We start from the raw sequence: 125,770 nt of genomic DNA on the forward strand, positions 1-125,770 counted from the left end.
TTGTGCATGGGGGAAGGGCCCTCCCAAACTACAGCTGCTGGGGCCGCTAGCGCAGGGTCCCAGGAGCATGTTAATAACCAGCCGGAGGCCGAGCAAACCCAGTTCATTGCTACCAGAGCCTGCGGGTGCTTGGAAATGGTGCTGCCCATTGACACCCACCCGCAGTGGGGTGGGCACATCTGCCTTTGCCCCTGTCCCTGCAGGGGTGAATCACCTCCCTCCCCACACACCCTTAGTTAAGCACCTTGACAAATGCCTGCCCCCCCGCCCCGGGCTCAAGGGCACCCCCCGCCCCAGCTCAGGAGTGCCCCTCTTGAGCCAGCACAAATGAAACGCCAGCCATAAATCGCTGCTCATGGCCACAGCACAATGGGAGGGGTGCATGCCCCCCCCCAGGGCCAACCCAGCCACACTTCCTGGGGCGGGGGGGGGGCTTCCCTCCCCCCCAGGGAGATGGAGGGGCCTGGCCCCGTGCATGGGATTAACCAGGGTTTGTGGGGGTGGGCTTGGGCCCTTTGCAACCTCCCATGCTGGCAGCAGGGCTCTTCACCCTGGGGTGCGGATGCTGAATGGCCCCAAGCCACGGCCGAGGCCTAGCTAGCCGGGGGTGGGGCGGGCTGAATATTAGACCTCTCTGTGCCCCCCTCTGCGAAGGCCAGGTCACACACAGCCCCATCCCCCTCCAGGGGCTTTGCTCTCTGCGTTGGGGGCAGGGGGAGCAGGCCGGCACAGCGCACCTGTCTCACGCACCCCCCCAAGCAGCCCCTCCATCCCTGCAATGCTTGGATAGAGTCGAGGGCCCTGGCTACCCGTTCACCAGCACACCCACCCGCTGCTGCTTGTTCTCCGTGTCAAGGGCCTGCCCGCTCCCACTCTGGCATCTCTCCTTCTCGGCTCAGCCCAGCCACCGGCACCCACCCTTGCCCCCTGCTGCCCCTCGGCTTGGGTGGCGCGGCCCATCGACAGCCCCCACGCTGCCTCATTCCCCACCTTCAAATTCCCCCGGCCGCTGAGAGCGACAGGCAACGTGACAAGGGTCAGGCTGCTGGTGCCCCGCGCCCGCCTGGCCTGCTGCCCATGGCTGGCTCACACGCCCCGGTCTCTGCGCCCCTCCTGGCTTACCCTGCGCCAGCCAGCGCGTTGGGGCTGGGTTCTGGTAGCTCACGCAGCAGCGGTTAGGGGTTGACACCCTATACCGGGAGCTCTGCTACCTTAGCTGCAGGGGCTGGGAGGTGCTGTGCCTTAACAAAGAAGTCCTTTCTCCACAAGGTGGGGTAGGCATTGGAGTTCATAGAGGCTAGGACGGAAATAACAGTAATTCAACGAGGCTGACAAAGAATCCTTTCTCAGCCACCCGGGCTTTATAAGCCTGGCTCCCGCTAGTTCTCCGCCACTCCTAGCGCTCCGCGTGGACCCCAGCGTTCCCACGAGCAGAGCAGAAGCAGGGAGCAGCACCCCCTAGGGGTGGTGGATGCTCCTGCCCCTCTTTGGCCGCCCTAGAGAAGGGCCTAATTTGCTTCCTAGGGCAGGCCCCACCCCACCCCATTCCCGCCCCCCAGCCTGGGGAATGCAGGGGTGGGTGTGTGGCACAGAGCGGACCCCGGCGGGGCTGGTTGCAATTGCTTTTATTTCCTTCGTGGTTTCTCCCTGGGTCGGTATCTGTGCTCTCGGAATAAACTGGCCGGGCCGTGCTAGTCCGGGCTGTGTCGATCCTGGCCCCTGAGCGCAACCCGGGATCGCTCGTGGACGGGGGAGGGGTAACACCATGCACTATCTTCGTCCTGCGGGCCCCTCGGGGCCGAGCCATCGTTTTCGGGAGGGAGTGGGGAGCAGCAGTGGTGCCCATGGGCTAAGGGAAACAGGGGGCCGGTGAGGTAGGACAGCCAATCAGCATGGAGCAGGAAGGCCTGGGTGACTGGAACCGATCGGGAGCAGACGGAGGTCAGCAGGGAAACCGGGAGGGGGAAGCCGTGCCAGCTGCAGCCCATGGGCGGGTGCCAACCACTAGCCAGCTGTAGGGCCGGGGTCCAGCAGTGCCAGGAGCCCCGTGCATGGCGGAGTGGATGGGCAGAGTTGGGGAGGGGTTTGCTTGTCTACTGGGGCCAGCAGGGATCCAGGAGGCAGCTGGAAAGTCCGAGCTCCATGGCAGCACCACCCCAAGCCAAAGACTGACCCCTGGGCTGATCCCCTGTGGGGGCCGGTGTCTCTCCCGGTCGGTGTGCCCCTGATTCCCCCTCGCCTGGGCAGGGGAGGTCTCCTTCTGTCCCTCCCCGCGCCGGGAGCCGTGTGCCAACTCGCCCTCCCTAACTCCTCCGCTGCTGCTCCTGCTCTTTCTTCTTCTGCTTTTCCTTCTGCTTCTCCACCTTCTCCTGGGCTTTCCGCTCCTTCTCCACCGCCACGCTCAGGTCCTTCAGCTTCCGCTTCAGCAGGGCCCGGTCGGTGGAGCTGCTGACGCCGAGGGCCTGGAGGAGGCAACGGGGCGGGTGTGCGTCGGGGGATGCCTCAGGATCACAACCACGGCCCTTCCCACCCCCACCCGCCTGGAGGGAGCCGGGCTCCAGGGGAGGGCGCTGGGGGGCTCCTGAATGGGACGCTAACGAAGGGGGAATGGATTAACTCCGCCCCCAGCCCCGGCATCGAGTAACCCGGTGGGATGCCCAGCATCCTCCCTCCCGCCCCAATGCATCAGGCCAGGTGCCTCTGGATCAGTCCATCCCTCAGTACAGCAAAGGGATTGGTCCATCTTGCTGGGGGAAGGCAATGCCTCCCCAACCCCCCCTGGGGGAGGGATGTCTGCAAGGGCCGACCCCGGACCCCCACCCCTACCTTCAGCTTGGCTCCATCCAGGTGCAGCAGCTGCTGGCCGTCCACCTCGCGGGCCACGAACTCGTCCACGTACTGCTCCAGGTTCAGGCTCTCCAGCCACTGGCCCACTTGCTGGCTGCTCCAGCTGGTGGCGGCGCTGAGGGGCTCGTCCAGGAACTGCAGGGGGCAGAAAGGGCGGGGGAGGGGTGAGCACCTGTGGGGTCCCCCGCCCCCGGGTCAGGGCGCCCCAGCAGGGAGCCTTCAGAAGTTCCTCCCAGCCCGGCTCTGCAGGCCACAGGTGAATCCTGGCCAACTTTCTAATCCCTGAAAACGGAACACCTCTGCCCCCCTTTCCCTGTGAAGCCCCGCCCCTTCCCATGTGAAGCCCCGCCCATTCCTCTGAGGCCCCGCCTCCTGCCCCACCTATTACCCCCCCCATCACTCGCTGTCCGCCCCCTCCCCCGTCGCTCACTCCCACATCTCCCGGGACTCGCCTGCAGAGCTGGGCTGGGAGGAACTGCCCAATCAGAGCACAGCCGGGCATGGCGGGGGGGGGGGGGATCCCCAGAGTGAGGGGCTGGGGAAATCAAGGCACAGCTGGGGGGTTCTTCGGAGCAAGGGGCTGGGGAAATCGAGGCACAGCAGGGGGGGTTCCCCAGAGTGAGGGGCTGGGCTGGGGAAATCGAGGCACACTTGGGGTAGGGGGCAGACTGGTTACACCCCCCCCCAGATGGCACCAGTCCCTCCGTCAGGCTGGGGGCCGGGGAGAGCAGCAGCTGCTCGCCGAGCCCCCGCTGCAGGCTCCAGCTGCTCTTCTCGCCCTGCAGGTAACTGCACTTTTAATGTCGCTGCCAGTTTCCCTTTCAACACCCGGCAGCCCTGAGACACCCCCCCCCCCCGCCCCACCTGGCAAAGGATCTGCAACTCCATGGGGCCCATGGACAGAGTCACCCCCAGCCCTGGGGCCCAGGAGTGGAGCGGCGAAAGCCCCCTTGCCCCCTCGCTGTCGGATTTGGCCAACCGGCTCCCCCAGGCTGCCCCCCTGGGCCGCCCCCGCGGGCTCACCTCGTCGGAGGACTGGGACAGGGTGTGGTAGGGGTAGGAGCATTTCGTCTCGCTGGCGCCACTGCTCAGCGTCTTGGGGCTGCTGCTGGGCGGGGTGGAGTCGTCGCTCAGGGTGGAGTCCTGCCCGCGGGATCAGTAGGGTGCAAAAAACTGCAAAAAACCTGGCACCCGCCCCCACGAAGGCAACTCCCCCCCCACCCCCAAGAGCCACTGACAGTCTCTAGGGAGAACACGGGGAGGGAAGATTGTCTGACACGGCAGCCGGGGGAACCCAGCCGGCCCCAGAACCTTTGAACCTCAGCGAGCCCAGTGCCTGGTGAGAATAACGCAGATCTTTACACCCGTGTACAAAAACCCAGCAGAGTCCATCATTATTCCGGCCACTGGCAAAGCCATATGATCAAATACCAGCCAGGTGGTTACCCAAGGCGTGAACGAGGGGCCTGCTCTGCAAAGGGACATGGCAGGACTTTGCCCCCAGGGCAGCGCCCCCAGTCCTCCCCCCTGGCCCTACAGGGGGAGGTGGGGATGGGTACTCACCTGGGAAGCAGATTTCTTGGGGCTTAAGCCCTCCCTCTTGGGCGAGCGGGTCGGGGAGACGGTGCTGCCGGACGAGGCCGAGCCCTTCCCGCTGTCCGTGAACCAGGAGAAGGGCATGAACGGGGACACGGACGAGCGGCTGGCGCCCTCCACCAGCTCCCTGGGGAAAGGGCCGGCAGGCGGGTTAGTACCCTCGCTCCCCTGGCTCCCGGGGGCCCACCACGGGGGCCGGGCTCCCCAGAGCGTCCGAGCTGCCAGACGTGACCAGACTCCGCCCCACTGAGCCCAGCCCGGGTCTGGATCTATCCAGGGCACCCAGACCATCCCCCAAGTCCTCTGCTCCCTGATGCCTTCATCTCCCCTCTCTGCCAGGTTCTCATCCCTTGAGCGTATCGAGCTCCCGCTTCATCTCCTTGCGGCTCCGTGCTCCCCAGCTCCATCACTGCAAGTGACCACATTCTCCCATCCGCACCTCCCTGTCCCTCCCTCTCTGGGTCTCAGCTGCCCCGGGGCCCTTGACAAGTCACCCGGGGCTTTGGAGACCAGGCGGAGCTCCTTGATTGCCAGGGCAGAGGGGTGGGCGCGTTCCTCGGGAGCTGGGGAGGGTCGAGTGCCCCCTGGCGCTCGAAAAGCCAAGAGGGTGAAGGGGACACACTGAGAAAGGCGGGGCAGGAGGGGGTGGATGCCATTGTGGGGTTCAGGGAGATGTTTTTGGCTGTGGCTTGTGAGAAGCTCAGGATTCGGGGGAGGCTGGCGGCTCCCCACCTGCTGCCCATGGACAGCCGGTTGCTCCCCTTCTCTTTCCTGCTTTTGCTGGAAGAGGCTCGTCTCAGGGTCACCCTGCGGCAGAGAGAGAGGAGGCTCGTTAGTGGCATGCCGGGGGGTGTGGGCACCTGTGGGCTGGGAAGAGATGGGCACCGGGCGTCTCTTGGATGTCTTAAGTTTTCTGCGGGTTTGGCTACACTTGCGAGTTACAGCACATTAAAGCAGCCCCGGGCACCCTAGCTCACACCCCGTCCACACTGTCAAGGCCCTGATGCTGCGGCTACAGCGCTGCTGGTTCTCCACCTCCGCGAGAGGAATAACGTTTGCCGCGCCCCTGCTGGAGCGCCGCGGCGCCAGTTACTGCGCTCTGATCGGCCTCCGGAAACGTCCCATAATCCCCTTAAGTCAAGTGGCCCCTCTTGTCACTGTTTTTGAATCGCTGCTATGCCCTTTCAAAGCTCCGTTTCTGACAGACGGCTGCTTATCTGCTCCGAGACAAAGCAACCATGACTGTGGAATGGTGGGTGAGAGAGAGAGGTGGGGCGGGGGGACGGAGGGGGAGGTCTGCTGCTGTCTGAACTTACGAGACAGCATGCTGACATGCTCTCAGCCCCCCCCAACCCACTCTCTCTCCCCCCACATACACACAACACGCTCCCTGTCACACTCCACCCACACATTTGAAAAGCACGGTGCAGTCACTTGCATGCTGGGATAGCTGCCCATAATGCACCGCTCCCAGTGCCGCTGCAAGTGCCGCAAATGTGGCCACGCCAGTGCACTTGGAGCTGTCACTGTGGACAGACGGCAGGGGCTTCCCATCCAGAGTTCGTGGGACTCACCCCAAATCCAGGAACTTCCTCCGGGTCTTCTTGTCAAGCCCGATGGTGGGGCTGGCGGGCTCTGACGGGCTTGTGTCATCTGGGGCAGAGAAACATGCCGGGAGAGATCAAAGGCGCTGGGAGAACGTCCCCTGGGCTGGTGGGGATAGGCCCCGGGGATCCCTTGGAGGTTGGCAATGGCCCTCCAGCAGGGTCCTGCCAAGGGAGCTCCCAGGCCGGTTTAAGGGAAAGCCTGGGAGACCTGGGCCGTGGGGAGTTCTCCAGCTCAGCGAGAAGGTGTTTTCCCTTCCCAAGCACAGGCAAATCCCGGCTCTGTCTTTATCCAGGGAAAAATGGGCTACCCAACCCCCAGCCCTGCCAGGGGCACTGGACGGGCCCAAACCTCCATCAAAACCACCGGGTACCAACTGGGACTCGGGCACTGCAGCCCATGACCCAACCCAGAGGGGCCTCGCTGTTAGCTAAAGGGGCAGGAGCGCTGGCTGTGGGGGGGATCTCCCAGCTACTGCAGCCCCAGCCTCTCCCAGCAGGAGGCGCTGTAGGGAGCAGGGCAGGAGCGCTGACTGTGCGGGGAGCTCCCAGCTACTCCAGCCCCAGCCTCTCCAGTAGGGGGCACTGTAGGGAGCGGGGCAGGAGCGCTGGCTGTGAAGGGGATCTCCCAGCTACTGCAGCCCCAGCCTCTCCCAGCAGGAGATGCTGTAGGGAGCGGGGCAGGAGCATTGGCTGTGGGGGGAGCTCCCAGCAGGGGGCGCTGTAGGCATCAGGGCAGGAGGATTGGCTGTGGGGGGAGCTCCCAGCAGGAGGCGCTGTAGGGAGCGGGGCAGGAGCACTGGCTGTGGAGGGAGCTCCCAGCAGGAGGCGCTGTAGGCATCAGGGCAGGAGCACTGGCTGTGGGGGGAGCTCCCAGCAGGGGACACTGTAGGGAGCGGGGCAGGAGCGCTGGCTGTGGGGGGAGCTCCCAGCTACTCCAGCCCCAGCCTCTCCCAGCAGGAGATGCTGTAGGGAGCGGGGCAGGAGCATTGGCTGTGGGGGGAGCTCCCAGCAGGGGGCGCTGTAGGCATCAGGGCAGGAGGATTGGCTGTGGGGGGAGCTCCCAGCAGGAGGCGCTGTAGGGAGCGGGGCAGGAGCACTGGCTGTGGAGGGAGCTCCCAGCAGGAGGCGCTGTAGGCATCAGGGCAGGAGCACTGGCTGTGGGGGGAGCTCCCAGCAGGGGACACTGTAGGGAGCGGGGCAGGAGCGCTGGCTGTGGGGGGAGCTCCCAGCTACTGCAGCCCCAGCCTCTCCCAGCAGGAGGTGCTGTAGGGAGCAGGGCAGGAGCACTGGCTGTGGGGGGAGCTCCCAGCAGGAGGCGCTGTAGGGAGCGGGGCAGGAGCATTGGCTCTGGGGGGAGCTCCCAGCAGGGGGCGCTGTAGGCATCAGGGCAGGAGGATTGGCTGTGGGGGGAGCTCCCAGCAGGAGGCGCTGTAGGGAGCGGGGCAGGAGCACTGGCTGTGGGGGGAGCTCCCAGCAGGAGGCGCTGTAGGGAGCAGGGCAGGAGCGCTGGCTGTGGGGGGAGCTCCCAGCAGGAGGCGCTGTAGGGAGCGGGGCAGGAGCGCTGGCTGTGGGGGGAGCTCCCAGCAGGAGGCGCTGTAGGGAGCGGGGCAGGAGCGCTGGCTGTGGGGGGAGCTCCCAGCTACTCCAGCCCCAGCCTCTCCCAGCAGGAGGCGCTGTAGGGAGCGGGGCAGGAGCGCTGGCTGTGGGGGGAGCTCCCAGCAGGAGGCGCTGTAGGGAGCGGGGCAGGAGCGCTGGCTGTGGAGGGAGCTCCCAGCAGGAGGCGCTGTAGGGAGCGGGGCAGATAATGCTACGGAAGGTTTCCTGCGTAGAGGCGGCTCCCCATCCAGCCCTTACCTTCGCTGTGCCGCTCCGCCCGGCGGTCCCTCCGGGTGTAGAGGGGCGAGCTGTCCGAGCTGTGGCAGGACTTGGGGGGCGAGCTGGTGGGGGTGCATCCCAAGGCCTCGTGGGAGGAAGCGTTGGTCAGGGGCTGGTAGCGGATCAGCGGGGACGAAGGCTGCTCGTCCTCCTCCAGCGTCCTCCTGACCACGGCGGCGTCGAAGGAGAACTCGGTGGCGCGGAGGAAGGGGGAGGAGCCGGAGAGGGGCGAGGAGACCTGCAGGGTGGCGTGCAGCGGGGATCTCATGCGGTGCCGCGGGCTGCCATGTTTATCGGCCACCTGTGGGTGGGACGCGGGGGGGGGGTCAGCCACAGGGAAGCCCCTGGGAACCCCCGCCCCCGGGAACTGCTGCATTGACGTGGGGGGCCACCGCGAAGCCCCCTATTTATCCGCAGTGCTGGTGCAGGGACAGGGCGAGCTGCTCGCAGGTTGCTCCCCCCCCACTGGTGAGCTCCAACCCGGACCCGCAGGGACCCCTCGCTAGGGGCTGATCACGGAGCCGCGCACCCATGGCAGTTGCCAGGTGTCCGGTCGAAAAAGGGAACCTGGCAGCGAGCTGACCGGAGGCTCAAAGTCCAGTTGGTTGCAGTAACCGGACTCCGCCACTGGGGGGCGGGAAGAGAAGCAGCTGGAGCCACGTGGAGGGGCGGCTCTGCTCAGCTGGTGATGCTGGACGGGGAGCAGTGGGGAGGATCCTGGCCTGCAGCCACCTGGGGGGGGGGAGAGGATCCTGGCCACCCCCCTTCTGCTCCACCGTGCCCCGATTGCCTGGCCCCTTGCTACGGGGACTGAGCCCCGCTCTGCCCCGATTGGGCAGGATCCGCGTCAGTTCCCCCCAGCCTGGCTCTGCACCCAGCAGGTGAGTCCCCGGAGAGGGGTGGGTGTGGGGGGTGGAGAGCGAGTGATGGAGGGAGAGAGGGGGTGGGGCCTCAGGAAAGAGGTGGGGCCGGGGGCGGGACAAGGGTATTCGGTTTTCAGCCATTAGAAAGTTGGCAACCCTAGGTAGCACCCAGGTGCACAGGGCTTGCCACCATAGAACAGGCCACTGGGCAGCTAGTCTGGTATCTCCCCTCCTGCCCCACTGCATCAGACCATTGCTGGTATCTCCCCTCCTGCCCCACTGCATCAGACCATTAGCCCCGCTCCTCTAGTATCCCCTCTCACCCCCCACAGGATCAGTCACTGGTTGATCAAACCCAGTCCCCTGCCTGCACCCGCAGCCAGGCGCAGAAACCCTGCAGCAGGCAGTTCTGGAACAACCCGTCCTTAAGGACTGTTCCCTCCTGACCCCCATCTGCTAGAGCACAGCTCCTGCCCTGAAGCAGGAAGATTTATAGCCTCTCCCAGTCACTCTGCTGAGCCTTGTTCTCCGTATCAATGTCCCGTCCGGGGCCCTGCCAGGCTCACGGGCCGCCCGGCTGAAGCATTAGTCACTGGCCAGAGTCTGACCCGCTGGGAGCAGGTGGGAGCAGGTCCCACTGCTTGATCTGTTACAGGACCCGGCGGGATAGAGGATTTGATGGACCCAGGGTCTGATCCAGCGTGGCAGATCCTGAGCTCCTGTGGCCCAAGAGAGAGGAGAGGGAGCAGCCATTCTGGGTGGCAGGGCTTGGGGCTGGTCTCCTCTGACCCGGAGCTACAGTCACCCCACAACGCAGCCGCCCCCCCGCCCGGGCCCGTGCTCACCTTCCTCTCCAGGCTCTCGTCCCCTTCCGCCGAGCTGACGCTGTCTCTCAAGCGGGACCGGGACGGGCGGTGCCGCCTGCCCTTGGCCGACAGCTGGGCTCGGGCCTTCTGCAAACTGCTGTCCAGCCTCTGGGTCTCTGGAATCACATCATTAAAATCTGGGAGTGAAAGAGAGAAGGGGGGCGGAGGAGTGGGAGAGCGAGAGAGCGAGAGCAGGCGGACGGACGGGGCGATGGGGGACGCACAGAGGGACAGGGAGCACGGGGGGGGGGAGAGCGAATGGGACAGAGCAGCGGGAGAGGAGAGGAAAAGAGAAGGAATGAATGGAAGAGAAAGGAAAGGTGGGGCGGTGTCCCAGCCAGGGACAGAGGAGGGAGAGGGTGGAACAGGGGGAGAAAGAGAGAGAGTTCAGAGAAGAGACGCACAGCAACGTCCATTTCAGCCCCCCCGCCCCAGCTCCCCTCCCAAAATCCACAGGCTCCTCTCTCCCTCTCCCCCCTGCTGCAGCTGGGCCAAGCTGCCCTAGACCCGTGGGCTCAGGGGCATTGGGGCCTGGAGAATCCAGCTGCGGGGGTGGAGGGCCGCCGAGCTCTTCGGAGACAATTGCGCCCCCGCACAGGGCTGCCCTGCCAGGGTTTGCAGAGTGGCTGATCCCCGGGGCGGGGAAACCGCTGCCCACCCGCCTCCCATCTCGCTGCTGCTGCCGCCCGGGCTGCTCTTTGCCTGGGGCCGGCTGAGCTCACGGCCGACGGACGCCCCCGATGACTAATCTTTCGTCGCCACCAAATGCCTTCCTCCGTCGCCTCCATTAAAGCCCACAGCCCCCGCGCCTCCCAGGCCGCAGGGCTGCTCTGATTTCCTTGCAAAAGGGTGACACGGCAGCGTGGTGCCTCTGGGGACCATGTGGGGGCACCGGGCACTGCGGGCTGCACCCAGGCAGGCAGCGAAGAGCAGAGCTGGGGTAAGGCTGCGACGGGCCCCTCTCGTATTTGCATCCTACAAGGGCAACTGCTGGTGCCACGCCAGGCCGGGCTCCTCATGGCCCCGCCCGCCCGCCGCTTGCGCTGGTGCCCTCCCAGCGAGCCAGACCGTCTCCCGCGTGCGCGGCCCTGGCTCACCGGAGGAAGGCGGATCGTGTGAGCGACCCGCAGAGCTGGGCTGGTTCGAGCGAGGAATCTGCGAATCGTTTGGGGTAACCGACGCGCTTGCGGGCTTTGCGGTCTGCTCACAGACGCTGCCGGCACAGAGAGATGGAAGTGACTGGCCCAAAATCACAAAGGGGGGCGTGGGCAGAATGGGGGGGTCCTGCCTCCCAGTGGCCCCTGTTCTAACCACTAGACCGCACTCCCCTGCCAGAGCTGCATATGGAACCCCGGAGTCCTGCCTCCCAGTAGCCCCATGTTCTAACCACTAGACGGCACTCCCCTGCCAGAGCTGCATATGGAACCCCGGAGTCCTGCCTCCCAGTCCCCCACTATAACCACTAGACAGCACTCCCCTGCCAGAGCTGCATATGGAACCCAGGCGTCCCAAGCAGAAGCACCAGCATTTCAGCATTCAGATCAGCTTCAGATGCACCACGACCGGGCTGTGTCTCTTCAAAGCCCCTGCAGAGGGCACCCAGGCCTGACTCAGGTGAGGTCCCCAAGCCTCCTTGTGTTAGAGCCCATCCAGGAAACGCCTCCCCACGGCAGCACGCGGGGGGCAGAATCCTGCTGAAATCAGGGCGAGAGCTGGTGGAGTCAGGACTGCTGGGTTGTATTCCCAGCTCTGCCAATCACCCTCCACACAATTCCGGGCCAGTTGCTTACATTTATCTGTGCCTCGGTTTCTCCAGCTGTGAAATGGGGCTAATACTGTCTCCCACAGGAGTTAGCTAATGCTTGTAAAGCGCTGGGTGTGTCTGGGGCCAGGCGCAGCACAAGCAGGTGTACACACCCACCCTCCCACTAGGCCTGGTTCTCCCTTCCCCTGCACCATGCCCAGGCATTTATACCAGTGTCCAGTGGGTGTGACTGCTGTCTCTCTGGTTTGGGAGGATCTATACGCCCATTGCACTGTGTAAACAGTCACACATGGACAGTGAATCAGGACCCAGAGACACACCTAGAAATCGACTCCCACAAAGAAGCACCCCCATGAACACCCCCAAATACCTTCTCACACTTAACCCTCCCGACCCATGCAGATAGTTGCACATCAGTGTGACGCCTGAGAAGTGTGCAGCCAGAGGGGTGGCACTGCCAGTGCTGGGGGTCACTACAGGTGGCACTGCCAGAATTAGGGGACATCGGGGTCAGCACTGCACTGGGGGGTCACTCTGGAGCCCACAGGCCCTGGGGGACACTGCAGACAGTGCTGCACGGCTGGTGGCTTTGACCCACCCCTGTCGCACGCGCAGGTCACCTGCACTGAGGTATGTTTGCACACTCACACCTACACACACTGGCACACTCATTCACCTGCATGCCAACAGGAGGTGGCTGTGCAGACATTGGGGGGGATTACCCCTGTCCAACTGGCGTACCCCACTTCCTCTGAGAGCCACAGCAGTCAGGGGCCTCATCTGGGGGACCTGCCAGAGACTAGTCCCCCCCTCCCAATCCTGTACCATGTGAGCTCACCCCATAAGCCCAGAGCCCTTGGGTGCTTGGCCTGTCACTCTGAGGCCGGAGGTGTCAGTGACTAGCCAGCTCCAGTTCCCCCGCCCTGGGAGAAGCGGAGTCAATGGCCGATTCCTAAATTGAGGATCGGGAGGCAAATGGAGCAGAGATGCGGGGGAGGGTCACCACACCACAGAACCAGGATCTCCTGAAACGCCACCCCAGTTCGGATACGGGCTCCTCTCTGTAACCATGGTCAAGTCGCCCTGTGCCTCAGTTTCCCCTATCCTAGTGCACCAGCTGGTTAATACTCCAAAAGGGCTGGGACCCTGGGGTGTTAATTACTACGGGTGTGTTTTGTCCTCAAAGGGTTAACACAAACACCCACCCACCCACACCACCAAAAAACATACACTGCTCCACACACATCCTACAGCTACAAACACCCGTACACACGTGCACACAGGTGCAGACATACACACATTCGCTCACAAAGTGCCCCCCCCATCTCATCCCAGCCCCCTCTGCCTTCCCTGCGGACAGAGCAGGGAGCTGCCTTCGGGAGGTCATGAATACTTAACCAGGCGTGTGTGTGTGTGTATGTGTATACACACACACACACGTACATGTACACACAGGCCCGCTCGAGCCTGCCAGGAGCGCAGAATCAGCTGCCGCTCAGCTGACTCCAGGAGGAGCGGGGGGGGGGGGACACAGAGACGCAGCTCATGAGAACGGGGAGCGAGCGGGAGGGGGACGGACGGCAGAAAAGACGACGCAGACGGGCACAGCGGAGCCCAAACTGGGCGCCAGGTGTGTGGTATGGGCCGGCCGGGCTGGGGCAGGGACCAGCCAGGCCGATCTCCCTGGCACAGACCAGGCCGAAGAGACGCTGGGAACGTTTGTGCCAGTGGCGGCGCCGTGTCGCGCCCGGGAGACGAAGGTGAGGTCACATCTGTTACTGGCCCTGCTGGAGGCCCAGCCCTTCGGCCCCGAGCAGTTGGTCCAGCGAGAGCGATTACCTCACCCGCCCGTGTCTGCCCACGGCAGAGCCCCGGAGAGGGGGAAGATGCCAGGAGCGGGGCGTACAAGAGAGGCAAACAGACTTGAGCCAAGGGTTTCCCCAGATGCTGAGGCCTCGGGACATTGATTTGGGCCGTGACTGGCAAAGTTCGCGAGGGAGACGGAGGCGGATTTCTTTGTAAGTTGCTTTGCTGTGAGCGCCAGGTGTGACGATGCGGTTCTGGCGGGACCCAACTGAGAGTGCCAATTCAGGACAAATCGCTTCAAACAGGGCAGCCACAGCCCTAGGCTGGGGTTTTTCCACCTCTAAGGCAAACCAAACCAGCCAGACAAAGAGGACTTCGGTTTCACCCCACTGGCTAACCACAAGTCACACGAGCCATTCCCTAAGGCACTCCAGTCTCCCAGTATCACCACCAGTCCCACTCGTCCTGGGGAGGAATGGTTATGAAAACCAACACCCCAATAAAAGAAAACAGTTCTCTCGATCCCAAAGAATCAAGCCCCAGACCTAGGTCAATATACATGTCAGATCTTACCCACAAATCACACTGTTGCCAATCCTTTAGAATCTAAAATCTAAAGGTTTATTCATAAAGGGAAAAGGTAGAGATGAGAGCTAGAATTGGTTAAATGGAATCAATTACATACAGTGATGGCAAAGTTCTTAGTTCAGGCTTGCAGCAGTGATGGAGCAAACTGCAGGTTCAAATCAAGTCTCTGGAACATCCCCCACTGGGATGGGTCAGTCAGTCCTTTGTTCAGAGCTTCAGTTTGTAGCAAAGTCCCTCCAGAGGTCAGAAGCAGGATTGAAGACAAGATGGAGATGAGGCATCAGCCTTATATAGGTTTTTTCTAGGTGTAAGAACCTCTTTGTCCTTACTGTGGAAAACTACAGCAAAATGGAGTCTGGAGTCACATGGGCACGTCCCTGCACTTTGCTGAGTCACAAGGTGTATCTGCCTTCTCTCCATGGGTCAATTGTGTAGCTGATGGTCCTTAATGGGCCATCACGCAGGCTAGGCAGAGCTGACACCAACTTGTTTGGGGTGTCACCCAGAAGCACAGCACAAATTTGAAATACAGACAGTCCAGAGCCAATACTCATAACTTCAACTACAAAATGACACCTACAGACAGACACCATAATCATAACTAGCAACCCATAACCTGCTCTTAGACACCTTATATGACCCCTTTTACATAAGATTTGGTGCCACTACAGGACCTTGGTTGCAACCATGTTCTATATGGTCCCAGACTATATCAATAACGTCACACCAGGCATCCCCTCGGAGGGCCTGGGAGCGAGGCAGAAATTAACACCTCTTTGCACACCAGACAGAAAGGGGCAGGGGGATCCCCATTCCCACAGCGGTGCCGGGCCCCGGCCTCCCCCTCGTCCCCTTTGCTGGAGCGGATCAGACCATCACAGCCAGCATCCCGCCTCCCGCAGCTGCCAACAGTGGCTGCTACAAAGGACGCCTGCCCCCGAAGCTGACTGCAGTCAGGGCCCCATGGCCTGGCTCCTAGAAGGGGCGAGTTGAAGATCAGTGGTCAGTGGCGCGACAGCCTTGTGCTTGGTGGTGACCCCTGGCCTCGCTGGAGAGAATCCCGGGGCGCACGCAGCCAAGCGCCGCCTCTTTCCCATCACGAGGGACGGCGGCCCAAGAGCGTCTGGATGCACTTTCCACGCGTCACGTTAGCAGCAAAGAACATTTCCCCGAATCCAGGGAGGCTGCCGGCCATGCCCAGCCCCCACCGCGCTGATGCTAGCGAGCTTTAAAGGCTGGAGATGGAAAATACCTAGCAGGCAGCGGGCTGAGTGCCAGGGCCGGCTGAGCCAGCCGCCGGCTCGAGGCGACCGTCGTGCGCGCCCCTCGCCGCCGTACGGACATGTCCCCTTGCACGCAGGGCTCCGCCTCGGTTCCCAGCCACCTGCTCCCGAGGCAGAAGGCTGGGGCGTGTTTCCCCGCCGTCCTGGATTCCCCAGGAAATGTGAAATGGATCACGAGTGTTGTGAAAACCAGAAAATCTCATTGTGGGGGGAAATCAGCCATTCTGCCCATTTCAAACTCCCCAGGCCAGAAGGGCCTATTAGGATCCTCCAGTCTGATGTCCTGTATCGCACAGGCCAGAGAACTGCCCCCAAATACCTCCTCACCCAAGGGAGAGCGACTGAGTGACCAGCCCCATGGGTGAGGGGAGCGCGCCCCTTCTTTGGCAGGGGAGGCTGGATTCTAGATTATTAGACGGCACAAAAGACGTTTTCAAAAGAGCCTACAGCCGGATTTTCAAGAGCTCAGCATGTGCATGTGGGGCAAGGAGCTCCACTCCCATTTGGGCTCCTAAAGAAGGGGCTTTGGCTAAAAAAAAACCCATGAAGGGCAGTATGACCTAGTGGGTAGGGCATGGCGCACCTGATTTGACTCCTGGCTCTGCCACTGAACTGCTGTGTGGCCTTGGGCAAGTCACTCCGACTCTGTGCCTGTCCCAGCCTTTGGCTGTCGTATCTGGTTAGACTGCCAGCTCTCTGGGGGCGGAGAGGGCTCTTAGGAGGTGTTCGTACTGCCCTGGGCCCAGTGGGGCTGGGGCTTGGCTGACACCTTGAAAATCTTCCCCTGTCCAATTTCAACTCCCTGCACCAAAGCCTGGGGGCGCTAGAGAGGCGCAAAGAAATGGACCCGAGAACGCTTGTTAACCTGGGCAAAACAAGGTGTTTCGGTCTCAGAAATGGCGGAATGGGGTTTGCTGAAACCCCCTCCCCCCCCCCCCCCCCGCACACACACACCTTCTCCAAATTCAATTTGAGGCAGGGGGAAATTTTCAGCCCAACCAGTTCAAGTCTGGCAAAGTTCTGAGCCAGTGAAAACAGGGACGTCTAATGAGGCATTTCGGACAACCTGAATTATAGGCAGAGCCGGTAGCGATGCCGCCAGTAGCCACCCAACTCGCAGGGACAGTGCTCGCCACACATCACAATACACAACACCCCCCCCTATGCTGCAAAGATGGTCCTACAGCAACCACCAACTCCTGTGCTCTATGGGTCTCCTCTGTCATGCACCATTTCCCCATCACGTCAGTGACTGCAGCCCCGTATTTACTTCCAGGAACTAAGGCAAACTTTTGCACGCCCCCAGCTCATTCACCGGCCGAGCCCCGTCCCCAGAGCTAGACGCTTCCAGCGGAAGCCTCTGGGTAAAGAGGAAAAGTGGAATGAGAAACAGGCAACGCCTGACGCCTTTGTGTACCTAGTGTGTGTACCCGAGCATGCGGGCACGTGCGTGTGGCCATTTGGGACAGGTGCAGGGGGGCGGGTCTGTGCCACCACGTCTGCGCACCAATATCGGCACAAGTACATGCGCATTGCATGGACCCACGTATCCTTGTGGGTTCTCGTGCCTACGCGTACGCACAGAATCTCCGTCGTCGGAGGGGTGTGAGAACGGGTTCGAGCCGGCGGTTCTCAAACGGGGGGCTGGGACCCCAAAGTGGGTCGCAAGCCCATTTGAATGGGGCCGCTAGGGTTGGCTTAGACTTGCTGGGGCTCGGGGCCGAAGCCGGAGGGATTGAGCCCTGGGTGGCGGCGCTCAGGTTACAGGCCCCCGGGCTGCGGCCGAGGCCCTTGGGCTTTGGCACCGTCCCCCCTCCTGGAGCCGTGTAGTAATTTTTGTTGTCAGAAGGGGCTCGCGGTGCCATGACGTTTGAGACCCCCTGGGTTAGACAACGGTCTGGCGGGGACTGGACTTAGATAACCATCTTCTTTAAGCAGTGGCCGCATCCCTGCCCACGCGGTACACGGTCACCCCGCCCCCGGCGGTAACGAGGGTGTAACTCACCGCGCTGTCAGTCGTTGTCTTTGCTACGCACCGCTCATCCCAGCTCGTTCATTATAAACAGGGCACGCCAGGCGGGTGCCAGGCCGAACGGGAAAACCAGAGCTGGGCCTTGGGGGCACTCGCCCCTTTGGTTGCCAGCCACTTCCTCCGCCGGCTCCGTGGTTAGTATTATTTTTTTTTAGGGTGACATTTTTTCTCCAGCCGCAGACGGGAACCACTCCCAGCATCGGCAGATGGCACATGGTCTTTCAACTCCAGCCCCCTGGGAGTCGAGGCAGTGGCCTTTGCAGTATGGCACGGCTCAGGCTCCTGCGAACCATACGCACACGTGTGTGAGGGTAGACACGCACGTGCACGTGAACCTGCCCGGATGCTTCTGGCCGTCAGCCAATGAAAGAGGCAGACGCACACGCGGAGGGAGAGATTCAGACAAAGCCCTGCCCATACTGGCTTTGGGTGGCACCGGGTCAGCTACCACAGCACAAACCCATGGAAGACGGGGTCGCGCTAGCATGCCCAACTGGGACCAGCTGCCCCAGAGCCAGCCGTGCTTTGCACAACCGTCGTGCTTTGCACAACTGCTTACGCCAGGAGGTCCACACGTGCAAACCCCAAGAGACACAAACATGTGATGGGCCTGATCCTTCCTTCCTTCTGTGCACCAAACCCGCTTGAGAGGCTTCAGCTGCCGAAGGATGCAGGGGCAGGCCCCGAAGGGCAGATCTGTGACCCCCACAGAAGGCGGATGGGAAATCGAGGCAAAGCAGGAGCCTGCACAAAGTTCTGCCGCCTGCTGGAGTGGGCGCGGCAGCAGCTGGCCACCGAGGGACCAGAGGGATGAGAGAGAAAGGAAAGCGGAGGGCAGACAAGAGGGAGTAGCAGGAGTGTGTGCGTTGGGGGGGGTTTATCCCTAGGAGGCGGAACGAGCAAGGCCCCGTGCAGGGGGCTCGAGCAGGATGCAGGGTCCCTGCAGGGTCCCAGCAGCCGCAGGGGGCACGGGGTGGAGGGAAGTGGGGAGAGGTGCCTCTGGGGAGGCGGAGCCCCACGTGTACTTGCCGGGGGCCTCGCACTAGGGCCACTTGCTCCCGACTCCCAGGAAGGCACCGTCTGACCTAGGCGTGTGCGGGAGAGGCAGCGTCCATGCTGGGCCCTGATTCCCCCGCGTCGGGCGCCCGGGAGCCAGAGGGATGGGCGGCCGGGCGGCAGGTGCTGATTCAGCAGGTACTGCCCTCCCCCCCGAGGGCAGCGGCAGGAGCCCCCACCAGGGATGTATCCAGCCTAGGGCTGGAGGCTGGAGTCGAGGGGCCAGAAGCCTAGGCCAGCTGTCCCAGTCCATCTCCCAGGGCCCCTCTGGGCCAGGGAGCCCCATAGATGAGAGGGGCGGGCGAACAGATCACGGCTTTCAGGGGCGGGAGGGGATTCATTCCCAGACCCTCCCCGGGCTTCTGCTCTTGCTGTGCTCCCCATCTTCCCTCCCCCCAGCCAGGTCCTAGCTCCCAAATCCCCCTCCCCCACCCCTATGTCCTGGCTCCCCAAAACTAGCTTCCCCCATCCCCGGCCCCTAGCTCCAATCTCCCACCTCCCTGTCCCCATCCACACCCGAGCTCACCGGCCCCCAGCTGCCAGGCCCTAACACCCCTGCCAACCTCCCTCCCTCCCACCAGCCCTCCCCTCCCCAAGCCCCACATTCCCCCCAGCCTGAGTCCGTGCTGTCCCTGCTCCGCTCTGCAGGCCGTCAGCGCCGGGGAAAGTCTCCCTTGGCTGGCGACGCCGGGGGCGAGCTTGCGGGGGCTGAGAGAGACCGGGGGTGGGGGCGGGAAGAGGGTGGAGATCGTGCAGCGGACTTACCGAAAACCTCGTCGGCGTCTCGGCGTTTGGAGGACGACATGGCAGGGCAGGTCTGTGGAGAGAAGAGGGGAGGTAGGGTCAGAGCGCTGGACATCCAAAGCCAAGCGGCTGGCACGGGTATCTCTGGGCCCCGGGGTCTCCAAGCACCCACCGGAGAGCACCCCCCATCCGTCTGGAGTGCGAGAGAGCTCTGGGGAGGGCCAGTGGGGGCCGTCTGAGCCTGGCCCTGGCTGGAGTCTCCCCAGCGATGGTGTCTCAGCTGCCTGACCCTGTGTTACAGAGGGGAACGGGGCAGCCGGTCAGGGTCACGTCGTCCAGCCCGGCCTGAGCTCTTACACGGGGTGGAGCCGGACGTGCCCGGCGCACGGAGCTGCAGCCGTGGGACCCGTAGGATCCCCACGGAAGCACCCTGGAGATAGCCAGGCTCCGGAGCTGGACCAAGCCGCTGGATCCTGGGGGCAGTGTGTGGGGGAGGGTGGCAGAGGGACCAAGTGGTATAGCAAGATCCCCCATATCATCACACCCCACTTCTCTCCCTCCCTTTCCCCCAGCCCTGCTGCCCCCTTCTCCCTCACCCCACAACCCCATCGCGCCACAAAGGGAACCAGGACGGATGATGCAATAGAAGACATGGACGGTGATTGATCGCCTGCTATTGTCCATCCATTTAAAGAGACAGGAGGCCTGATTCTCCTCTCCCTTCCCCACCATACAACTCCCTCAGGTTAGCGAGAGGAGACACCGGCCCATGGCTGGTATTTTCCTGACGGGTGGGGTGAAGGACGTATTTAAGGGACGTGGTGGAAAGGTCAGTCACTCAGGGGGTTTAGAGCTGGATCAGGCTGATAAGAGGAAATACGTTTTCCATACAGCCCCCAATTGGCCTGTGGAACTCAGGGCCACAATGTTTCACTGAGGCCCAAGAGCTGAGCAGGACTCAAAAGAGGCTTGGCATTTCTGTGGAGAACAAGAGTATCCTGGGTTCTAACAGAAATAATGTAAAAAGCTAAGATTCTGGGGAGGGGTAGAAACCCTCAGGCTTCAGGGCCTGCCAACTATTAGGGGGTCAGGAGGTAACTTTTCACAGGGGCAGATTATCCCATAACTGCTTTCAGCTTCCTCTGGAGCAGCTGGGGCCAGCCACTCTTGGAGCAATGATACCAGATGGGATGGTCTGATCTAGCGTTCCAGTTCCCCTCTCCCTGTGACAATGGCAATGTTCTCCCCAAATCCTTTGATCTTACCCAGCCCTTTCCCTCCAAAGATCTCAAAGCACTTTGAAAACAATGAATTCAGCCCCACAGCACCCAGGGGCGGGAAGGGTCCGTGTGACCCCCAGTTTTGCAGACAGGGAAGCCGCTGGCCTGAAATGACTGGCTCACAGCTGGGCAGAGAACCCAGGAGTCCTGACTCCCAGTCCTCTTTGCAGAGAACCGTCCTGCCTGGGCAGCGAAAGCTGCCCTAAATATAAACCACAGCGCTAATACCGCTGGGCCTGATCCTGCCAGCTTTACTCTGCCAACACTCCCCGTGACTGCAGAATCAGGCCCCGGGGCTCAGCGATTCGGTGTGAATTTCCGCTGGGGCAGAGCGAGGAGTGGGCCCCGATGGGGAGGCGTTGGGTGACTGTCTCCCCCGCCGCCCTCCCATCAGCGCCGGGCAGAGGGCAGCGCGTGGCTCTCACGCGGGAGAGGCTGGCAGCATCTCTGCCTGGCGCAGTCCCCGTCGGCGCCATCTCACTTTTGGCCATGGATTTGTTTGCTTTCTCTCCGCCGGGTTTTGCCCACGCTTTCCAAACAGCCGCGGTTCCCTCTCCCGCCGTAAAAGCTGCCACTTGCCAAGCGTGAGGGGCACGGGGCAGGGACTGGAGATGGGAGACCTTTTCTGCCTCCCCCACATGCAGGCAGACTGGCGAGGGGGCACACGGGGTACCGACGTGGGGAGCCACCAAGGCCTTGGGGCCAGCATGCAGGAGGGAGCAAGGAGTGTCCCCAAAAGGGGTGTAGGAGAGGGTATATTCCCCCACCTCCCTGGGGGCTCCCCAGGTACCCCCACTGCTCCCCTTGGAGCGGTGGGCTCCCCCTGCCCCAGGCAGACCTCCCATTGAACCAGACTGGGGAGGTTTGCTTTTGCTCAGAGCGGCCGTGATGTTAGGGTTAGGGTTAGTGCTGGCTCGACGACCCTGAACCGGGAAAGCAGAGGGACAGCGTCACTGGGGAAAAGGCCATTTAGCCAGTGGGCAGGTTTATCTTCCCCAGCCTAGGAATAGGACACTATGGGACCGGCCCCCAGCCGATCCCAGTCAGGAATACACCAGCCCCGGGCTGGAGTCGCCTCTCGCTCGCATGAGGGTGAATGAGGAGCAAGGCAGCACCTCACACCCTGTGGTCGCCAAGGCCTTTACAAAGCTCTTGGGTGCCTCTGCCAGGGGATCAGCAGCAACATCCCCGTTTTTCTGCGTGGGAAACTGAGGCATGGGCCAGCTCTCTTTAGACTGTAAGATCTTTAGGGCCGGGAGTGTTTAGTGGGCGCATGCACCAGGCCTCGCCTGACAAAGTGCGTCACGCGCCCGTGTCCGCTAGAGGATAGCAGCCTGCTACTGCTGACTGCTACGGTGCTGCTCCCTTAGCTCAAGGGGCAGGGGGGTTGGGCGGACAGTCAAGGGTTCAAATCCGGGCCGGGGCGAGGGTTACTGCCACTGCTGTCTCCGCTCCCGCGATAGAGCCTTTAGCTGGGTTAGCCCCTGCGTCCCTTTCCCTGCGGTTCGTGCTGGAGCGTTCCCTGGAGGCCCCAAAGCAGCCTTATGGGTGGTGGAACCAAGCAGTAGGCGAGAGAGCTGCTTTCATGCCTGCAAATATCTCCCAAAGGCCACCCCCCCAGCAGCTTGGTAACCTGCCTCCCTCTCCTCCTCCAGCACTCGGCTCCTGCTGGCCCCTGGCCCACACCACGATTCTGTTCCTGCCTCTGAACTGCAGCGTGGTCTCGGGCAAGCTGCTTTGCCTCTCTGTGCCTCAGTTTCCCCTCCCCACTCTTTGGCTAATGAAGTGTAACAACACGGGCCCGGACTGTCTCTCACTGTGCCCAGCATGAGGTTTCAGTCTCCGCTGGACCCTCTGGAGGGGAATGCCAATAATAACGCCAAGCATCAGCTAGAGCCAGGGACTGTCAAGTGGCCAAATTTTGCCTGGGAGCAGCTCTGTTGATTTCAGCGGGGTTGCATGGAGTTCAGGGCCGCCCAGAGGATTCAGGGAGCCTGGGGCAAAGCAATTTCGGGGGCCCCCTTCCATAAGAAAAAGTTGCAATACTATAGAATACTATATTCTCGTGGGGGCCCCTGCAGGGCCCGGGGCAAATTGCCCCACTTGTCCCCCCACAAGGTGGCCCTGATGGAGTTACACCAGGCCGGAAGTTAGCCCTGGTACTGCTACAAGTTCCCAAGGCAGCTGCCCCGTGCCTGGAAGGACATGACAAAGGAGACGCCTCTGTGCTGTTAATCCTAGAGTGGAGGACAAGGGGATAATCAGCATCGAGGGAGACAATGGTCTTTATGGGAGAGACACCTGCCTGCTAGGAAACTGACAGGCACCCACCAAATCCTCCCCTACAGGCCTCCAGCTGCTCCCCCTGCCGTCGGCCGGGCTATATGTGAACCCCTGGTGACCCCGAGGTGAAAGGTCGCTTAGGGCATGTCTGCACTGCAATTAAATACCCACAGCTGGGCCTGGCCCATGTCAGCTGACTCGGGCTGTGGGACATTCCGGTTCGGGCTGGAGCCCGGGCCCTGGGACCATGCGACGGGGGAAGAGTCCCAGAGCGCAAGCTGACCCGGGCCAGGCACGGGGCTCGAATCAGGGACTGATCCTCCGAGCCAGCCAGTCCCACTGCCCCGCTGGCGGGAAATGCATGGACCAGACCGTCCTTGGGTTGGGACTTCAACTGCCATGGAGCGAACGTTCACAGACGAGTTACCCGCCTTGCACAGGCTCAGGCTGTCACAGGGCAGGAAGCACCCGGCCGCAGGGAGGTTTGTCTGCCCCAGGAGGATGCTACTCTTAAGGGTCTCTCTGGATCAGCAAACCTGCAGTCCCAAATGGGCGCGGCAGGGATGTTACACTGAACCTTCAACGTGTCTCTAGTGGTGGGAGCCGGGGACTGGGAGCCCGGACTCCGGGGCGATCCCAGCTCATGCGGGCTGCTGGTTAGGGCAGGGGGCTGGGAGTCGGGACTCCTGAATTTCATTCCTGCCTCTGCCCCCAGTTCACTGTGTGATGCTGCACACTGGGTCTCGCTCATTTCCCCATCTGTTTGATGCAGCGGCTTTCAGCCTTTTTTCATTTGCAGACCCCTAACAAAGCCTGAGCGGAGGTACAGATCCCGTTGTAAATCTGTGTGGACCACAGGTTGCAAACCACTATTCTATAGGAACAACCACCTTTTGCAGACCCATTAGAAATAATCTGCAGATCCCCAGGGGTCCGCAGACCACAGGTTGAAAACCACGGGTTTAATGGATATAATTAGTCTTGGAAGGATTCGATTTTTATCGGTAAATGTCAATTTCACCGCGGACACGCCCAATATTTCTGTTGCTAATAATCAGCGTGTACAGCTAGGGAAAGCAGGGGAAACGCGGCTTGAGAACGGATTCGCGTTTCATTTACCCATATTTACTTCGGACATTTCGATGTGGGATGCCAACCGTGTGTGGAGGGATGGTTAGAGAGCTTTAACTTTTTGAATCTCAACATTAAATCATCATCGTCTGAACCACCCCCCCTCAATTTCCCATAACTGAATATTTAAATTAATAAAAATTAAAAATGCATTAAAAAAATCGATATCCATCAAATGATTTAAAAAAAAAAGATTGAATTGTGCAAAGCCCAGGTATAAGATCTCCCCTCCCAGGGGCAGGGGTTAGGAGATATAATGCTGTCATATTTATAAAGGATGTCAAATTCCTCTAAGCCGGAACAAGTGGCCAATTCTTTTATCTGATGAAAGGGCCTCTGGGTAATATCTGGGACCTCCAGGGGCAAGACTGATCAGGCTCACAGATCTGGCTGCACCACAAGGAACCCAAACAAGATGGGGGGAGAATTAAACACCCCCAACTCCCTAGACATGTGAGGTTCAATTCATTGTTGCCCATTGCCCCAGCGAGGGTGGTACCAAGGGGCTCTGAGGGAGAAGGGAGAGACCCAGACCCCATGAGTGTAGGGGTGAGCCAGGGGGTGAGCGGGCAGAAGTGGGATTCCGGGGCCGTTCCAGGTGGGTGGAAGCGTGGCCAGGGTTGACCTGTGCTCCCGTGATTCGACAGCCCTGAAAAGCCCCTAGGAGCTCTCTGGAGCAGGGACAGAAGTTAGGCCCAGGTCTGTGCAGGCCTGAGTGTAGGGCAGGGCCAAATTCCTTCCCCTCTGTCCCTGCCCCGCTGCAGGCTCCTTGGCGTTATCAGAAGGGAAGCGTCTAATGCCCCGTGGGGTCTGCGTTGCTCCCATCACCATTACCAGGAGGCCCGCCAATGGGAGAAGCGACCTTTCGATGCCTATGGATTTTCAGTCCCCAGGAAGAGCAGTCGGGAGGCAGAAAGAGACAGAAAATTACAGCCCAGTGGCTCGTACGTCTGCTTTGGCAGCGATTCATATCGATCTCGGGCAGCTCCCTTAGTGTCAAAGTGGTTCGCAAATGGAGCCGCTTCATCCGCCACTGAAATGCAGCCACCTCTGGGGTGGGGGCGTGGCCGTTGTTTTAAACAGCAGCACGGCTAGGCCTGCCCAGCCGTTTAAGATGAGAAGTGAAGAATACCAGATCCATCGGAAAGCTGCAGTGCACATGTAAGGGAGCGGGATGCTGCTTGCCCAAGGATTTCACCAGGACCCTGGGGCTAGCCTCCTTGAGTGCCATGGAAATCCCAGGGGATCTCTAATGCCACAGAGAGCCTCAGGACCCTGGTTTTGTGTCAATACCTCCAGCAGCAGTGACCAGAACCCCCAGCGGGGCGTTGGGGTCAGTACAGACTTGGGGGTGGGGGAGAGCGTCCCCTGCTGAATCGCCACTACCTGCAGCACCTGGGGTCTCTTTCATCCGGCTAACTGCTTCCCAGAACCCATCTCTGAGAGGCCATTGTCCCTCCCTTCCAGAGACGCTTCCATGATGGTTCTGCAAACTAATCACCCAACACACACTCACATCTAGGAGAGCCTCCTTCCAGCCATACGAACACCAGGGTGTTGGAGACGCACCCATCCCTCCCCCCCCCCGCCCCCCCGGTCGGTTCTGAGACAGAGGCCAGAGCATTAGCCAGGGCCCCCTCCAGGGGCAATGGGGCAATTTCAGTTCAAGCGGAGAGGGGGAGGGTGCACATGTGGGGTGGGGGAGGAGAGGTCTGGCCATTTTAACCCTGGATCCAACGCCTCAGAAGGGCAGAAACATCGAAACCAACGTGGGCCTAGTGCTCCGGCCTAATGAGGAAAGAAAAGGCCCGTGGAAAGGAAGTGTGTGCGTGTCGGGGGGAGGGGGAAGACGGAGAGAGATGGAGGTGGGAGTCTGGAGGAAGAAAGAGGGGCGAGGAGAAGAGAGGGAAGAAATCGGGGTCTACGGAGGAGAGCAGGGTGGCAGGAAAGAACGACGGTAAAGGAGGAGATGGCGAGCGAGCGAGAAGGGACGCGCGGAGCAGCCAGGGAATGGAGGCCGGAATGGAGGCAGGGTGGAGGTAGCGAGTCCCAGGGATGAAACCGACCAAGGTGAGAGGGTGGGACCCTGCCCCGGGCGGGCGCAGCAGGAACCAGGCCAAAGGCCCAACTCTCCCAACCCAGCCCAGGAGGCAGCCGATCCCACTGAAGCCAGCCAGGCCTGTGGGGCTGCAGACCCCCTGGCACAGCCCCATCCAGGGAAGGCCACTGCTTCAGCCAGCTCGCTATGGGGCAGGCTCCCCCCACCATGGAGAAACGCAGCCCCACCGGACTCCAGAGCCGAGAGGCTCAAAGCTGAACCGCAGCCTGGATTTTCAACCCGCGTTACCTTTCCAGAAGCCCGGGCCAGGAAGGGTTAAAGTGAAATCCCAGGCGACTGCTGAGCGCTGGCTCAGAAGAGAGGAGCCGGGGTGGGTTTTTTGTTATTATGGTTATTAATTTATTGATTGAAAACAGGAGGGAGGGGGAGGGCGGCTTATTAATGTTTAAAGTGTTGCTAGCCTCATGCTGGGAGGGGGATTTTAATAACCCGGGGGGGTTCAAACCCGGGGGGTGGGTTGGACTCTACCAAGCACAGCTAACTGCATGTGCATTTCTCGCTCTAACCAACCCCCCCTCCGTCTTTCAGATACGTTTATAAACACCCCACGTTGAAGCCACTTTCCACCATCATCAAACCCCCCCTCCCCGCCCCCCATCGTTCCGTTTCCACCCCGAGCGGACCGACAGGAAAACACCAAATACGCCGCTCTCCTCCCCTGGTTGCATCAAAACAGGCGTGGGGGGGGGGGAGCAGGGGGCACTGTTTGGATCGGGACTGCAGCCTTACAAGCCGCTGCGATCCACGCAGCCTCGACGCAGGCAGGGCTGGAAATAAATAAACAAACAAGGAGCCCCCCCTCCTCCTCTCCAACCCCCCCCCCCCAAAACCCACCCAGCCGGCAGCCAAACGAGCAGCAGAGCCGAAGGAAGCGCAGCCCTGAAACTGACACGAGATGCTGATGGCCAGGCTGAAATTGACCCACACTCACCGAGGGGTCCCTGGCATCCTTAGCAGCGTCCGATTGCGTCCATGCTGGGATCCAGAGGCGGCTCTTGTGGCTCTCCCCTCTCCTCCCCCCCTTCCCCTTTCTCCCCCCCCCCCCTTATTTGGCTCCAACAAGCTTTCAAAAATTCAAGGAGGGAGCGGAGAGGATGAAGGAGGCAGCGGGAGCATCCTGAGAGGTCTGCAAGGGGGGAGCTGCTGCAGAGAGAAATTTCATACTGACCTCTGGATTCTCCAGGCTGGGATGGTCCCAGGGACTGGAGGGAGGGGAGGGGGAGGGGAAGGGGGGAGGGAAGGCAAAGGGGGGGGGGGATTCACAGGAACCCGGAAGCAGCTCGGGCAGCCTGCCTTGGAGTCAGGGAAGGAGGATGCAGCCTTGGCCGTGTCTCCCAGCTGCTGGCTGGGCTGGGCGGGCTGCTGATGTGGTGATGCAGTGCTGAAGTGGCACCATGTAGCCATTCCCTGGGGCTGGGAGCTCCAGGAAGATGGGGAGGGGGGGGAAGCAGAGGCGAAGAGAGAGGCAGAGAATGAGCAATCACAGGCTCACAGAGGTTTAAAGAGCAGAGCTTCCCAGAGAGCCTTGCAGCCTGCAGCCCCCAGCTCGACCCCTTTATTGTCAGCACGGAAACAAAGCCCGATTCTCAGAGGTGCTGCCCACCCACGGCTGCCACCAGGGGCAAGGGGAGACCTGAGGCTCAGCACCTGTGAAGAAATCAGGCTGATTCAGTGTGGGCTTGAGTGACTGGCTTTCTGCACCTGAGTTTGAGCATTCTGGCCTCGAGACAGTTGCAGCACCCAGCTCTGAAATGCAGCCACCTCTGGGCTGGAGCACAGAAGCCAGTGTTCTGCAGCACTGGATGGCGGCGACTCTTTTGTTTGCTTGTTCTTAAATCCATTGGGGGGACATCCTTGAGCCCACAAAAAGGAAACTCGGTGGGATCTTTACTGCCCAGGCGGAGCAGAGAAGGGCAGAGAAGGGCCTTAGGGTCTCATCTGGAACAGAGCCCAAATAATCTGCCCACTACTCCAGTATACTCGTGTGGTTCCACCTGAGGCCTTATTCTCCGGGGCTGCCAACCCAGTGTGTTCCCTGGATCACAAACCATTCGCATGGTTTTGAAAGGCAGGTCGGGGGGGGGGTCCCTAGATGGAGCAACACGGGTTGGGGGAGCGGATGGGTGGTGTCATTCTGGGCATGGGCACTGGCAGCAGAAAAAGGCACTGGTTGGCGTGGCAAAAGGGTGCGGCGGGTGAGGTGATGATCTGGGACCTGTGAGACCTGGGTGCTAATCCTGACTCTGCTTTGTCAATTGGCTGCTCCGTGCCTCAGTTTCCCCTCTGGCTGCCTCGTCTGGAAGCTCCTCGGGGCAGGGAGCGTCTCTCTCGTTAAGCGTTTGCCAAGCACTTAGCACTGGGCACAGGATAGAAATAACCTCCGAGACCTGGACCCTGCCGGGACACCCCCAGATCTCCATTGACGTAACCGGCCCTCGGAGGGGGATGACCCCCCGCCGCCCCCTCTGCGTGGGGAGGAAGGGGAGAGGCGGATGACGCTCTCCTGGGAGCTGGACTGGAGGGTGGTGCTGAACGGACAGCTCCCAGGAGCCTGGCTTGGGACGGGGAAGGAGGCTCCTGCCTGGGAGAGCTTGGGATGGGGGCGAGAACCTGGGGGGAGAAAACCGGCTCCGTCCCAGGACAGACGGACTCAGCTGGAAGCCGTCGGGTCTGGGGCGATTTTATTAACCACAGGAGGCTACTGGGGCCACGAACAAAGCCAAGGCTGAGGCTGGGACAGCTCCGCTCCTTGTCCCCTTCTTCACTTGGATGCAGAAGAGTCTGTTTAGGGTTAGGGGCAAGAGAGGCCCAGAGCCGGCCCCATCCCGGGCGGAGAGAGGCCCAGAGCCGGCCCCATCCTGGGGGGGAGAGAGACCCAGAGCCAGCCCCATCCTGGGGGGGAGACAGGCCCAGAGCCGGCCCCATCCCGGGGGGGAGAGAAGCCCAGAGCCGGCCCCATCCCGGGGGGAGAGAGGCCCAGAGCCGGCCCCATCCCGGGAGGAGAGAGGCCCAGAGCCGGCCCCATCCCGGGGGGGAGAGAGACCCAGAGCCGGCCCCATCCCGGGGGGGAGAGAGGCCCAGAGCCGGCCCCATCCCGGGGGGGAGAGAGGCCCAGAGCTGGCCCCATCCTTGGGGGGAGAGAGGCCCAGAGCCGGCCCCATCCTGGGGGGAGAGAGACCCAGAGCCGGCCCCATCCTGGGGGGAGAGAGGCCCAGAGCCGGCCCCATCCCGGGGCGGGAGACAGGCCCAGAGCCGGCCCCATCCCGGGGGGGAGACAGGCCCAGAGCCGGCCCCATCCAGTGGCGGGGAGAGAGGCCCAGAGCCGGCCCCATCCCGGGGGGGAGAGAGACCCAGAGCCGGCCCCATCCCGGGGGGGAGAGAAGCCCAGAGCCGGCCCCATCCAGTGGCGGGGAGAGAGGCCCAGAGCCGGCCCCATCCCGGGGGGGAGACAGGCCCAGAGCCGGCCCCATCCCGTGGGGAGAGAGGCCCAGAGCCAGCCCCATCCCGGGGGGAGAGAGACCCAGAGCCAGCCCCATCCCGGGGGGAGAGAGACCCAGAGCCGGCCCCATCCCGGGGGGGAGAGAGGCCCAGAGCCGGCCCCATCCAGTGGCGGGGAGAAAGACCCAGAGCCGGCCCCATCCCGGGGGGGAGAGAGGCCCAGAGCCGGCCCCATCCCGGGGGGGAGAGAGGCCCAGAGCCGGCCCCATCCCGGGGGGAGAGAGACCCAGAGCCGGCCCCATCCCGGGGGGGAGAGAAGCCCAGAGCCGGCCCCAACCAGTGGCAGGGAGAGAAGCCCAGAGCCGGCCCCATCCCGGGGGGGAGAGAGGCCCAGAGCCGGCCCCATCCCGGGGGGGGAGAGAGGCCCAGAGCCGGCCCCATCCCGGGGGGAGAGAGACCCAGAGCCGGCCCCATCCCGGGGGGGAGAGAGGCCCAGAGCCGGCCCCATCCCGGGGGGAGAGAGACCCAGAGCCGGCCCCATCCCGGGGGGGAGAGAGGCCCAGAGCCGGCCCCATCCAGTGGCGGGGAGAGAGGCCCAGAGCCGGCCCCATCCTGGAGGGAGAGGGACCCAGAGCCGGCCCCATCCCAGGGGGGAGACAGGCCCAGAGCCAGCCCCAACCAGTGGCGGGGGAGAGAGGCCCAGAGCCAGCCCCATCCCGGGGGGAGAGAGGCCCAGAGTCAGACCCATCCTGGGGCAGAGAGACCCAGAGCCGGCCCCATCCCGGGGGGGAGAGAGGCCCAGAGCCGGCCCCATCCCGGGGGGGAGAGAGGCCCAGAGCCGGCCCCATCCAGTGGCGGGGAGAGAGGCCCAGAGCCGGCCCCATCCTGGAGGGAGAGGGACCCAGAGCCGGCCCCATCCCAGGGGGGAGAGAGACCCAGAGCCAGCCCCAACCAGTGGCGGGGGAGAGAGGCCCAGAGCCAGCCCCATCCCGGGGGGAGAGAGGCCCAGAGTCAGACCCATCCTGGGGCAGAGAGACCCAGAGCCAGTCACATCCTGGGGGGAGAGAGGCCTAGAAAACAGGGATTTTCAATTCACGTTTCATTGAGTCAAGAGGGGGTTTTAGGAGGGGCTGGTGGTTGCATTCAGGAAGGTGGGTCCCTGCCTGGGGCACCAGGGGCCATCAGCACAGAGACACCAGTGGCTGGAAGGTGTGGCTGGGGTGAGACAGGTGAGGCTGGGGTCATATAGCTGAGGCTGGGGTGAGACAGGTGAGGCTGGAGCGAGACAGGTGAGGCTGGAGCGAGACAGGTGAGCCTGGAGCGATACAGGCGAGGCTGGGGTGATACAGGTGCAGCTGGAGTGAGACAGGGGAGGCTGAGGTGATACAGGGGAGGCTGGGGTGAGACAGGGGAGGCTGAGGTGATACAGGGGAGGCTGGGGTGAGACAGGGGAGGCTGGGGCGAGACAGGTGAGGCTGGAGTGATACAGGGGAGGCTGGGGTGATACAGGGGAGGCTGGGGTGAGACAGGGGAGGCTGGGGCGAGACAGGTGAGGCTGGAGCGATACAGGCGAGGCTGGGGTGAGACAGGGGAGGCTGGGGCGAGACAGGTGCGGCTGGGGACACTGGCTGAGCAGCGGGGAAGCGTTGGGGGGGTCAGTGCTGATGAGGGTGGGGCAGATGGTGGCAAGAATCGGACGCCCCAAGGGATGGGGAGTCGGGGAGGGGTCCTGGGACTCGGGCAGAGATGGGCCCCTCCTGGAGCGAGCGATGACGAGGCCGCCCCATCCTAGCGGGGGCAGAACGGATTCGAGCCAAGGCCCCGGGACCCGAGCTGAGCTCTTGCCAGCTTCCCCCAGGGCCTGCAAGTGGCCCCTTTGCACTGTGCTGCTGGGCTAGAAAATGAGACAGAAGCTTCTTCCCCCGGCGCCACCCTGACCCCCGTCTCTGCCCCTCCCTGGGGCACCAGATTCCCGGGCTGCCATCCCGATAGCAGCAGCACCAGCAGCAGCACTGCCTGGATTAGCAACATGTTGGTGCACGTCCCAGGCGCCGTGTGTGTTTTAATCCAAATACACAGTCACACACAATCTCTCTCTCTCGCACACACACACACACACACACACACACACACACACACACACACACACACACACACACACACACACAGAGCTTCCTGGCTCCAGCAGGCACAGCAAGGAGGCTGCCAGCCTGGGGGAGGACTGGAGACAGCCCGGGCACGGTCTGGTGCCTTCGCAAACCCGACTGCGGAAAGTAGGGCAGTGGGAGGCAGCAGTCCCCGTGCCAGCCACTCTCACTCCCGGTGCCCATGTCAGACAGCCGGGCATAGCAGTCAGGAGAGTTCGCTTCCAGCTCATCTTACTGGGGGGTTGCGATGTGGCAGAGATGGTTAGAAACAAAGCTCAGGTTGGCACCCATGTCGCTTCTGAGATGGAGATCGCCGCAGCAGCCAGGACATCCCACTACCCCCACCCTCACCCCAGGCATGTTCAATTGAAAGGGACAGGACCTGCCCAGATACTACGGTGAGGGGCACTTTGAAAAGACATTATAACTATAGCCAGGTGGAAAACTAGTTTCTGCATGAGAATTGTTGACATATTTTCCCATTCCAGACGGGGATGAAAAATCAAAATCTCGGAAGTTTTTCAAGAACAGAAAATAAAATAAAATAAAATTAAAAAATGGGATCAGATCAACTGAAGGATATTTTTTTTACCTTAAATCAATGTATCTTTCTAAATGAAAAATGGGTTTGAACTGAAAACCAAACTCTTTTTGCCCCCAAAACTTTTTAAAATGTCTTTTTTTCGAAATGAGTCCAAACCGAGCCTTTCCCACGAATAGTTTCAGCTCTGACGAACGGACATTTTCTGATGAAAAAAATATTTTGTTGAAGAAGTCCTGACCTGCTTTAATGATAATTGAATCTTCATTTTATTCTGCACGGGCCTTCCTCAACAGCAGCTTGGCTCCTAGGACAGGCTGCAGGCTCCCGAGATAAGGAACAAAAATGCGACAGGAAATAAATAGGTGATGCAATAAAAATGCAATGGAAAAATAACTCATCAAGAGCTCAGGTAATCTTAGAAGCCAGCAGAGGAGACCCAGCAGACCAGCTCTTCCTTCTCCCGCTACTTATTATTATGATCTGTTTCACTATAGAGCTTAGGAACCCAGTTCTGGAACGGGCCCTCTTTGTGTCAGGTGCTGTACGAACACAGAACAAAAAGCCAGTCCCTGCCCCATCTATAATAATAAATAATGGACATGTCTCCTCCCTGCTGCTTAGCCACCATGCAGCCTGGGTGGGGCGACAGCAGGGCTACGGTGCTGGTTTCCCACCCATGGAAGTGTCCCAAAGATCGTAACTGACCACGTTTCCATCAGCCCTACAGGGATGGGAGCTTCCTAACTACCCCGATCTCTGGTGGTGCTCAGCCTAGCATGAGCAGTCTCCTTCTCAACAGCCCCCCATCCTCATACCAATCGTCCGGCTTGAACATCAGAAGACCCACTTGTGGCAGGTGGCTGGCTTGAGATTCTGGCGAGTGTGTGTGTGTGCGTGTGTGTGTGTGTTCCGGTCGCACACATGCTCAGGCTCACTTGCACACACAGAGGCCCGTAGCTCACTCCCACACAGGCGCTCACCCACTCGCTCGCACACCAAGCACACTCACGGAGTCATGCCCGCAGAAACACGCTGGTCCGTCGCACGGCCAGAATTCGTCGCACCGGTGCGTTTTCTCTCCCTTTTTGTGATCCATTTAGTTACAGCAGCTTCGGAAGAGGGGGGCTGGGACAATGTGTACAGTGAGGGGGGGGGGAGCTGAGAGCCATTGAACCCAACTGTGAACCTTGTATATGATGGAACCCACTGCCAGCCAGGGGGTGTTGCCGCATCCCCAGCACCCCTAGTTCCAGCATCTATGCTTCAGAACGAGCCTCCGGTGAAGATCTAGCGATGTCACCTGGCCCTCCCTGCGGTGCCACAAAGAACAACGGCTCCAGAAGACGCCCTGTGGTGCCAGGCACTGCTCTGCCAACCGCCATGTTGAGAAAGACGCAGAAGAGCCGCACGTGGCATTGCTGGGGCAGCGACGCCCAGGCAGGCAGGAGGCAGCGTGACATAGCGGGCGGAGCAGGGGGCTCTCAACCTTCCCAGACTGCTGGGCCCCTGGCAGGGGTCTGATTGGTCCTGCGCACCCCTGAGTTTCACCTCACTTAAAAACGACTTGCAAAATCAGACCTAAAAATACACCAGTGTCAAAGCCCCAGGCGGATACTGAACAATTGCTGACTTTCTCACTTGCACCATGTGATTATCCGATAAATCCACCGGCACATAACGATCGTCCTTCCATTTCAGTGCAGAGTCTAGAGAGCCGTATAAACAAGTCATTGTCTGTACACAATTGTAGTTGGGACTGACTTCGCTAGTGCTTTCCATGTAGCCTGTTGTAAAACTGAGCTGATGTACCCCCTGGAACACCCCTGAGTACCCCCAGGGGTACACGTACCCCTGGTTGAGAACCACTTGGGTGGAGCACTGAACTGTGACTCAGGTGAGCTGGGTTCTCTTCCACAGAGCTATAGGATAACCCTGGGCCAGTCACTTTCTCCTCTTCATGCCTTAGTTTCCCCTCCCACCTATTGTCTGTTTTGATTGCAAGCGCCCCAGGGCAGGGATTCGTCCCTAGCTCTCGGGGCTGCTGTAATACAAAGAACCTGGTGGATGAGGTTAAACACCCGAGGGTCTGAACTGAGACCCCTCACATTCAACTCAGCTAGGGCCTCATGCAGGACATGAACACAGGTCCCTGCGGGCAAGAGGCAAACCCAGAGCTTATGCTTCTTTCTGTGCAACTCAGAGAGTTATTCTGCTTCGCTAATGCCGGTGCTGCGTGCTTCCTTCTAACAGTGCCCGGTTAACCTCTTCACCCCAAATTCTTTCACTGCTGCATGCAAAAAGCACCCCACCTCGGAAGAGTTTTCAGCCCAGCCCAGCCGGCTCCCAGCAGCGCCCTGTTAACTTCCCCCGACACCGTCCCCCCCGGCAGATCTAACACCTCACAGCACCACGTATGGATAGTCTAGAGAATCCTTAGTCCTGCCCTGAGCGCAGGGGACTGGACTAGCTGAACTCTCGAGGTCCCATCCAGTCTTACCTGCAGCCCGGCTCCTGGACTCAGCTCTCAGCCCGCCTGGGCTCCCTGCGGCCTGGCTCCTGGACTCAGCTCTCAGCCCGCCTGGGCTCCCTGCGGCCTGGCTCCTGGACTCGGTTCTCAGCCCGCCTGGGCTCCCTGCGGCCTGGCTCCTGGACTCGGTTCTCAGCCCGTCTGGGCTCCCTGCAGCCTGGCTCCTGGACTCGGTTCTCAGCCCGTCTGGGCTCCCTGCAGCCCGGCTCCTGGACTCGGTTCTCAGCCCGTCTGGGCTCCCTGCAGCCTGGCTCCTGGACTCGGTTCTCAGCCCGTCTGGGCTCCCTGCGGCCCGGCTCCTGGACTCGGTTCTCAGCCCGTCGGGGCTCCCTGCGGCCTGGCTCCTGGACTCGGTTCTCAGCCCACCTGGGCTCCCTGCGGCCCGGCTCCTGGACTCGGTTCTCAGCCCGTCTGGGCTCCCTGCGGCCCGGCTCCTGGACTCGGTTCTCAGCCCGTCTGGGCTCCCTGCGGCCCGGCTCCTGGACTCGGTTCTCTGCCCGTCTGGGCTCCCTGCGGCCCGGCTCCTGGACTCGGTTCTCTGCCCGTCTGGGCTCCCTGCGGCCTGGCTCCTGGACTCGGTTCTCAGCCCGCCTGGGCTCCCCGCAGCCCGGCTCCTGGACTCGGTTCTCAGCCCGTCTGGGCTCCCTGCGGCCCGGCTCCTGGACTCGGTTCTCAGCCCGTCTGGGCTCCCTGCGGCCCGGCTCCTGGACTCAGTTCTCAGCCCGTCTGGGCTCCCTGCGGCCTGGCTCCTGGACTCAGTTCTCAGCCCGTCTGGGCTCCCTGCGGCCCGGCTCCTGGACTCGGTTCTCAGCCCGTCTGGGCTCCCTGCGGCCTGGCTCCTGGACTCAGTTCTCAGCCCGTCTGGGCTCCCTGCGGCCTGGCTCCTGGACTCGGTTCTCAGCCCGTCTGGGCTCCCTGCGGCCTGGCTCCTGGACTCGGTTCTCAGCCTGTCGGGGCTCCCTGCGGCCTGGCTCCTGGACTCAGTTCTCAGCCCGTCTGGGCTCCCTGCGGCCTGGCTCCTGGACTCGGTTCTCAGCCCGTCTGGGCTCCCTGCGGCCTGGCTCCTGGACTCGGTTCTCAGCCTGTCGGGGCTCCCTGCGGCCTGGCTCCTGGACTCGGTTCTCAGCCCGTCTGGGCTCCCTGCGGCCTGGCTCCTGGACTCGGTTCTCAGCCCGTCGGGGCTCCCTGCGGCCTGGCTCCTGGACTCAGTTCTCAGCCCGACTGGGCTCCCCGCAGCCTGGCTCCTGGACTCAGTTCTCAGCCCGTCTGGGCTCCCTGCGGCCTGGCTCCTGGACTCAGTTCTCAGCCCATCCAGGAGTGCCTCCCCTGGCCCCATCAGTCCTGGTCCCTCAGCTGGGAGGCAGCTAATTCTGGCACCCGCCTGGCTGATTCACTAGGGCTGGTTGGCCCAAGCCCCCTGGGCCCGTCAAGGGGCAGGCTGCCGTTCCACACACGTATGTACACACCTGTGCACATGCCCACATGCAGGTATGCACACACGCCCGCCCAAACACAGACCCGGGTGCATCCCTCCCTGCCCCAACACACACACACGGCCCCCACCCCGGAAGATCTCCCGTACACCTGTGTTACCAGGCTCCACAAACACAGTGTTAGGTCAGTAACAAACAAGACTAACTAATGACCAGCAAAGAAGGCATTAAAAAGAAAAGCGAAAGATCAGAGCAAACCAGCATCAATTTACCCCGCCCCCCCCCCACGCACACACACTCGTGGGGTCCCCAGGGAGCTGGAGGAATGAGCAGCACAAACGCTTTGAGATCCAGCTCCCAAAGGCAGAGGCAAGGAACCACGGGGGGGCCAGCAGCGGTTTGGACGCAGCAGGGCACTAGAAGGGAAGCGTGAACCTGGCAGGCAGGGAGCTCGGGATAAACCAGTCAAGGCCCCTCTCTCTCCTGCCCCATATCCTTGTAGACCCTGCAGGCCTGTCCCCCCTCCCCACCCCCGCAGCATTCTCCCTAGGAACACAGGCATGGCTGGACTGGATCACGCCACCGGCCCATGCCTGCTACGAGTCGGTCTGACATTACCCAGCACCGGCTGCTCCCGAGGAAGGAGCAAGAACCCAGCAGTTGGTAGTTATAGGCTCCGTCCAAGGGGAAATATCCATCTGGCCCTCACCAGGGAGAGGTTGGTTCATGCCCGTAGGAATCCATCCTCCCGTTCCCAGCCACGTTCCACCCTCTCTGGGGCGCATCTGCAGGGCAGCCGATGTTAACGGGTGGATTCTGGCTAGAATCATCTAAGGCAGCGTTTCTCAAGGACCGGTCCGTGAACCGGCGCCACTCCCTGAGATCTCCCTGGCACAGTTTAGGAAGGCAGCAAGCCAGTCCCTGCTGTCAAAAAGGTTGAGAGACATTGAGCTAAGAGGTTTTCGAGAAGGGCTATTTTGGGGAGGTGTCTCTGGGATTTCTGATCTGCTGCACTGCTGGAGAATGAACCACGCACCTGGTTTTCGAGAGCTTAAAGCCAATCACAAATCCTGCTGAGGAGTGCCCGGGCCTTCTCTCCCTTCTCACCGTCCCCTGGGATGATTTGTTATACAACCCTTTGAATCTCCGTTCAGTTTCATTGGGGGGCGGAGGAGAAATAGGAGGTTATTTGTCATGCTGTCCTTAATCCGATACTGTCCAGCCCAGAACATGCACCGCCATGAACCTGGGCTGATCATGACACGGATCCGGGGACTTGTGTGGCTGGAGGAGCATCAACTATAGAATTTAAACATCCAGGAGCAGCTCAGAGTGACAAACACCAGAGTTACGAACTGACTGGTCAACCACACACCTCATTTGGAACCAGAAGTATGAAACCAGGGAGCGGCAGAGAGAAAAAAAACAACCCCCAAACCCCCCGTAAACGTAAACTACTAAAAAAAACCCAAAGCAGCATCTTCTGAACAGTCAAGTTTCAGAGCTGTATTAAGTCAATGTTCAGTTGCAAACTTTTGAAAGAAGAAACCGAAGAGTTATGAACATTTCAGAGTTACGAAGAACCTCCATTCCCGAGGTGTTAGTAAATCTGAGGTTCTGCAGACACGGCAGGAATATAGACCTCTGACTGTACACTCCCCCGGACACTGTGAACATAAGAACTGAGGCCCAGGGGTGTCCATCCAGCCCAGTGTCCTGTCTTCCGACAGTGGCCAGTGCCAGGTGCCGCAGAGGGAATGAACGGAACAGGCCATCACCAAGTGATCCATCCCCTGTCGCTCATTCCCAGCTTCTGGCAAACCGAGGGGCACCATCCCTCCCATCCCGGCTAATAGCTACCCCTGACCAATCTGATCCCCATCCACACTCATCCTGCTCAAGCCGCCATGCAGAACGCTGCCCTGGTAGATTCTCCCTCATCCGGCCCCCAAAATAAACCCACTATGTTCGCACCTCCGACCACACAACGTGGGGCCTTTCCAGCCCCAGGCGGCTGAACGCCGCTCCTCACGCCAGCCCCAGGGGGTGCTGGGGAGCAGACACAAGTCCCCCCCCTTGATCCCACCCACACCCCGTGCCCGATGAGATCAGCCACTTGAATAACGGAGCCGCAGGGACAACGAGGGCCTGTATTTGATACGATCCGATGCGAGGACATTGCAATACAAAACCAGAAACAATCCATCCATCCATATATATATATATATTATATACATACACATTGATACGTGTGTAAGGAGATTAAATAAAAATTTAAGACAATTTCCCATCGGTCTGTCATCCCGCCCGATGTCCCTGCGTCCTTGGCCCACGCCGCCTTCCCGGTTTTTAATCCGTCCGTTTCACAGGCAGCCCGTTGCGCTGCGCAAATCCCGCGAGGGGTTCGCCGGCGGGTCTATTCTGCATTGAGCTGCCCATCCAGTGTGCTCCCAACTCCACGGCCCGGTCAGGGATCTGGCTCCCGACGCCCCCACATCCAGTCACTGTCGGAGACTCGGCCTTGTGGGGCGTCGGCAAGCACGAGGGCCGGTTTACGCCCGGAAGGGCCCCCAGGGCGAGGGGTTGGATGGACCCTGTTGATCCTTCTTAGCGTGGGGGTGAGGCGTTAATAACCCTCCCCCCACTCCTGGCAATCTCCAGCTTGCAAAGGAAAACAATTGTCCCGGCCAGGTATAAATACTGCGATTGGTTGGGGTTTTTTATTTACAATTTTTAAAAGCGATCGTTTGGTTTTGAAAACGTATTTATTTTCCTTTGTTCTTGTTATCGCTTTAAAACCCCCCCCTCATCCGGCCTTTACGTGAGGGGAGGGATGGGCCGTGTCGGCCCGAAGACACGTCTCCCGGCGGTGCCCGTGCAATCCTGTCGGGGTGTGTGTGTGTGTGTGTTTGGCGAGGCAGGACGCCTCTCGCTTGGCCTGGCTACGCCCCGCCGGGGGCGAGATCGGCAGCATCGTCCCTCCAAACTCCGCAGGGACAGGGCGCACGAGGCCGCCCACCGGCTCAGAGGGGGACACGGAGGGGTCACTTTTCACAAGGCTCTGGGGACGTTCCTACCTCTTTTCTCCTCGCCCTAGAAATAAAGGGGAGCTGGCGGCTTCCTCCCCGACTCCCCCGTGTGCCCGAAAGAACAGCGCCCGTTTGGCCAGAGGCGGAAAGGGAGGCGCTGCAGGAGCGGGCAGGGAAAGAAAGAAAAATGAAAAGAAAGGAAAGAGGCTTGAGCCTGAGGCTTTGGCGACATGAGACAATTGCACAGATGGAACTAAACTAGGTCAGACGGTGGGGTTGTTAAATGGGTGCCATGTCCGTGGGCAGGGGTGTGAGCACCAGTGCCCCCATCCCGCACATGGGTGTGAGCGTGCCAGTGTCCCCATCCCGCACACGGGTGTGAGCGCCAGTGCCCCCATCCCGCACATGGGTGTGAGCGCACCAGTGCCCCCAACCTGTGCATGGGTGTGAGCGTGCCAGTGTCCCCATCCCGCATATGGGTGTGAGCGCACCAGTGCCCCCAACCTGTGCATGGGTGTGAGCGTGCCAGTGTCCCCATCCCGTGCACAGGTGTGAGCGCCAGTGCCCCCATCCCGTGCACGGGTGTGAGCGCCAGTGCCCCCATCCCGCATATGGGTGTGAGCGCACCAGTGCCCCCAACCTGTGCATGGGTGTGAGCGTGCCAGTGTCCCCATGCCACACACGGGTGTGAGAGCCAGTGCCCCCATCCCACACATGGGTGTGAGCGCCAGTGCCCCCATCCCATCCATGGGTGTGAGCGCATTAGTGCCCCCATCCTGTGCATGTGTGAGCACAACAGTGCCCCCAACCCATGCACGGGTGTGAGCATGCCAGTGCCCCCACCTTGTGCATGGGTGCAAGCGCACCAGTGCCCCTTCCCGTGCATGGGTGTGAGCAGGCCCCCATCCCATGCCAGTGCCCCCATCCCACGCACGGGTGTGAGTGCCAGTGCCCCCATCCCACGCACGGGTGTGAGAGCCAATGTCCCCATCCCACGCACGGGTGTGAGCGCCAGTGCCCCCATCCCACGCACGGGTGTGAGAGCCAGTGCCCCTTCCCGTGCATGGGTGTGAGCGCCAGTGTCCCCATCCCGCGCACGGGTGTGAGTGCCAGTGCCCCCATCCCGTGCACGGGTGTGAGTGCCAGTGCCCCCATCCCACGCACGGGTGTGAGTGCCAGTGCCCCCATCCCACGCACGGGTGTGAGTGCCAATGTCCCCATCCCACGCCTGAATGTGAGCGCACCAGTGCCCCCATCCTGTGCACGGGTGTGAGCGCCAGTGCCCCCATCCCATCCATGGGTGTGAGCGTGCCAGTGCCAGGCCCGTGCGTGCTGTGAGCGTGCCAATTCCCACGTGCACAGCTTGATGCCAGTCCGAGTCCGACCCCAATTAGTCACCTCGGGGCAGCACTCTGCTGCCCACGGCCTGCGTCTGGATCGTCTGCTCCCCCTCCCCTCCAGAGCAAAGAAACTCAGCGTGACTCCCCGGGCCCCCTCCCACCGGCTCCTCCTGCAGCTCGACGCCAGCCGCAGCCCGCAATCTCTGCTGCCTCTGCGGAGCCAAGCGCGGAGATGTCTCTGCCGGGGCCACTTCCCGTCGTGGTTTTCCTCCCATCGAGCGCCGGCGTTGGGCCCGGGAAGGAGCAAGCCCCACCCCACAGCCCGTGGGTCACTGTATCCATCCAGCTGTGGGGCAAAAGGCAGATGCCCAAAGTCTTTCCCCTGCAGGCTGCTCCCCGGGGGTGGGGGTGTCTCTGCTCCAGGATCTCCCCCCTGCCCCACGCTGGCTGGGGAGGCATTAGCTCAGCTGGAAGCTCACTGTCATTTCCTGAAATCCTCCGGGGCAGACTCAGAGGAGAGGCCAAGGCGCTGGGCCCTGAAGTTATCCGGGGTGTCGCCCACAGGCATCACCCGTCCCTGCCAGCGGTGCCCCGGGCCTCCTGTCCCAGCGCCAGCCGCTTGTCTGCCTTACGGGGTCCCGGATACTGCCCGGCACTGGGCCGAGATCTCAAAGGCAGCCACGCTTCCCACCAGCGCACGAAACACAGAGCACAACGGATTGCCCCGAGGACGGGCCAACGAAGAGATCCGGCCTCCCCAGGAGAGTCCTTCCGCCAAGGTGTGAGCTTCGGGCCGGCTCGCCCGCCCCCCCTCAGCACGGGGGGCGCTGCCCGCAAAGCCCTTCCCCGGAGGCCTCGGGAGGACGCGGCGCGGTTGGCGGGTGAGCTGTCGCCGATCCCGAGCCGGGAGGTTGGCTGGAAAGGCTCCTCGGTGGGGAGAGGTGGGTGGGTGTTGGGGGCGGGGGGATACACAGGCAGAACAAATCCCCCCCCCCGCCAAAAATTGCATCCATCAAGTTAACACGAGACTCACAGGAGGAACAGAAATTGACGAGGGGTCCCCTGTCCCAGAGACATTCCCCATACTGCCCCCTCCAGGCCAGCTGGGACCCAGCCGGCCAATCCCAGAGCCCCCCCTCTCCCAGCCCCAGCCCTCCTGCCCCCTCTCTCTCTCCCCCCAAAGGAAGGCCGGGGGGAAGGCGGGATCATTATTATTCCTTTCATAGTGGTTTCGATTTCGTGTCTCTTCCTCACCCCTCTATGAAGGCGGCAAGGGGTGGGAGGGTGGGGGAGGAGCAGGGGCAAAACGGGGGTGTGTGTGGGGGGGTTAAGGAGAAAGTGTCCCTCCTCCCCAACGATTGCTTCGTGTTTGGGTTTGTTTTAAGTCGGGTTTGAAATTTTCAAGGTCTGCAGCTTCCCCTCCAGTTCAGAGATCTGAAAAACACACAAAGGGATAAACGTCTCAGGCAGAGAAACAGCGGGGCCGTCCCGAGGCCGGGGCTTTCGGGGCGCGGGAGGGGGGAGGTGGGGGGAATGCTGAGAGGTGACGGCTGATGGGGGGGTTGCTGCGGGGGTGGATGCAGGGGGTCGCTGCTGAGGGGGTGGGTGCGGAGGAGGGAGGGGGTTCGTGGGATGCCATCAGCTGCTCTACGCCAGGCAGCGTCTTCCAAGGTGGGGGCTGGGGGGGTAGCGAGGAAGGGGTGAAGCCCGATTTCCGCGCCCACCCAGCTCTGCCTCCTGGGTCCTGTGCCGCGACCCCTCTCCCCCGCTTGGGACTGAAAATGCACCCGGCCTGCAGCCTGCGTCCCACCTCGGCCCCCTCCAGCAGCAGCTCCCCCTCCGTGTGCCCTGCGGAACCGGGCACGAGCACGGCAGGGGCAGGGCAGACAAACGTCACTATGTCTCCTGCTGAGCTACAACCGGGGCGTCTGCCTGCCTCCACCCACGCTGCCCAGCGGGGGGCGCTGGGCCTGCACCGCAGCGGAGGGCTGCAGCCACTCCCCGGGGAGAGAGAGAGAAGTCAGGGTACCAAGCCGGGGCCAATCAGAGCAACCACTGTGAGCACAGGGAGCCCTAGGAGAGGGGGTGCAAACCGCTGATGCCCCCCCACGGGCCCATGCTGCCTGACCATCCCATGCTCTGCAGCAGGGAACCCCTCCTCACAGACATGCACACACACACACACACAGATGTTCAGCTGCAAAACTGTGCCCTGGAGTCTTGACTTGGGCACCAATGCAGGACCCAGCACGGGATCCGGTGTGATCCAGCACCCGGCGCAGGATCCAGCATGGCCCACTGTGGGATCCGGTGTGATCCAGCACCTGGCATGAGATCTGGTGTGACCCACTGTGGGATCTGGTGTGATCCAGCACCCGGTGCGGGATCTGGCGCAACCCACTATAGGATCCAGTGTGATCCAGCACCCAGCACAGGATCTGGCGTGACCCACTGTGGGATCCAGTGTGATCCAGCACCCGGCACGGGATTCAGAGCGACCCACCGCAGGATCCAGTGTGACCAGCACTGACGCAGGATCTGGCATGACCCACTGTTGGATCCGGTGTGATCCAGCACCCGGCATGGGATCCGGTGTGACCCACTGCGGGATTCAGTGTGACCAGCACCGACGCAGGATCCGGCGTGCCCTGACATCCAACACAGGATCTGGCGTGCCCCGGTGCCCATCGCACAGGAATCAAGCCCACGCTGTCATGGAGAAGGCAGACGAGGCAGATGGAGCCCCCTCCTCGCCCCACCCCTGGCTCCTGCCAAAGCCAGCTCTGGTCCGCTGGAAGTCCCCGTCCGAGCCATCCAGTCACAGCCAGGGCCCCTCTCCTCTGCAATCTCCTGCTCTGCTGCCTCAGGGGAACCCCGTATCCTGGTCCTTGGTGCCCACCTTCTCCTGGAGCTTGTCGATTTCCTCCTTGTGGGCCAGCTCCGACTCCTCCAGGACGCGCCTCTGGGTCGTCTCCTTCTTGAGGAACTCGATCTCCCTGTGAGGGATGGGGTGAGCCGTCAGGCCAGAGCCCGGCCGCTGCTCCAGCACCTAACCCGAGGGACTCTCTGAACTGGGCAGGATACAGACCCCCATCCCTGGGAGATCCATAGGAGATGGGGATCTGGGATCAGTAGTTCTGGGAGATCCATAGAGGATGGGGATCTGGGATTGCTAGAGCTGGGAGATTCATAAGAGATGGGGATCTGGTACCACTAGTCCTGGGAGATCCATAGGGGATGGAGATCTGGGATCATTAGTCCTGGGAGATCCATAGAGGATGGGGATCTGGGATCCTAGTCCCAGAAAATCCAAAAGGGATGGAGATCTGAGATCAGTAGTCCTGGGAAATCTGAAGTGGATGGGGATCTGGGATCAGTAGTCCTGGGAGATCCATAGGGATGGGGATCTGGGATCACTAATCCTGAGAGATCCATGGGGGATGGAGATCTGGGATCACTAATCCTGAGAGATCCATGGGGGATGGAGATCTGGGATCATTAATCCTGGGAGATCCATAGGGGATGGGGATCTGGGATCATTAGTCCTGGGAGATCCAAAGTGGATGGGGATCTGGAATCACTAGTCCTGGGAGATCCATAGGGGATGGGGATCTGGGATCATTAGTCCTGGGAGATCCATAGGGGATGGGGATCTGGGATCATTAGTCCTGGGAGATCCAAAGTGGATGGGGATCTGGGACCACTAGTCCTGGGAGATCCATAGGGGATGGGGATCTGGGATCACTAGTCCTGGGAGATCCATAGGGGATGGGGATCTGGGATCACTAGTCCTGGGAGATCCATAGGGGATGGGGATCTGGGATCAGTAGTCCTGGGAGATCCATAGGGGATGGAGATCTGAGATCAGTAGTCCTGGGAGATCCATAGGGGATGGGGATCTGGGATCACTAGTCCTGGGAGATCCATGGGGGATGGGGATCTGGAAGATCCACAGGGGACAGAGAACACGGCCTTACTTCTGCTGATACTCCTTGATGAGCCGCTTGGCCTTGCTGTATTTCCGCTCCAGGGTCTGGTACTGGGCTTGAGTCTCTTTCAGGTGCTCATCCACTGCCTGGCACAGGTTCTGGGCCTCCATCCAATAACCCTCCAGCTTCTCCATCCTCTCCTTGTTTTCCTCCACGCTCTGCTCCAGCTGGGCCTTCTCGGCTCGCCAGCGAGCCTTCTCCTGCTCAATGGACTGCAGCTGGGAGCAGAGACCACAGCGCACAGGGTGAGGGGAAGAGGGGTAAGGGAGACTGTGCTGGGGGGTGACAGGTGGGGGAGGGGAGATGAGGGGCATTTGGGGAGAGAGGGGCTGCATGGGGCAGGAGATGGGGGAGCACATGCACCCCAGCAGCAGGGAGTGTTGGGAGAAGTATGGGTGTGTGTTGTGTCTCTTTGGCGCTGTGGACCTGTGTCTTTGGTTGAGTGCGTGGTTGTGTGCTGTTGTATCTCAGCGCATGGTTGTGTGTCTGTGTGTTTGTGCTTGTGTCTCTAGGTGTGCGCTTGTCTCTCTGTGTGTCTGGTTGTGTGCTGTTGTATCTCTGCACATGGTTGTTTATCTGTGGGTGTGCTTGTGTCTCTGTGTGTGCTTGTCTCTGTGTGTGTCTGGTTGTGTGCTGTTGTATCTCTGCACATGGTTGTTTATCTGTGGGTGTGCTTGTGTCTCTGTGTGTGCTTGTCTCTGTGTGTGTCTGGTTGTGTGCTGTTGTATCTCTGCACATGGTTGTATATCTCTGTGTGTGCTTGTGTCTCTGCGTGTGCTTGTCTCTCTGTGTGTCTGGTTGAGCGGTGTTGTATCTAGGCACATGGTTATATATCTGTGTGTGTGCTTGTGTCTTTGTGTGTGCTTGTCTCGGTGTGTGGTTGTGCATCCTTGTGTATGTCTTTGTGTGCTGCATATGTAGTTGCGTGGGGGTATTTGCGAGTGAGATTATGCTTGATTGGTTCTGTCTGTGTGTGCGGCTGTGCGCTATTGTGAGTGTGGTGACGTCAGCGTGTGCGGTGGGGTGTCTGTGCGTGCTCGTGTGTGTGTGTGCGGTTGTGTCTCTCCACGCCTGTGCGTCACTGGGCAGTGCAAACAACGGGGCACACTGAGAGCGAGGAGGAAACCAGAAGACCCCACGACAGAGCAGACAGAGCCCATGCCGGGTAGGGGAAAGGAGGGAACAGAAGAGTAGGGAGGTGCCAGCAGCCCAGTCTGGCCGGGATCCGGCGGGTGAAGCCTAATGGGACCAGGGAGCCCAAGGAGGGGACCCTCCCACCACACACACGGCCCCTTCTCCGCAGCTCACCTTCCTCTTCAGCTGCTGGATCTCGGCCTCGGTGACGGCATGTTTGATCTGGAGCTGACAGAGAGCAACGGCACGGTTACGCCCTGCAGTCAGGGAGATGCCAGCCCTAGCCACTGCCCTGGCGCCCTCAGCCCCGGCCACTTGCAAGCAGTAAATTTCCCTTAGAGTCAAGATATGAACCCCAGAGTCCTGGCAACACCCCCACCAGGGGTACATGACACGGTGCTGCAGTGAATCCCCCCCCCATGCACACAACACCATGCAGTGTCAGCTGGAGACCAGATCCCTGCCCTCAGCTGTCGGGGGCCGTTGCTGTGTGGTGATGCAACAGCGTGCTCCACCTCAGAGGTGGCTGCACTTCAGCACAAGGTGCCGAGGCTCCAGTTCTCCTCTAGCCTCAGCTGGCTTTGCATTACCGTGACTCTCCCGACCCCAGCGGAGCGGCACCAGTGGGAGAGGAGAATCAGGCTGGCAGGGCCGGAGTGCCAGAAGAGGAGTCGGCTGTGCAGAACTAGGGTCGGTGCTTAGACCCTGCAGCCCGGGGGGTGCGGCTGGGCTGCCTTCGACAGAGCGTACAGACAGAGCTTCTAGCCACTAGAGGGCACCATAACCACACGCATAAAAATAATCACACGCGTGCACCCCCCCACTGAAACACACACACCCATGCACTTGTGCAACACACCCATGCATGAACAGATACCCGTTATCCCATGACACACATGGACACGTGCAAGTATGCACAGACAGCCTTGCACTTGTGAATACACACACAGGTGCAAACTCACATGCACTCTGACCCCAGGCACACACATGGACACGCGCATGCACCGATGCCACCCGTGCACTCATACACACACAAATATGCATCCGCATACAGACATGTACACGCTCCCACAAGAATAAACACACCCCAGTGCACACACACACTCACACTGCTGCCTCCCCCCACTCCGATTGCGGGTGTCTTCGGGGAGCTCCCCTTCCCCCGCCTTTACCTCCTTAAACTTGTGCACCAGCTTCTCGGGGTCCATCTCGACGGGGGACAGCATGTCCTCGTTCTCAGCCAGTTCGAAGACCTCGATGGCCATCTCGCTGCTGGGGAACATGGGGCTCATCTCCTCGTCCTCATCCGTAGCATATTCGCCCGTCTGCAGGCACAGAACCGGGAGCTTTGGCCAGGTTCCTCCCTGCGAGCCACCCCCAATCTAGCACCTCCCAGACCAAAGCCATTCATAGCGCCGGCAGCTACCCCCTCACCACCACCGTCGCTCCCCAGAGCCCTAAAACCCAGCCCCCCTCCCTGTGCAAACTTAACCTGCAGAGGCAAAGGACGGCCTGGTGGTTTCTGCACTTGGCTGGCACTCAGGGTCAGGTCCCAGCTCTGCTGCTCACACCCTAGACTGCATACCTGGGGCCGCTGCTGCACCATCCCGGTTCCCATCTGTAACATGGGGCGGGGGCCTCTCCAGAATGTGATGCCTTGGGGACAGGTACAATCGCCTGCCCTGCCCAGTGCTAGCACGACGGGGTCCCAATCTCGGCTGAAGTATCCAGGCGCAACCAGAATACAAATCGTTATTACCTCTATTCTCACAGTGACGAGTGGCCAGGACCCACTGTGCTAGCTCTTATAATGGCTGGAGACCTCAACAAAAATCTCCCAAAGGCATGAGACAGCGCCCCTGTTCCTCACAACACCCCCCGAGAAGCAGGGAACTATGAACCCCATTTCACAGCTGGGAAAACTGAGGCATCCAGCAAGCTGCCTAAGGTGACTCAGCAGCAGAGCCGGGAAGAGAACTGAGGACATCCTGACGGTTAGCCCCACGCGCTAGCCACCAGCTCAGCTGTGCGCCTGCAGTGGTATTGATGCGGGTCGAGATTTTGAAAGGCGCCTAAGTGATTTAGGCACACAACTCCTGTTGAAATCAAATTCAATGGGCATCAAGTGCCTAATTCCACTAGGCCGCTTTGAGAATCCCCATGGGTGTGCGGGGCGGGGGGGCTGGCAGGAGAGAGGCGGGAGTCGTGTCTGTTGAGGTATTTCACAGAGGGGCAGGGAGTAGCTATAATTCGACACGTCATTATTACAACTTATGACGATAATGTTTGTCGGAGGCCCCTGAGACGTGTGCTGCTGAAATCAACCAGTGTCACAGACCGGTTAACGACAGGAAGGGACTGGAGCAGAGAGAGTAGGATCTGTCAGATCTGTCCCGCACCCAGCACAAAGAGGCCCTGAAGAGCGCCCCCCATCCCGGCAGTGCAATTATTTAATAATAACGAGTGGGCCAGATCCCAGCTGCTGTCCAGCTTGCTCCACTGACGTCAATGCTGCAGGTTTAGCCCAGGTGATGACCTGGACCAATAACAGCCGCTTTCCTGAAGGAGCTGGTGCTACTGGACAGAGCATTTGACTGGGACTCGGGGAGGCCTGGGTCTGTTTGGCTCTGTCACTGGCCCACTGGGTGACCGTGGGCAAGTCACAGCCCCGTGCCATGCCTCAGTTTCCCCCTGCGTCACATGGCGATCACAATGCTGCGCTCCATCGTAAAGTGCTCTGAGAGCTCCTGCTGCACAGCGCTTGCTAAGAGCGAGAGTTATAATTAGACGTCGTGACATTCGAACGGAGCAATTCCTTCATTTTCCACTCCTCTCCCACACAACACAAGCCCACCAGGGACCCTGCCAGGAGAGCCCATTAATCCTGGAGGCTGCCACATTCCGCCGCCCGGGAGAGACAGGCACAGCCCTGGGAACAGGAGAGAGGGGCCTGCACCCTGCATTTCTCTCGGCTGCGGCAGTACGCCCAGCGATTAAGACACAGGGGCCTGATACTCCAATGCCCTGCACCTCATGCGTCACTCACACCAGTGCAAAGTGCTTCCAGGCGGAGTCCGGGGCGTTTCACCCCCACTTTTCACTGGAGGAAAATGACAACCTGAGAGGCGGGGCAATGAATCAGGTCGATGGTGTCTCATTGGGCTCCTGGTACACAGGCAGGTGAGTCAGTTCTCCTGGCCCCGCCGCAGCCTGGAGACAGGCTGATGCGGAGCAGTGTGGTGTGTGGGGGAAGCACAAGGGTGAATGCCCGTGGGCAGGGCAATCTCTCCAGGATACGGCCAGTGGCTCGGGTGGAGCAGGGAATGGGGACATCTGGATTGGCATGGGCCTGGAGCCTGAATTCCCCTCTCATCTCACGAGAAGGTGCCCCAGCCAAGCTAGGACACGGGTTCTTTGGAGGATCAGTGGGTTTGTTGGTGCACCTGCACAGGTGGCAGTATGGACTAGTGGGTAGAGCCACGGGACTGGGACTCAGGAGACCCGGGATGTATCTAGTGGGTGATCTTGGGGGGAGTCCCGCCACCCTTTGTCTGCTTTGCCTATTCAGACCGGAAGCTCTCTGGGGCAGGGACTGGCTCTCCCTCTGGGTACGTACAGCCCCTAGCACATGAAGGCTCTGATCTTGGTTGAGGCCATTAGGTGCCACTGCAGAATAACTAAGTATGGGGTTAATTAGCCCTGGAGCCTGGATTCCTCTCTGACCCCAGGGAGCAGAGGAGTCTCCCTGGGGGCCTGTACTGGAGCGGGGGAGGACGGGATTGCAAGGACCCCCAGCGCGTGCTCCGTTCTCCAGCCCTTGCCCAAAGGCGACCGGGAAATGCCCCTCTTACTTCTTCATCCTCTTCCGTGTACTGGGTGTATCTCTGCTCCATCATCTCCCGCTGCCACCGCTCCTGCTCCAGCGTCTGCTGGATCAGCTGGGCCACCTCGCTTTGCTCGCCCGGCTTCTCCCGCCCAATCAGGAACCTGCGCCAGGAACGGACACGAGGCCAGCGGGTCAGCCTAGGAGGACCCCTGTGCCCCGGAGGCAGAGCTGCTGCTGGTTAATCCCAGCAGGCCCCGTCCTCCTCCCTGTGCCTCTCCTCTGCGTCTGCAGCGAGGCTGCCGCGGGGGGCGGGTGACGTTTCGCACCCGCTCCGCACGGCTCTCAACGCCGGGACACGGGGCGGAGCAGCAGAGAGCCAGGCCTCGTGCCGTGCCCAGCCATTGCCCACCACCGTCAGCTGCCGACCCCTTTCCCCACCCTGTTGGATGCTCACCCCTCAGGGCTTTTAGAGGGTGGGGGGGGTGAAGCCGGGATTCAGGGGGGCAGGACCACCGCCCCTCCCCATTGCCCATGAAAGCTGGGATGGGAACAGGCCTCAGGGTAAGACCCGCTGGAATCTCCTTGCCCACCTGACTGCAGTGTCCAGCCCGCTTACAAGGAGGTGCAAACGTTCCCCCCATCCACGACCCCCCCCCAACCAATCAGGCCTCGCCCACGCCTTGGTGGGCTCGGCCCCACTCGTGGGTGCGGAGGGACGGGCATGCGCTAGGTTTGCGCTCCGGGCTCGGCTGCGCTGGCTTGACGTCGCTGCGTTGGTGGGCGGGTTTATTTTAGGCTGGTTATTTTAAAAATAGATATTTGAGCGAAAACATCCGGAGCCGGGTGTCGGGCGCAGAGCGAGGGCGGCCCCCGGCCCCTCGCGCTGATCCCGGCCAGGAAGGGCGGAGCCTGAGATGCTCGGGGCGAGATAAAGGGGTCAGCAGGGCCCTCCTGCAAACAGCCCTGCAGCGAGGCGGAAACGCCGCGGGCCCGTGCTTCCCCTCAGCTGCTCCAAGCATCGCTCACTTCCTCTTTCGCTCCCACGGCCTGCCCGCCTCGGCCCGCTCCTGGTGCGGGGGGACGCTGGGTTTTCACCCAGCAGGCCCCTTGCTGGTCGTGGGAGGGGATCTGAGGGGCAGGGACAGGGTGCGATGGGAGGGAGAGAGGGGTGTGGGGGTGGTCTGGGATGTTACCCATGTTCCGGGATGCACTGGGGATGTTCCCTGGGGTCTCCAGGGGCTACCCAGTGGGGGACTATGGGGCGGCACAGTGGAGTTTATGGGGCTACAGGAGCTAAACAGTGGATTACTATGGGGTGTGCAGTGCAGGTTATCAGGGTCATGGGAGATACACAGTGCAGTGCCATGGGGTGCACTAGAGGTTATAGGAGATACACAGTGGGGTGCCATGGGGTGCACAGTAGATGTTATGGGGCTGTAGGAATTACACAGTGGGGTGCCATGGGGTGCACAGTAGATGTTATGGGGCTGTAGGAGATACACAGTGGGGTGCCATGGGGTGCACAGTAGATGTTATGGGGCTGTAGGAGATACACAGTGGGGTGTCATGGGGTGCACAGTAGGTGTTATGGGGCTGTAGGAGATACACAGTGGGGTGCCATGGGGTGCACAGTAGATGTTATGGGGCTGTAGGAGATACACAGTGGGGTGCCATGGGGTGCACAGTAGATGTTATGGGGCTGTAGGAGATACACAGTGGGGTGCGATGGGATGCACAGTAGATGTTATGGGGCTGTAGGAGATACACAGTGGGGTGCCATGGGGTGCACAGTAGATGTTATGGGGCTGTAGGAGATACACAGTGGGGTGCCATGGGGTGCACAGTAGATGTTATGGGGCTGTAGGAGATACGCAGTGGGGTGCCATGGGATGCACAGTAGATGTTACGGGGCTGTAGGAGATACACAGTCGGGGGGGACAGAGCTGGAGCTGTTACGACAGGCAGACCCAGAGTGGGGCTTGTGGCAAACACGGACACAGAGAGGGGATCCCTGACTGTCACACTCAGCTCCTGGGGCACTGAGTCTGGGTCTCGGCAGTCCACGGAGGGTGTTTGAATGGGGCGTGAAATCCCAACCCCCCGCCCATGCGGAGGGATAGCACTAGGGCCTAGGCAGCCCTGCTCCAGGAGGCCCAGCACAGAATCTCGGCTGTCGCCTGCGCTGGGCCCCGGCCTCCCGGACCTGGACCCAAAGCTGGAGCAACGTCCATTTCAAAGCAATCCCGTATTCCCAGGCCCGCTGGATTCCCCTCTCGCCCGCAGGCACAACCCCGCTGTTGCCAGCATGGCTACCAGGGTGCTGGCAGGGTGGAGTCCACCTTCCTGGTTGTGGCATCCCGACCCCTTGGGATGGCACAAGCAGAGGATCCTAGTAGCGGGTGACAATCAAACCCAACCACGTTCCTGCCTCCAGTAAAATGAAACAGGCGGAGGAACGGAACCACCCGGCGCTGGCCGCTATAAGCCCTTCCCAGCAGCCCAGTCAGCTTCGCCTGTGGTAGTGTCGTTTACACGCTAAAGAGGGTGGGGAGAAGGGCAGGGCAGTTTAGATTCACCTTTCAGCTTGGCCTCGGAGAGGTGTGAACAGCCCCCGTGAATTGCAGTGGGGTGCGTTGACTCTGAAGTGTAATGATGCCATTTACAAGGTGAACCGTGTCATTGCTGATGGTTGAAAAAGCAAAACCCAGCTGGTCTGGAATTGTGGGGCGGGGCTTTGGAGAGTGGGCGGGGCCTCGCTAGAGCATCACCCCCTTTTATACCCTTCCCACCCCACTGGGGAGCAAACACAACACAGAAGTGGGTGGAGCCACCATGTTTACAGCCAGGGGGCCAGACTAGGGAAGATCAAAGACTCCACCTCGCTGGCCGGCGGCAGGAAGTGGCAAATCCCAGCGCAGCCTCCCCTGGGGCACCCACCAGCCGGGCTCGGAGCGGGGTGGTCTGCTCCCCCGGGGCCCCCCGACTGTCGCGGTTCCCGGCTCATGGCAAGCAGGCGGCGCCCCGTTCCCCTACCGGACTCTGCCCCTCGTGTTCCTCAGCACCGAGGCCGCGAAGCTCTGGGTCACGCCCACCAGGCTGGTACCGTCCACCTCCACGATGAGGTCGTTCACCTGGATCCTAGGGGAGGGAGAAGGCGAGTGAGAGATGGAAAGGGAGGGAGGGGCCTTTGGCAGAGGGTGCGGTGGGCTTGGGGGCAGTGTTCAGATCAGTACAGGCCCACGAGCTGTCTGAGCTGATGGTGCCCTCCCAACCCCCCCGGATCTCTTGCCAACCTAGGTCAGCCCATTGGCCCATCCAGTCCCGTATCCTGGTTCCTGTTCCAGGATCAGCCCATTGGCCCATCCAGTCACCTATCCTGGTTCCTGTTCCAGGATCAGCCCACTGGCCCATCCAGCCCCGTATCCTGGTTCCTGTTCCAGGATCAGCCCACTGGCCCATCCAGTCCCATATCCTGGTTCCTGTTCCAGGATCAGCCCACTGGCCCATCCAGCCCCGTATCCTGGTTCCTGTTACAGGATCAGCCCATTGGCCCATCCTGTCTCCTATCCTGGTTCCTGTTACAGGATCAGCCCACTGGCCCATCCAGCCCTGTATCCTGGTTCCTGTTACAGGATCAGCCCATTGGCCCATCCTGTCTCCTATCCTGGTTCCTGTTCCAGGATCAGCCCACTGGCCCATCCAGTCCCATATCCTGGTTCCTGTTCCAGGATCAGCCCATTGGCCCATCCAGTCCTGGATCCTGGTCCCTGTTACAGGATCAGCCCACTGGCCCATCCAGCCCTGTATCCTGGTTCCTGTTCCAGGATCAGCCCACTGGCCCATCCAGTCCCCTATCCTGGCACGTGCAATAGGGGATCAAATCACTGACCCGTCTAATTCACCGTCGTGTCTCCTGCCACACCAAAGCTGGCAATTCTCCGTGTAGTCTGGCACCCTGCCTCCCACAGTGCCCAATTATGGATGTTGCACCGGAAGGCATAAAATCAACCCCCCATACTGCCCTGTAGGCAGATTTCCTTCCTGAGCCCTGCCCGGCTGGCGGTCAGATGATGCCCAGAAGCATGAGGGCCAATTGCCCTTCCCCGATAGCGTAACTGCAGCTAAATCACCCCAGTGCTGTGCCATCCGCTTCCAACAGGGCCCCTGTCTCTGGGCTTGGCCCCTCCTCCCCACACTGGCAAGGGTTAATGGGAGATTTCTCTGCGCAGTAGAAAGAGGAAGGAACATTGCTCCCCGGGCTCAGGAAGCCGGGGATGGCCAGCGCGGTCAGGGGAGGAAACTCCCGGTTGCTAGATTAAGCGGCGCACACAGAGCAAGGCCGCGGAGAGGCTCTCAGATGGTGCCAGGAGCGTACTGGGCCCCAAGCTTGCCTGGCAGCAGAGGGGGTGAACCTGCCATCAAGCTGCGCCCCCCACGCTCCAGCCATGCCAGCACCCCGGCCCTTTCCCACCGCCTCTGCCTCACGAGGGTACAGCATCCTTGTGTCCCCTCCAGGGAGAAGCGGTATCTGGGAGCCCCAGAGCCCGTGGCCCAAGGGGGAGCTGAGGGGCGGATCGGCCCTGGACGGCAGGGCTGGATCAGGCTGGTCTGGGAAGGATGTGTGGGGCAGGAGAGCTGGCTAGGATGGGGGGGAGCCTCCCAGAACAGCCTCCTTGGGGGAGTCCCAAATTGTAAAGCCAGCCCCATCCCCCACCTCCCCCCGGAGGCACCCCCCCCCTTTCGCTCACGAGACCAAGAGAGTTGGGGAGAGGGGGGCACATGGCGACCCCACAGATCTGCCAGCCCTAGCCCGGCCTGGAGTGGGGCGCGGGGGCTCGGGCCATGGCTCCAGAACGGGGGAGTAGCTGAGCCGGGAACCCTCGTATAGGTCAGTGATGTTCCCTGGTACTGGAGGGGGGTGTCCCAGTGGCGGCCCCCAGCAAGGGCAGTGACCCAGGCATCAGGCAGTGCTGGGGAGCTCCCGTGTACCCCAGGCCCGGCCTGAGATCCCCAAACCCCAGCCTGGGATGTTCTCTCACCCCAGAGCCCCAGCGGATGGAAAACACACACACAGAGCTGTCTCGGCTCCCCGCAGAGTCCCTGCCTGGGGCCAGGAGCTCACACTCCCTGCCAGCCACTTTCTCCTGGCGGCTTAATTACCGGGGCTCAGATTTCTACAGCCGTCCACTGTCTGCACCCTGCTCTGGGCATGCACCCGCCAGTGCGCAAACACACCCAGAAACACAGCGGACACACCCACACACAAACACCCGCACACCCATTCGCAAATGCACACCCACCCGTGCACATCATACACCCCCTAAGCACCCGCCAGTGCGCAAACACACCCAGAAACACAACGGACACGCCCACACACAAACACCCGCACACCCATTCGCAAATGCACACCCACCCGTGCACATCATACACCCCCTATGCACCCCCCAGTAACAAACACACCCAGAAACACAACGGGCACGCCCACACACAAACACCCGCACACCCATTCGCAAATGCACACCCACCCGTGCACATCATACACCCCCTATGCACCCCCCAGTGCGCAAACACACCCAGAAACACAACGGACACGCCCACACACAAACACCCGCACACCCATTCGCAAATGCACACCCACCCGTGCACATCATACACCCCCTATGCACCCCCCAGTAACAAACACACCCAGAAACACAACGGACACGCCCACACACAAACACCCGCACACCCATTCGCAAATGCACACCCACCCATGCACATCTATACACCCCCTATGCACCCCCCAGTGCACAAACACACCCAGAAACACAACGGACACACCCACACACAAACACCCGCACACCCATTCGCAAATGCACACCCACCCATGCACATCTATGCACCCCCTATGCACCCCCCAGTGCACAAACACACCCAGAAACACAACGGACACGCCCACACACAAACACCCGCACACCCATTCGCAAATGCACACCCACCCATGCACATCTATACACCCTCTATGCGCCCCCAGTACACAATCACATCCAGAAACACAACGGGCACGCCCACGTACATAAAACACACACCCATACACAAATACACACCCACCCATGCCTATGTAGACAGCCCCCCCATGCAAACACGCCCACTCCTACAGAAACACACACCCCTGTGCAAACACCTCCGCTTACAGTCGCACAAATACAGACTCAGCAACATAAACACACACACATATACCACGCTGCGGAGCTGAGGGGAAGGGAGGCACGTCAGCCGCTTTTAAGCACCAGGTCACAGAGGACTCGGGTTTGGCTCGGCCCAGTCGTAGCATCGTAGAATCGCAGGACTGGAAGGGACCTCGAGAGGTCAGCTAGTCCCATCCCCTGCACCCCTGGCCAGACTAAGTATTATCGAGACCATGACAGAGCCAAGCTGAAGTTGAGTGAGTGGCGTGGTGACCTGGCACTTGAAATGGCAGTCCACAGCTCCTGCCTAAACAGGGACAAATGTATATTAATACAACTCCCCTAACACACTTGCACACAAACACACCACATAACACGTACAGACAGCCCCCCACTGGGCTAATCTGATCCGGCCACTGAGACTGACGTGTGTGTCTCCATTTTAAACAACGTTTCCCCTTCGCTCTGCAGAACCTTTCATCGTGAAACTCGCTGTGATTTCCCAATGCCTGTGGGTGTGTGACACAAAGGGCCTGATTCTGTCTCTGGGCTGGATCCTTTGTTGTCCCCGTCCTTCGTTTCACCATGGACCCCCGTGCGAAGCGAGAGCTGGTCTACCAGCGGCCACACTGGTTGTGCACCAGTTTGGTCAAAACTGGTACAGCTTTATGTGGTTGTGATTGTGTTTCTGAGGATGTGCGTGTGTGTGAACATAAGGGGACGTGTTGGAGCATGAGCATGTCTTTTCTCTGTGTGTGTGTGTGTGGCTGTGTTTGCACTGGGGGGGTTGCATGGGTTTCTCGGTGTATTGGTACATGGCTCGAGGTGTTTACCTGCAAATGGGGTGAGTGCATATTGTGTGTTTATGTGCATGTGTGCGTTGTCTACTAGTGTGTGATTGAGTTGCCATCCCTTTATAGCTGGCCTATGTAGGTTTAGCTTTACCAGTGCAAACTGACCCATTATAAACTCAGTTTAAATCCATGTCGGTGTCCCCACACACAGAAGCACTGGTAATTTTGCGAGGCAGCCAGAGATCAGAACATACCCACTTTGCACGGGTGTCAGTGGCAACCCACCCGAGACCCTCCTGCATTTGATTGTTTGGGCCTGCGCTGAAGTAGGCTGGGAAAAGATTGTCTGATTGAGCTCTCCCCAGAGACCCTTATGTGTATGGTGAAGCCCTCCAAGTCAGCACCATTGAAATGAATACAGAAATACGTTACAGATGCAAACTGCAAACACACAGACACGTGCCCCGCAACTCACCAGGAGCACATGGAGAACACGGTGTGCAGCAGCTGCAGCACACACTAACACCGAGGCCTACAGACTACGGTGCCGAGTCTTGCAGGAGTTAGTTCTCTTTTTGAAAGCCCCAGCGCCTGGAGTCAGGTGATTGTGTTTGAATGTCATTTTTAACAACAAAGTGAATTTCTAGCTCCTCCAGTTGCAGAGAAGAGCTTGAAAATGCTACTCCCACCCCCTCAGCCTCAAAACAAGGAGGCCAATAAGAAGCCCAACATAAGAAGTTTTTTTTTATTTTTTAAAAATCTCATGACTTTAAAGCCAATTTCATGATTTTTGGAGGCCTGATGGTGATTTTGGAATGCTTGGGGGTTGGCAATTCTGCATCTACAACCACACAACCAGCATAGATATACACAGAATAATATGCAGAGCAGGGATACACACAGGCTTGTCTACCATGCCGATGGTACACAACTCAGACTGCAGGCACAAGCAGCCTAGGTACATTGAATAATTAACACAACAGGGCTTTGTGAGCAACTCATTTGCAACTCACAAGCTGCACACACACACAACTACTGTCACGCACACACATAGTGCTTCATACACACTAACACAACTAGCACACAATGCAAAAAGCAGCATGTGTACACACACCACAAAGCTAAATAAAGAGCAACGCAAAGCCGATAGATACAGCGATAGCCAGCCCACCCCTTCACACACACACACAAACCACACCAGCAGACTGGTGTGCAATATACACAAGGTCCCAACCACGCCCTTAGGATCAGTTACAAAATACACAAAGTACTGTCTGCAGCCAAAATTTCAATAATTCCAAAAGGGAGAGCCTGGGACTGGATGTAACCGGGAGATTCCCCCAACAGCCAATGCTCCTGCCCTCCACCCTACAGCGCCTCCTGCTGGGAGAGGCGGGGACTGGAGGAGATGGGAGATCCCCCCACAGCCAATGCTCCTGCCCTCCTCCCTACAGTGCCCCCTGCTGGGAGAGGGGGACTGGAGTAGCTGAGAGCCCCACCCCCCTCAGCTAGTGCTCCTGCCCTGCTCCCTACAGCGCCCCCTGCTGGGAGTGAAGGGCACAACCAGATTGATAGGTAAGCGTGTGCGTTGGAGGGGGCGGGGGTCCGTGTATTCTGGAGCTGAGCATTACAGTAGGATGCTCCGTTTTGGGATTAAGACTCTGGTATTGAGACTCATGAGACCTGGATTCGGCTCCTAGTCCCGCCGCCAGCTTCTGTGGGTTTGCAGTGCTCCCCTCTGGCCTGAGAGTCGCTGCCGTCCCCAGGCTTACCTGCCGTCCCGGTGAGCCGCTCCCCCCTCGGTCACCGTCTTGACGAAGATGCCGAGCTTCTCCAGGCCCATGTCCGCTCCGGCGCCCATCCCGATAATACTGATGCCCAGCCCCTCGGAGTCTGCAAGAGAGAGCGAGCCGGGGTCCTCACGGGGTCGCCTGGGCCGCCGCCGGGGGCCTCCGAGCCAGGCTGCCGCTCTCCCCTCTCTCCGGTCACCCCACCCACCACGCCCGGTGAACTGGGGCTGGCGAGCACCGGGGCAGCAGGGATGCACCCGCTGCGGGACGGGCAAAGGGGCCTGGCCCCGAGGGCTCCGGCGCTTGCCAGGTCCGCCCCCGGGGGCAGGAGGAAAGCGAGGAAGTCGCAGGAGAGAAGAACAGTGTTTGTTGCAGCGAGAGGCAGGGACAGATGGCAGCTAAATTACGGGCGGTAGCACGCGTGGGAGGGTGAGTGACTGTGTGAGAGAGAGGAAACCAAAGGAACGCGTCGGTGTGAAGGAGAGCGCCCAGGACGGGCAGTGCCAGATCACACCCGCCGGCACAGCAAAGCCCCATAGCCTGGCTTCCCTGCAAGATCAGAGTTTGGGGCCAGCTACCCTGGTTTCTCACCTTCTGAAATACTGGCTTAGAACCCAGGCCCGGCAGGGCAGCCTCATAGGGCTCTATTCCCCCTGGCCCTTGCCAGGTCTAGGTCCACCCTTTGTCTCTTTAGACTGTAGGGTTTTGGAGGCAGGGTCTGTCTCTCACTCTGGGTGTACGGGGCCCTGCCCAGTGGGGCCCTGATCTCCCTTGGGGCCTCCGGGTTCTACCGTAAGACACGTCACAACATTCCCTTTCGTAGCCCGACAGGATCCAAACACCGGCCCATCCAACCCAGTATCCTGCCTCCATTAGCAACCAGCGCCTGATGCTTCAGAGCGAGGCGAGATTTCCTGTCCCCTGTGCCTTGCCAGGATGCAAATCCCCAACCCCCAGGGGATCGGCTTATGTCCAGAAACACGTGGGTTAGTGCCCCTTGTGGCACGGATCTTAGCTACCGACCAGTGCTGCAAACATTCTCCACCCCTGCTAACCTGACCCCCTGTAGCCCAATGACACAGGTCCCTCCAGCCGGGGTGGCAGCATTTCCTCCAGCTGCTTGGTTCCCCCATGCGCCCCTTGCTGTGGACTGATTCCCCTAGGAGCCTCATCCCTTAGTCAAGCCCCCTCCAGCTTGTCTTCCTCCCAGGATCTTCCACACGTGAGTCCGACCCCAACCTCAAACCCTCTTCCCTGTCGATCCCTCCCAGGGCGAGCTCAGTGCTGAGAGGGGGAGGCACCGATGCACCACACACAGGCTTGCCAACGTGCTGCCTCTCTCCCGTTGAAAGCACCGCAGCATCCTGTTTGCGTTCATACCAGCTGCTGCCTGCTGGGCAGACGCCATCTCAGAGCTATCCTGGCCTGCTTCTCAGAGCATCCCACAGGGGCAGAGAGGAGAGCCTTTCACGAGTGCATTCACTTACACTCAGTGAGTGGGTGTGCACAGTATGCGTGTGAACTGGGGTGTGTATGCAGTGATATGTGTGTATGAGTGAGTGTGCAGAGTATGTCTGTTAACTGGGGGGTGCGTGTATGAGTGAGTGTTCAGGCTCTGTGTGTGTGTGTGTGTGTGTATGCAGGATATGTGTGTGAACTGGTGTGTGTGTGCAGTGGTGTGTGTGTATGAGTGACAGTCTAGGGTATCAAGTATCAGAGGGGTAGCCGTGTTAGTCTGGATCTGTAAAAGCAGCAAAGAGTCCTGTGGCACCTTATAGACTAACAGACGTTTTGCAGCATGAGCTTTCGTGGGTGAATACCCACTTTGTCGGATGCAAGTAGGGTATGTGTGTGAACTGGGAGTGTACAGTGGAATGTGTGCATGAGTGGGGTGCAGGCTATGTGTGTGAACCAGGGTGTATGAATGCATGCAAGTGTGTGTGGAGGGGTACATGTGCAGATTGGTGTGCAGCACAGGGGGGTATCTGTATTTGTGTGTACAGACGTTTGTTTCTGAATTAGTGTGTAAGGAGGTGTGTATGTGTGAATGCTCTGTGTGTGCACGCAGCCATGTGCATGTAAGGGTGGGTGTGAACTGGTGTGCAAGAATGTGTGTGTGTCCAGATGTGTGTGAATTGGTGTGTTGGGGTCTGTGTGTGTTTGAGAGAGCAATGAGTGTGCACGAGGATGGGATGGAGGCTGTCTCTGAGTCCCTGAATACTTTGGGTGCATGAAGGGAACAAGCGTGTGAGGTGAACACGTGAGAACTGCGAACAAGTGAGCAGCTTTGTGTGCGTGGGAGGGGTGAGGGGGTGGGGATGAGGGGGTGAGTGCAGGGAGGCTGAGTGTGCACGTGTGCACAAGGGGATGGGTCTGAGTGTATGTGGGATGAGTGTGTGAGGCTGTGTGTGCAACTGTGCAGGAGATGAATCAGTGAGTAGGTGGATAGATGAGTGTGCAAGTGTGTGGATGAATGTGCGAGTACAGGGTGGAGTGTGTGGATGAGTGTGCAAGTGCACGGGACAGTGTGTGTGTGAGAGAGTGTTCAAGTTCAGGGTGGAGTGTGTGTGTAAGTGTGCAGCTGCGTGGGGGGAGTGTTTGTGTGTCAGTGCCTGGGGAAGTGTGTGTATGAGTGTGCGAGTCCATGGGGGAGTGTGTATTTGAGTGTACAAGTGGAAGTGCATGTGGGGGATGAGTGTGTGAGGGATGATGTGCAAGTGTCTGGGTGTGTGAGGATAGGGGACAAGTGTGCATGTAGGGGGACAAGTGTGCATGTAGGGGGATGAGTGTGCAAGCAAACGGGAAGCAGAGGCCCGGGTGTGCCCCAGGTCAGATGGAGCGGCGGGAGGCTCACGCCCAGGCCCTTTCAATGCGGCTCCGGCCTGAACTGGGTCAGAAACAGCCCTGAGACTCGCCCTGCGCTGGCGCCTCCCCCCACAACCCCGGCCGGTGGAAGGGCTCCCCACCTACTCGCTCCCCACTGCGGCTATTCTCTGCACCCACGGGACGCCCCGGGCCCCCTCGACCTCTCCCCCCACCCTAGCCCCAGGGACAGGGTCACTGAGTATCCGGCCCTCAGCCTCCCCAGTGCCAGCAGGGAGAGCCCCCCCCGCGGCCCGGGCAGCGCCAGCCTCTGCCTTCCTCACCTTTCTCCAGCTCCACCGGGAAGAGGTCTAACCTCTCCACCCGCTTCTCCAGCTCGTACTCGGCCGAGGCAGCCATGGGGTCCACATCCTCGTTCCGGCGGTCGTAGTCCTCGTTGGAATAGGTGCTGAACACCTGCGGGGAGCCGAGGCGGGGGCGTTAGGGGTGCCTCCGGCGAGGGGGGAGCCGGGGAGGAGAGAGGACCCGGCACCCCCACGGGCAGGCGAGGGGATGGCTCCCTCTTCCCATACAGCCCTACAGCAGCTAAGCCTGTGGCCCCTGCTCCCAAGCTGGGGTGGCCCCATGGCCCCAGTGCCTCATCGCCCTGCAGAGGTGAAGGGCTCCCCCCAGTTACAAGGCCGGATGTGCCACCGGGACAACCTAGGGGCGGCTGGGCCTTGGGCTGTGGGGTTAGCTCCCGAATCCCTGTGTGGCCCCAGGCTGATCCCCCCACTTCTCGGCGCCCCGCCCGTAAGGACGGGGTTCTGTGAGGATCTCCGACGAGTGTGTCCCTTGCCAGAGCGCCTGCAGGGCCCCGCAGAGAGCCAGGCCCCGTAGTCTCTGCTGCCAGGAGCTTACAAGCTAACTGCACAAGGGCGACAAAGGGGGAACAGTGCCACTGAGAGACGGCCTGGGTCCTCAAAGCTATTCAGGCTCCTAATGCCCATTGGCACCCTGGAAATCAAGGGGAGTTAGGCGCCTGGATACAGTGGAGGACCTGGGCTGAAATGACTTGCCCAAGAGCAAGGCCTGGAATAGAACCCAGGTGTCCCGGTTCCTCCCCACCGGACCACCCTGCCTCAGCGCAACCCACATGCTGCCGGGGCGCCCAGAATGCGCCGGACTCAAAGCCCCGGGGCTCGGCTGCATTCACAGCGACCGAGCTCCCCGCTGCGAGCTGCCCCAAGGCTCCGGTTACCAAGAACCCGTGTAATCATGAATAAATGACAAGGTATTCTCCTCCCGGAAAGCCACCGGCCCCACGGCTGTAATTACAATGGGAATGGGATCGCCCGGCGGTAACGGGGGTGCGCCTCCTGCTGGGTCCCTGGGGGCACACGGCTGCCTGTCCCCTCCCGCCCCCCGGCACCGGGAGCCTGCCAGCCCCATGCCGCCCAGGGGTGGTGGTGCGTATGAATGAGCATGCAGGGCGCCTGTGTGCCCGCGGAGCGCGGCAGGCCAGGGCAGCGGCTGATTGGCTGTTGAGGGGGCAGCTGGGGTTTTGTCGGCAATGCCAGCAGGCGGATCAGGTTGCAACGTGGGGCCGCGCCGAGCTGCCGTACTCCCCGGGCCTTTCGCTCGCAGGCCCTGCCTGCGCCAAGCAAGGGCCCTGGCTCCTTCACCCGCAGCAGGGGCCTCGCCTGGCGTCCATCCCAGCAGGCTCTGGGTCCCCCCAGGTAGGGGAGCAAACAGCTGAGGGGAGACTAGAGAGGCCCATGCCCATGTGCAGATGGAACCCCTCACCCCCTTTAGCACAGGCACCCTGGCGCTCCAGCGGCCCACTAGCCTGAGCAGGTAGAAATCAAGCCTCCACCCACCTGTCCAGGCATTTCTACCGGTGTCGGGGGGTCCAAGCACCTGGGGACGTGCACCGAGTCCTTCCATTAAGGACCAAGGGGCTAAATCCACCCCCAATCCGCCCCCAATCTTCCGTCTCCACAGCCCCTGGCCCTAGAGGGAACTGTCATATAGGGAGGTGGGAATCCCACCTGCAAGTCCCACCCCAGCTTGCCTATGGGCCCTGATCCCGTTCTGTGGAGAAGACCTGGAGTAGGGGGTTTGGCTGGAACGGCTCCAAAGCAAACGTTTATCTCCTCCTCCGGGCTCCTAGTAATTCCCAGCCCCCACCCCCTCCTCTGGCACCACTCGGGGCTAACAAGGCCTGAAAGATTTCCATTAGCTGCCTTGGCATTGCCTCTGCCATTCTCCTGCCAGCTTCAAGTCCATTCCCGGATGCCAGCAGCACCCACGGCCGGGCCGGCCCTCGCTGACTCTGGCAACGGTGCCAGCTTGGAAGGCAGAGGCCCTTTCGCAAGCGTCACCTCGTCAAGTGGCCGATGAACTAAAAAAAATTATTACTTAACTTACAGTAGCACCTAGAGAGCCTGATGGAGACCAGATGCCCACCATGCCTGGAGCTGTACACACACTGAGCTCAGATCCCCACCGTGCTAGGAGCTGTACACACACTGAGCTCAGATCCCCACCGTGCTAGGAGCTGTACACACACAGATCAGATCCCCACCGTGCTAGGAGCTGTATGCACACACAGATCAGATCTCCACCGTGCTAGGAGCTGTATGCACACACTGAGCTCAGATCCCCACCGTGCTAGGAGCTGTACACACACTGAGCTCAGATCCCCACTGTGCTAGGAGCTGTACGCACACACAGATCAGATCCCCACTGTGCTAGGAGCTGTACGCACACACAGATCAGATCCCCACCATGCTAGGAGCTGTATGCACACACAGATCAGATCCTCACCATGTTAGCAGCTGTACGCACACCCAGATCAGATCCCCACCATGCTAGGAGCTGTACGCATACAGAGATCAGATCCCCACTGTGCTAGGAGCTGTACGCACACACAGATCAGATCCCCACCGTGCTAGGAGCTGTACGCACACCCAGATCAGATCCCCACCGTGCTAGGAGCTGTACGCACACACAGATCAGATCTCCACTGTGCTAGGAGCTGTATGCACACACAGATCAGATCTCCACTGTGCTAGGAGCTGTATGCACACACAGATCAGATCCCCACCGTGCTAGGAGCTGTGTACACACACAGATCAGATCCCCACCGTGCTAAGAACTGTACGCACACAGAGATCAGATCCCCACTGTGCTAGGAGCTGTACGCACACACAGATCAGATCCCCACCATGCTAGGAGCTGTATGCACACACAGATCAGATCCTCACCATGTTAGCAGCTGTACGCACACCCAGATCAGATCCCCACCATGCTAGGAGCTGTACGCATACAGAGATCAGATCCCCACTGTGCTAGGAGCTGTACGCACACACAGATCAGATCCCCACCGTGCTAGGAGCTGTACGCACACCCAGATCAGATCCCCACCGTGCTAGGAGCTGTACGCACACACAGATCAGATCCTCACCGTGTTAGCAGCTGTACGCACACCCAGATCAGATCCCCACCATGCTAGGAGCTGTACGCATACAGAGATCAGATCCCCACTGTGCTAGGAGCTGTACGCACACATAGATCAGATCCCCACTGAGCGGCTAACCCAGGTTGCCGGGTCTACACTGCTATTTTAATCCAAGTTAGCGAAGCCAAGTTCCGAACCCACCTTGGCTTTGCAGTGAAGCCCTATCCTCCAAGTAAAAAGCTGCCCTGGAGAAGCGCTGAGACTCTAAACGGACAAGACAGAAGGGAAGTGATTTCTCCAAAGCGGCTGAGCTGGTCAGCGATAGAGGTGGGACTAGAACCCAGCGTTAGGCCAGGACCCTGCTGGGTGGCACACCCCGAGTCCCCTGGGCGAGGCACTCTCTGTCCCTGTCTCTCCTGATGCAGCCTGGCTGCGTGGAGAACTTTCCTGACAAGTATCCTCCACACTCGTGGTGCCAAAGGTACCTAGAACATTGCCCAAGCCAGCCTGAGCTAAAAGACTCCTAGGTGACACCCAGTGTAGGGTACCCATGCCAGGGCTCTCTCTGAGATTAGGGTGCCAGGGAGCACCCACCCAGTGGGTCAGTTTCAAGCGGCTATCCCTGAATTACTACAACCCCCAGCATGTTTGACTTGGGGTCCTGTCTCCCCGGCAAGCTGATTGGTTCTCAGCCATGGCACCCAGAGGAGGTCCCTGCCCAGGGTGGTGCGTGGATGGGTGGCATGGGAGTGGGCAGAGGCCGTGGAGGAGCCAAGCTGGAGTGGAGTCAAGCGGAAGATGCTGACAGGGCAGGAGGAAGGGATGGAGGAGCTGGAAATGGGACCTTCCCTTGAAGTTAGATCTGGGGGTCAGGTTACGGGGTGGATCCCTCCTCCTGGAGGGGACCCCACGCTGCCTGAGCGGAGCTAGAAGGATGGCGGGGGACACACCGAGCAGGCATGTCATCCCCAGGCTTTGCAGGGGACGTGTGTGCTGGGGAGGCCCGGACGGTGGCAGGCGGACGGCCGCGCTGGCAGATTAATTAGCACCCTCCCGGGCTTCACGGGGGGAAGAGTTTTCACGCTTCGTTTCTCCTGCGACAGCCTGCGGGGCTCGATTACAGGCTGGAGCGAGCGTGAGAGACGAGAGGGGTGGGGAGAGCGCGGCGCCCGCCACCGTGAGACCCAGCGCCCCTGGGAGCTGCCGGCTGCTGGAGGGGGCGGGGGTGCCGGGAGCCGCGCAGGGCAGGCGGGGCGGGGGGCAGCTGTGGTGCGTGGGGCTCGACAGGGAGATGTGCACACTTGGGATTAGCGAGCTAGACAGAGGAAAAGCTGAGGCAGGCAGATCCATGGCCTGGTATTTACTCATCCAGAAAACTCTCTTTCCAATCCCAACGCATGGGCCTCTTCCCCTGGCCTGGGGATTTCCTGCTCTCAGCCTGGTACCCGGCACCTTCCCCTGGGCATGGCCCCGGCAGGGCACCTCTGGCAGGAGGACAACCCTGCCCCGCAGGGGTGCTGCTCCTCTCCGGAGAGAAGCAGGCCTGGCCGTTCCCCATGGCCAGGAAAGCCAGGAAGTAGGTCAGGGGGTCTCTGGCAGGGGGTCGCAGGGTTTGTCAGAGGCCGCAGGTTCGTACCCGGCCCGGCTCACTAGTGACTAGAAGTCGGGACCATCTGGCGGCTGATATGACACCAGTTGGCGTGGGAGCCTAGTCCTGAGTGGGGGAGGAGTCTGCAGCTCCAGGAAGAGGGCGCGCTGGGGAACAGCACGACGGGGGGGGGGGGGGGGTTACGCAGGGTCAGACGCCGCTGTTACGTCTCCTGGGTCAACGGAGCCCAGCCCAGAACCAGCCCCAGACACGCACCCTGTACAGCCCGGTCCAAAGCCAGGAGGAGAAGAATCAACAGCTTCCCGCCCCTCCCCCGGCCCCAATTAGCTAATGAACGAGAGCAGGACCCCAGCCTGTGGAGGCCCAACGCAGGCCCCGACCTGGGTCCTAGTGGGGCTCAAGTCTTGCTCCGTGTTACTCTCCCAAGTAACCCGAACAGAGCAGGACCACCGATGCCCTGATGAGTGCAGGAGACCTGCCACCCGCCAGGCCCCCTCTCCCACCAGGGGAAGATCCCCGGGCACTGCAGACCCTCCCTAGCCTGAGGATGTGAGAATCAAACCGAGCTGTACCAGCCGCCCAGCCCACACACAAGCTGCCAAGTATTCCCAGCTAGGGAGTTAGCGGCTCTCTGAGTGCTCCTGGTACAGCGCACGCAGGCGAGTCGTGCCTGGCAGCCATCTGAGGAAAGCACACGCATTCAGGCCAGGATTTCCCCATGCGTGCGTCCAGCAGGGAGCGCAGACTGGGGTCAGAACAGCAGCCGTTTCTACTAGGCTGCCTATCCCCCAGGAAGAACCGGAGCTGGATCTCTGTGCCCACCTGGAATGGACTCTGGGTGCAGCCCCCGCCCCCCCGGAAGAGATTTAGCAATGGAGTCTACCTCGGGCATGACCCTTCATCTGTGTGCACGTGCACATGTGTGTGTACACATGTTCACACGCGTGTACACATACCGAAATGTGCGTGTGCATAGAATCAGAGAAACATAGGACTGGCAGGGACTTCCAGAACTGCCCTAGGCAATTTATTCCAGTGCTTCACCACCCTGACAGGAAGTTTTTCCTAATGTCCAACCTAAACCTCCCTTGCTGCAGTTTAAGCCCATTGCTTCTTGTCCCGTCCTGAGAGGTTAAGCAGAACAATTTATAAATCTTCTCTTTATAACAATCTTTTGCGTACTTGAAAATCACTCTCACGTCCCCCCTCAGTCTTCTCTTTTCCAGCGCGCACAGTTTGTTTCAGTCTTTTCGAGTAAGTCGTATTTTCTAGGCCTTTAATCATTTTTGTTGCTCTCCTCTGGACTTCCTCCAATGTGTCCACCTCTTTCCCGAAGTGCGGTGCCCACACCTGGATACAACTACCCCAGCTGAGGCCTTATCAGTGCTGAGGAGAATGGAAGAATTCCTGCCCGTGGCTTGCTTACGACGTTCCTGCTAATACGCCCCGGGGATGATGTTTGCTTTTTTGGAAACAATATTACACTATTGACTCATATTTCATTTGTGGTCTGCTGTAATCTCAGATCCTTTCCGGCACTGCTCGTTCCTAGGCAGTCACTTCCCATTGTGTATCTGTGCCACTGATCCTTCCTGCAGGACTTTGCATTTGTCCTTACTGGATTGCATCCTCTTTATTTCAGTCCGTTTCTCCAGTTTGTCAGGCTCATTTTGAATTCTGATCCTGTCCTCCAAAGCGCTTGCATCCCCCTCCCAGCTCGGTATCATCCGCAAACTTTGTGTGTGTGCTCTCGTAAGCCAGTATTCAAATCATGTATGAAGATATTGAATAGAACCAGACTCAGGACAAACCCCTCCAATATGCCCCTCCAGCTTGACTGTGACCCATTGAGAACTACTCTCCCAGTACGATTTTCCAACCAGTTGTGCACTTGTGCAACTTATAGTAGGATCTTTTAGGCTAAGTTCCCCTCGTTTATTTCTGAGACGGTCATGTGAGACAGTCTCAAACAACACCGTGTTGCACGCAAGTACGTGTGTATTTGTGCACGTGTGAGTGGGCGTGCACACAGATGGGCAGGCCCATGCACCCGAGTATGCATGTAGTATGCGTACACTTGTGCACATATAGAAATGTGGGTGCACACGCACGGGCGCATACTCTCACGTGCACACACACACACACACACACGCTCGTGCCTGTACACATGTGTTTGCGTGTGCCTGGGCACATACACACACATGTCTGCTGGTACCTAGTGCATCATCCAGGAGGCGAGCCCAGCTCCCTGCGACCTGTGATTAAACAAGCAGAGCAGAGCCTCAGAACCTCCATTTGTTCCCTTCCCTCGCTGCATTCACAGACCCAGCTCTGCAGCTGTGGATTCCAACCGGCGAATCCATAGAGAGCAACCCCCCAACATCCGCTCAGAGGCGAGAGCGCTCGGATTCCCTTCTCTCTCACTGGCTGCCAGGACGCGGAGAAGCTCCATGCTCAGAGCACAGAGAGACCTTTATCTGCAGGGCTTTGGCAGGCGAAGGCCTCGGCCTGACGGCGCAATGGGCGCATGCGGCTGCAGGAGGCGCAGGATGGGGAAGGCGGCACGGAGGGGGTGAGTAGGTCTCCTGGCCGATGGACAGGGAGCATCTGCACGGTGCTGCTGACAGGGGAAGAAGGTTCCTCTGCAGAAGAGCATCCAGGACTAGGGACCGGGGTTAAAGCACTGTGAGTGAAGAGCAGGGCCCTAGCAAATTCACGGTCCGTTTTGGTCCATTTCACAGTCATGGAATTTAAAAAATCGTCCATTTCATTATTTCAGCTATTTCCATCTGAAATGTCACAGTGTTGTCACTGTGGGGGTCCCGACCCAAAAGGAGGTTGGGGTGGGGCAAGGTTATTGCAGCGGGGATCGCGGAATTGCCACTCTTACTTTGGCGTTGCTGCTGGCAGCAGCGCTGCCTTCAGAGCTGGGCAGTTGGAAAGCGGCGGCTGCTGGCCGGGAGCCCAGCTCTGAAGGCAAAGCCACCACCAGCAGCCGCGCAGAAAGAAGGAGGGCATGATATGGCATTGCCACCCTTACTTCTGCACTGCTGCCTGCAGAGCTGGACCTTGGGCCAGCAGATGCCACTCTCCGGCCGCCCAGCTCTGACGGCAGCGCAGAAGTAAGGGTGGCAATACCACAAGCCCCTTACAAACCTTGCGACCCCCCCGTGCCTCTCTTTTGGGTTGGGACCCCCAGTTTGAGAAAGGCTGGTCTCCCCTGTGAAATCTGTACAGTACAGGGTAAAAGTGCACAAAACCAGATTTCACGGCGGGAGACCGGATTTCACCGTCCGTGCCGCGTTTTTCACGGCCGTGCATTTGGTAGGGCCCTAGTGATGAGGTTCTCTGGATGCCGGCCGGAGCCCTGGTACCTTGCAGGGCCTAAGGCTACAACGCTCTGTGCAAAACCCAACCCCCACACTCCATATCTGGTGGCTTCTCTTGAAAGAAATCCAGGGGTCCCTCGCTGCCCTCTCCTCTGCCCAAACAGCTCGGCCAAATGCTCCCTACTTGTCCTTCCTCCACTCTCGGCCCTATTAGTCCCCTATGCCTGGGACCTCCTTCCCAGATACAGTCACAGCCAGGGGCAGCTCTATGTATTTTGCCGCCCCAAGCACGGCAGGCAGGCGGCTTTCGGCGGCACGCCTGCAGGAGGTCCGCTGGTAACACGGATTCGGCAGCACGCCTGCGGGAGGTCCGCTGGTAACACAGATTCGGCAGCACGCCTGCAGGAGGTCCGCTGGTAACGCGGATACGGTAGCATGCCTGTGGGAGGTCCGCTGGTAACGCGGATTCGGCAGCACGCCTGCGGGAGGTCCGCTGGTAACGCGGATTCGGCAGCACGCCTGCGGGAGGTCCGCTGGTAACACGGATTCGGCAGCACGCCTGCGGGAGGTCCGCTGGTAACACGGATTCGGCAGCACGCCTGCGGGAGGTCCGCTGGTAACGCAGATTCGGCAGCATGCCTACAGGAGGTCCGCTGGTAACGCGGATTCGGTAGCATGCCTGCGGGAGGTCCGCTGGTAACGCAGATTCGGCAGCACGCCTGCGGGAGGTCCGCTGGTAACACGGATTCGGCAGCACGCCTGCGGGAGGTCCGCTGGTAACGCGGATTCGGCAGCACGCCTGCGGGAGGTCCGCTGGTAACGCGGATTCGGCAGCACGCCTGCGGGAGGTCCGCTGGTAACGCGGATTCGGCAGCACGCCTGCGGGAGGTCCGCTGGTAACGCAGATTCGGCAGCACGCCTGCGGGAGGTCCGCTGGTAACGCAGATTCGGCAGCACGCCTGCGGGAGGTCCGCTGGTAACGCAGATTTGGCAGCACGCCTGCGGGAGGTCCGCTGGTCCCGCGCCTTTGGTGTACCTGCCGCCGAATTGCCGCCGAAGACGCGGGGCGGGTGGACCTCCTGCAGGCATGCCGCCGAAGGCAGCCTGACTGCCACCCTCACAGCGACCAGCTTGGTGCGCTGGTGCCTGGAGCCGTCCCTGGTCACAACCATGCCACCCTGTCCCGAAAACCCACTGCAGGGCTGGACTGCCCGGGCACTAGATCACATGGAATTGTTCTGTTTGTACCGCGGGGTCCTGGGTTCCGAGTCGCAGCAGTGATACAAACAATAAATACCGACCTGTGGGCTCTCCTTCTCCGCTCAGAGTGCTCAACCCTCTGCAGCAGGGACACGACTGCGGCGAGCCTAGCGCCCTCGAGGAGCTGTATGTGTTCTGCGCTGCCAAGGTCAAGCATTAAAAATCACGAGTCAGGCGCCAGCCCCCCAAAATCATGAGATGAAAAAAAGTCTCCTGTTTTTAAGGCAAATCCGATGCATTTTAGGTTCCTTTTGTCCACCTTCCGCCTTTCAGGCCTTTAGGTCTCACATTTTGAAGCTCTCTCAGCAACCACCAAGGTCTCCAGGTATCAAGAAAGGCTAAAAGCCAGAGCTCCTGCAGCTTGACCTAAAGTACTAGCCCCCCCTAGCCTGGGCTGTAACAGACTCAGATTCTCTGCAGATCAGGCACTGAGGCGGGGACCAGTAACACACATTGACCCATAGGTTACGCTAATAGGTCTACACGACCCATCAATTCACAGCAAGCTGGGGCGTGAATCTACCTTGCACTAGCCTACGGTGGACTGACCGACCGTGTAAATCCAGCTGATGTGCATTAATAGCTGGTTAATGTGCTTTGATTAGTCCCGTTTCAAAGAGGACTAGATCAAAGCGCATTAACGACTGTTAATGCACGTCAGGAGGGTCCACATGGACAGTTAGACCATGGCAGGCGAGTGCGGGGTAAATTCATACCCCAGTTTGCTGCAAACTAATTATGTGGCCTGGTCCACACTTGAAATGTAGAGCAAGTTAGCTCAGTGTGAAAAATTCACACCTCGAGGCGGTGTCGCTAAGATGAGGTAACCCAAGGTGTAGATGCGGCTAGGTTGATGGAAGAATTGGTCCGTGGCCCTAGCTACCGCTGCTTGGGGAAGTGGGATTACCCACACTGATGTAAACATCTCTTCCATCAATGCAGGAAGCGTCTACACTATGGTGCTACAGAGGCATAGCCGCAGCGCTGCACTGACTGTAGTGTAGACATAGCCGTGTAAACAAGCCCTAAAAACTTACTTGTTCATTTTTAAACGAAAAGGGAGGCTCTCGTGTAATCACATGAATCCAGGAGCTGGGGAATTACAAACACGCGGCTCCCTCCCCCAAATCACCAGACTCATGATCAAATCGCAAGAACTGGCAGCTCCATACGTAAGACCCAGCGAGAAGAAGCTGAGATCTGCCCATCTCCTTCAAGAGCTGGAGTGAGGGGCACAAAATTGACTGCGGCAGAGGTCTGCCTGGCAAGCTAACAGCCCGTGGGCAAGGGTGTCTTTGCCAGTCCATGCTGCTCCGCTACACTCACACCTCAAGACCAGTTGTAGCCTGAAGCCGCAAAGCCCTGGAGGCTTGCGGGGGGGAGGGAGGGGGAGACACTTCTTTCATGCTAGACGAAGGAAGGGGTCCAGCTTTTCTTGTAGCCCTTGTGCTGGTCAGTTTCCAGGCAGTCACCAGGGAAACCCGCAACAAACTGAGGAGACCATGGGGAGTACATTTTCTCTTTCGTTTTTGTGCAGCCGGTGCCAGAGCTGGGGGAGTGTGCAGAATAGGGGGGGGGGGGCGGGGCGGGGAACAGGCATCGTGCTCAGCCCAGACAGCAGCCGCCCAGAGAGGCAGAAGCACAAGGATCGGGTACGGGTGATGCAAGGATTACTCATGTGCAGATAAACGCAAGGATCATACCCAGCCCGGGATACATTCCACGCATGATCTTTGCAACATGCACACTGCATGCACGGCCCTTTCGACTTGTATAGCCCAGGGATGATCTTTTCCAGCTGGCAAATCCCATGCACGATCCTGGCCCCAGGCATGTCTTACCCTGCATGCATTTTTGCCAGAGTGGGAGCCCTTGATCTCTGTGCCTGTCAGAAACCTGGCCTTCCCAAGGTCACCCAGCCAGGCTAGAAAACTGCTTTGCTCTGCAGGAAGTTGCTTATTTTATCAAGGCTTTCGAAGATTTTGCGTCAGCGCAGAACTTGGTCCCGCCGCCTGCGGCTGGCCGTGTGGTTGTACAATGGAAAGGCTCGTTATAGACCTCTTTGGAGACCTTCACCCAATCCCCCCAACCGTCCCTGTCTCGCTTTATTCTAAGGAGGCCCCACACGGAACAGATGAGCTGAGCCGGACACACGTGCGCACACACACAACCAGGGAGAAAAGGGAGGGAAGGAGGATTTATAGGCCAATAACACCCTCCCCCCAGACAATAGGCCGGAGGAGGCATTGATCCCACCAGCTGTTCAAAGCTGGAAGAAAAAAGCAAAGACACTCACTGGAGCTGGGCTTGTATGTTCGTCTAATACAGGAAATCCCAGGTCCCATTAACTCTCATCATGGGGCAGCTTCTGCATGGGGCATCTGCTGTCCTTTGGGAGATCAGAGGGGCACCCCTGAAGCGGGAAGCTAACAGCGCCAGGGGAGGGGGTAGCAGATGTCCCTGTTTGGGGGTGAGCTGACCTACCTGGCACCATCAGGGCCTGGGGGGGGGGACAAGTGGGGCAATTTGCCCCAGGCCCCGGGCCCCACAGGGGCCCCGCAAGCCCTGGCCCGGCGGCGGTCTGGGTCTTCGGCCGGCATTTCAGCGGCGGGGGGCCCTTCAGTCGCTCCGGGTCTTCGGTGGCATTTCGGCGGCAGGGGGCCCTTCAGTCGCTCCGGGTCTTCGGTGGCATTTCGGCGGCAGGGGGCCCTTCAGTCGCTCCGGGTCTTCGGCAGGATTTCGGCAGCGGGGGGCCCTTCAGTGCTGCCAAAGACGCGGAGCGACTGAAGCCCCCCCCTCCCCCGAAATGCTGCCGAAGACCTGGACGGCCGCCAGGTGAGTACAAGCGCCACAGCTCCCCCACTTTGACCCAAGCCCCCTGAATCCTCTGGGCGGCCCTGGGCACCATGACGCAGTTGGCTCTCTCCCGGTGGGGGTCATACAGACTCACCTCACTGCTCCCCCACACACACACACACACTCCCATCCCTGCCGGAGCCCTGAGGCCATCCTGCCCCACCCACACAACAGCGAGATCCTCAGCTGACGTGCAACTCGGCCAGGCACCAAGGCCGCCCGATGGCACCAGTGGAGGATCTGCCACCATGTTTCCACTCGTAAGGCCCCTAAGGGCTCCCAACGGGTCATGCCCCCCCAAACTCATCAGGGCTTCAATGGAGGGGGAACAGGGGGTCAGTTCCCCTTTGGCTCCAGACTGGAGCTGGGAGGGCGGGTATCACATTGCAGCCCATTCCCTTGCCCGGCCACCTCCACCATGACGAAAGGGCGGCCAGGCCAAGCTTGCAGTCCTGCCGGCCCCGCTGCTAAGGAGGGATAGAGCAGCCCCACCATCAGGCGGGCGACTTCCTCTTCCACTCCCGCTGCGGCACTGCTGGCCCGGCTGCCTCTGCAGCACCCCCGTAAGCAAGACCCGCAGGCCTGGGGCCTGCACGGCTAACCACCCCCTCCTTTCCGTTCAGCGCGGCTTTAGGCTAAGGGACCGGGCAGCTGCCAGGGTCAGCTCTGCAGAGCAAGGGGGGCAGCAGCCCGCTCCCCTCCTTGCAAGACCCGCGCAGACATTCTAATGCTCCCCACGCCAGGGCAAAGGCTGCACCAGCCGCCTCTCTGGTGGCCCGGGAACAGTCCACATTCCCCCCTCGGGGTCCTCCAGGCCGCGCACATTCAGCTGGCTGGGAACGCAGGCGGAGCAGATGGCTCATCAAGAGGCAGCAGGGGCCACCCCAGCCACGCTCTCAGATAAAGCATCTCCCGCTCCCGGAGAGAGGATTACAGCCATAAGGGGCTAGGGGGAGAAGGGATAACACCACTCGGCTAAACCCTCCGGACGAAAGAGTATTAGGGATCAGTGTCGTGGGCTATACAGCAAAGCCCTGTGATACCCAGCACATGTAGCAACCAACACAACGGCTGTAACGCCAGCCCTTCCACCCGGCTGGCTGGCTGGCTGGCTGCATTCCCCGCAGCTGGCGAGGACGGCCAGAGAGTTAACTCCCCGAGCATTCATCCACCGAGCGAAAGGACTGCCCGGCGGTTAGGGCACTAGCTCGGGACTTGGGAAACCAGCCTTCAGCTCCCTCCTCTGCCACAGGCTTCCTGGGCGACCTTGGGCAAGTCCCCTAGACTGTTTTCTAGGCGGGGAGGTGTTGCTGCGTTCAGTGTCCCAACACCCAACTGATTTAGGAGCCCGAGTTTCATTTTCAAACGGGATTCAGGCACTTGGGAGCCTAAATCCCCTCAAGTTTCAATGGGTGTTTGGCGCACGGGTGCCTAAATCCCTTCTGAAAATGGGACTTGGGCTCCTAAATCAGTTAGGCGTTGCAACACCGAGATACCTCGAACAATCCGGGCGGGCCTCGGCGTCTCAGTTTCTCCTGCATCAAATGGCGAGACCAGCGCTGCCCAGCCTCCTGGGGGAGCTCGAGAGGCGCTCAGATGCCCTGGGAAAGGTGGTTATATAGGAGATGGCCAGGCTGGGGGATGATCACGGGCTTACAGAGCTCGTGGCTTGCCTCCGAGGCCACCATGATCCCCCTCTGGAGAGGGAGGCCTGAGGCTTCTCTCTTGGGCTCCTGGTCCTGTTGCACATGGGCCTGCTTGCAAACCAGAGCCCTTTCCCCAATCAGCCCGCTCCCCTGGACGGTTCTGAACCCAATTCCCTACCTGTGGATTATTCCGATCCCTGCTAGCTGCACAGCGGTGCCTCGCCCACCCCCTCAGAGCCTGTGCAAACATCCGCCCGGTAAGCCCCGGGCAGGCAGGGCAGAGACATTCCCTCCCACTTTACAGAGAGCCAGGGCCTCGCTCCACGTCCCGCAGCGGATCAGGGCCACAGGAGGGACTAGAACCTTGGCTGCGATTTTCAAAGGCGCCAAAGGGACGTCAGCATCCAAATCCCACCAAAATTCAATGGCAGCCGGGGGCCCTACGCCCCGAGGCCTTTGTGCAGATCTCAGCCCACTACCCTCTGCAGGCGGAGCTGCACCAGCTGCAGACACCGAGAAATGATCTCCCCAACCCCCCGCAGCGCTTCCAAACCAACGAAGGGCATAAGAACAGAAGAACAGCCAGACCAGGTCAGACCAAAGGTCCATCCAGCCCAGTATCCTGCCTACCGACAGTGGCCAATGCCAGGTGCCCCAGAGGGAGTGAACCTAACAGGTAATGATCAAGTGATCTCTCTCTTGCCTTCATCTCCACCCTCTGACAAACAGAGGCGAGGGACACTATTCCTTACCCATCCTGGCTAATAGCCATGAAAGGACTTAACCTCCATGAATGTATCTAGTTCTCTTTTAAACCCTGTTATAGTCCCAGCCTTCACAACCTCCTCAGGCAAGGAGCTCCACAGGTTGACTGTGCGTGACACAAAGGGATGCATTGAGGCCTAGTTGACAAGATGCTGGCCCAAGGGCCATGGTTTGAGCACCCTCCAGCACGCTCTGGGATGTTGCCCAAATATCTGACAGCAGCCGCTCGGTCCATGTCCCGTCCGGATGGGTTAATACTGAGCTGGAGGCTGTTGGACGGTAATGGCCAGGGACTTCGTTTTCTCTGGGTTAATAACCAGACCAATACATGCTGCCGCTTGCCCAAGGAGATCGGCCAACAAGACATCGTAGGAAGTGGCGCGTGCTGCTGCGTTTTGGGCCCTTGTGCAGCCGCTGCAGGGCCGTCATGACCTCAAGCTTCCTGTGAAGCTGCAGATCCCTGGAACCAGGGTTATACCAGCTCTGCCGTGCGGAAGCACGAGGCGGGCGCGGAGGAAAGCGGAGGCGCACCGGCTCGGTGCTCGTCGTCTCCGTCAGCGGCTCCAGATCACGTGGCAGGAGGAGATCAGGAATGAGGACATGCAAAGCTGAACCCGCCAGCCACCTCCATCAGCACTGGTTCGGGTTGGGCGGCTTTCTGGAGATGGAAGACCAACGAACCCCAAAGCGTGTGCCCCAAGGAACGCCGCTGCACTGGCCATCACGTGGGTGCCAAAAGCTTTGGTGGTGAGGCACAGCTGCTCGCGATGGACGTTGCGCCGAGGCAGGGCGGCCTCATTCCGGCATAGAAGGGGTTATTCACCCTGTTGGACCCAGTTCGCCCTGTCCCTTCCCCCAGTTCCTGTGGGGACAGGGCAGGAGGGATAAGGGCTGGGGCCAGAGCAGGGAAGGAGCCAGACGTCCCTTGCAGGGAGCCGAGCCACCCACGGAGCCCACGACCAGCTGCCGCGGGTGAGGATGCTCCTTAGCCAGCTTGGAGGACAGGCCAGCTGCAGCTGAGGGATCCAGAGAGGGAGCGCAGGGGGAGCCGTTCAGAGCGGAGACAGGGAACCAGGCCCCAGCGGCCACGGAGCAACCCAGCCGGACGCTGGCAGGAAGCAGCCCAGGGAGATGAGACATCAGGCCTGTTGTGTTGCCGGGAGGCGAGGCTGCGACTTCCCGTTTCCTTGACAACCCAGCAACAGGAACACCCCTCGCCTGGACCCCTGACTATTTACTGGTTTAACCCTCAGGCTGGACCCCCGACCCCCCAGCTTCTCACTGGCCCAGCCCTCAGCCAGGAGGCCTGAGCTACCCCGTGCCCAGCGGCTAGGCTGCGACCCAGGACGACTGATCACCCCACTCGGCGCCAGCACCAATTCCCCGCCGCCGTCAAAGGGGGCCCCCTGCAGGAGACCCCGGGAACATTACAGACATAACTAGCGTCTACAATCACCTTGCCAGAGATCGATAGGGGCAAGGAAGCCGCCTCCCTTTGGGATTTGCCAAGATGATGGCGGCTGAGCGACTGTTAGGACTGGTGGGGGTACATAACAGAGTTTTAACCCTGCCTCTCTGGTGACTTTGAGCAAATGGGTTGAGCACCTCCCTGCCTCAGTTTCCCCATCAGTAAGGTGGATGTCTGCCTCCTCTGTGAGGGGCTTGAAGACACCATTCCTTGAAGATGCGTGGATGGAAAAGGCTGTTATTTATGACGATGCTCCTGGCCTTTCGAATGCACAGATTCACGATTCCGAACCCGACAGCGTATCAGCCTCTGCGCCCCAACCCAGTTCCCTTCCCAGGCAGAAACTGGACCCAAGCCCAGCCCTCCCAGCTGTCTGCGCTCTAGCCAAAAGCCCCACCCCCTGTCAACTGCACCCCCACATGTTTGCTGAGCAGCCCTCCCTGCTCAGCAGCCCCTCTCCACGTCTGAGCACACGCTGCCTTCTGCTGTGGGGCGGGGGCCAGGACTTGTGGCAGGAGGCTCTGTGCAGAGTACCAAGGGGCACTGCCAACTCTCTCCTTGCAGACAGCTTCTGTGCACATGGAGCAGATCATCCCATCGCCTCGGCTCCTGCTGCTCCCTTCACGGTAGGTATTCTAGGTATTTGGGTTGTCTGGGGAGGAAGCTGTTTGGAATGAAGCTCCCTGGGGCATTGCGTGTGGCAGAGAGAAAAACACGCCATGCCAGCTGATCGGAACATTCCACCACCTCGGAACATGCCCGACAAGCCCTCGCCTTCTCCCCACTCGGCCCAAACAAGCTCCAACAGCCCATCCATGTAACGAGTGAGCAATGCAACGTCAGTCAGCTGCAGAGGGCTCGTCTCACATCCAGTCCTCTTGGGCGGGGGGCACAGTAGAGGAACAGCCCCCACCCCCCGCTCTGTGGCCTACATGCTACTGGTCAGTGAATATTACAGGTGCCTCGCTGTGCCGCTCCACAGATATAAGAGTGGCCCAGCAGCAGCTCGGGACCAGCTAACGCCTCTCCTGCAGCTAGCTCTGGAGGTGCCCATTCAAACCTCCGTGTTGGCCAAGATGGCGGCTGCTGCATTTCCATACAGCCTGCCCCATTCGACGCTGCTCTCTGGGAGCCGACGACAGCGGAGGTTGGGGTGCGTGGAACCCATGCTCCAGGAGGGGAGGGCCTGCTTCCCCAGGCTTGTTTTACAACGGGGCCATGCTCAGAAAGCGGACAAGCTCCTCCCTCGGCAACGTGCGGACTCTGTCGGCGCAATCGGCGCGGCAGCCGGATTCTCTCTGCCCTATCGTCCCCAAGGGCAGGGGCTCCCGTTAGCAGGAGGGGAGCACACCCAGCCAGGGGGCTCAGTCCTTGAGTGGGGGACTGCAGGGCTGGCAGGTGGCAGAGCTTCTTCGCCACAAGCGAAGGCGCGATCGTAGCCCGGGCAGGCTCCAGCTTTACCATCTAGCTCGCTATCGTGGGTAACAGTAGCAGCGAAAGCCAGACGCCGCAGGGCCAGCCGGCTGGGGCCTTGGTACGTCCTCACTGTGCCATGGGCAAAGACCAGAGGGCAGGTGGGATTAGCACTCGTCTCTGCCACTAACTTGGGCCAGACATTTCCTCTGTCTGTGCCTCTGTTTCTCCTCCCACCCATCCTTGGGCTGGCCTGGTTAGATTGACAAGCTCCTTGAGGCAGGAATGGTATGTACAGAGCCTAGCACAACGGGGCCTCTAGAAGTACCATAATATACAGAATAGCAACTCCACTGGATTGTATGTTTCCAGCCGGGTCCTGATCTCCCTCATTGGTATGAAGGGGAGTTATGGTGCTGGTCTCTGTGATCAGAGGCGAGGGTGCTGTGTCCACATATGATGCCCCTGGTGTGATAACATAAAGAAGCAGTCGGCGGGGAGGGACTACCCGGCGCGAGAAGGTCTGGGAATGACAGGAGGAAGATGCATCCCCTCACTCCCATTCCCCATGGGGGGCTTGCCCATACATTAGGGGTCCCAGCCACCTGGGGGGCCTGGCAGGGGAGAGCATTTTAGAGGTGTGTTGCTACGGCAGAAAGTCCAGCCTAGCCCAGCTCCCAGCGTGAGAGGGAATCCAGGCCCGGAATTCATCCTCCCTCCATATTGGCTGAAGGACGCCCTCCCGATTCGAAATGCGCCACTCCCCCCACACCAACGAGAAAACAAACACACCAGCTAACTGTTTAGGCAGGCCCTACAATAATACCTGCCCGGCGCTCCTAAGCTCCCTCTGCTGTCTGTGCGGTACAATTTCAACAGGCTTTAAAATACAGCACTGGGCCCCTCCCCGCAATCACAGCCCTCAGGCCTCGTTTCCAAGGGCTCTGCACCACAACCGGGGACTGATTTTCCAAAGAACCCCATGCCCGTTGAGGCCCCTAAAGGGCCAGGTTTTCCCCAGGGGCTCTAGCGGTGACACCAGTGGCTAGATGGTCACAGGATCCCAGCACCCTCCATGGTGCACTCTTCCGAAGCCCCCGGCTGCTTCGGCGTCCGGGGAGGAGCGGGCCTCTTCGACCCGTTCCTCAAACGCAGCCCGCCAGTGCCCCGGCCCCGGCACGCCCCAGGTGCAGAGAGAAGTGATCCAGCTGACTCGGCAACGGAATCGGGGACGCGGCTCTATAAATAACCGAACTCAGAGACAAAGCAATTGCTGCTTCTCCAGTCAAGGGGAATACAAGTGCGAGCAAGTCGCGAATGCCCAGAAATAGCGGCCCGGCCCCTGGGAGTTCCTCATCCCCCCTGGGCATCGCCACTCCGCTTCACGGCATCACAAGCCCCCGGCCATGCCCCGGCACTGGGATCATTAGCAATGTGGCAGGAAGGTGGTGTGCCGCAGCTTCCCGGCTTTGGCTGGCCCCCGGTGGCACTGATGTCCTCCCTGCCAGCCCCGGTGACAGCTCTGAATGGCTGGTGGCCCGGCTACCGCCTCTCAGACTGAGTCCAACACCCGTTTGCTCCTCTGCCCCGGGTCAGCCGGCACAGGCGGCTCCTGGGTCCATCTACAATCGGGAGCCCGTCTGGGCCCTGCCTGCTCCGCCATGGTCCCCGCGTGGGGATGTGGGGCATGGTAACTTCCCTGCCAGCTGACAGCAGTGGCCCCCTGCGTCCCTTTGCCAGGCCACCCAGGCATCTCCCGCCATCTGTGTGTCCCCCTCACCCCAGGCACCATGTATGTGTCTGCCCCAGATCGCTGGCACAGCCGCCCCTCCCCCCCCTCCTCTCCCCATCCCAGGCTCTCCCCTGCCGTCCGGCTCGGGGTGAATCTACAGGAGGGCCGGTCCCGCTTGCTCAGAGGCTGTGACGATAAAGCCGGCACATCTCGCGGGGGTGAGACTTCCTCTTTCTCACTTCTGCTGCACCCGGGCGCCGGGGGGGGGGGATGACAGTCCAGAGATCAGCAGAGTCCTGATGCCGGGCACCCTGCCACTCTTTCCCCGCCCCCACACCCCTTCACGGGACAGCTCTGCCTTGGAGCTCCTTCTCCTCTGGGGACCCCCCAGCCCCCTGCAGTCCCCCCCACAGGGGAAGAGGAGTACGTACTGCACCACTGCCTGTTAGCTCAGGGACATGACCAATGGCTGGCCCTTCCTCCCAAGAGAGCCCATGCGGAGACCTGCCAAACAATGGATGAGAGGCAGCTGTAGGCCAGTGGAGCGATAGGCAGTCCTGTGCAGAGGACAGAGCACTGGACTGGGGCCCAGGAGACCTGGCTTTGCCACAGACTTACTGGGTGACCCTTGGGCAAGTCTGTTTCCCTTTGGCCGGTCTGTTTAGATGGTGAGCTCTTGAGGGCAAGGACTATGCCTCTGTATGCCCAGCGCCTGGCGCAACGGGGCCCTGATCTCAGTCAGGGCCTTCATTCGCGATGCTCCGGCAGCTCCGCACTGGGAGAAGGGGTTTTACAGAGATCGCTGTCCCCGTAAGGCCAGCGATGGGAGAAGAGCCCAGTCCACCCCGGGACACTCATCACAGGAGAAGAAGGGCTCAATCCAGAATCACCGCCCACAAGGCCAAGACAACCCACCGCTGCTCAGCCCAGCAGCCGTACGCTCCCCGCCTCCTACCCCGACAGGCCACTAAGGAAACCCAGCAGGGCTCATCTGCATCCAGTTCTTCTCCCGGCCACGGCGCACCACACGAGCAAAGTCTTAATGTGCTTCCTAGTTTATTCCTCTAACTGGGCAAATCTCCCACTCTCCTGCTATGGCCACACGCCCCCAGGATGACAGCAATGAGTCCTGCTCTGGCTCCTGCCACCCAAATGTTAACAAGCCCAGCCTCCAACCCTGCAGGGGGCCCGGTCAGCCAGACGGCCTGTGCTCTGCAAGTAGGGAAACTGAGGCACGGAGACAGGAGTGACTCACCCAAGATCGCCCAGCGAGTCAATGGCAGAGCTGGGCATGGAACCTGACTCTCCTGACATCCAACCATCTGCTTTAGTGGAAGGTCCCTCTGCCCCGCAGCCTTACCTCCCCCGCCAGGCGCACCAACCCATGGGGCTGCCTATGGATAACAGCACTGCCCGGCTCCTGCCAGCAAGTCTCTCGCGGCCCGATTCCCAGATCCTCAGAGTCAGACTCAGCCTGGAATGGCTCACGCGCCAGCCGCGCACTGATCCCCAGCTCACTCCAGGAGCAAGGGGTTGGGTGGGGGAGCAGGCGCACCCCAGGCCAACGGTCTGCAGAGAAAGTCACCCCCCACCACTTCATCAGCTGCGCAACCATAGCTGGGGGCATGGGAGTGGCTGCTGTGATAATGCACCTATTCCTGGGGGATCCACCAGCGGTAGGGCTCCCATCCCTTGGATCTAGGGTGGGTGCAGAGGGTCGGTTACGCACCGCAGTGGCGAGGGCACTGGACCAGGGCGCCGGCCGATATGCACCCACATCCATCCACGCCAAGCGAGCCCTCCTGGCTCCCATTCCCAAATCACAGACACTGGGCCAAATGCTACCCCTGGTGTAACTCCAGAGAGGAATCTGGGGTGATTGTGGCCTCTTCTCGCAGGCCCCCAAAGGGGCAGAGGAGCAGCGTGGGGGGGGGCAAACCCAGATGCCAATGGAAAGACCTCCCCTGAGGTAGGATCAGACAGCTGGTATCCTCCCTTCACCCTCCTCGCCAGCTTCATGATCTCATCCTTATCCTGAGGCTGTCCAGCCCTGAGAGAAGCCAGGCTCCTGGGATACACAACAGACTCAGAGGGCCCCGTACCCAGAGATATCCAGGATGTTCTCCTGCCCCACACTGCTGAGACCCCTTCTCGAGCCAGCAACCCGCCCGCCCCATGCCACAGACCTGCCCACAATACCAGGGGGGCAGCCTCATCTGGCCTGCAGAGAATCCAGCAGCCTCGGCAGCTGCTCAGGCCTGGCTTGGCTTTGGGCTCCGGGCAGGCAGGTGGTGTCTGAAACCAGTCTGCGCTCGGCCAGTGGAAGAGGAAGGCGGGTTCTGCTTTCTCCACCAAACCGGGGTGGGGGGGGGGACCCACACCCTGCCCCACGGTCCTGCCTAGCCCTTGATAGCCCCTTGGCACTTCTCACCCCAGCGAGGAGTTGGATCTGCTGCACCTGATCAATATTTTCGCCCACCCCCAGCCCCGCACTAGTGTGTACTGGGTGGATGCTGTCCAGCCACCCCAGCAGTGGCTGCATTTCACGGGTGCCGGCGCACAGACATCACGTTGGCACAGATAGCATGGCACCCTGAGAGTCCGATATAAATGGCATCCCACCCCAGCTGGACCAATGCTACCTGGGGGCGACGGCATCACAATCTGGAAAAATCCCCAGGCAGGGAGCTACCAGGTGGCAGGGGAGGGAGGCAGTGCCTGGGGACTGCTGGGTTCTGATCCCAGCTCTGACACTTCCTCGCCACGTGCCCCAGGGTGGCAATGACACCCCCGCCTAGAATTGTTCGCACCTCCCCGCGGGCGCCGAGGCGGCTCCATTGGCTGGCGCGCCCGGCCCGTTATCCCCACCCTGGCGAGGCGCGGGGACGCCCGGCGGCCTACCTGGATGGGAGCCGTGCTGAACTGGATCTTGCGGTTGGGAGCCAGCTCCTCCTCCTCCGACAGCCCGGGGATCTCCACGCAGCTCGACTCGGGCTCGTACAGCCCGTCGGCCTCCTCGTCCTCGTCCAGCCCGCTCCCCCCTGAGTCCTCCCCCAGCCCGCTGTACGCACTGATGTCCACCAGGTCGGCCTCCGAGAAGTCCTCCTTCTTGGACTCATCGCCCAGGTCGGCCTCCTCCTGCCCCTCGGCCTTGCCCTCCTCCTCGGGGTAGGCGTCCACTTCCGGGGCCTGCCCGGGTTTCTCCGCAGCCAGGCCGCCGTTCTCCAAGGCCGCATGCACCGTCACCTCGGCCTGGATCACCTCGGCCCTCTCGGGCCCAGACGCGAAGCTCTTGCTCTTGTCCTGCTCGGCCGCCGTCTCCTCCGCCTGCTCGGCGGCCTCGAACTCCTGCTCCGAATCGCCGCTCTCCTCCACCTCCACCGGCTTGATCTTCCGCACCTCCTGGACGCTCTGGGCCCGTGGGCCCATGGCGTCCTTCTCGCCTGGCCTGGGCGCGACCGGTTTGGCTTGGGCCTTGTCGCCCTCAAGCTGCCTGGCTCTCAGTTGGAGAGCCGGCCCGTCGCCCACCCTGGCTTCCGCCTTGCCCCCTTCTGGGCCCTGGAGGAAGACCCGGGACCTCTTGCTGACGATCTTGGAGTTGAGGGGCCCGACTTTGCTGGGGGTTTTGTGCAGGTTGTTCCTCAGGTCGGCCTTCTCGAAGACGGCGCTGAGCTGGCTGACGGTGGGCGACACGGCCTCCGTGTCCAGCTTGTCCAGGGACTCCGTGCTGCCGTTGAACCTCACCACCACGTCCAGCTTCCTGTCCTGGAAGCCGGCCCTCTCCTTCCTCAGCAGGAGCTTGTTGGTGGTCTCCTTCTCCTGAAGGCTCCGCTCGAAGATCTTCCGGGTCTCCTGGAGCTTGGAGACCGGCTTGTCGGGCTTGGAGTCGAAGCGGCTCACCCTCTCCGACACGCTGGTCCCCAGCTTCAGCAGCGCGCTGTGGTCCACGTTCTCGTTCAGGCTGCTGGCCCTGGGCAAGGAGAGCCGGACGGGCTTCTCCTTCACCTTGGCCAGGTCGCAGGTGCCCTCGCCCGGCGGGGCGGTCCCCATCTGCAGGAACATGTTCTTGATCCGGTGCACGTTGGAGCCATACTTCTTGTTCCTGGCCTTCTTGGCTTCTTCGCTCTCGGCGGCCCCAAGGGCATCCTTTGTGGCTCGGAGGGCCTGGATCCCCGCTTCGTAGGCGTTCCTGTGGGGAGAGGCGCTTCTCAGGCTGCCGCTGCTGCTGTTGCCAGGGCTGGCGGTGTGGGGCTCCGTCTTCATCATGGTTCAGCGAGGAGCCTTCTCCGGTCGCCCACACCTCATAGCCTGGCTGGGCCTCCTCTGGCTGGCTCCTCTTCCCCACAATGGCTCTCCCTGCCCGCCGGCTCACATCCCCAGTGGAGCCCCCCTAGTGTAGGCAGGGGCTACGCCGCACAGCTGGCATTGTGCAGGCGAAAGGGGAGCAGGGTGGCGAGGAGGCAGGGCTGGTCGGTCCACAGCTTGGCAGGCAGAGCAGAGGCGCTGGATCTCCTAAGGGATCGGCTCAGGCCATTGCCAGCCGGGGGGGGATCGGATTCCCTCCCCCGCCCCTCGCCCCTTCTCCTCCTCCTCTTCTTCCTCCCTCTCTCTTTCTGCGCCTGAATGGCTGGTGATGGAGACCGAAGGCTCCAGCTCTTCTGCAATCAGCACAGCCTACCGCCCCGGCCTAGGCTCCCTCTGGGTCTTAGAGGGATCACACAGGCCCTTCTCTTCTTCCCCGCCTAAAGGAAGCAACAGGGCCATGCGTCCCCTGCAAAACCCCAAAGCCACTGAGCTAATCACCCCAGTAGGAGGGGGCCGGGACAACAAAAGCCCCCCCCCCAGCTCTGCCATCGACTTATGAAAAACAGCGACAAACTCCGTAACTCGACTCAGCCCCCTCTGGTGCTGCCTGTCACAGGGGGCCAGATCCGCTCGTCCCACTCCCAGCCAGTTACCACGTCCCCCTTTGGCTGCCCCCGACCCCGTCCCGCCCTCCGTGGCACGAAGGCTCATTCGCTCTCAGCCTAGCTCCGGGCCAAGGCACGAGGCAGAGTCCTTGCCCGTTTGCAGCAGATGTGCTGTCCCGCGGGCCTGGCCTTGCGCTAAGCGGAGGCGTCCCCTTTTCCCCGGTGATCTGGGGGACCCCTGCTGGGAGGGGGGCTGGGGGCAGCGCTTCAAGGGGTCAGAAAAAGGGGTGTGTGGGCGGGGGGGGTACTATCATAATTGGGGAATAGCAGCTTTGGTGGGGGAAGGCTTCAGGTGCACCCCTCAACTCCCTGGCTTGATTGTTCTTGATTTGCCGGGTCCGTTTCCAGCGCCCACCCCCCAAACACTGGCCGGGGGCACCTTTTAGGTTCTGCTGCGGTTGTTCCTTGCAGCCTTTGCAAGGCAGGCCGGCCGAAGCCCCAGCTGGGATCTGGTTTTCAGAGGGGCAATTACATTGGGCGCGTTCATCTCCTTTGAAAATCAGGTTGCGGGGCACCTGGCCGGAAGAGACCTGCTTTGCCGAGGCGCTGATGGCAGAGGCTGTGGCTTGGCTCCCTGGCGAAATCAGCCCCCTAAATACCGTGCTAGCTGCCTAGCGTTAACCAGGTGAGTTAAAAGACGCTGGCCTGTGGTTTCAGTGCTTCGGCTCAGTCACCGTACGCTGCCCTGGTGCCTAGCGTCTCCCCCCTTAGAAATACTCTGACTCTGACATGGCCACTCCATGCCGTCGGACTGTGTCCATTCAGCATGCACTCTGATTGGCACTGTGGGATTTCCAGCCATGAACCCACTGGGGGCAGAAATCAGGGAGTTCCCAGCATTACCTCGCAGTGGAGAGCTTCGAGGGGCCAAATTCATCCCTGGGGAAACTCCACTTGACCCCCTAGGGGCCTGGCTTCACCTCTTCCTTACCCCCATGTCAATCTGGAGTAACCCCTCTCTTTATTACTTGTCTAGAGGCTCCAGTCAAGCTCAGAGCCCCATCCCGCTAGGTGCTGCACCGACACACTGCAAGAGGCAGACTCCAAAGAGCTCACAAGCTAAAGAGACAGGCAAAGGGTGGGAGGGGAAACTGAGGCACAGAGCAGCCGAGGGACTTGCCCATGGTCAGAGGCAGACCCAGGAAGAAAACCCAGACCCATCCAGCCCAACACACTGCCTCTCTATGTTCTAACCAAGTCACAGAGGAATCAGGCCCCACGGGGTTTGATTTCAGCTCCCCTGCATCCCACAGCGCGGTCCTGTGAGATCCTCAGGAGGCAGAATCTGACCCACAGACACACGACGGTCAGGGTGTGGGGAGGAACGAAAGGCCGCAGGGCTCAGCTGCAATGGGTCACAGCTAGTCCTCCTTTTCGCCATGGCATGCCAGGCAAGCAGCGCCCGTGTCCTTCAAAGCACAGGGCTGGGAGCCAGTTGTGTGCCCAGCTGGATGCATCTGGTCACCTCCCCGCGTCTCAGCTCCCCCACCTGTAAAACGGGGCTGGCGATCGGCCCCCCGTCGGCGTGCAAGGCCCGCTCCCCGCAAAGCCCTTGGGGGTGCTCCTCGGGAACCGCAGGGCGCTCTCGCTATCGACCAGTCTTAGCCCCGGGGATAGGCAGGAGTGAGTTCCACCAGCCACGCCACGTCTGGCCTGGCTCCCCTCCCTTCCCCAAGGCCCCCAGCGCGGGAACCAGGCGGCACCAGGACCCAGAAGATGCCAGATGACAAAAGCTCCCCCTCCGCTACGTTGCTTCCTGCATCTTCTGCCTTTTTGTGTGTGAACCAGCACAGTTATCCGTCCCCCACCTTTTCCTTCCCCCTCTGCAGTTCTCGCCCCCTTCCACCCAAATCCCAGCCCCACAGCAGCTGCAGAGCAGGCAGGGGAGGGTTTTGTAGGAGGATCCAGGGCAGAGAGCCGAGGAGCAGGGATCCAAACCCACAGCACCCATGCCAGGCTGCAATTGATTTTTACACCACAAACACCTCCTCCTCCCCCCCCCCAACCCGCCAACTGCAAGAGCTGATTCTACCTCTGGCCTGACTCATCTGTCCTGCAAACCCACCCAGCACAAGCCTGGGCATTTAACCCTTGCCGGACAAGAGGCAAGAGTTATATAAAGGGAAAAGGCACGTTATGAAACTCCCCCAAGCACCCCTATCCCCACGTGAGCTGCATCCCTCACCTTGATTTATTAGTCATTGGGACTACGGTCACCCCTGTAGGCCTCAGCTGAGATCAGGGCCCCATTGCGCCAGGCGCTGTACACACGAATAGCAAAATAATACCTAGATCTTACATAAGAATGGCCCCACTGGGTCAGACCAATGGCCCATTTAGCTCAGTATCCTGTCTTCCTACAGTGGCAGGAGCCAGCTGCTTCAAAGGGAACGAACAGAACACCCGTGATCCACCCCCTGCCATCCAGGCTCAGCTTCTGGCAGTCAGAGGTTGAGGGATGGGGTTGGGCCGTGACCATTGTGGCTAATCGCCATGGATGGACCTCTCCTCCGTGAATTGATCTAATGCTTTTGACCTTCGCAGCATCCCCCGGCAATGAGTTCCACAGGCGGACTGTGCGCTGTGTGCAGAAGTGCTTCCTTGTGTTTCTTTTAAACCCGCTGCCTATGAATTGCTTTGCGTGAGCCCCGGTTCGTGTCGTACGTGAAGGGGTAAATAACGCTTCCTTAACTTTCTCCTCACCATTCCTGATTTTATAGACCTGTCTCATATCCCCCCTTCATCGTCTCTTTTCTACGCTGAGCAGTCCCAGCCTTGTTCATCTCGCCTCCTTTGAGGGCAAGATCGCCACGGTCTTTGCAAACGAGATAAGCATCACTACCCCTACGTGGGGAAACTGAGGCCCGGAGAGGCGACTTAAGAGACAGGCTCTGCCCCAAAGATTTTCCAGGCTAAGTAGACAAGACAGATAAAAGCGTCACCAAGCAGCGCGGAGGCAGAGTTGGGTCTCTGATCCCAGCTGGGACCCCGGAGCCTGTGGACTAGACCACACAGGCCTTACACGAGACAAGATGAAGGGAAAACAGAGAGAGGCCGTGACTCGCCTAAGCAACAGCAGAGCTGGGCCGAGCACCAGGGCCTCCTGAGTGGTACCTACTTCCCCCAGTGGCCTTGTACTGGGGGCAGCGACATCCTCACTACCACGGCTACCGGTGCTGCAGGAACCCCTTCGTCTGCAGTGCAGCCAAACCCATAGCAAGAGGCAGCCCCGCCCCAGAGAGCTACAGTCTAACAGACAGGACCCAGGAAGGAAGGGCCGTTATTCCCATGGCAAATGGAGGCCCAGAGGGAGGCAGTGACTTGCTCAAGGTTCAGCCAGCGCCAGGCTTGAACCCAGATCGCTGATCCAGGGCCCTGACCACTCACCCACGCTGCTTTAGCTTGTCATGTCCCTCTCCCCTGGGTGGCACGGGCTTTTCCTGCAGTGCCGAACAACTCACAGTCATCTGGGCCAAGCGACTGGCCCGTGGCTTGTAGACGTCCGTCGAATGTAGAACCATCCTTCCGCTCTACTCCACGCTGATGAGGTCTCAGCAAGAGCAGGGTGTCCAGTTCAGGAAAGGTACGGCCAAATTGGAGAAAGTCCAGAGAAGAGCAACAAAAATGATTAAAGGTCTAGAAAACATGAGCTAGGAGGGAAGATTGAAAAACTTGGGTTTGTTTTGTCCGGAGAAGAGAAGCCTGAGAGGGGACATGAGAACCGTTTTCAAGGACATAAAAGGTTGTTACAAGGAGAAGGGAGAAAAATTGGTCTTCTTAACGTCTGAGGCTAGGACAAGAAGCAATGGGCTTAAATTGCAGCAAGGGAGGTTTAGGTTGGACATTCCTAACTTCCTAACTGTCAGGGTGGTTAAACACTGGAATAAATTGCCTAGGGCAGTTGTGGAATCTCCATCTCTGGAGATTTTTAAAAGCAGGTTAGACAAACACCTGTCAGGGATGGTCTAGCTCAGGGGTAGGTAACCTATGGCACAGGTGCCGAAGGCGGCACGCGAGCTGGTTTTCAGTGGCAATCACACTGCCCGGGTCCTGGCCACCAGGCCGGGGGGGGCTCTGCATTTTAATTTAATTTTAAATGAAGCTTCTTAAACATTTTAAAAGCCTTATTTACTTTACATACAACAATAGTTTAGTTCTATATTATAGACTTTTATAGAAAGAGACCGTCTAAAAATCTTAAAATGTATGACTGGCACGTGAAACCTTAAATCAGAGTGAATAAATGAAGATTCAGCACAGCACTTCTGAAAAGTTGCCGACCCCTGGTGTAGCTAATACTGAGTCCTGCCATGAGTGCAGGGGACTGGACTAGATGACCTCTCGAGGTCCCTTCCAGTTCTATGATTCTGTTAGCCCCAGATTGCTCCCCCACAAACTCCAATACACGTCCAAACCGAGCAATATTAGTCATTTCAATACCTGAAGGATCCCAAAACATTTTAACAAACTGATGTATAGTCTAAACACAGGGATCGTCGTAGCCACTGCTGAAATGCGGCCACTTCTTGGGGGGGGAGAGCCCAGCCGCCGTTGAGCAGCAATGCCATGCCAGACTGCTGAGTTCAATCCAACTGGAAACACAGCGGGAGAATTTGAAGCAGACAGAACGCACTTTTCCAGCCAGGACCCTGGGATCGACACCCTGACTCTCGTCCAATTGCAATGGAAATTAACAAGCGCAAGAAGGCAGGAACTTGGCTTCACGGCTCACGCAGAGGACAGCTCTTCCAGCAGCACGACCTCGAGCTGGAGGATTGATTCAACCACGAGTCAGTGGGAAGAGCAGTGAATCACCCGCAGCTCTGCCTGCAGCGCTCTTCGGAGGTCTCCTTCCAGCGCTGCCCTGGATTAGCCTGGGAGGTCGCACCACACGTGCTGGGATGGCGGCCAGGCAGGTCTGTTGCAGGTGTGCTGCAAACTCGCCCGGCACAGGTCCGCCGACGAGGCGCCGAGCGGCCCTGGAATGCTGCTTTCTATTCCAGTCCTTCTGTTCACCTCTCCCCCAGCCCGGGGAGACCGGCTATTCTAGTACTGGAGCGCCAAGCATTTCACTTCTGACCGAGAGCCCTTCCAGGCCTGGGCCCCCGTCCCTCCTCACACGCCTGCACACTGACCCAATCTGGCCCAGCCCTGGGGTCCCCCACATCTCTGCCGAGGCCCCTCAACCATGACCTGGTTATTCTGACCTGCCATGGTCAGTTCTCTGCATGGTGCTGACCTGCCAGGATCACCCACCCCACCCCCACAACAGGTGCTGTCAATCATCCACAACCAAATCAGTCAGTGGGCTGCTTCTGTGATGCAGGCAAATACCCAGGAAGCCGGGAGCCCTTTTAAATCAGGAAATACGGTGTCTGCTCTCCCGGGGGCGGAAAACATTCAGTGTCAAATCGATTACACCTGGCCACAGATATCCCATCGTATCAGGCCGGCCTCCCTCCCTTTCCATCCCGCGGGGAAATCCAGGGACAAAACTATGCCAGAGTCTGCACCCAACGCTGTATTTGCCGAGCCCGTGTTAGTGTTTCCACTGGAAGGATAATGGAGCGAGGGCTGCCAGAAACACACAGCGTCCAGCCTTCCCCGACAAACAGACGCGCTCACCGAAACTGTGCGCAGAGAACGAATCAAACCCAGGTCGAGGCGGGGTTCTCTGCACACGCTGTGCAGGGGCCAGGGCAGATACCGTCGGGTTCTGGTGGCTGAAGAGCTGCTCTGGAAGCAGGAGACGAGGACCAGCAAGGGATCCGGGGAGAATGAAAATGAGTGATATTGACCAGTTCTTAGCCTGCCTGGCAGGGATCCCTGCCTAAGAAAAGGGGGTAGATGGGCAATCTAGGCCAATCTGTAACCAAACCAGCAGGCAGCCTGGTAGGGACCCACGGGAATAATACTAGACAGGGTGTCAGGCTCAGCTGGAGGAGCCGGGTGAGTTCTGTAAAGCCAGGACTATACACACCGCACAATGGAGAGGGGAGTTCACACCTCTGAGTGATTGTTTCAGGCTCTCTGCAGACCCAGACGGCCCCGTGTCAGTTACGCGCAGCCCTGAGGATGGCGGGTTTTTTTCTTTTAAGGGAAGTGGAGATTCGGCACAATCTGAGTATGTTCTGCAGGCCACCTAAAGGTACATTGCCATGTATGTCCAACCCCCCGACTGCATGCCTGCTACGGCTGAATGAGGAGGTCGAGTTTAAACGTTGTCAGACCTAAGCACTGATCAGACACTCATGGTGCCGAGCCGGTGACGCTGACTGAGGAGATGGGATGGGGAGAGTCAACAGATGAGAGGCCCTGGTTGGACAGCCAGGCATACCCAACGTTCCCCTCACAGGGATCACAATAGAACCCAGGAGTCCTGACTCCCAGGCACCTGCTCAAACTGCTATTCGCCCCCTACTATGCTGGGTTAAGCTACCTCCACTCCCAGCGTAACTCCATTACAGTCACTAGAGTCTCACCCCAAACAAACCTCTCGCATCATTCCCTCCCCACTGCGGTTTCAGAGTGAAGCACAGGATCCTGCTTCACTTCCTGTCCTAAACTCGCTGCCGCATCCCACCCCAGAGATGGCCACACATCAGCGCCGGGCGGGGCTCTCGTGGCCTGCGCTGGGGCTGCTAGCTTCTCTGAAATCAGCACATTTACTCCGGTGCCAAGGGGGTGAGATGGGGGATGAGGATCGACCCCTGCCATTTGCAAACCAGTTTGTCGAGAGCCCGGGGGATGTTCGGATGAAAGGACTTCATTAAACGGCAGCCGTTATTAATTATTAATCACCATTATTAATAGTTCCATCGCCACGGGGGGCGGGGAGAGGAGGGGTATTTCTTTTCTGCTCGCTGGTCCCCTCCCAGTCCAGCCCCATCCATTCTCCCCTGGGGTGCAAATGTTTTCCAGATCGCTCTCCCAATGCCCACCCATCTGGGGTTTCCCTGCCACAGGCCCCTTCCAGGAACTCCCTTTGCTTTCCAACTATTTAAAGGGCCCGGTGCGTTCGCTAGTACTACAGTCACTCTGGATTCTTCTCTCTGGACCTGCTTACTCTTGCTTTGACATGAAGGCAGCTCAGTTGAGGCTTATCCCCAGCTGGTAACAGCCTCCCTGACAATCTGCCTCAGCAGCCAGCTGGCGTAAGGGTACTGGACTGGCCCTACTCTCAACATCCAGCACAGGGAGAGTGTTGGGGGCATGGCCAGGATGCCTAGCACTATGGTTATCCTCTGCTTCCATGAGGATCATGGGCTACACAGCACATATTTAGAGCAGCCTAGGGGCTGCTCTAATTTACATCCGGGTCCTGCATGGCCCTACCCAGATAAAGGGAGTGCAAACGGGCTTTAAGCTGTCATCTTACCCCATCCTGTCCTGGAGTAACTATGAGTTAGGGTCATTGACTTCAATGGAGCCATTTCCAATTGGCACCGGTGTGAGATCAGACTCAAGCCCTCCGGTCCAGGTTTGCCGGAGCTCAGTACGTTGGGTGCTGATCACTTCAGCAAATCTGGGCCCAGAGGTGGCCCTGAGCCCTTGGGAATCCACGTGTGGTCGCTTTCTTCCCCAATCCCTCCTGCAGAGCCGGTCGCACCCAGGGAACAGATTCCTCGCTCTAACAGCCCCCGTTCGCATTCACACGGGGGCTCCCTCGCAGCCACCTACAATCTAGCGCACGACGGCTATATTTAGCCTCCTTTTTTCTCTTGATAAAAGCCCTGCAAATATGTATTTCGGAGATCAGCCATGCCAGCGCGGGGGCTGCACCCACCTGCAGGGAAAGGGAAGGGCTGGAGGGAGCTGATGCTGACAGGCATTCACTGAGTCTGCAGCCTGAGCGGTCGGCGGAGCTGCTCACAGCAACGGCGGCGTTTCAAAACACCCAAAGCCCCGAGGGAGCTGCATCCGGTGGTGCGGGCTAGTGGTTAGTGCAGGAGTTGAGGCAGCAGGACGCTTGGGTTCTGTTCCCAGCTGGGAGGGAGGGAGCTCACACAGCCAGAGAGCTCCTTAAAGTGGAGTTTAGTCTACAAGTTAGAGCCCGACCATCTGGATTTCTGGGTCCCATTCCCAGTATTAAGGGGGAAGGTAATCTCATGGTTAGGGAAGGGGCCCGGGTGCCAGGACTCCTGGGTTCGACTCTGGGCAACGGCTTAGGGCAGGAAATGAAGGATACCAAATCGAGTCGAGGCTGCAGGGGGAAGTTAGGGGGCGCAGAACATAAGCAAGCGAACATGCTTTAAAATAATGGGCTAAAAACATGCTCAGCAGAGTGATCTAATGGGCAGAGACGGGGGGTTAGGAGTCAGGACTCCTGAGTTCTATTCTTGGCTCTGGACAGGAACTGGAGTCTCACATTTCGGGGGGAAGCGGGCTGGGAATTGGGACTCGTGGGATACAGTCTTGCCTGTGCCACTGACTGATTCACTGTGTGGCCTAAGGGGGAACCACTTACCTCGCTGTGGTTCACAAATGGGTATTAGACGTAAGTGCCTCCCCTGGGCATTGGAGCCGTAATTCGTTAATGGGCCGAAAAGGCCAGGAGCATCCAGTGAGAGATGCCATGGCGGGCGTGAGAGGGGTCGATCTCCTCCACTCTTAATAGCGGGGGGCTGCAGAAATGCACAGCTGGATATTCACGTGCACAGATAGACGCACGCGTGTACACACACGGCCACGCGTGCATGCACACACAGCGGCGCGTGCACGGAGCGACATGTAGATGGACACACGAGTACGCGCACCCGCTTGTGCGCACACAGGATCACGCACGTGCGTGCACAGACACACGCATCGACACACTCTCGCACACGCACATGTTCGTGCGCACACATGCGCGGCTCTCTCCCCGTGCCCTGGAAACGTGTGGGCCAGATTCCAGCTCCCAGTGAGTTTCTAGAGCAGGTCCACGCCCTGGAAAATAGGGCTCTGTAATGGGAGCGGGGCCGGAGCGGCCTACGTGAGCACAGCCGCCCCCAGGGAGCCCCGCAAAGGAGAGAACATCACAAGAATCTTAACGGGCACTAATGAGGCTACTGGCTTTGCTCCCTGCAGCTCCCGCACAACCGGGACACCCCTCCCTGCAGCCTCCACCCCCTAGGGTTACCCCACTAGCTCAGGCCCCACAGCTCAGAACCCCCCCCCAACTGATCTCAGCCTCCCTCAGCTCAGACCCCCCCCCCCCCGCAGCCTCCCTCCGAGCTCAGATCCCCCTCTCCCTACGGCCACCCCACAGCTCAGACATCCCAACCCCCCGCCCGCACCTCCCCACAACTGATCTCAGCCTCCCTCAGCTCAGACCCACCCCCCCCCCGCAGCCTCCCTCCGAGCTCAGATCCCCCTCTCCCTACGGCCACCCCACAGCTCAGACATCCCAACCCCCCGCCCGCACCTCCCCACAACTGATCTCAGCCTCCCTCAGCTCAGACCCCCCCTCTGAAGCCTCCCCCAGCTCAGGTCTCCCAGAACAGCCCCCCTGTGGCCTCCCCCCAAGCTCAGATCCCCCTCTCAACGACCACCCCCAGCTCAGATCCCCCTGCCCCACGATCTCCCCACAACAGATCTCAAACTCCCTTAGCTCAGACCGCCCCCCCCCAACCCCTTTCTGCATCCTACTCCCACCCAGCTCAGACCCCCCACACCCTACGGCCACCCCTTCAGCTCAGCCCCTCCTCCCTGCCGCCTGCATCCCCACCAAGCCAGGCCAGGCCCCCCCTCCCTGCCCCACCCAGCTAAGAGACGGGGCAAAGGGCAGCTGGGTGAGAACCTCCCGCAGCAGCTGAGGCGTGTGGCCCCTCTCCCCCTGGTGGCCGTCTGCCCACACTGCACCCCCCAGCGGTACCAGCCGCCTTCTGCCCGCCCCCTCCCCCCCCCGCGGGACCCTCCCCGGGTGCTGTGTTGGCCGTGCCATGCAGGGTGCATCTTCCGTGTGCAACGCGCCCTCGGCACGCGTGTCTGTAGCCTGCCCCCACGTCCTCCTCCCGGGCTAGCAAATCCCCCCCTCCCCCGGCAGTGCCCAGCCTCAGGGAGGGGGCAAAAGCTGCCCCCTTGACTAGCAGCTGGCGGGGCAGATGCACCCTCTTCCCTGGAAAATGCATCCTCCCCCGGCAGGGTCATCGCTGAGGGGCCCCATCCTGCACCTCGACGGGAGCGTTGCCACCGAGCGGAGGGAGCAGGATCTGGGCCCCCAGAGCTGGACGGAGGCGCCTCCCCCCATTTCCCTAACTGGGGTGTAGCTGGGGAAGCCATGGTTATCCCCCCCGCCCACCCTCTGGCCCCGCTCTCCACCCACCCTCCTCTGCCGCATCCCAGGGCGAAGCAGGCCAGGCCGCTCAGCAGGCAGGGAGCTGCAGCCATGTGTTAATTACAGGCCTGTTGCAGAACATAAAAAGCCCCTGCCAGTGAGTCACACACACCCCGGGAACAAATAATCACAGGCCCTGGCATGGGCGGGCACGTACCTGCCAAGCCCGCTGCCACGCTGAGATGGCGGGGAGGGGGTTAAAGGACCCTCCCCCCCCCAGCCTGCAGCCTCCTGGCTTTCACTCTGCAGTGGGAGGTGCCCCGTGATGCCCATGTTGGCAGAGGGGGCAGGAGCTCACTGACAGCAGGATGTCAGGATGGAGCGGGGGGGGGGGGCAAGGCCGTGGGTCGGCCCAGCCCCATCCTCCCCTCTCCACTCTCTTGCTCTTCCTCTAAAGGTGGCCGGGGGGGGGGAGCTCTGGGGTGGGCCGGATTTGCCCAAGGCCACCCAGGAAGTCCGCGGCGGAGCCTGCAATTGAACGCAGTTCTCCGGACTAGACCACCTCTCCGCCCCTGCCAGGCTGGGACGGGACACCAGCAACGCTGTAGAGATCCCACCGTTAACGAGTGGCGGGAACACACCCAGCACCCGCGTCTTCCCATTCGCCCTCATTGTTCCAAATCAAGAGCGACGGTTTCCCTCCTCGGAGACCAAATGCCGCAGAATCGCTCCCTAAATCTGTGCAGCGCAGGGCTCCCGGGCTCCGCACTGGCCGGCTGTGCATCTCGCATGCAGTCGGGACACGGGAGAGGAAAGGACGGGCCCGGAGGGAACAGGTGACCTGATACGAGCCTTCGCCGGTCAGAACGTTGCAAAGTTTTTACTAAATTTAAACATTAAAGGAGGAAGAATCAAGGGGAAGCCACAACTGCCCTCCTGGCTGGCAGCCTTGGCAGAGAGGCCGGGGGCTGAAGGAGCTACAGAGACCACGCTCCCAGCCCAGAGGTGGCTGCATTTTGATGCCAGGTGATCCTTCTGTGAAAACAGGTGGCTGCTTTCTAAGGGCTCCCCTCTCACCCCCGGGATGAATCGCAGAAGTGTGGGGGGAGTTGGTACTCAGCGCTACCCACCAGGTCACGGATCTGGCTGGCCTCTGCTTGTCAGTCCCCCCACGCCAGGCGGGGCCGTTGGAGGGTGGGACGCAGGGCTCCCCACCGGACAGAGGGAGTGGCTGCTCCGTGCACCATGCCACCACAAGCCAGCCACGGTGGGCAGATAAGCCCAGGGCAGGTTCACAGGGAGGTTAGAGGAACAATCCAGCTGGAGGCAAGAGATGGCCTCTGAGCCAGCACAGCACCGCGGGCAGGATCCTCAGCCATGCATGCAGCCGGGGCTCGCAGGCGGGGCACTGGCCCCCTCTCCCTGGCAGTGCCGTCCCCCGAGCCAGGCAAGGGCCCCGGGCTCCCGGGCACAGCAGAGAATCAGAGCAGCAAGTGGCGACTCTGTCCTGAGACAGCTGGTGCGTGGGAGGTTTTACCTGGCCGGGAGATCAAGGGCTCAGCGGGAGGAAGAAAGGAATCGGGGGAGGAGAAGGCTGGGAGGTCTGGCAGACAGGGGCCCAAAATGTGTCTGGATCCAGAACATCAGTCGCCCCTTTCTCCCTGCCCTGTACGAGCGCTGGCAGGGCTGGGTCCTCCATGGCAGAGGCCCTGGGCCCGCAGCCAGACCCCCTCCACCTGTAATCCCGTTAACTCTCCCAGGCTAAGCCGGGGCAGGCAGGGGGCCTGCTTGCCTGGGCCGGGGTGTGTGTGTGTGTGAGGGGCTAGCAGGGATTGCTCTGCCCAGGGAGTTGCCCCTGAATCCGGCCAGCAGGGGGTGCTGTTCTGCGGCAGGTCCCCTCATTCCCAGGGGACTCCTGTGAAAACAAGGGGGGTGGTTGGGGCAGTGCCCCTCCTGTGCCCGCTGGCTGCAGCATCCACTCCGGGCCCTAACCTGGCCTCGCTCGCCCTCTCTGCCGCCTGCTGGCTCTCCCCTCAGAGGCGCCAGGGCGTGGCTGCTGGGCACGGCCGGCAGGAAAACCCCGTGTGGTGCAGCCTCTGGCACTCGTAGCTCTTGGGGAACAAGGCGCTGAGCAGTCAGGTTAATCAGCTCTCCCGTTATGACCCCCTGGGCACCCCCCCGCCGGGCACATACCCAGCGGCACCTGGCTCCCCTGGGGTGTTAACCAGCCAGCCAGCTCTGGAGCTCGGTCCCAGCTTGTCTAGACTCCCCCCACCCCATCCCTCCCTCCCCTTGTCTGTCCTGACGGCCTGTCCCTGTCGATCAGAGCGCGGGTCTGGCTGGATTCCCAGGCGAACGGGGCAAAGATGGCAGCACGGAGGCTGCTGTGGACTCCTTTCCTTATGGGCAAGTAACATCCTCTCTCTGCCCTGGGGTTTCTCTGCAGCGAGGGGGGGAGGGGTCTAGCTGTGTGGCAGAGCCCTGGGGCTCGGGGGGCTGGGGGAGATATGCCAGCAGCCAGCCTAAAGGCCCGAACAAGGAGAGGAAGGAGGTGGGGCAGGCTATTCTGAGAGTGACCCACGGAGCTCAATACAATGCTCCTCCCTAGGGGCGAGGGGTACACAGACAGACACCCGCCCTGCCGCCGGCCCCAGCCCGGAGAGCCACGGGCAACTAGCAAGGAGAATCCAGAAACTCGGACCAGCCCAAGCAGCACCAGCTAAATATAGCCAGAGGCGCCTGTGCCCCAAGCTGCAGGCGGAGTGGGACGGGTTTGGCTTCCCCACAGGCCAGGTCTGTCCCCCGTCCCTGCAAGGCGGAGAGGCAGGAGGCTTCCGTGGGAAGGTGGCGCAGAGCCAGCCGAGTTCAGAACCAGCTGGAGGCCTGAAGCCGGGTCTCGCTCTAAGCTTGGGGGGTTCTGGCTGGGGTCCAAGCTCCCCCCGGGAGTTCAGGAGGGCCTATTTGGGGGGCTGTAGGTTGGTTTGTGGAGGTTGTTATAGGGTGACGAGGTGTCTGGTTTTCGATCGGAACACCCAGTCGAAAAGGGACCCTGGTGGCTCCGGTCAGCACCACCGACCGGGCCATTCAAAGTCCAGTCGGCAGTGCTGTGGAGCTAAGGCAGGCTAGTCCCTGCCTGTCCTGGCACCGCACTGCGCCCCGGAAGCGGCTAGCAGGTCTGGCTCCTAGGCGGGGGGGCCACGGGGCTCTGCATGCTGCCTCCACCCCAAGCACCGGCTCCGCACTCCCATTGGCCAGGAACTGCAGCCAATGTGAGCTGCGGGGACGATGCCTGTAGGCAAGAGCAGCGCACAGAGCCGCCTGCTGTGCCTCCGCCTAGGAGCCGGACCTGCTGGCCGCTTCCAGGGTGCAGCACGGACTCAGGACAGGCAGGAAGTCTGCCTTAGCCCCCCCGGCCCCCACTGCGCCGCTGACCGGGAGCTACCAGAAGTAAGCCTGCACCCCAACACCCTGGCCCAGCCCTGATCCCCCCCCAACCCAGAGCCCTCTCCTGCACCCCAAACGCCTCATCCTCGGCCCCACCCCAGAGCCTGCACCCCCAGACGGTGTGCTCACACCCCCAGCCCCCTCCTGCACTCCAAACCCCTCATTTCTGGCCCCACCCCAGAGCCCACACCCCCAGTTAGAGCCCTCACCCCCTCCTCACCCCAACCCCCGGCCCTAGCCCAGTGAAAGCGAGTGAGGGTGGGGGAGAGCGAGCCATGGAGAGAGGGGCAATGTAGTGAGCGGGGGGCAGGGGGTGTGGCCTCAGGGAAGGGGCGGGGCTCGGGTGTTCGATTAGAAAGTTAGCAACCCCAAGGCTGCTCCCTCCCCCTGGGCTCTTGAGTTGGGTGTTTGATCCCCAAGTCTCTCCGTGCTTGGAAGAGGGAGGTGCCGAGCGGCTCCCCCTTTGACACAGAAGGAGGGGTCAGCTTGCCCAAGATCACCCAAGCTCTGTGGACTCACAGGCCCCAGACACCTCCACGCTGCCACACCGTCCCCCCAAGCTCCTCATCTGGCTGGCTGCCCCTTGCACCCCTTGTCTTCTCCTGGCTGGACCTGGGGGAGCCCACCTGGCCCCAGGACGCTCGCATTCCTCCAGGCCGCCGGCTGTAACCCCGTCCCTCCCCGCAGCCGTGTTCCTGGCTGGGATCCTGGCTGCTCTCCCCGATCGGAACGTCTCCCCGGTGGCCGGAGCCATCTTCGTCCATGAGCTGAAGAGGGAGCATTTCCAGGGGGCCTTTCCCTCCATCCACAAGAACTACAGCGGTGAGTGTGTGCGCCGGGAGGGTCTCACAGCCCCATGCCCGCCCTGGCCCCACGCAAACGGCTTCCTGCATTCCTACTGTCAGCTCAGCCCCATCACCGGCCCAAGAGGAGGGCTCTCCACCGGGAACTGGGTCCAAAGGTGGCTGGTAGCATCTCTGTCCACCCTCAACATGGACTGACCAAGCAGTAGGACTAAATGTATAGATCAGCGCTCCATATTCCCCAATATCTAATCTATCACCATACACCCCCCATCTCTATCTCATCTATCTATCTATCCCCATACACACTCATCTATTTATAGACATATCCCAATATTAATCTAATCTATCTATCCCCATACACCCCCAATATCATCTATCTATCCATCCCCATACACACTCATCTATCTATATACATATTCCAGTATTAATCTAATCTATCACCAGACACCCACCAACATCTAATCTATCTATCCCTATACACTTATCCATCTACATACATATTCCAATATTAATCTATCACCACCACCCTCATCCGTCTATCCCCATACACAGCCAGTATCTAATCTATCCATCCCCATACACACTCATCTATCTATATACATATCCCAATATTAATCTATCACCAGACACCCCCATCTATCTATCCCCATACACTCCCAATATCTAATCTGTCTATCCCCATACACCCCTGATATTTATCTATCTATCCATCCATCCCCATACACACTCATCTATCTATCTACATATCCTAATATTAATCTAACTTATCATCACCATACACTTCTCTCTGTCACCATACATACCTCAATGTCCGTCTGGCTGCAGTATCTCTCTCTCACATACAGCTATCTACCATTATTATTGCTCATTCTGAGTAGCTCTCACTCGGGGTCAGGTCCTTTCCAGCCATTCAGTAAGGGCCGGTCCCTGCTCGGAGGACAGGCGGACAAGCCGAGGATAGGGAAGGGGACCAGCATCTCTCCAGCTGTCTCCCGAGTCGCCCCTGGGAGCTCCGGGGGGAGCGGTGCACACAGCAATGCAGGGCATGGCTCCATGTACGAGCCAGGCCATGGGGTAGGAACTGGCTCCGTGGAAGGTCCCATCGCTGTTGGGGTGGTATGAAACTTGGGATGCTGGGATGGTGCCTCCCCTGTCTGCCTCTCCCCAGCTCCCCTCCCTTCTCCCCAGGAAGTCCACTGGGGACTTTGCCGTTGGTACTGATTTTACATGGAAGGCGCCCAGATACTGTGGTGATGGGCAAACCATGTGCATGTGTAACGGACCCTTTCAGAGATCCCGTCCGACACCCCCATCACCTTCCACGCCCAGCTGCTGGGATACCCCGACCTGCCCAGGTGGCTGCGGTACACCCAACGCGGGCCGTACCGGACAGGCTATCTCTACGGGTCACCCACCATGAAGGACGTCGGCAGGCAGCTCATCGAGGTACGGGGCCGGCGCTGACCTCCGCAGAGCCCTGGGGCGCTGGGTGCTGTTGGGAGTGGTGTGGGCGTATGGGGCCAGAGGGGGGTTCTGGTGGCCTTGGTTGCCATGTGTGTGTGCGTCTGAGGGAGTAAAGACCGATGTTGCTGGGGGTGGGGGGTGCCTGGCTGTGTTGGCCTAGCCATGGAGGGCAGTAAACGCTTGATAATCTTGACTAAACCTAACACAATAAAGCTAAACAGCTCCAAAGTCCTATGGAGACCTGAGCAGGCCGCAACCTGAGGGCTCCCTTTCCTTTTATGCCCAGGGCAGCCCCCTATTGACCAGGCTCCTGGAGCTGCTGTCTGGGCACTCGCGAGCTACCTCCCCATTCAAGGACAACAGGGCAAACCCCCCGGAGCTTGGATTTCTCTGCCGCCTGCCCGTGCCTGCCATTTCAGCCAGCCTCCTCAGCAGGAGATGGCCTAAGTGGGACATGACCTGACCAGCGGCCATTTTGTTCCGTGCGAGGCTCCGAAACAATTTCTTCTTCTCTGTGTGGCAGGTGACGGCGTATAACAGACACACCTACGAGACTGTGCGGCAAAGGGTCATCTTCACCATTGTCCCCGCCCCAGGTAACGCCCCCACCTTCCTTGCCATCGCTACCCATCCCCCTTTCCTAGCAACCAGCTTATCCCAGGCCCGTCGCCATCCCCTCGCCTGGGCAGGGCGAGGAGGAGCCAACAGCCCTGACCTGATGGACCCATCTGCCATGTCAAGAGCGTGATACTGCCCAGCCTTCCCAGCATCCACTGGAGCGTGCCCCTTCCCCTAGACACCTAAGCATGATGCCAGAGGTCCTGGCCGTAAGATTCCAAGGCCCTTATGAGGTCTCTGCAGGTCCAACCCCAATATCTTCCCAACGGGGTCTCTCTGCTCCCTCCCCGCAGACACCCAGATGCCGTACCAGGCGGAGTTCTTCGTGAGGAACCGAGACGTGGAGGAAGTGCTGCCGGCGGACGCACAGAAGCAGTTCCAGCAAGCCCTGGACATCATGCTGGAGCAGAAGGACTGGAGTATCATCAACATCACGTCGGCCTTGGACCGGGGAGGCCGTGTTCCCCTGCCCATCGAGGGCAGGAAGGAGGGGTAGGGAGAGGGACCTTTCCCGTAGAACATCAGCGATGACGGGACAGACAACGAACGACCCCGTGGCTTTCGTGGTTCTGTTCCTTCTCGAGGTTGCCCAATGCAAGGGCTCCCGGGGGCCCCTAGGCTGGCCCCTCAGCTTACACTTCTGGGAGACTCCTTAGAGCCAGGGCTTGGTCCATGGGGCCAAAGGGTTCCTAGGCTGGTTCTACGAGTCAGAGAGCTCCCAGACTGTTCCCCACAGGCAAGGGGCTCCCGGTTTGTTCCCCACAGCTGTGGGGGCTCCTGGACCACTCCCCATGGCTGGGGGGCTCCCAAGCTGCTCCCCACAGCTGCTCTAGCTGAGGTAGGCTGGGGCGGCCAGGACCAACATTCTCGCGAGCTGTTACACCTCTTCCTCCCACCATTCCTGTCCCTCTGTGCGTCTCCTCCCCAGGGTTTACATCAAGGTGGGCTCCCGCAGGCCTTTCTCCGACTGCCTGCTGGAGACCAAGTCCTCCGACAACCAGTTCAGGTGCAGCTTGGATCAGCAGCCGGTCATTGCCTGCTACGACAGCTTTAGCCCTCAATTCAGAGTCGACTGGTGCAACATTACCTTGGTGAGGGGCTTTGACAATGTCTGCATTGCCCGGGGGGTCTCACATCCACCCCTGACTACCGGGGCTGGGGAGGGGGAGGAATCCTGGCCCGGCGAAATCCATGGGAGTTTTGCCACTGATTTCACCTGGGTTTCCTACACCCCCTGCCCCAAAGCTGGCATCCCATCTTAGTGCACTAGGAGATGCCACCGAGTACATATCTCTGCGCAACAGCAAAGGTGAACCTTAGGGCCTTGCACGGTCAATTGATCGGGAATTGTGCTGGGAATCAGGAGACTTGGTTCTGTTCCTGCCTCTGCTACTGACCTGCTCCGTGACCCCGGGCAAGTCTCTTCCCCTCCCACCCTTGTCTATTTAGGCCATAAGCTCTCTGGGGCAGGGGCTGGCTCTCGCAATGGCCTAGTCCACACACAAAGCTGCACCTGGTTTAACTAAATTGGTGCCTTTACTTAAACCGATGCAACCTCTGTGTGTAGCCTGGCCTTTGTGCGCCTGTACAGCGCCTAGCACAGCGGGGCCGTGATCTCAGTTGGGGTCTCTAGGTGCTGCTGGAAGCCAAATGCCAGGTCTCAGTAAAAGGGAGGGCGATGCTGCGCAGAGGGGCGCTTTACGCCGCAGCGGGACGCTCGCCCCGCAGAAAGAGGAACTCTCTGCAGCGTAATAACGAATCAAACTGTCGTGTTCCCGGGAAATCCCCAGTAACTCAGCTCCCGAATGTATAGAGCCAGCCGCAGTGCTCCTTTCCGCCAGCAGAGGGAGGCGGCTCCTTTGGAGAAGGCTGGAGGGGTTTGGGGGTGGGGGGCTCTGCCAGGCCCTCATGCTGGATCTGAACCATGGTGCTGGGAGGGGTGGCAGAGGTGGCGGCAGGGGATAACTGGGGATGCTTATGGGCAAATCCCGGAGGAGTCGATAGGAAACGTTCCCCTGGCTGTTCGGCTCCCGATCCACCTTATGGGAATTAATAGGATGTTTCACTAAAGCTCTCCTCCCACTGCCGCAGTCAAATGGCAACCGTTCTTATTACGGCTCTGTATTAGGGCAGTGCCACCTAGTGGCCCCAACTCAGGTGAGGGCCCTGGTGGGCCGGGGCTGGACCCGCAGCGTGAGTGGCAAAGGGCTGACAGCCAAAGGAAGAGTCGAGCCCTGTTTTACAGCCGGGGCACGAAGGGGCAGGAAGATGGGGGTGGTCAGGGAGGGTGCGGCACCACCGGGGTACGTCCCTGCTCTCCAGAGTCTCCGTTCACCGCCTTAACCCCAGCCCACCATCCTTTACTTCCTAAGTCCATAGTCATGTCTAGGGATCCCGAGAGGTCTCCTCTCTATTCGGTCCTCCATGGGGGAGGCTTCTCTGGTTTCACGCCCCTGCTCTCCTCTCCATCCTGGACCAGAGAAATCCCGTATGGCTAGAACTCATCTCTGGGCAGCGAGGCCTTGGCGTGACTCAAGCTCAGAGAGCCTCATGTTGTTCTGCTGGCACCGGGGGCTACCGTCGGCCGGTATAAACTCTACTTCCAGGGCGGCTGCCGAGACGGCTTCCCCCCCGAGAGACCATGATCGATCCTGACGGCGTCCTGGCTTTCTTCTTTCTCTCCTCTCCTCCTTCAGGCCGATCTCTCCAGCCTCAGCGTCACGGAGCGGGTGCCCGTCTGGGGCGACGGGGTGCTGGAGGATGGCAGCGAATACAACCCCCCCACGGACTCCCCGGAGAAGGCATTCTTGTCTGACTATCTGCTGACCATCTTGCTACCTCTGCTGGTGGCCCTCCTGCTCTGCCTCCTCCTGGCCTACATCATGTACTGCCGGAGGGAGGGCGTGTAAGTTGGGCAGACGCCCCTGGAGCCAGGAAATGGGAAGGGACGTAGGAATCAGCTGGAGACCCCACGCCCTTCCCCCATCTGATTGGGGTGCTCAGGACTTCCCTGTTTGCCGATGGCTGGAGCCTCCTGGGGCGGAATGAAATCCACCCTTGCCAAAGCATTTAGCACCCTAAGGGCTGTGGATGTGCCTAGGGTGAATTTCCCCCTCTCTGGGAAACTGATCGTGCCCCCATCTGTCACAGTGGCGGGGAGAGAGCTCAGCTCCCGCCGCTCATCTTTTGTCACATCTTATGGCCTTTTACATACTTTTAAACAGCTGAGCTCACACTGCAGGTAAAATTTCTTGGCCCAATTGTCGCAACAGCCCCCCTTCAGCCACTTGTGCTGTAGGACAATCTCCACTAGCTGTGAGCCGTACTGGGGCTATGACACACAGCAGCTCTGAGTCCCTCCAACAGAGGGCAGCGGTGCGCACACACTTCACTTCTTGCTGCGGTTCACGCGGCTGGGGCCGGCCAGGCTGTCTATAAACACTTGCTCAAGGGTTATTTAAAGTTATGTTTTATCTCTGCTGGGGCCTGGCGGCAAAGTGGGCTTAGCTGATGTCAATTTTAAGCTCAGCTGTTGGCAATGTCTCATGACCTCTCTCACCATTCTTTTCCCTCCTGTAGGCACAAAAGGGATCTGAAGACTTCTGAGTAAGTGATTCAGTGCTCACCATTGTGTCTGCATGGGTGTGGGTGAGGTTTGTGTGGCTGATTGGTGCGTGTGTGCGTGCGCCTTGTGCGGGGTACGTTTGTGAGTTTTCCGCCTGTTTGTGTTTTAACACGTTTCCGGGCTCAGGCATTCCATGCGCTTCCTTGACGATGTGCAGGTGAGCGTGGGCGTGTGTTTGGGGGGTTGTTTGTGATTGTGTTTGGTGGGTGGGGGGGTACACACCAAGTCATGTACACACCTGGGAGTTTTTTCTCCTCCCCCCTCCTATCTCACAGCTGTCACGTTGATGTGACTCCTGAGTGTGGGCAGATGCGGACGCAGGTCCCTGCATTGGCCTGGGCAGACCTCTGTTGACTGACCCTCAGGGCAGGTCCATGCAGCTTTCAAACTTGGCCTTAAAAGGCTCCAGGCTTGTCCCGCTCCCAGATCCTGCTCCCATCACCTTCATTCCCTGCCTCCCTCTGCAGGGACGAAGGGTCACAGAGATGAATAATTACTCTCTTACATTTCTATAGCCCAATTCATCCCCGAGCACTGATACACATCGGTAGGAGGTTGCATTGCCCACCAGTGAAATGCAGCCACCTCTGGAGTGGAACGCGGGAGCCACTTAACAGCACATGCAGCCACGGTTTAGGACAGGAAGTGCAGGAGGCTGCCAGTTGAAGCAGGATGCAAATCCCCTGAATAGGAATTTGGGAAGAGCACCAGGGCTAAATACCCCAACTCTTGCGAGAGGTATCAGGGGATCGTTAGTGAGAACAAATAGCCGCAGGCCAATGGCTGCATCTGAATAGAGGAGCCATTAGTAGCAAAGTCTCACCCTCACCCTCCAGGACGAGCTCACACAGGAGAGCGCCACCTACTGCATCATCAAGGCTGGTAGATGGTGTGCTTTGGAGGCCTGCCATGAGGCCTTGAAGGGCAAGTCCACCGTGTGTCAGCTGATCTGGGCTCATGGGGCTTGGGCTGTGGGGCTATAAGTTTGCTGTGTAGATGGTGGGGTTCAGGCAGGAGCCCAGGCTCTGGGATCTCACAAGGGGAGAGGATCCCAGAGCCCAAGCTGCAGCCCCAGCCCGCCCCTCTACACTGCAGTTTTATAACCTGAGTGTTTGCTGACCCGGGCCAGCCACGGCTGTTTTACTGCAGTGTAGACATAGGTCAAGGTCCTACAGGACCTCACCCTGATCTGGCACCTGTGTCACTCCTCCCCCTTCACCGGCTGCTAGCAGGTGGGTTTCAGACTCATTCCCACCCTTCATCCCTCCTGGGTGCCAGAGGCCGAGCCTGGCTGTGGGAGAGTTGAAATGCAACCTTGTATTCATGGCAGTGCTAGAGCTCTGGCTTCGGAGGGTCTCCCTCCCACTTTGACCAGCTGCTGGCCAGCATCCTGGCTCCCTGGGAAGATCCCTCAGCACCAGCCTTCCTCTTTGTGCCAGGCTTCCTTCTCCCAGTCCTTGGGGGGACCCCTCACTGGCGCTGCTTTCTCTTTCTTCTTTCCCACCCTCTTGCTGATTCCGAAGGAGCCCAAAGCTCCTTTGCCTTTCAGCTGCTGCAAGACTCCTTTGGAGACCAGATTCTTGAGCACCCTCTAGAATCGGTGCTTGTTCCTCCTCATGTGGTAGCCGGTGGCCGCAGTTATTGTCACCCTTCAGGGAAAGGCCTGAGGGCCCCTTAGACATGGCTACAGCTTCCAGAATGAGCTTGGAGACACCTTGACTCGGTAGCTTGGAAGGGTTGGCACTAGCTGGCTGAAGAGCCTAGAACCTGATGGCTTGGGCTACTTGGAGATCCTAGAACCTGATGGCTTGGGCTGGTTGAGGAGCCTAGAACCTGATGGCGTGGGCTGATTTGAAGAGGCTGGAATCGATGGACGGGAAGTATCAGTTCTCAGTTCTCTCTGAAACTGGCTTATCTGAGACCAGAGTGGCTGCATCCAGGTTGGCTGACTCCGAGGACGGGACCTGGGAAGACTCACTCGTATCAGTCATTTTGCTCGCTGCTCCTTGCTTGGTGGGCTGGCAGCCAGAGGTCTTTCCTGCCTGTTTACTGTGTATTTTCCAGCTTGAGATGCAGCACCGAACCCTGGAGTGAAGTAGGCAGCCTGGTTGCTCCAGCTCCAGCTCCAGCGCTGTGCAGATCGGCCTCGGTTCAGCAAACCCAGACCCTGGCGTGGGCTCCACGTTCAGACCCATTTCCACGGCTCCTTGGGTTTAATTTCCAGGAATCTGGCTTAGGAGAGGACCCAGGAAAATGGCTGATTCACCATTTCCTGAGTGAAAGTGCTGAATTTTTGCAGCTACTTTTCAATTTTGGTTCCTCGCAGGCTGACTTGGAGATCCAGGATCCTGGCTTGGCTGCTGTTTTCTTTGAGGACTTTCTTCCCTCTAGGTACCTGGGGAAATGGACTCGGCTCAATCCCTCCTGCTGGATTCCAAAATTGACTCTCAGCGATCAAGTCAGATAGTTCCATGCGAGATTGCTGGCCTATCACAGATGTCCCTGGGCTCCAGAACAACCTGGCGGTAACCATGGCAGCAAAACTGGGCCGGTTGTGATGTCAGAAGGACCCTGTGATGCCCATGTGTGTGTGTCACCCCATATCACGATTTTTCCAGACTGTGATTTAGAGATTTGAAGGATCTGCCAAGATGTAATTTGTCCAAAGGCCCTTGATTTGGTTGAAATGCTGCCCAGCAGGCCCATGGGCGTGGGGGTCGAGGCTCTCCTGCTGCTTGCTGTGGAAGTTATTCTTATCCAGGGGTGGCAGAAGGGAGCGGACAGGCTGTGCCGAGTGCGTGTCTGGACATGGGCTGGAGCGGGTCTAAGTGGGTCTGCGATGGAGCGAGCATCCCCAGAGCAGGAAGCCACTGCGCCTCTGTCAGAGAAAGGGGACCCAATCCCCGACATGCCAGCCTGGTGCTCGAGCCAGCTGGCAGCAGGAGCCAGCCTCGGTGTTCATGTGATCAGAATCCCGGGTACCTCAGCGTCCCGGTCTGTGCCTCCCAGAGGGCATTGCACCCAGCTCCCTGAAACGGGCGGGGAAGCCAAATCCCCGGCTAACCAGGACCAAGCGAACCTCGCCAGGCATTTTGTGCCACAGCAGGTGAATCAGGTTACAGCTGGTTCTCATGAATGTGCCCACGAGGTAACAGTTTACCTTGATACCAGGGGGATGGGGAGTCTCTAAATACCACTGACACATTGAGGGGGAGGTAGGCACAGAGATGGGTAGGAAAAGCTCTCCTAGGATGCAGTGTGGGCAAGCAGCAAGGACACTAGCTTGGGACTCGGTGGGCCTGGGTGCTAATCCTGGCTCTGCCACTGACTCGTTGCATGACCTTTGGTGAATCACTTCCCCCGTTTCTCCTCCCGCTTTGTCTGGTCAGATTGCAGGCTGTTTGCCTTCCTCCATACTGGCTCCTATGCACGGAAGCCCTCCCCAATCCAGGCTCTCTCGCCTTCAAGTCCTTCCATAAAGGGCACCTCTTCCCTTGGGGATTATCAATCCCTACTTTTGCAACAACCCAGCATGCCCTCTTTGATCACCGCATGTCGTTTGGGCCTTGGTCCTCAGGCTTATTGGAACGACAGAGCCTTGCAGAGCCGAGGGTCCCTTGCCCCATGATCAATGCAGCAGCTCGACCAGCAGCAAAGGGGTGCAACTTGCCCCCCCCCCATAGCTTGGGAGATGTAAAGGGATCAGAGCCCCACGTGGTGTAAATACGTCACCATTCCTTCAACCCCTCCCCCTCTCTTCTCCTGGTGGCAGGTTCCCAAGGATGAGCCTGGACATGGGGAGTGTTTAAATACAACCACCATTTTATTTCTCGCAGGGGTCAACCTGTGGTAGGGGAGGGTCTATCCCTCAGGCGTTGGCTGGCTGCTGCCCAGCGTGGCTGGCTGGCCGCTTGGCTTCCTTAGAAGATCCATCGTCAGCAGCTGCCCTCTTTCGGCCAGGCTTGTTGCTGCTACGCCCACCTTGAGGGGCCTCCCTCTTTTCTTGGGGGCCTTTTTCTTCTTGTGCCCGGCGCTCATCTTCTTGGCCATTTCCTTGCCGATCCCAAAGGAGCCTGAAGCCCCGGTGCCTTTCAGCTTCTGCAGGAGCCCTTTGGTCACCAGGCTCAACAGCACCCTCTTGAAGTGGGTCTTCTTCTTGGCCGTGTCGTAGCCCGTGGCCGCGATGATCCTCTTGAGAGCCTGCAGGGAAAGGCCGGTGCGCTTCTTGGAGGTGGCCACAGCCTCCAGGATGAGCTTGGAGAGTCCTTGACTCGGTGGTTTGGACAGCTTGGCGAGGCTGGCGCCAGGCGAGCTGGATGGTTTGGAGATCAGGCTGCCCGATGGCTTGGTCTTCTTGGGGAGGCTGGAACCAGACGCCTCAGGCTGTTGGGGGTTCTCATGGGTCTCTGCCGTCGGGTTAGCTGAGCCTACGTCAGCAGAACCTGGGGCTTCTAGATCAGGGTTCCCTGAAGCTGGGGTGGCTGAATCCAGGGGAAGAACCTCAGAAGGGTTTTTTGCATCATCCATTTTGCTTGGTATCCTGTACCCCGCTCGTGTCCCAGTCTATGGTCTGCCCCTTCAGACCAACTAAATGTCTGTATTGTGTGTGTGTTCCGGGTTGAGACGTGGGACTCACCAGGTGGCTAAAACCCTGTCGTCCTGCTGTCCCAGGACCGGCTCGCCGCGCGCTGGCCCTGCTCACCCAGCCCAGCCTCTGGCTGGAGTTGCGTGTCCAGCTTTTGACAGCGCTTGGTACAAAAGGCTTGGCTGCCGGAGAGGACCCAGGAAAAGCTGCACCCAATGGTTGCGTTTGGGGACGCACTGATTCTCAGCTCTGGCCTTGCAGTCTTCACCTGTCTTGGCCTGGCTGCCTCGCACCTTTTCCCACCAGGTACCCACCTTGTCTGACGCACCGTGCTGGATTCTGGGCTGTGGTCAGCTGTGAGGCTGGGGGCGAAGGTACACGGCAAGCAAGCGATGAGCGATAAGGCCCAGCCCACTTGGCCACACCTCTTGGGCTGCTAGAACATAGTGGTTGCCGTGAGAACGGAGCTTGGTACATTGTGACATCGGGCACACCCTGTGATGTCTGCATATGGGTGTGTCTGTGCATGGGCACCCTTGTAGAGGAGCAGGGTCGTATCCCTTTAAATAGTTTGCAAGCCCGCTAGCGGTGCGCACTGTGTTCTGGGTGTTAGAAGCGGCCAGGTAGAACTATAGAGCCAGGCTTGGCATGTCCGTATTTAGTCAACGTGGTTCTTTGGGACCCAGCTATGCTGTGTGGTGTCCTCCTGTTGTTGTGGGTTGCGAGATGTGTAACCAAAGACCCCGGGGTGCTGAGCTCTCCCGTGTGTTCCCAGGAGCAGAGGGCCAGGCTGCTCCGAAGCACTCAGCACCCAAGCAGGGCCAGGTTTTGCAGACAGCTCTGGGAGGTGGGTGCGGAGCTCACTGGGAAATCCAGCAACGAGTGTCACAAAGGGCAGTCACGGGGCACTGATTCCTGACCTTTCTTCAACTTCCACTGGGCTCCCTGGGAGTCACCTGTGTGCAGCAGTGGGAGAACGTGGCCTGGGAATTGTAGCTGAGTGTGCACCCACGTGTGTCCGTCCATACACTGCTCTCCTGTGGGCATATTTCTTGTTATTCTGTCCTGGCCAGTCTGAGAAGAACCTGTTCCGCCCTTCACATCCCCCCAGCCCCTGTAAGACTCTGCCTGGCAGCGATCCTTCCTCTGGACCATATTCTCTCCAGCTTGCTGTTGAGCAGTGCAAGGGGTGGCCGCCTTCCCTGAGGCCTGACCCTGCTGCACTCAACGCCCTGGCACCCAACTGCTGGTCTCCTGCATGCCAGCACATTGCAGAACGATTGGCCTTGCCTGAGCCAGCCTGCCATCCGTGGGGTCTGTCGCAGCGTTTCCTCTAATTTTTCCCCACACGTGTGCGGAATGAATTTTGTTATGTGCACCAGTATAGTGTGACATATGACTTCCATATTGGTGCACATAACAACATTCACGTGGTGAGGGTGGGGCCGAGGGGTTCAGAGTGTGGGGACTCAGGGTTGGGGTAGAGGATTGGAGTGCAGGGGTGTGTGTGTGTGTGGGCGGGCTCTGGGGTGGGGCCAGGGATGAAGGCCTCAGGGCTGGAGTGCAGGGGGGGCGTGAGGGCTCCGGCTGGGGGTGCAGGCTCTCAGTTCTCAGCTCTCTCCCACCGCAGCAGCACCTGGGCTGGGGGTGGGGTGGGGGTCAGGGGAATGCGCCAGCACCCAGAAGAACTTGGAAAGGAAGATTCCAGCAATGGATGTGAATGATCCTCACAAGACCCCAACCCTTCAATCCCAGCATCCTGGGCATGTAGGCACGGGCCTGAGTTCGGCCGTAACTCTCAAACTAAAGGGCCACGCGCCTGGGCAAGTCATCGGTAGCAGGGATCGAACCTGGGACTTCAAGCTGAAAAGCACAAGCCGCCTCAGCTTGAGCTACCAGCAGTTGGATGCCAGGGTGCTGAATGCAGCAGGGTCAGTGCTCAGGGAAGGAAGCAACCCCTTGCACTGCTCAACAGCAGTGTTAGCCAGAGCACGTTCTGAGTGAGCCTGGCTTACACCCCACAGACCCACTGCCCCTAGCCACAGCAGCCCTGGGATTTCCTGGTGGATCCCTCACTGGTCAGCGCCATCCCTGCTGTGCAACTCCACCAGGGAATTGGCTTGACCCAGGGCTGCCTCGGGGAACTCAGCTGGCCCCCTCTGAGTCAGCCAGACCATCCTGCACCCAGAAGAGGTGAAATACAACAGCCACTTTACTGAGCTCTGCTTCCAGCTGGGCTTGAGGGGGCTTCACCCCTCCCATGGCCACCTACTGGAGATGACCAGACCTTGGCCGCCTTCTTCCTCTTCCCAAAGCAGACCATGGAAAGCGTCTCCTTGGTGGCCTTCTCCCCTTTCCTGGATGCCCCCTCGTCTTCCTGGTGGCCTTTGCCCTTCCTGTGGGTGGCTTTGGCAGCACCCGAGGCCTGAGTGCCTGTCACCTTCCTCAGGAGCTGCCTGGCCACCAGCCTCGCCAGCACCTTCTTGAAGCGGCGCTTGTTTCTGCCCGTTGCCATGGCGTAGCCTCCAGCCTCAAGGGCCTCCTGGATGGTAGCCAGTGGAACGGGCGGCTTGGATTTCGCCACGGCCGTCAGGATGGCCTGGGAGAGGCTGGGACACCTTGGTTTGTGCTGCCTGGGGAGCTTTGGCCTGCAAGCCCCAGCTCCATCAGAGGAAACGGAGCAAGGCTCCTTGCCAGAGGCCCTGTGGCTGGTCATTTTGCTCCTTGACCGAGTGTCCTTTGCCCCTCGGGGGCAGAGCTGCCCGTTCTGCCCGTTCTCAGGGTCTGTCTGGGCGTGAGGGACAATCGCTAGCCCTGAAACGTTGTTCTGGGTGTTGGCCCTGTTCGCGATTGTTGCAGCTCGTTGACTTTGCTGGTTGGTTTCTCACTCCCACCGTTTGGTCCTGTGCCTCCTGGCTGGGTCTGGCCCCCGGCTCGGCTGCTGCCTTCTCTCCAGGCCTGGTTCCCCGGGGGAGCCCTCGGTCCGGGCTGCTCTCAGGGTGTGTGGCTGGGCAGGGAGCTGCACAGCTGTTGCCACCCCAGCCTATGAACCTGGTAACCACGGCAGCCCAGCTGGTGATGTCAGACCGTAAGTACCCTCATAGCCCGGCCCCACTGGACGGGTTCCCCATGGGGTGCTTTAGGGAAGGACGTGTTGATTTCACCCACCCCCGTGTTGATTTCAGTCACCTCCGCCCTGATCCTCCTCGGCATGCCTGAGCACGGGAGCGTCCGTCCACATTCAGCTCTGTGCTGGGGGGCTCTCTCTGCCCTTGGTGGGGGGGAGGTGGATCCTTGGAGGCCTGAGGACTCCCCATCTCCTACTTCAGCTCCACTTGCTCTCCCAAAGTGACCTGGTCTCGGGGCAGGTCTCTACCTTGGGACACAATTGCTCCGAGCGTCCCCCAGCAGCTGTAGTCAGAGGGATGAGAAATCGTCTCTTTCCCTTCAGCCTCATCCAAGGAGTTGGAGCTATTCCGGTCTCTAAAGGTTCCCATGCTGCCCTCATCCCGGCAGTATACGAGCACCTTCCAGTCGGGCATTCAGCAACGTAGCCCGCATCTGTCACGTGCGGATCATGTCCTCTCCCCTCGGGAAGGAGTGTGTGGGCAGTGGAGGGTTCTGTATTTGTAGGGTTGGGTCTTTGAAATGCGTGGGAAGGCGGGTGGGAGCAGCGCTCCGCACCTTCCACTCCAAATGCCAGGTCGCTTGGGATGGGCCTTACACCTCCTGGGGGGAGTTCGCTCCACAGACTGGGACCAGGCCCTGTCAAACGCCATCTGCCCCTCTGGGTTGATCTGACCCCCTCCTCCCCTGGGTGTTCATAGAAGAGAGGTGCCCGAGCACATCTAGGGACTCCAGTCCACCTGGTTTCTGTGATCAGCTCTTTGGGCCGAATCTACAGCATCACAACCTGAGCATGTGCCCCAGGCTGGTCTCCCATCCCCACGTAGGTGTGACTAGATGCTACTTAGTTCAGAGCCTTGCAAAGGCCCCAGTCCCAGGAACACAGGTTCCATTCCATCCCCACCCCCTTCCTTTCTCTGGGGCTTCAGGTGCATTCCCACCCTTCATCCCTTCTTGGTGCCAGAGGCCGAGCGTGGCCGCGGGAGAGTTGACATGCAATCTTCTATTCATGGCAGTGCTACACCCCTGGCTTGGGAGGTTTTCCCTCCCACTTTGACCGGCTGCTGCTCAGCCTGGCTGGCTAGCGTCCTGGCTCCCTGGGAAGATCCCTCAGCACTAGCCTTCCTCTTTCTGCCAAGCTTCTGGCTACTGCTTTGCTCCCAGCCTTGGGGGGGGTCTCCCTCTTTTCTTGGGCGCTGCTTTCTCTTTCTTCTTTCCCACCCCCTTGCTGATTGTGAAGGAATCCAAAGCTTCAGTGCCTTTCAGCTGCTGCAGGAGCACTCTGGAGACCAGGTTCTCAAGCACCCTCTGGAAATGGTGCTTGTTCCTCCCCATGTGGTAGCCAGTGGCTACGATAAGCCTGCAGAGAAAGGTCAGAGTGCTTCCTGGGGGTGGCCACAGCCTCCAGAATGAGCTTGGAGACACCTTGACTTGGTAGCTTGGAAAGGTTGGCAGCAGCTGGCTGGCCGGAGAGCCTAGAACCTGATGGCCTGGGCTGGTTGTGGAGCTTAGAACCTGATGGCCTGGGCTGGTTGTGGAGCCTAGAATCTAATGCTTGTGCGGATTGGAGAAGCTGGAAAATGATGGGGGATTGGAAGTACCAGCGTTCTCAGGTATCTCTGAACCTGGAATAACCAAGGATCCAGGGTGACTGAATCAGAGGAGGGAACCCAGGAAGACTCACTCGTATCTGTCATTTTGCTCGTTGAAGGCACTCTTGAAGGCCAGATGTGGTTGGTAACCATCGGCGCCATGGTTGGTGCATTGTGATGTCATAAGAAGTGTGTGTGTGTGTGTGTGTGTGTGCGCGCGCGCACGCAGCCTTAGGTCAGATTTCCCCATGTTGGACGGAGGCCTATTAACCCATTAACAGAAAACATCCCTCTGTCCCAGGCACCTTCTGAGCCCAGACAGATCACTCCACCTCGCTGCCACCTCTGGGGTGGCACATAACGGCTGTTTAACGGCACTCAGCAAAGCTACATGATAGTAAAGGCAGGGGAGGAAAACACTGTACCCACTGAACGTGCAAGAGGAACTTATACATTCATTCCGCCTCCCTAATTTGGGCTCAGGATTGCACAGCCAGCTTGATTTGTGCAAATTATGCCACGAGACCTTGAGTGGCTCGAAGCCGGATTTCCCTTCTCCTCCGAAAGAGGAGCAGGCTGCCCTCAAAGCACAGGCAGGGACTCCAGTTCAAGATGAAGCGGGGAAGGGTCAGCCAAGTTCCCAAGCACCAGTTCTATAATCCCGCAGAGTTCTCCCCACCCACACAATGGCCCAGACTGCTGCAGAGGGCTGGGAAGGCATTCAGCCCCTGGCCTCCTCCCCTCCTGACTTTCCTCTTCACATCTCACTTTGAAAGGATTCACCCAGACACGGGAGAGCTTTTAAATACACAGATCCCTTTATTAAGCCTTGTTTCACAGCGGAGCCCGGGCGGGGGACGCAGTCCCTCACTCGGCAGCTTGCCGTTTCCTGCCCCGGCGGGCTGGCCGGCTGGCTTTGGAGGACACGCGTTTGGGTGCCTTCCTCCTCCCGGGCGTCTTCCTTTTCTTGCCAGCTCCTTGATCCTTCTTCACGTCCTTCTTCTTCTTGCCGGCACGAAAGGAGCCTGTGGCGCCCATCCCAGTCATCTGCTTCAGCAGCCCTTTGGAGACCAGCCCCTTGAGCACCCGCAGGAAATGGGTTTTGTTTCTCACCACGTCGTAGCCGGCCTTGGTGATTATCTTCTTCAGGGCCTCCAGGGAGAGGCCTTGGCATTTCGGGGAGGTGGCCACGGCCCAAAGGATGAGCTCCGAGACGCTGGGGCTGGCATGCTTCGAGGTCGTGGGGGCTCGTGGGCTTGTGCTTGAATCTTGGGGCTCTGAGCTCAACGAGGACCCCTCACAAGGTTCACACAGATCGGTCATTTTGCCGGCCGATAGGAGACGCTGCTCCTTGACTTGCCTTCAGATTGGAGCCACCTCCCGGCTGCTCTGTCTTGTTTCCCGCTGGAGGTGTGGCCCCGAACGCTGGAACGACGCGAGGTGGGGCGGCTGGCCCTGGCGGAGCTCTCTGGGGTCTCCTCCTCTGATCAGGCTCTGAACGTTCACGCGGAGTCCCGCTTCCCGGGGACCCGCGGCTCAAAAGACGCAGAGGACTCAGGGAAAGCGTCCGTTAACAACCCCTGTATGGAAGCGCTGGGTGATGCCCGTCACACGGCTTGGCTCAGCGGGGCCAGTACTCGACTGCCTCTCTTTAGTGCTGGAGGTACCCTTGCCTGGTTCCTCTGCTCCCCGGAATCAGGCCCTCTGGTTCCTTGCACGGAGGAGGCTAGGCAGGCAGTGGTGAGCTCCAAGGCAGAGCCCACCCCTGGCCCAGACTGGTAACCGTGGTAGCGCAGCCTGGTGCGTTGTGAGGTCAGAGGGGGCCTGTGATGCGTGAGCGTGACCCAGCATGACTGGTTTCCCCGGTGGCCTGTCCATGCAGCTAAGGAATAGTCAGAGATTTTAAAGAAGCAAAGCGAATTGGAGTTGAAATCCTGTCTGGGCTATCCCTGCAGAGCTCAGCTCACAAGCGAGAGAGAGAGAGAGAAGCTCTTTGGGACGAGGGCCATATCTTTGTACAGCACCCTGCACACTGGGGTCTGGGCCCATGATGGGTTCCTAGGTGCTACCGTAATACACCTAATACATAACGTACAGCACCCTGCACAATGGGATCTGGGCCCATGATGGATTCCTAGGTGCTATCCTAATACACAATGTACAGTATCCTGCACAATGGGGTCCAGGACTAGGGCTCCAAGGTGCTACCACACCACAAATCAATTATTATTCTCCCTCCCCTCCCCTGTCGCCAGGCTAATTGTGTCCTCTCTGCTCTCCCCCGTCTCGTGGTTGTCAGTGTCCAGATGGTGCATCACAACACAATCCACAGCAACACGGAGGAGCTGAGGCACATGGCCAGCAGCCGGGACGTGCCCCGCCCTCTCTCCACCCTGCCCATGTTCAACGTGCGCACGGGCGAGAGGATCTCCCCCCTGCAGGGCCGGCAGGACAGCGCCCACGTCCCGCTCATCCTGGCCCAGCAGTGAGTGTTCCCCGCCCGCCCGGCTCAGGGCCCAGCGAGGGGGTTTGATAATTGATTGGTTGGGTGGGCAACAAAGCCATGGCCTAGGGCTCCTCCCCTTTAAGGGTTAATTGCTCCCCCTGGGCAGTCAGTGGGCTGGAAATGGGGGGAGCCAGGGGAGAACCAGGCCTCCCGTGCTTGGTCTGTCATTGCTCTGCGGCCTCTTCCCCCCAGCAAGGAGGCTGCAGGGCAGGTGGAAGGGCTGCGTGGGGAACACCCCCCAGCACAGGCCCTCCTTTCAAACGGGTGTATGAGGCCCCACGGGCAGCCCTACGGACTGATGGGCCCCGGGGCTGTAGCTATGCTGCCTAGTCAGCACAGCTGGGGTCGGTAGGACAGAGGGACCGACCCCTTCTAGGGCCAGGAGGGCAGTTCAGCCTCTGGGGTCCATAGAGACCTTGGCCTCTCTGCTGGGGCAGCCAGCGAGGGGGTGGGAAGCTGCTGTAGTCAGGTCTCCTGCTTCCTTTGGACTAAAACACTGGATGAAAAGCGGCTGTGAAGGCTATTTGAGAGCTGGCCCTTTAACGGACGGCACGGTGGCCTAATGATTAGCGCACAGGGCTGTGCAATAGGGGTTCCGAGCTCTAGTCCCTGAGCCACCGCCTGGTCATTTCCTGGCTTGGCTTCCAATATTTTACCCAGGCTGCGCTCTTCCAAGGGGGAGATCTATGCAGGGGTAAAGCAGTACTATTACTAACAGGGCTTTTCTCCCCTTCCCCCCAGGTAAAGGCCAGCACGGGGCACTCCTGTCTCTTGCCTCCAGCGGATGCGCTGCAAACAGCCAAGGAATCTTTTGGTGGTTGGGGAAACCTTGTTTCTCCACTGTGAGAAATAGAGGAACAGGTGGGGATATAAGAGATCAGTGTGTGTCCGTCCCAAGCAGGAGAGAGGCGGGGAAGTAATAAACAGCAGTGATTGATTAAAACACCAAGCACTGATTAATCAAAGCATGTTTTAATAAGAAACTCTGTCTTTGTGCTCCAGCCATGCTGCTCCCAGATGCTGTTCCCCAGGAGATGGGTGTAAGCTGGCAGACCTTTTAGGGTGCTTGCCAGAACAGCAGTTAAGGGGTTAATATTGCCTGCCGCCATAAGGACCTCAGCTAGGGTCACCAGATGTCCCAAGTTTATAGGGACAGTCCTGATTTTGGGTCTTTTTGTGCAATCACAGGCACCCACCTTTGCACACCAGTGCCCTCCCATACAGCACAAGGGTAGAAACACGCTCATGCAGCTGGGTACGGGGGGGGACCATGCCATGGGGACCTGGCTTGGGAAAACTAGCTCTTCTTCTCTGTAGCATGGAGCCAGGTAAGGTATTGAAGATCAGAGGGATTATCTAAGCTATATAGACATGAGCCAAGATTTCTGGAACCCCATTACCCAAAGCAGAGGGCTGAATGGAAGAGAGAACTGGGCCTCCAATGGGGAAGTGAACTCTCTGTATAGCCAGCATCCCATTTGCAGTGTTGTTCTAGCCATGTTGGTCCCAGGATATTAGAGAGACAAGGTGGGTGAGGCAATATCTTTTATTGAACCAACTTCTGGTGGTGAGAGACAAGATCTTGAGCTCCACAGAGGTCTTCAGGTCTGGGAAAGGTACCAGAGTGACAACTAAATACCAGCGGGAACAGATTGTTTAGCATAAGGAGTTAACACATGTTGCAAAACACCCTCCCAGGTGAAATGGGCAGTTCACACCTCTGTAGTCCGAGGCCAAAAGAGGGCTAGTGGGTTACAGATTGCTGTAATAAGCCATAGTTAAGGCTACGTTTACGTCAGGGAGGTCCAGCAACAGGTGACAGACCCCTGAGGGGAACCTCCTCAGGGTTCCAGCGACGGGGGACACTTCGGCAAGCCATGGCGGGGGTGTCCCCTTTTCTCTTTGGGAAATATAGTCACCCTGCCACAGGCAGAGGGAGAACCCCACAGCTCCGAGCCACCGCGGTGGTGGGGGAAAACCAGGGAGCCGCAGCAGCAAGAGTCAGACAGGTCACGGCTTCTGGGAATTTTTGTTTCTTGCTCGTCACCTGTCCGGGACTTTTACTAAAAACAACCATAACAAAAATCTTAGCCGTAGTCAGTTGTGTGGCATGTTCAACCCGAGAGCTGGTGGAGAAACAGAATTTCCATGAGTTTGGGGGAAAAAAAATTAATTCCAAATTGGAACAAAACACCAAATTTCTAAATTTCCAGCAAAAGAAAATTTCTCAAAACCCTTTTGCTTCGTGTCAGTTGTAGGGGTTGGCTTCCTTCCGCTTTGATTTTTTTTTTAATTACTTTTTTTAAGCATTTTACAAAACCATGTCCCATCAAATCACTCATAAAATGCTAAAACATTTTAAATGCTCTTATCCAAATGCGTTGTGTCTATTCCCCCCCCCCACCAAACAAAATTGTTAAAAAGTGACAGGATGTTTTGATCTTGATGAAGTGACATTTCCCAGTGGAAAAACATTCCATGGGAAGATTTCTAACCAGCTCTGTTCAATAGCAGGCCAAACTAGTCAGCCAGACGTGTGTCAGATTGTTTGCTGGATGGGTGGGATTTCTGGAAGAGCCCAGGGTACATTTGCTTTTAGGAAAGTCTCTCGCTCACGCTCCCTGCCCCCCTTTCCCAGCTTATATTCCTACGTCAGCTCCATCCTTCTGTTAGACTCCGGAGATCAGAGAGCCTGGAATAGGGAAACCCACCTAGACAAGTGGGTCAGAACCCACCCGAATCGTATACCCTCTCCCAGCCTTTTCTTTAGCGTAGCATTCAGCAGAGGCTTTGTGCCTCGTTGGGGTGACCCACTTCTGTGTAGCGAGGAAGGTTTTCACTGAGCAAAGGGGGTTTCAGACCCCAGGTGCTGGCCCCCCTGTTAATTGTACACACAGTCATGCTAGCAAGATCCCAGAGCTCAGTCACACACAGGAGCACAGACTCACAACCAGCCTCCCACCTGACAAAGCTCACAACGAGCCACACCACAGAGACTCACAGGAATCCCAACACATGACTAACCCTCCCCCCCCCCCACAACTCCTAGAAGAAAACAGACTCACAAGCACACATGGAAACACAGACTCACAACCATAACCATACATGTGCAAAAAACAGATTCACAACCACATCGACCAACCTGACAACCGCACACAAGAACACGTATCAGAGGGGTAGCCGTGTTAGTCTGGATCTGTAAAAGCAGCAAAGAGTCCTGTGGCACCTTATAGGCTAACAGATGTATTGGAGCATGAGCTTTCGTGGGTGAATCCCCACTTCGCCGGATGCACAAGAACACGGGCTCCCAAACAGCCAAACACGCCTCTCTATTGAGCTCTGTCCACATAAGTGTCATTTTATAACCCACCACAGATACACATCCATGTAATAAGGCAACTCCCCCAATTCAGGTACCCATCTGCAACAACAGGTGTGTCTTGCCTCAGTTTCCCTTTCACTCCACCCAGGAAAGGAGCACAGCCTCTCACTGTCCGATACAGCCTTGATTCACATGCACCCGTTCAGTGATCCCCCAAACCCTTGTAACAAAACCCTTCTCCAGTTTCCACACTAACCAGGGAAAGATACAGCAGGATTTTCCAGGCCCCTCTCCAGGGACAGCACCTCCGGCTCCCCACCCGAGAGGCAAGAGCAGCACTGGGGTCCCAGTTCCCTTCCTCTGACCCTGGGCCCTGCTCTGGCCGCCATCGAGGAGGCCTGCAGTCTCCTGACTCTTACCACAGCCCCCAGATCCGGTCTCCTACAAGATAGCTCCCTGCAGGGCTCCACTCCCCAGGTCCCCCTGCAGGTTTGAGTCCTACCCCTGCCCAGGACACCTCCCGCCAGGATCCACCCTCTTGCTTCTGGGCTTGGCTTCCCCTCACTGAGCTGGGGTTTCCCCCTTTGCTCCAGGGCCACTGCCCCATCCTTCCACCCAGCATTGGTCAGTTCTCACGTGTGGTTCTGGCCCAGGTCTCCTCTGAGCTCGGCTCTGTCTAGGCTGGCCTGGGGCTCTGTTCCTGGCAGCTCCAGTGCCCTGGCTCTGAACTGCCCAATCTCCAACCCAGGTGCCCTCTCTTAAGCCTAATTAGATGGGTCAACTGACCAGACACAGGTGCACTGGCATCTCCCTTCTTAAAGGGCCGGTGACAATCCATATATGAACACAGATCTCTAGCTCCCCCACCCCACCACACATGGATGCAGACTCACAATTTCCCCACCACACAAGAACTCAGATTCCCAGCCAGCCGCAAACCTACACAACCCCCGCTCCCAACACACACACACACACCACAGCACAGACTCACAGCCACCCCCCATCCAAACTAGGCTAATCTCATACACACACGTACCCAAGACCAGACTCACAACCACCCCCACCCGCCCCACAGGCATCTCCCCCAATCCATCTTCGGGAACCCAGACTCAACACAACCCCAGGCACATGCAAACAAGGATACACACTCGCAACCCTCCCCACAAGAAGACGGACTCAGAAGCATCCACACATGACAATGCAGCCTCCCCAATGCAGACTTGCTCACACACGCACGCTGCATTCATATACAGGTGTGTAGCTGTGGCCAGCTATCAGCCGGGTCTTGTATGTACAGATCTCTCCATTTTCCCAGCCGCTCTGCTTAGAGGCTCTCACTCCTTCAGGCATGCAGCCTCCCCAGGCTTTTCTCTGGTCCCACAGCAGCAAACACACGTCCTCCCCTCTGGGCCCAGCTTTCTCCCGTTGCTTCTGGAAAAGACCCTCTCACACCCGGCAAATTGCTGCAAGACCCCCGCATCTCCAAGGCAACCCGCCGGACCCCGTCAATTCCTAACGCGCTCCCAGGCCCCGGGCCGTCACTCAGGCTCCAGCAGCCGCTGTCAGCGCTGAAAGAGCATCTTTCTCCCCTCGCCTTGCTCGAGGGCGGATGTAAACCGAGCCAAAAATGCCAGGAGTGGGGAGGGAAGTTAAGAAAACAAGAGGCGCCAAAGAAGGAACAATACGACTATGTGAAAACTCAGACCTCTGGCTAGTTCCTAAGGGTGCAGGCAGGGCCGGCTCTAGGGCTTTTGCCGCCCTGAGCAAAAAAAAAATTTGGCTGCTCCCACCCCAGCCCTGGCTCTCACTCCCCCACCAGTGCCCTCCCCCACCCACACCCCCTGCCACCCCAGCCCTGGGCTCTCTCCCCCCACCAGTGCCCTCCCCCACCCACACCCCCTGCCACCCCAGCCCTGGGCTCTCTCCCCCCACCAGTGCCCTCCCCCACCCACACCCCCTGCCACCCCAGCCCTGGGCTCTCTCCCCCCACCATGCCCACACCCCCTGCTGCCCCAGCACTGGGCTGTCTCTTCTCCTCACTCCACCCGCACCCCCTGCAACCCCAGCCCTGGGCTCCCCCCTACCAGTGCCTGACTCCGCCTGCTCCCCCCTCGCCTCCAGCCGGTCCGGCACTGGCAGGGTCGGGGTAAGCAGCGGGGGTCCCGAGCCCCCTCCAGCCAGGGCTCCTGCCTCCAGGACTGGCCGGGACCCGGGAGGGCAGAGCCAGGGGACTGCCCCGGCAGGGGGCTGAGGAGCTGGGGCAGGGTAGCCCCAGAGGGAGCGGAGCCCCGGAGAGCGGGACACGGGTCCCACATGGCAGCACCCCGCTCTCTATAGCCCCGCTGCTGCTGCTGCTGCTGCTGCTTCTGGCCGCGCTGCCGCAGTCCCTGCTGCTTCTGGCCGCGCTGCCGCAGTCCCTGGGCGGCTCAGGCCGCTTCGCTCAGCCCCAGCTGCGGTGCCCTGCGGTACCTGCAGGCGGCTCCGTGTGCCCCGCGGGGCGGCCCCCAGCCCAGGTGTCCCCCGCTCGGAGCCTGCCCGGCCCAGCCACAGGGTATGGGCACTGCTCCCCGCAGCATGAACCGCAGCGGCCCCAGGGCGCCCCCCCATGCACGACACGCTGCCGCTGCCAGGGCCGGCTCTAGGCTTTTGCCGCCCGAAGCAAAGAAAAAAAAATGGCTGGCCGGAATGCCGCCCCTGGAAATGTGCCGCCCCAAGCACGTGCTTGGTTTGCTGGTGCCTAGAGCCGGCCCTGGGTGCAGGCAGAGTTTGATGGCAGAGTCCAATCGCATTAGGATCCTCCAACCTTTCCAATTCAAGAGCAGCGCTGGGTCCTCTGCCCGGTTCTGGAGCAGCGCTTGACCATCCTCTACCAAGGTCCCGTCCGCCAATAAAATCCACTGGCTTGTTGAGCTACAGCTGCACTGCCCCGTCACTCCCAGCCCTCCTACGTGCTCTGGGAGGGCCAGTTTCCAAAAGAGCTCAGCCCCCATGAAAAGCCGGGCAGGGGCTGGGTCACTCAACATCTGCAGGGTCATTCCTCTAGCCTCCTGTGTCACGGCTGCAGAAGCCGGGCGGCCCCATCCCTGTTGCATTCTGTCCGTCAGGGCTCTCTTGCTAAGGTGAAGCGAGGTGGGAGGGCAGGAATCAGTGGTTTAAAAAGTAGTCATAAATGAGAGAGTGGAAGGAGGAGAAATACACACACGCACACACACACAATGCAGGGTGGGGAGGGGGAACCCACCTGGGGGAACTGACTCTGAACCGGAGGTTAATCGGCGCAACATGGTCCAATCAATGCTCATGGCACAGGCTCCTGACAAAGCAAGTTTACTCCCCGGCAGTCCCGGTGCTGCTCCCAATGGGTCCAGACCCAGAGATCCTCGCAGAGGCTTCCTTGCTGGCCCCGCAAAACCTTCGGCCGCAAGATTCCACCTCCTTTCACTCCTGCTTTTGCTCTAAGCAGCAGCGGCAGCAGCAGAAAATGACGCCAGCCTCCCCCGGCTTCTCCAGGCTCTGCAAGGGAAACAAACAACATCTGCGAAGAGGGATCAGTTCAGATCACAAGCTGGGCAGGGAGAGACTCCGGGAAAAGCCGGCGACTCCTCTTCTCCATCCCGCACTGGGAAGCACTGCGGAGAGACGCGGCGATGCAGTGGACCCAGGGCTGGGGGAGCATTTGGCGAACAGCCTATGATCTCATTTTGGAGGAGGGCACGGGGCCAGCTGGGTACAATGGTCTCATTGTAAGGCCGGGGTGACTTGTGGCCTCAGCAGAGCTCAGCGGTTGGGGGGGGGGTTCTGTGCACCGGCATCGCAGGCAGGTGTGCAAGCCTCGGCGCGTGTGTGTGTGAAGGTCTCTGTGCACGCGCCAGTGCCTCTGCGCTCATTCGTGTGTTCTTGTGCACGGTGCGTGGGCACGAGTGTGCGCCCAGCCTTTCGGTGCTGCGGGTAGGGGTGAGTGGTGCAGGCTGTGGAAGGACCCGGGGTGTGTGTGTAATTCTGTGCATCTGGCCTGTGTGCGCATGGGGATGCCCTGTGGGGCCCGGCGCGTGGGTCTGGCCCATTGGCACAGTAGCTGCTTTTAATATGGGGGGGGATACACACCAAAGACACAGTAGCAATTCATGGAAAAGTTTGTTTCCAGGCAACCATCCCTTAGCAAGCCAGAATGGGAGAGAGAAAAGCCCAGGAGGTTCGAGAAGGGCCATTTTGAAACAGATTTTCCCGAGGCGCCAGGGGCCCTTTGAAGCAGAATGAAACAGACAGTAAAATCCACACAGCAATGAAGGTCAAAGCTGCCAGGAATCGGGCCCAGTCTCTGCACCCGTCTCCCCAGCAGCAGAACCCAGAACTCCTGCCTCTCCTAGGCTCTCGAGATCCGGCCGGTTCACTCCCAGGCCATCAGCTACAAAGGGACAGTGCAGCTCCCCCGCCAGGCCTCAGCTCCCAGCCTGCCCGCTCGGGAGCAAGTCAGGTGGGGGCTGATTTCCCGACGAGTTCAGCGCCTGCGGCCTGGCCCCCCACGTCCCCGAGAGGGCGTGCGCTGAAGCAGGGTCGCTCGGCCTCGGCCCCGCTCCGCTGGAGCCGGTTCTGTTAGACTTGCAGCGTGTCTCCCATCAACCCAACGCCCGCTCGGCGGCTGGGGGATGAGGGCACCTGGACCATGGCCGGTTCCCCAGGCAGGGACACAGTCAGCACTTGCTGGCCTGTGTTTTTGAGGTTTCCATCCCTCTGGCCCTTGGCGGAGGTGGGCCCGGGCTCCAAAGAAGGGGGCCCGAGCCTTCAGTCTGGTCCATGGAAGGGAGGCAGGGTGCAGGGACCGGCGTTGACTGACTCGTCCATAAGCATCCGCCCTGGCGTGCCTCCACTTTGCGGTTCGGGGGCTGCTGGTATCTGAGAGGAACCTGTGGGACCAGGCTGGGTTTCCCCACCGGTAGCTCTGGGGAGCTGGGCCCTGGAGAGACACAAGCCACTGCTCAGCGTTACTCATCTCAGCAGGGGTCAGGGCCACGGGTGCCAACGTCCCCGTGCCAGCGGCTAGCGCCCGCCCTGGCCTCACGGGGAGCAGGAGCTCCATCATGTGGCCAAGCGGGCATTGACCCCGACAAAGGGAGGCAAACATCTGGGGGCCCGATTCTGTGCAGCCCCCCTGGGCGTCTCAGCTTGGGGGGACGGGCAGGGCGAAGGCAACTTTGTACCGCCTCTGCGTCCTTTG

General features: G+C 59.8%; 3 protein-coding genes across 5 annotated transcripts; 1 reads left to right on the forward strand and 2 right to left on the reverse strand.

Annotated features, from left to right (window-relative positions):
* Positions 1–991: 991 nt before the first annotated feature.
* PPP1R9B (protein phosphatase 1 regulatory subunit 9B) lies at positions 992–84,894 on the reverse strand. The gene is made up of 23 exons (XM_044999939.1): positions 83,144–84,894; positions 61,046–61,178; positions 57,882–58,002; positions 52,182–52,286; positions 49,174–49,309; positions 46,495–46,647; positions 45,497–45,550; positions 44,177–44,406; positions 43,099–43,195; positions 41,583–41,633; positions 40,258–40,411; positions 34,368–35,750; positions 33,509–33,576; positions 19,286–19,519; positions 18,950–19,001; positions 9,634–9,791; positions 7,905–8,226; positions 6,018–6,096; positions 5,176–5,250; positions 4,411–4,570; positions 3,871–3,990; positions 2,827–2,982; positions 992–2,462 (listed from the first exon to the last, which is right to left on the reverse strand). Exons 1-23 carry the CDS (start codon positions 84,506–84,508, stop codon positions 2,304–2,306), a joined length of 5,565 nt encoding a protein of 1,854 aa, XP_044855874.1. The 5' UTR covers positions 84,509–84,894; the 3' UTR covers positions 992–2,303.
* Positions 84,895–96,205: 11,311 nt separating this feature from the next.
* Positions 96,206–118,171, forward strand: SGCA (sarcoglycan alpha). 3 transcript variants are annotated; one of them, XM_044999820.1, is made up of 11 exons: positions 96,206–96,514; positions 97,794–97,873; positions 99,599–99,733; positions 101,009–101,163; positions 101,705–101,777; positions 102,093–102,291; positions 102,728–102,890; positions 104,496–104,704; positions 105,379–105,405; positions 117,027–117,212; positions 117,975–118,171. In XM_044999820.1, the coding sequence occupies exons 2-11, from the start codon at positions 97,834–97,836 to the stop codon at positions 117,976–117,978; spliced, it is 1,191 nt and encodes a 396-aa protein (XP_044855755.1). In that variant the 5' UTR covers positions 96,206–96,514; positions 97,794–97,833; the 3' UTR covers positions 117,979–118,171. The 3 variants fall into 3 exon arrangements, with proteins under 3 accessions (XP_044855755.1, XP_044855756.1, XP_044855757.1); XM_044999821.1 differs by lacking the exon at positions 117,975–118,171 and having other exon boundaries at positions 117,027–117,216; XM_044999822.1 differs by lacking the exon at positions 117,975–118,171 and having other exon boundaries at positions 116,983–117,208.
* LOC123356511 (histone H1B-like) lies at positions 109,226–110,511 on the reverse strand. Its single transcript, XM_044999823.1, has one exon. The coding sequence runs from the start codon at positions 109,949–109,951 to the stop codon at positions 109,286–109,288; it is 666 nt and encodes a 221-aa protein (XP_044855758.1). The 5' UTR covers positions 109,952–110,511; the 3' UTR covers positions 109,226–109,285.
* Positions 118,172–125,770: the final 7,599 nt, after the last annotated feature.

This window comes from Mauremys mutica, chromosome 25, assembly GCF_020497125.1.
Source record: "Mauremys mutica isolate MM-2020 ecotype Southern chromosome 25, ASM2049712v1, whole genome shotgun sequence".
NCBI classification, from domain to species: Eukaryota; Metazoa; Chordata; order Testudines; family Geoemydidae; genus Mauremys; species Mauremys mutica.

What these genes read in the sequence shown, in the direction of transcription:
- PPP1R9B (XM_044999939.1), bottom strand. Translation starts at nt 84,508, where the DNA reads ATGATGAAGACGGAGCCCCACACCGCCAGCCCTGGCAACAGCAGCAGC. An exon ending in TGGTGCACAAGTTTAAGGAG is followed by an intron (nt 45,551 to 46,494) that starts GTAAAGGCGGGG and finishes GCTCTCTGTCAG; the next exon opens with CTCCAGATCAAACATGCCGT. An exon ending in AGGAAGTTCCTGGATTTGGG is followed by an intron (nt 5,251 to 6,017) that starts GTGAGTCCCACG and finishes TCTCTGCCGCAG; the next exon opens with GGTGACCCTGAGACGAGCCT.
- SGCA (XM_044999820.1), top strand. Translation starts at nt 97,834, where the DNA reads ATGGCAGCACGGAGGCTGCTGTGGACTCCTTTCCTTATGG. An exon ending in CATCCACAAGAACTACAGCG is followed by an intron (nt 99,734 to 101,008) that starts GTGAGTGTGTGC and finishes GGACCCTTTCAG; the next exon opens with AGATCCCGTCCGACACCCCC. An exon ending in AGGGATCTGAAGACTTCTGA is followed by an intron (nt 105,406 to 117,026) that starts GTAAGTGATTCA and finishes CGTGGTTGTCAG; the next exon opens with TGTCCAGATGGTGCATCACA.
- LOC123356511 (XM_044999823.1), bottom strand. Translation starts at nt 109,951, where the DNA reads ATGGATGATGCAAAAAACCCTTCTGAGGTTCTTCCCCTGGATTCAGCC.